Consider the following 139353-nt stretch of genomic DNA (forward strand, 5'->3'; position numbering starts at 1 on the left):
AGCGAACCTTGAGAGTGTTCACCAGTGCCACCCTCGACCTTAGCGGCGGACGTAGCACGTCCTGTAATACCGCGAGCGTGACGTGGAACGTCATCTAAGGACGAGAGCGGAAACTGTGCGAGAGCCCTCTTAATCTACCTATGGCATCAAGACTGCCAGAACCGAGACCCTCGCTAAGCTATTAGCAGGTAAGTTAAAGGAAAAGAGGGGCCCGTTTGACAAACCTATGAAGGGAGCCAACAGTCACCGAAACAAGGTGCATAGGGGAATGTTTTTTATGTGTTGTGCTTACCAGTGGGATATTATAGTACTTAGATTAATAAATCGCTTAAAGAAAATTACTTATAATGCAACAAAAAAAACAACCATGCCGCCGGTGGGATCCGAACCCACGACCTCCGAATATCGCGTCCGGTGCTCTTACCAACTGAGCTACGGCGACGGCTGTCCAATCTGCTGCTCTCGTGGGAATTTATGTTCATTTGGTGTAAGCGAACCTTTAGAGTGTTCACCAGCGCCACCCTCGACCTATAGCGGCGGACGTAGCACGTTCTGCAATACTGCGAGCGTGACGTGGAACGTCATCAAAGGACGAGGGCGGAAACTGTGCGAGAGCCCTCTTAAGCTACCTATGGCATCAGGACTGCCAGAACCGAGACCCTCGTTAAGCTATTAGCAGGTAAGTTAAAGGAAAGGAGGGGCCCGTTTGACAAACCTATGAAGGGAGCCAACAGTCACCGAAGCCAAGGTGCATAGGGGAATGTTTTTTATGCGTTGTGCTGATCAGTGAGATATTATAGTACTTATATTAGTAAATTGCTTAAAGAAAATTTCTTATAAAGCGCCTGAAAAACAACCATGCCGCCGGTGGGATCCTAACCAACGACCTCCAAATATCACGTTCGGTGCTCTTACCAACTGAGCTACGGCGACGGCTGTCGAATCTGCTGCTTTCGTGGGGATTTATGTTCATTGGGTGTAAGCGAACCTTGAGAGTGTTCACCAGCGCCACCCTCGCCCTTAGCCGCGGACGTAGCACGTCCTGTAATACAGCGAGCGTGACGTGGAACGTCATCTAAGGACGAGTGCGGAAAATGTGCGAGAGCCCTCTTAAGCTACCTATGGCATGAAGACTGCCAAAACCGAGACCCTCGTTAAGCTATTAGCAGGTAAGTTAAAGGAAAAGAGGGGCCCGTTTGACAAACCTATGAAGGGAGCCAACAGTCACCGAAACAAGGTGCATAGGGGAATGTTTTTTATGTGTTGTGCTTACCAGTGGGATATTATAGTACTTAGATTATTAAATCGCTTAAAGAAAATTACTTATAATGCAACCGAAAAAACAACCATGCCGCCGGTGGGATCCGAACCCACGACCTCCGAATATCCCGTCCGGTGCTCTTACCAACTGAGCTACGGCGACGGCTGTCCAATCTGCTGCTCTCGTGGGAATTTATGTTCATTGGGTGTAAGCGAACCTTTAGAGTGTTCACCAGCGCCACCCTCGACCTATAGCGGCGGACGCAGCACGTTCTGCAATACTGCGAGCGTGACGTGGAACGTCATCAAAGGACGAGGGCGGAAACTGTGCGAGAGCCCTCTTAAGCTACCTATGGCGTCAAGACGGCCAGAACCAAGACCCTCGTTAAGCTATTAGCAGGTAAGTTAAAGGAAATGAGGGGCCCGTTTGACAAACCTATGAAGGGAGCCAACAGTCACCGAAGCCAAGGTGCATAGGGGAATGTTTTTTATGCGTTGTGCTGATCAGTGGGATATTATAGTACTTATATTAGTAAATTGCTTAAAGAAAATTACTTATAAAGCGCCTGAAAAACAACCATGCCGCCGGTGGGTTCCTAACCAACGACCTCCAAATATCACGTTCGGTGCTCTTACCAACTGAGCTACGGCGACGGCTGTCGAATCTGCTGCTTTCGTGGGGATTTATGTTCATTGGGTGTAAGCGAACCTTGAGAGTGTTCACCAGCGCCACCCTCGCCCTTAGCCGCGGACGTAGCACGTCCTGTAATACAGCGAGCGTGACGTGGAACGTCATCTAAGGACGAGTGCGGAAAATGTGCGAGAGCCCTCTTAAGCTACCCATGGCATGAAGACTGCCAAAACCGAGACCCTCGTTAAGCTATTAGCAGGTAAGTTAAAAGAAATGAGGGGCCCGTTTGACAAACCTATGAAGGGAGCCAACAGTCACCGAAACCAAGGTGCATAGGGGAATGTTTTTTTTATGTGTTGTGCTTATCAGTGGGATATTGTAGTACTTAGATTAATAAATCGTTTAAAGAATATACTTTTAAAGCAGCAGAAAAAACAATCAAGCCGCCAGTGGGATCCGAACCTACGACCGCCGAATATCGCGTCCGGTGCTCTTACCAACTGAGCTACGGCAACGGCTCTCCAATCTGCTGCTCTCGTGGGTAATTATGTTCATTGGGTGTAAGCGAACCTTGAGAGTGTTCGCCAGCGCCACCCTCGACCATAGCGGCGGACGTAGCACGTCCTGTAATACCGCGAGCGTGACGTGGAACGTCACCTAACGGCGAGGGCGGAAACTGTGCGAGAGCCCTCATAAACTACCTATGGCATCAAAACTGCCAGAACCGAGACCCTCGCTAAGCTATTAGCAGGTATGTTAAAGGAAATGAGGGGCCCGTTTGACAAACCTCTGAAGGGAGCCAACAGTCACCGAAACCAAGGTGCATAGGGGAATGTTTTTTATGTGTTGTGCTTACCAGTGGGATAATATAGTACTTAGATTAATAAATCGCTTAAAGAAAATTACTTATAAAGCAGCAGAAAAAACAACCATGCCGGCGGTAGGATCCGAACCCACGACCGCAGAATATCGCTTCCGGTGCTCTTACCAACTGAACTACGGCAACGGCTGTCCAATCTGCTGCTCTCGTGGGTATTTATGTTCATTAGGTGTAAGCGAACCTTGAGAGTGTTCACCAGTGCCACCCTCGACCTTAGCGGCGGACGTAGCACGTCCTGTAATACCGCGAGCGTGACGTGGAACGTCATCTAAGGACGAGGGCGGAAACTGTGCGAGAGCCCTCTTAATCTACCTATGGCATCAAGACTGCCAGAACCGAGACCCTCGCTAAGCTATTAGCAGGTAAGTTAAAGGAAAAGAGGGGCCCGTTTGACAAACCTATGAAGGGAGCCAACAGTCACCGAAACAAGGTGCATAGGGGAATGTTTTTTATGTGTTGTGCTTACCAGTGGGATATTATAGTACTTAGATTATTAAATCGCTTAAAGAAAATTACTTATAATGCAACAGAAAAAACAACCATGCCGCCGGTGGGATCCGAACCCACGACCTCCGAATATCCCGTCCGGTGCTCTTACCAACTGAGCTACGGCGACGGCTGTCCAATCTGCTGCTCTCGTGGGAATTTATGTTCTTTGGGTGTAAGCGAACCTTTAGAGTGTTCACCAGCGCCACCCTCGACCTATAGCGGCGGACGTAGCACGTTCTGCAATACTGCGAGCGTGACGTGGAACGTCATCAAAGGACGAGGGCGGAAACTGTGCGAGAGCCCTCTTAAGCTACCTATGGCATCAGGACTGCCAGAACCGAGACCCTCGTTAAGCTATTAGCAGGTAAGTTAAAGGAAAGGAGGGGCCCGTTTGACAAACCTATGAAGGGAGCCAACAGTCACCGAAACCAAGGTGCATAGGGGAATGTTTTTTATGCGTTGTGCTGATCAGTGGGATATTATAGTACTTATATTAGTAAATCGCTTAAAGAAAATTACTTATAAAGCGCCTGAAAAACAACCATGCCGCCTGTGGGATCCGAACCCACGACCTCCGAATATCGCGTCCTGTGCTCTTACCAACTGAGCTACGGCGACGGCTGTCCAATCTGCTGCTCTCGAGGGTATTTATGTTCATTGGGTGTAAGCGAACCTTGAGAGTGTTCACCAGCGCCACCCTCGACCTTAGCGGCGGACGTAGCACGTCCTGTAATACAGCGAGCGTGACGTGGAACGTCACCTAACGGCGAGGGCGGAAACTGTGCGAGAGCCCTCTTAAGCTACCTATGGCGTCAAGACTGCCAGAACCAAGACCCTCGTTAAGCTATTAGCAGGTAAGTTAAAGGAAATGAGGGGCCCGTTTGACAAACCTATGAAGGGAGCCAACAGTCACCGAAACCAAGGTGCATAGGGGAATGTTTTTTTTTATGTGTTGTGCTTATCAGTGGGATATTGTAGTACTTAGATTAATAAATCGCTTAAAGAAAATTACTTATAAAGCAGCAGAAAAACAACCATGCCGCCGGTGGGATCAGAACCCACAACCTCAGAATATCGCGCTCGGTGCTCTTACCAACTGAGCTACGGCGACGGCTGTCCAATCTGCTGCTCTCGTGGGTATTTATGTTCATTGGGTGTAAGAGAACCTTGAGAGTGTTCACCAGCGCCACCCTCGACCATAGCGGCGGACGTAGCACGTCCTGTAATACCGCGAGCGTGACGTGGAACGTCATCTAAAGACGAGGGCGTAAACTGTGCGAGAGCCCTCTTAAGCTACCTATGGCATCAAGACTGCCAGAACGGAGACCCTCGTTAAGCTATTAGCAGGTAAGTTAAAGGAAATGAGGGGCCCGTTTGACAAACCTATGAAGGGAGCCAACAGTCACCGAAACCGAGGTGCATAGGGGAATGTTTTTTATGTGTTGTGCTTATCAGTGGAATATTGTAGTACCTAGATTTATAAATAGCTTAAAGAAAATACTTATAAAGCAAAAAAACAACCATGCCGCCGGTGGGATCCGAACCCACGACCTCCGAATATCGCGTCCGGTGCTCTTACCAACTGAGCTACAGCGACGGCTGTCCTATCTGATGCTCAAGTGGGTATTTATGTTCATTGGTTGTAAGCGAACCTTGAGAGTGTTCACCAGCGCCAACCTCAACCATAGAGGCGAACGTAGCACGTCCTGTAATACCGCGAGCGTCACGTGGAACGTCATCTAACGGCGAGGGCGGAAACTGTGCGAGAGCCCTCTTAAGCTACCTATGGCATCAAGACTGCCAGAACCAAGACCCTCGTTAAGCTATTAGCAGGTAAGTTAAAGCAAATGAGGGGCCCTTTTGACAAACCTATGAAGGCAGCCAATAGTCACCGAAACCAAGGTGCATAGGGGAATTTTTTTTTATGTGTTGTGCTTACCAGTGGGATATTATAGTACTTAGATTAATAAATCGCTTAAAGAAAATTACTTATAAAGCAACAGAAAAACAACCATGCCACCGGTCGGATCCGAACCCACGACCTCTGAATATCGCGTCCGGTGCTCTTACCAACTGAGCTACGGCGACGGCTGTCCAATCTGCTGCTCTCGTGGGTATTTATGTTCATTGGGTGTAAGCGAACCTTGAGAGTGTTCACCAGCGCCACCCTCGACCATAGAGGCGGATGTAGCACGTCCTGTAATACCGCCAGAGTGACGTGGAACGTCATCTAACGGCGAGGGCGGAAACTGTGCGAGAGCCCTCTTAAGCTACCTATGACATCAAGACTGCCAGAACCGAGACCCTCGTTAAGCTATAAGCAGGTAACTTAAAGGAAATGAGGGGCCCGTTTGACAAACCTATTAAGGGAGCCAACAGTCACCGAAACCAAGGTGCATAGGGGAATGTTTATTTATGTGTTTTGCTTATCAGTGGGATATTGTAGTACTTAGATTAAAAAATCGCTTAAAGAAAATTACTTATAAAGCAGCAGAAAAAACAACCATGCCGCCGGTAGGATCCGAACCCACGACCGCAGAATATCGCGTCCGGTGCTCTTACCAACTGAACTACGGCAACGGCTGTCCAATCTGCTTCTCTCGTGGGCATTTATGTTCATTGGGTGTAAGCGAACCTTGAGAGTGTTCACCAGCGCCACCCTCGACCATAGCGGCGGACGTAGCACGTCCTGTAAACCGCGAGCGTAATGTGGAGCGTAATCTAACGGCGAGGGCGGAAACTGTGCGAGAGCCCTCTTAAGCTACCTATGGCATCAAGACTCCCAGAGCCCAGACCCTCGTTAAGCTATTAGCAGGTAAGTTAAAGGAAATGAGGGGCCCGTTTGACAAACCTATGAAGGGAGACAACAGTCACCGAAACCAAGGTGCATAGGGGAATGTTTTTATGTGTTGTGCTTATCAGTGGGATATTATAGTACTTAGAATAATAAATCGCTTAAAGAAAATTACTTATAAAGCAGCAGAAAAACAACCATGCCGCCGGTGGGATCCGAACCCACGACCTCCGAATATCGCGTTCGGTGCTCTTACCAACTGAGCTACGGCGACGGCTGTCCAATCTGCTGCTCTCGTGGGTATTTATGTTCATTGGGTGCAAGCGAACCTTGAGAGTGTTCACCAGTGCCACCCTCGACCTTAGCGGCGGACGTAGCACGTCCTGTAATACCGCGAGCGTGACGTGGAACGTCATCTAAGGACGAGGGCGGAAACTGTGCGAGAGCCCTCTTAATCTACCTATGGCATCAAGACTGCCAGAACCGAGACCCTCGCTAAGCTATTAGCAGGGAAGTTAAAGGAAATGAGGGGCCCGTTTGACAAACCTATGAAGGGAGCCAACAGTCACCGAAACCAAGGGGCATAGGGGAATGTTTATTTATGTGTTGTGCTTATCAGTGGGATATTGTAGTACTTAGATTAAAATATCGCTTAAAGAAAATTACTTATAAAGCAGCAGAAAAAACAACCATGCCGCCGGTGGGATCCGAACCCACGACCGCCGAATATCACGTCCGGTGCTCTTACCAACTGAGCTACGGCGACGGCTGTCCAATGTGCTGCTCTCGTGGGTATTTATGTTCATTGGGTGTAAGCGAACCTTGAGAGTGTTCACCAGCGCCACCCTCGACCTATAGCGGCGGACGTAGCACGTTCTGCAATACTGCGAGCGTGACGTGGAACGTCATCAAAGGACGAGGGCGGAAACTGTGCGAGAGCCCTCTTAAGCTACCTATGGCATCAAGACTGCCAGAACTGAGACCCTCGTTAAGCTATTAGCAGGTAAGTTAAAGGAAAGGAGGGGCCCGTTTGACAAACCTATGAAGGGAGCCAACAGTCACCGAAACCAAGGTGCATAGGGGAATGTTTTTTATGCGTTGTGCTGATCAGTGGGATATTATAGCCCTTATATTAGTAAATCGCTTAAAGAAAATTACTTATAAAGCGCCTGAAAAACAACCATGCCGCCGGTGGGATCCTAACCAACGACCTCCAAATATCACGTTCGGTGCTCTTACCAACTGAGCTACGGCGACGGCTGTCGAATCTGCTGCTTTCGTGGGTATTTATGTTCATTGGGTGTAAGCGAACCTTAAAAGTGTTCACCAGCGCCACCCTCGACCTTAGCGGCGGACGTAGCACGTCCTGTAATACAGCGAGCGTGACGTGGAACGTCATCTAAGGACGAGTGCGGAAAATGTGCGAGAGCCCTCTTAAGCTACCTATGGCATGAAGACTGCCAAAACCGAGACCCTCGTTAAGCTATTAGCAGGTAAGTTAAAAGAAATGAGGGGCCCGTTTTACAAACCTATGAAGGGAGCCAACAGTCACCGAAACCAAGGTGCATAGGGGAATGTTTTTTTTTATGTGTTGTGCTTATCAGTGGGATATTGTAGTACTTAGATTAATAAATCGTTTAAAGAATATACTTTTAAAGCAGCAGAAAAAACAATCAAGCCGCATGTGGGATCCGAATCTACGACCGCCGAATATCGCGTCCGGTGCTCTTACCAACTGAGCTACGGCAACGGCTCTCCAATCTGCTGCTCTCGTGGGTAATTATGTTCATTGGGTGTAAGCGAACCTTGAGAGTGTTCACCAGCGCCCCCCTCGACCATAGCGGCGGACGTAGCACGTCCTGTAATACCGCGAGCGTGACGTGGAACGTCACCTAACGGCGAGGGCGGAAACTGTGCGAGAGCCCTCATAAGCTACCTATGGCATCAAAACTGCCAGAACCGAGACCCTCCCTAAGCTATTAGCAGGTATGTTAAAGGAAATGAAGGGCCCGTTTGACAAACCTATGAAGGGAGCCAACAGTCACCGAAACCAAGGTGCATAGGGGAATGTTTTTTTATGTGTTGTGCTTACCAGTGGGATATTATAGTACTTAGATTAATAAATCGCTTAAAAAAATTACTTTAAAGCAACAGAAAAAACAACCATGCCGCCGGTGGGATCCGAACCAACGACCTCCGAATATCGCGTCCGGTGCTCTTACCAACTGAGCTACGGCGACGGCTGTCCAATCTGCTGCTCTCGTGGGTATTTATGTTCATTGGGTGTAAGCGAACCTTGAGAGTGTTCACCAGCGCCACCCTCGACCTTAGCGGCGGACGTAGCACGTCCTGTAATACAGCGAGCGTGACGTGGAACGTCACCTAACGGCGAGGGCGGAAACTGTGCGAGAGCCCTCTTAAGCTACCTATGGTGTCAAGACTGCCAGAACCAAGACCCTCGTTAAGCTATTAGCAGGTAAGTTAAAGGAAATGAGGGGCCCGTTTGACAAACCTATGAAGGGAGCCAACAGTCACCGAAACCAAGGTGCATAGGGGAATGTTTTTTTTATGTATTGTGCTTATCAGTGGGATATTGTGGTACTTAGATTAATAAATCGCTTAAAGAAAATTACTTATAAAGCAGCAGAAAAAACAACCATGCCGCCGGTGGGATCAGAACCCACAACCTCCGAATATCGCGCTCGGTGCTCTTACCAACTGAGCTACGGCGACGGCTGTCCAATCTGCTGCTCTCGTGGGTATTTATGTTCATTGGGTGTAAGAGAACCTTGAGAGTGTTCACCAGCGCCACCCTCGACCATAGCGGCGGACGTAGCACATCCTGTAATACCGCGAGCGTGACGTGGAACGTCATCTAACGGCGAGGGCGGAAACTGTGCGAGAGCCCTCTTAAGCTAGCTATGGCATCAAGACTGCCAGAACCGAGACCCTCGTTAAGCTATTAGCAGGTAAGTTAAAAGAAATGAGGGGCCCGTTTGACAAACCTATGAAGGGAGCCAACAGTCACCGAAACCAAGGTGCATACGGGAATGTTTTTTATGTGTTGTGCTTATCAGTGGGATATTGTAGTACTTATATTAATAAATACCTTAAAGGAAATACTTATAAAGCAGCAGCAAAAACAACCATGCCCCCGGTGGGATCCGAACCCACGACCGCCGAATATCGCGTCCGGTGCTCTTACCAACTGAGCTACGGCGACGGCTGTCCAATCTGCTGCTCTCGTGGGTATTTATGTTCATTGGGTGTAAGCGAACCTTGAGAGTGTTCACCAGCGCCACTCTCGACCTTAGCGGCGGACGTAGCACGTCCTGTAAACCGCGAGCGTGATGTGGAACGTAATCTAACGGCGAGGGCGGAAACTGTGCGAGAGCCCTCTTAAGCTACCTATGGCATTAAGACTCCCAGAACCCAGACCCTCGTTAAGCTATTAGCAGGTAAGTTAAAAGAAATGAGGGGCCCGTTTGACAAACCTATGAAGGGAGACAACAGTCACCGAAACCAAGGTGCATAGGGGAATGTTTTTATGTGTTGTGCTTATCAGTGGGATATTATAGTACTTAGAATAATAAATCGCTTAAAGAAACTTACTTATAAAGCAGCAGAAAAACAACCATGCCGCCGGTGGGATCCGAACCCACGACCTCCGAATATTGCGTTCGGTGCTCTTACCAACTGAGCTACGGCGACGGCTGTCCAATCTGCTGCTCTCGTGGGTATTTATGTTCATTGGGTGTAAGCGAACCTTGAGAGTGTTCACCAGTGCCACCCTCGACCTTAGCGGCGGACGTAGCACGTCCTGTAATACCGCGAGCGTGACGTGGAACGTCATCTAAGGACGAGAGCGGAAACTGTGCGAGAGCCCTCTTAATCTACCTATGGCATCAAGACTGCCAGAACCGAGACCCTCGCTAAGCTATTAGCAGGTAAGTTAAAGGAAAAGAGGGGCCCGTTTGACAAACCTATGAAGGGAGCCAACAGTCACCGAAACAAGGTGCATAGGGGAATGTTTTTTATGTGTTGTGCTTATGAGTGGGATATTATAGTACTTAGATTAATAAATCGCTTAAAGAAAATTACTTATAATGCAACAAAAAAAACAACCATGCCGCCGGTGGGATCCGAACCCACGACCTCCGAATATCGCGTCCGGTGCTCTTACCAACTGAGCTACGGCGACGGCTGTCCAATCTGCTGCTCTCGTGGGAATTTATGTTCATTTGGTGTAAGCGAACCTTTAGAGTGTTCACCAGCGCCACCCTCGACCTATAGCGGCGGACGTAGCACGTTCTGCAATACTGCGAGCGTGACGTGGAACGTCATCAAAGGACGAGGGCGGAAACTGTGCGAGAGCCCTCTTAAGCTACCTATGGCATCAGGACTGCCAGAACCGAGACCCTCGTTAAGCTATTAGCAGGTAAGTTAAAGGAAAGGAGGGGCCCGTTTGACAAACCTATGAAGGGAGCCAACAGTCACCGAAGCCAAGGTGCATAGGGGAATGTTTTTTATGCGTTGTGCTGATCAGTGGGATATTATAGTACTTATATTAGTAAATTGCTTAAAGAAAATTACTTATAAAGCGCCTGAAAAACAACCATGCCGCCGGTGGGATCCTAACCAACGACCTCCAAATATCACGTTCGGTGCTCTTACCAACTGAGCTACGGCGACGGCTGTCGAATCTGCTGCTTTCGTGGGGATTTATGTTCATTGGGTGTAAGCGAACCTTGAGAGTGTTCACCAGCGCCACCCTCGCCCTTAGCTGCGGATGTAGCACGTCCTGTAATACAGCGAGCGTGACGTGGAACGTCATCTAAGGACGAGTGCGGAAAATGTGCGAGAGCCCTCTTAAGCTACCTATGGCATGAAGACTGCCAAAACCGAGACCCTCGTTAAGCTATTAGCAGGTAAGTTAAAAGAAATGAGGGGCCCGTTTTACAAACCTATGAAGGGAGCCAACAGTCACCGAAACCAAGGTGCATAGGGGAATGTTTTTTTTTATGTGTTGTGCTTATCAGTGGGATATTGTAGTACTTAGATTAATAAATCGTTTAAAGAATATACTTTTAAAGCAGCAGAAAAAACAATCAAGCCGCCAGTGGGATCCGAACCTACGACCGCCGAATATCGCGTCCGGTGCTCTTACCAACTGAGCTACGGCAACGGATCTCCAATCTGCTGCTCTCGTGGGTAATTATGTTCATTGGGTGTAAGCGAACCTTGAGAGTGTTCACCAGCGCCACCCTCGACCATAGCGGCGGACGTAGCACGTCCTGTAATACCGCGAGCGTGACGTGGAACGTCACCTAACGGCGAGGGCGGAAACTGTGCGAGAGCCCTCATAAACTACCTATGGCATCAAAACTGCCAGAACCGAGACCCTCGCTAAGCTATTAGCAGGTATGTTAAAGGAAATGAGGGGCCCGTTTGACAAACCTATGAAGGGAGCCAACAGTCACCGAAACCAAGGTGCATAGGGGAATGTTTTTTATGTGTTGTGCTTACCAGTGGGATAATATAGTACTTAGATTAATAAATCGCTTAAAGAAAATTACTTATAAAGCAGCAGAAAAAACAACCATGCCGCCGGTAGGATCCGAACCCACGACCGCAGAATATCGCTTCCGGTGCTCTTACCAACTGAACTACGGCAACGGCTGTCCAATCTGCTTCTCTCGTGGGCATTTATGTTCATTGGGTGTAAGCGAACCTTGAGAGTGTTCACCAGCGCCACCCTCGACCATAGCGGCGGACGAGAACGTCCTGTAAACCGCGAGCGTGATGTGGAGCGTAATCTAACGGCGAGGGCGGAAACTGTGCGAGAGCCCTCTTAAGCTACCTATGGCATCAAGACTCCCAGAACCCAGACCCTCGATAAGCTATTAGCAGGTAAGTTAAAAGAAATGATGGGCCCGTTTGAAAAAACCTATGAAGGGAGACAACAGTCACCGAAACCAAGGTGCATAGGGGAATGTTTTTATGTGTTGTGCTTATCAGTGGGATATTATAGTACTTATAATAATAAATCGCTTAAAGAAACTTACTTATGAAGCAGCAGAAAAACAACCATGCCTCCGGTGGGATCCGAACCCACGACCTCCGAATATTGCGTTCGGTGCTCTTACCAACTGAGCTACGGCGACGGCTGTCCAATCTGCTGCTCTCGTGGGTATTTATGTTCATTAGGTGTAAGCGAACCTTGAGAGTGTTCACCAGCGCCACCCTCGACCTATAGCGGCGGACGTAGCACGTTCTGCAATACTGCGAGCGTGACAAGGAACGTCATCAAAGGACGAGGGCGGAAACTGTGCGAGAGCCCTCTTAAGCTACCTATGGCATCAGGACTGCCAGAACCGAGACCCTCGTTAAGCTATTAGCAGGTAAGTTAAAGGAAAGGAGGGGCCCGTTTGACAAACCTATGAAGGGAGCCAACAGTCACCGAAGCCAAGGTGCATAGGGGAATGTTTTTTATGCGTTGTGCTGATCAGTGGGATATTATAGTACTTATATTAGTAAATTGCTTAAAGAAAATTACTTATAAAGCGCCTGAAAAACAACCATGCCGCCGGTGGGATCCTAACCAACGACCTCCAAATATCACGTTCGGTGCTCTTACCAACTGAGCTACGGCGACGGCTGTCGAATCTGCTGCTTTCGTGGGGATTTATGTTCATTGGGTGTAAGCGAACCTTGAGAGTGTTCACCAGCGCCACCCTCGCCCTTAGCTGCGGATGTAGCACGTCCTGTAATACAGCGAGCGTGACGTGGAACGTCATCTAAGGACGAGTGCGGAAAATGTGCGAGAGCCCTCTTAAGCTACCTATGGCATGAAGACTGCCAAAACCGAGACCCTCGTTAAGCTATTAGCAGGTAAGTTAAAAGAAATGAGGGGCCCGTTTTACAAACCTATGAAGGGAGCCAACAGTCACCGAAACCAAGGTGCATAGGGGAATGTTTTTTTTTTATGTGTTGTGCTTATCAGTGGGATATTGTAGTACTTAGATTAATAAATCGTTTAAAGAATATACTTTTAAAGCAGCAGAAAAAACAATCAAGCCGCCAGTGGGATCCGAACCTACGACCGCCGAATATCGCGTCCGGTGCTCTTACCAACTGAGCTACGGCAACGGATCTCCAATCTGCTGCTCTCGTGGGTAATTATGTTCATTGGGTGTAAGCGAACCTTGAGAGTGTTCACCAGCGCCACCCTCGACCATAGCGGCGGACGTAGCACGTCCTGTAATACCGCGAGCGTGACGTGGAACGTCACCTAACGGCGAGGGCGGAAACTGTGCGAGAGCCCTCATAAACTACCTATGGCATCAAAACTGCCAGAACCGAGACCCTCGCTAAGCTATTAGCAGGTATGTTAAAGGAAATGAGGGGCCCGTTTGACAAACCTATGAAGGGAGCCAACAGTCACCGAAACCAAGGTGCATAGGGGAATGTTTTTTATGTGTTGTGCTTACCAGTGGGATAATATAGTACTTAGATTAATAAATCGCTTAAAGAAAATTACTTATAAAGCAGCAGAAAAAACAACCATGCCGCCGGTAGGATCCGAACCCACGACCGCAGAATATCGCTTCCGGTGCTCTTACCAACTGAACTACGGCAACGGCTGTCCAATCTGCTTCTCTCGTGGGCATTTATGTTCATTGGGTGTAAGCGAACCTTGAGAGTGTTCACCAGCGCCACCCTCGACCATAGCGGCGGACGAGAACGTCCTGTAAACCGCGAGCGTGATGTGGAGCGTAATCTAACGGCGAGGGCGGAAACTGTGCGAGAGCCCTCTTAAGCTACCTATGGCATCAAGACTCCCAGAACCCAGACCCTCGATAAGCTATTAGCAGGTAAGTTAAAAGAAATGATGGGCCCGTTTGAAAAAACCTATGAAGGGAGACAACAGTCACCGAAACCAAGGTGCATAGGGGAATGTTTTTATGTGTTGTGCTTATCAGTGGGATATTATAGTACTTATAATAATAAATCGCTTAAAGAAACTTACTTATGAAGCAGCAGAAAAACAACCATGCCGCCGGTGGGATCCGAACCCACGACCTCCGAATATTGCGTTCGGTGCTCTTACCAACTGAGCTACGGCGACGGCTGTCCAATCTGCTGCTCTCGTGGGTATTTATGTTCATTAGGTGTAAGCGAACCTTGAGAGTGTTTCCCAGTGCCACTCTCATCCTTAGCGGCGGACGTAGCACGTCCTGTAATACCGCGAGCGTGACGTGGAACGTCATCTAAGGACGAGGGCGGAAACTGTGCGAGAGCCCTCTTAATCTACCTATGGCATCAAGACTGCCAGAACCGAGACCCTCGCTAAGCTATTAGCAGGTAAGTTAAAAGAAATGATGGGCCCGTTTGACAAACCTATGAAGGGAGACAACAGTCACCGAAGCAAGGTGCATAGGGGAATGTTTTTTAAGTGTTGTGCTTACCAGTGGGATATTATAGTACTTAGATTATTAAATCGCTTAAAGAAAATACTTATAATGCAACAGAAAAAACAACCATGCCGCCGGTGGGATCCGAAGCCACGACCTCCGAATATCCCGTCCGGTGCTCTTACCAACTGAGCTACGGCGACGGCTGTCCAATCTGCTGCTCTCGTGGGAATTTATGTTCATTGGGTGTAAGCGAACCTTTAGAGTGTTCACCAGCGCCACCCTCGACCTATAGCGGCGGACGTAGCACGTTCTGCAATACTGCGAGCGTGACGTGGAACGTCATCAAAGGACGAGGGCGGAAACTGTGCGAGAGCCCTCTTAAGCTACATATGGCATCAGGACTGCCAGAACCGAGACCCTCGTTAAGCTATTAGCAGGTAAGTTAAAGAAAAGGAGGGGCCCGTTTGACAAACCTATGAAGGGAGCCAACAGTCACCGAAACCAAGGTGCATAGGGGAATGTTTTTTATGCGTTGTGCTGATCAGTGGGATATTATAGTACATATATTAGTAAATCGCTTAAAGAAAATTACTTATAAAGCGCCTGAAAAACAACCATACCGCCGGTGGGATCCTAACCAACGACCTCCAAATATCACGTTCGGTGCTCTTACCAACTGAGCTACGGCGACGGCTGTCGAATCTGCTGCTTTCGTGGGTATTTATGTTCATTGGGTGTAAGCGAACCTTGAGAGTGTTCACCAGCGCCACCCTCGACCTTAGCGGCGGACGTAGCACGTCCTGTAATACAGCGAGCGTGACGTGGAACGTCATCTAAGGAGGAGTGCGGAAAATGTGCGAGAGCCCTCTTAAGCTACCTATGGCATCAAAACTGCCAGAACCGAGACCCTCGCTAAGCTATTAGCAGGTATGTAAAGGAAATGAGGGGCCCGTTTGACAAACCTATGAAGGGAGCCAACAGTCACCGAAACCAAGGTGCATAGGGGAATGTTTTTTATGTGTTGTGCTTACCAGTGGGATATTATAGTACTTAGATTAATAAATCGCTTAAAGAAAATTACTTTAAAGCAACAGAAAAAACAACCATGCCGCCGGTAGGATCCGAACCCACGACCGCAGAATATCGCTTCCGGTGCTCTTACCAACTGAACTACGGCAACGGCTGTCCAATCTGCTTCTCTCGTGGGCATTTATGTTCATTGGGTGTAAGCGAACCTTGAGAGTGTTCACCAGCGCCACCCTCGACCATAGCGGCGGACGAGAACGTCCTGTAAACCGCGAGCGTGATGTGGAGCGTAATCTAACGGCGAGGGCGGAAACTGTGCGAGAGCCCTCTTAAGCTACCTATGGCATCAAGACTCCCAGAACCCAGACCCTCGATAAGCTATTAGCAGGTAAGTTAAAAGAAATGATGGGCCCGTTTGAAAAAACCTATGAAGGGAGACAACAGTCACCGAAACCAAGGTGCATAGGGGAATGTTTTTATGTGTTGTGCTTATCAGTGGGATATTATAGTACTTATAATAATAAATCGCTTAAAGAAACTTACTTATGAAGCAGCAGAAAAACAACCATGCCGCCGGTGGGATCCGAACCCACGACCTCCGAATATTGCGTTCGGTGCTCTTACCAACTGAGCTACGGCGACGGCTGTCCAATCTGCTGCTCTCGTGGGTATTTATGTTCATTAGGTGTAAGCGAACCTTGAGAGTGTTTCCCAGTGCCACTCTCATCCTTAGCGGCGGACGTAGCACGTCCTGTAATACCGCGAGCGTGACGTGGAACGTCATCTAAGGACGAGGGCGGAAACTGTGCGAGAGCCCTCTTAATCTACCTATGGCATCAAGACTGCCAGAACCGAGACCCTCGCTAAGCTATTAGCAGGTAAGTTAAAAGAAATGATGGGCCCGTTTGACAAACCTATGAAGGGAGACAACAGTCACCGAAGCAAGGTGCATAGGGGAATGTTTTTTAAGTGTTGTGCTTACCAGTGGGATATTATAGTACTTAGATTATTAAATCGCTTAAAGAAAATACTTATAATGCAACAGAAAAAACAACCATGCCGCCGGTGGGATCCGAAGCCACGACCTCCGAATATCCCGTCCGGTGCTCTTACCAACTGAGCTACGGCGACGGCTGTCCAATCTGCTGCTCTCGTGGGAATTTATGTTCATTGGGTGTAAGCGAACCTTTAGAGTGTTCACCAGCGCCACCCTCGACCTATAGCGGCGGACGTAGCACGTTCTGCAATACTGCGAGCGTGACGTGGAACGTCATCAAAGGACGAGGGCGGAAACTGTGCGAGAGCCCTCTTAAGCTACATATGGCATCAGGACTGCCAGAACCGAGACCCTCGTTAAGCTATTAGCAGGTAAGTTAAAGAAAAGGAGGGGCCCGTTTGACAAACCTATGAAGGGAGCCAACAGTCACCGAAACCAAGGTGCATAGGGGAATGTTTTTTATGCGTTGTGCTGATCAGTGGGATATTATAGTACATATATTAGTAAATCGCTTAAAGAAAATTACTTATAAAGCGCCTGAAAAACAACCATACCGCCGGTGGGATCCTAACCAACGACCTCCAAATATCACGTTCGGTGCTCTTACCAACTGAGCTACGGCGACGGCTGTCGAATCTGCTGCTTTCGTGGGTATTTATGTTCATTGGGTGTAAGCGAACCTTGAGAGTGTTCACCAGCGCCACCCTCGACCTTAGCGGCGGACGTAGCACGTCCTGTAATACAGCGAGCGTGACGTGGAACGTCATCTAAGGAGGAGTGCGGAAAATGTGCGAGAGCCCTCTTAAGCTACCTATGGCATCAAAACTGCCAGAACCGAGACCCTCGCTAAGCTATTAGCAGGTATGTAAAGGAAATGAGGGGCCCGTTTGACAAACCTATGAAGGGAGCCAACAGTCACCGAAACCAAGGTGCATAGGGGAATGTTTTTTATGTGTTGTGCTTACCAGTGGGATATTATAGTACTTAGATTAATAAATCGCTTAAAGAAAATTACTTTAAAGCAACAGAAAAAACAACCATGCCGCCGGTGGGATCCGAACCCACGACCTCCGAATATCGCGTCCGGTGCTCTTACCAACTGAGCTACGGCGACGGCTGTCCAATCTGCTGCTCTCGTGGGTATTTATGTTCATTGGGTGTAAGGGAACCTTGAGAGTGTTCACCAGCGCCACCCTCGACCTTAGCGGCGGACGTAGCACGTCCTGTAATACAGCGAGCGTGACGTGGAACGTCACCTAACGGCGAGGGCGGAAACTGTGCGAGAGCCCTCTTAAGCTACCTATGGCGTCAAGACTGCCAGAAGCGAGACCCTCGTTAAGCTATTAGCAGGTAAGAGAAAGGAAATGAGGGGCCCGTTTTACAAACCTATGAAGGGAGCCAACAGTCACCGAAACCAAGGTGCATAGGGGAATGTTTTTTTATGTGTTGTGCTTATCAGTGGGATATTGTAGTACTTAGATTAATAAATCGCTTAAAGAAAATTACTTATAAAGCAGCAGAAAAAACAACCATGCCGCCGGTGGGATCAGAACCCACAACCTCCGAATATCGCGCTCGGTGCTCTTACCAACTGAGCTACGGCGACGGCTGTCCAATCTGCTGCTCTCTTAGGTATTTATGTTCATTGGGTGTAAGAGAACCTTGAGAGTGTTCACCAGCGCCACCCTCGACCATAGCGGCGGACGTAGCACGTCCTGTAATACCGCGAGCGTGACGTGGAACGTCATCTAACGGCGAGGGCGGAAACTGTGCGAGAGCCCTCTTAAGCTACCTATGGCATCAAGACTGCCAGAACCGAGACCCTCGTTAAGCTATTAGCAGGTAAGTTAAAGGAAATGAGGGACCCGTTTGACAAACCTATGAAGGGAGCCAACAGTCACCGAAACCAAGGTGCATAGGGGAATGTTTTTTTTTGTGTTTGGCTTATCAGTGGGATCATATAGTACTTAAAATAATAAATCGCTCAAAGAAAATTACTTATAAAGCAGCAGAAGAAACAACCATGCCGCCGGTGGGATCCGAACCCACGACCACCGAATATTGCGTTCGGTGCTCTTACCAACTGAGCTACGGCGACGGCTGTCCAATCTGCTGCTCTCGTGGGTATTTATGTTCATTGGGTGTAAGCGAACCTTGAGAGTGTTCACCAGTGCCACCCTCGACCTTAGCGGCGGACGTAGCACGTCCTGTAATACCGCGAGCGTGACGTGGAACGTCATCTAAGGACGAGAGCGGAAACTGTGCGAGAGCCCTCTTAATCTACCTATGGCATCAAGACTGCCAGAACCGAGACCCTCGCTAAGCTATTAGCAGGTAAGTTAAAGGAAAAGAGGGGCCCGTTTGACAAACCTATGAAGGGAGCCAACAGTCACCGAAACAAGGTGCATAGGGGAATGTTTTTTATGTGTTGTGCTTACCAGTGGGATATTATAGTACTTAGATTAATAAATCGCTTAAAGAAAATTACTTATAATGCAACAAAAAAAACAACCATGCCGCCGGTGGGATCCGAACCCACGACCTCCGAATATCGCGTCCGGTGCTCTTACCAACTGAGCTACGGCGACGGCTGTCCAATCTGCTGCTCTCGTGGGAATTTATGTTCATTTGGTGTAAGCGAACCTTTAGAGTGTTCACCAGCGCCACCCTCGACCTATAGCGGCGGACGTAGCACGTTCTGCAATACTGCGAGCGTGACGTGGAACGTCATCAAAGGACGAGGGCGGAAACTGTGCGAGAGCCCTCTTAAGCTACCTATGGCATCAGGACTGCCAGAACCGAGACCCTCGTTAAGCTATTAGCAGGTAAGTTAAAGGAAAGGAGGGGCCCGTTTGACAAACCTATGAAGGGAGCCAACAGTCACCGAAGCCAAGGTGCATAGGGGAATGTTTTTTATGCGTTGTGCTGATCAGTGGGATATTATAGTACTTATATTAGTAAATTGCTTAAAGAAAATTTCTTATAAAGCGCCTGAAAAACAACCATGCCGCCGGTGGGATCCTAACCAACGACCTCCAAATATCACGTTCGGTGCTCTTACCAACTGAGCTACGGCGACGGCTGTCGAATCTGCTGCTTTCGTGGGGATTTATGTTCATTGGGTGTAAGCGAACCTTGAGAGTGTTCACCAGCGCCACCCTCGCCCTTAGCCGCGGACGTAGCACGTCCTGTAATACAGCGAGCGTGACGTGGAACGTCATCTAAGGACGAGTGCGGAAAATGTGCGAGAGCCCTCTTAAGCTACCTATGGCATGAAGACTGCCAAAACCGAGACCCTCGTTAAGCTATTAGCAGGTAAGTTAAAGGAAAAGAGGGGCCCGTTTGACAAACCTATGAAGGGAGCCAACAGTCACCGAAACAAGGTGCATAGGGGAATGTTTTTTATGTGTTGTGCTTACCAGTGGGATATTATAGTACTTAGATTATTAAATCGCTTAAAGAAAATTACTTATAATGCAACAGAAAAAACAACCATGCCGCCGGTGGGATCCGAACCCACGACCTCCGAATATCCCGTCCGGTGCTCTTACCAACTGAGCTACGGCGACGGCTGTCCAATCTGCTGCTCTCGTGGGAATTTATGTTCATTGGGTGTAAGCGAACCTTTAGAGTGTTCACCAGCGCCACCCTCGACCTATAGCGGCGGACGTAGCACGTTCTGCAATACTGCGAGCGTGACGTGGAACGTCATCAAAGGACGAGGGCGGAAACTGTGCGAGAGCCCTCTTAAGCTACCTATGGCGTCAAGACTGCCAGAACCAAGACCCTCGTTAAGCTATTAGCAGGTAAGTTAAAGGAAATGAGGGGCCCGTTTGACAAACCTATGAAGGGAGCCAACAGTCACCGAAGCCAAGGTGCATAGGGGAATGTTTTTTATGCGTTGTGCTTACCAGTGGGATAATATAGTACTTAGATTAATAAATCGCTTAAAGAAAATTACTTATAAAGCAGCAGAAAAAACAACCATGCCGGCGGTAGGATCCGAACCCACGACCGCAGAATATCGCTTCCGGTGCTCTTACCAACTGAACTACGGCAACGGCTGTCCAATCTGCTTCTCTCGTGGGCATTTATGTTCATTGGGTGTAAGCGAACCTTGAGAGTGTTCACCAGCGCCACCCTCGACCATAGCGGCGGACGAGAACGTCCTGTAAACCGCGAGCGTGATGTGGAACGTAATCTAACGGCGAGGGCGGAAACTGTGCGAGAGCCCTCTTAAGCTACCTATGGCATCAAGACTCCCAGAACCCAGACCCTCGTTAAGCTATTAGCAGGTAAGTTAAAAGAAATGATGGGCCCGTTTGACAAACCTATGAAGGGAGACAACAGTCACCGAAACCAAGGTGCATAGGGGAATGTTTTTATGTGTTGTGCTTATCAGTGGGATATTATAGTACTTATAATAATAAATCGCTTAAAGAAACTTACTTATGAAGCAGCAGAAAAACAACCATGCCGCCGGTGGGATCCGAACCCACGACCTCCGAATATTGCGTTCGGTGCTCTTACCAACTGAGCTACGGCGACGGCTGTCCAATCTGCTGCTCTCGTGGGTATTTATGTTCATTAGGTGTAAGCGAACCTTGAGAGTGTTCACCAGTGCCACCCTCGACCTTAGCGGCGGACGTAGCACGTCCTGTAATACCGCGAGCGTGACGTGGAACGTCATCTAAGGACGAGGGCGGAAACTGTGCGAGAGCCCTCTTAATCTACCTATGGCATCAAGACTGCCAGAACCGAGACCCTCGCTAAGCTATTAGCAGGTAAGTTAAAGGAAAAGAGGGGCCCGTTTGACAAACCTATGAAGGGAGCCAACAGTCACCGAAACAAGGTGCATAGGGGAATGTTTTTTATGTGTTGTGCTTACCAGTGGGATATTATAGTACTTAGATTATTAAATCGCTTAAAGAAAATTACTTATAATGCAACAGAAAAAACAACCATGCCGCCGGTGGGATCCGAACCCACGACCTCCGAATATCCCGTCCGGTGCTCTTACCAACTGAGCTACGGCGACGGCTGTCCAATCTGCTGCTCTCGTGGGAATTTATGTTCATTGGGTGTAAGCGAACCTTTAGAGTGTTCACCAGCGCCACCCTCGACCTATAGCGGCGGACGTAGCACGTTCTGCAATACTGCGAGCGTGACGTGGAACGTCATCAAAGGACGAGGGCGGAAACTGTGCGAGAGCCCTCTTAAGCTACCTATGGCATCAGGACTGCCAGAACCGAGACCCTCGTTAAGCTATTAGCAGGTAAGTTAAAGGAAAGGAGGGGCCCGTTTGACAAACCTATGAAGGGAGCCAACAGTCACCGAAACCAAGGTGCATAGGGGAATGTTTTTTATGCGTTGTGCTGATCAGTGGGATATTATAGTACTTATATTAGTAAATCGCTTAAAGAAAATTACTTATAAAGCGCCTGAAAAACAACCATGCCGCCTGTGGGATCCGAACCCACGACCTCCGAATATCGCGTCCTGTGCTCTTACCAACTGAGCTACGGCGACGGCTGTCCAATCTGCTGCTCTCGAGGGTATTTATGTTCATTGGGTGTAAGCGAACCTTGAGAGTGTTCACCAGCGCCACCCTCGACCTTAGCGGCGGACGTAGCACGTCCTGTAATACAGCGAGCGTGACGTGGAACGTCACCTAACGGCGAGGGCGGAAACTGTGCGAGAGCCCTCTTAAGCTACCTATGGCGTCAAGACTGCCAGAACCAAGACCCTCGTTAAGCTATTAGCAGGTAAGTTAAAGGAAATGAGGGGCCCGTTTGACAAACCTATGAAGGGAGCCAACAGTCACCGAAACCAAGGTGCATAGGGGAATGTTTTTTTTTTATGTGTTGTGCTTATCAGTGGGATATTGTAGTACTTAGATTAATAAATCGCTTAAAGAAAATTACTTATAAAGCAGCAGAAAAACAACCATGCCGCCGGTGGGATCAGAACCCACAACCTCAGAATATCGCGCTCGGTGCTCTTACCAACTGAGCTACGGCGACGGCTGTCCAATCTGCTGCTCTCGTGGGTATTTATGTTCATTGGGTGTAAGAGAACCTTGAGAGTGTTCACCAGCGCCACCCTCGACCATAGCGGCGGACGTAGCACGTCCTGTAATACCGCGAGCGTGACGTGGAACGTCATCTAAAGACGAGGGCGTAAACTGTGCGAGAGCCCTCTTAAGCTACCTATGGCATCAAGACTGCCAGAACGGAGACCCTCGTTAAGCTATTAGCAGGTAAGTTAAAGGAAATGAGGGGCCCGTTTGACAAACCTATGAAGGGAGCCAACAGTCACCGAAACCGAGGTGCATAGGGGAATGTTTTTTATGTGTTGTGCTTATCAGTGGAATATTGTAGTACCTAGATTTATAAATAGCTTAAAGAAAATACTTATAAAGCAAAAAAACAACCATGCCGCCGGTGGGATCCGAACCCACGACCTCCGAATATCGCGTCCGGTGCTCTTACCAACTGAGCTACAGCGACGGCTGTCCTATCTGATGCTCAAGTGGGTATTTATGTTCATTGGTTGTAAGCGAACCTTGAGAGTGTTCACCAGCGCCAACCTCAACCATAGAGGCGAACGTAGCACGTCCTGTAATACCGCGAGCGTCACGTGGAACGTCATCTAACGGCGAGGGCGGAAACTGTGCGAGAGCCCTCTTAAGCTACCTATGGCATCAAGACTGCCAGAACCAAGACCCTCGTTAAGCTATTAGCAGGTAAGTTAAAGCAAATGAGGGGCCCTTTTGACAAACCTATGAAGGCAGCCAATAGTCACCGAAACCAAGGTGCATAGGGGAATTTTTTTTTATGTGTTGTGCTTACCAGTGGGATATTATAGTACTTAGATTAATAAATCGCTTAAAGAAAATTACTTATAAAGCAACAGAAAAAACAACCATGCCACCGGTCGGATCCGAACCCACGACCTCCGAATATCGCGTCCGGTGCTCTTACCAACTGAGCTACGGCGACGGCTGTCCAATCTGCTGCTCTCGTGGGTATTTATGTTCATTGGGTGTAAGCGAACCTTGAGAGTGTTCACCAGCGCCACCCTCGACCATAGAGGCGGATGTAGCACGTCCTGTAATACCGCGAGAGTGACGTGGAACGTCATCTAACGGCGAGGGCGGAAACTGTGCGAGAGCCCTCTTAAGCTACCTATGACATCAAGACTGCCAGAACCGAGACCCTCGTTAAGCTATAAGCAGGTAACTTAAAGGAAATGAGGGGCCCGTTTGACAAACCTATTAAGGGATCCAACAGTCACCGAAACCAAGGTGCATAGGGGAATGTTTATTTATGTGTTTTGCTTATCAGTGGGATATTGTAGTACTTAGATTAAAAAATCGCTTAAAGAAAATTACTTATAAAGCAGCAGAAAAAACAACCATGCCGCCGGTAGGATCCGAACCCACGACCGCAGAATATCGCGTCCGGTGCTCTTACCAACTGAACTACGGCAACGGCTGTCCAATCTGCTTCTCTCGTGGGCATTTATGTTCATTGGGTGTAAGCGAACCTTGAGAGTGTTCACCAGCGCCACCCTCGACCATAGCGGCGGACGTAGCACGTCCTGTAAACCGCGAGCGTGATGTGGAACGTAATCTAACGGCGAGGGCGGAAACTGTGCGAGAGCCCTCTTAAGCTACCTATGGCATCAAGACTCCCAGAGCCCAGACCCTCGTTAAGCTATTAGCAGGTAAGTTAAAGGAAATGAGGGGCCCGTTTGACAAACCTATGAAGGGAGACAACAGTCACCGAAACCAAGGTGCATAGGGGAATGTTTTTATGTGTTGTGCTTATCAGTGGGATATTATTAAATCGCTTAAAGAAAATTACTTATAAAGCAGCAGAAAAACAACCATGCCGCCGGTGGGATCCGAACCCACGACCTCCGAATATCGCGTTCGGTGCTCTTACCAACTGAGCTACGGCGACGGCTGTCCAATCTGCTGCTCTCGTGGGTATTTATGTTCATTGGGTGCAAGCGAACCTTGAGAGTGTTCACCAGTGCCACCCTCGACCTTAGCGGCGGACGTAGCACGTCCTGTAATACCGCGAGCGTGACGTGGAACGTCATCTAAGGACGAGGGCGGAAACTGTGCGAGAGCCCTCTTAATCTACCTATGGCATCAAGACTGCCAGAACCGAGACCCTCGCTAAGCTATTAGCAGGGAAGTTAAAGGAAATGAGGGGCCCGTTTGACAAACCTATGAAGGGAGCCAACAGTCACCGAAACCAAGGTGCATAGGGGAATGTTTATTTATGTGTTGTGCTTATCAGTGGGATATTGTAGTACTTAGATTAAAATATCGCTTAAAGAAAATTACTTATAAAGCAGCAGAAAAAACAACCATGCCGCCGGTGGGATCCGAACCCACGACCGCCGAATATCACGTCCGGTGCTCTTACCAACTGAGCTACGGCGACGGCTGTCCAATGTGCTGCTCTCGTGGGTATTTATGTTCATTGGGTGTAAGCGAACCTTGAGAGTGTTCACCAGCGCCACCCTCGACCTATAGCGGCGGACGTAGCACGTTCTGCAATACTGCGAGCGTGACGTGGAACGTCATCAAAGGACGAGGGCGGAAACTGTGCGAGAGCCCTCTTAAGCTACCTATGGCATCAAGACTGCCAGAACTGAGACCCTCGTTAAGCTATTAGCAGGTAAGTTAAAGGAAAGGAGGGGCCCGTTTGACAAACCTATGAAGGGAGCCAACAGTCACCGAAACCAAGGTGCATAGGGGAATGTTTTTTATGCGTTGTGCTGATCAGTGGGATATTATAGCCCTTATATTAGTAAATCGCTTAAAGAAAATTACTTATAAAGCGCCTGAAAAACAACCATGCCGCCGGTGGGATCCTAACCAACGACCTCCAAATATCACGTTCGGTGCTCTTACCAACTGAGCTACGGCGACGGCTGTCGAATCTGCTGCTTTCGTGGGTATTTATGTTCATTGGGTGTAAGCGAACCTTAAAAGTGTTCACCAGCGCCACCCTCGACCTTAGCGGCGGACGTAGAACGTCCTGTAATACAGCGAGCGTGACGTGGAACGTCATCTAAGGACGAGTGCGGAAAATGTGCGAGAGCCCTCTTAAGCTACCTATGGCATGAAGACTGCCAAAACCGAGACCCTCGTTAAGCTATTAGCAGGTAAGTTAAAAGAAATGAGGGGCCCGTTTGACAAACCTATGAAGGGAGCCAACAGTCACCGAAACCAAGGTGCATAGGGGAATGTTTTTTTTATGTGTTGTGCTTATCAGTGGGATATTGTAGTACTTAGATTAATAAATCGTTTAAAGAATATACTTATAAAGCAGCAGAAAAAACAATCAAGCCGCCAGTGGGATCCGAATCTACGACCGCCGAATATCGCGTCCGGTGCTCTTACCAACTGAGCTACGGCAACGGCTCTCCAATCTGCTGCTCTCGTGGGTAATTATGTTCATTGGGTGTAAGCGAACCTTGAGAGTGTTCACCAGCGCCCCCCTCGACCATAGCGGCGGACGTAGCACGTCCTGTAATACCGCGAGCGTGACGTGGAACGTCACCTAACGGCGAGGGCGGAAACTGTGCGAGAGCCCTCATAAGCTACCTATGGCATCAAAACTGCCAGAACCGAGACCCTCCCTAAGCTATTAGCAGGTATGTTAAAGGAAATGAAGGGCCCGTTTGACAAACCTATGAAGGGAGCCAACAGTCACCGAAACCAAGGTGCATAGGGGAATGTTTTTTTATGTGTTGTGCTTACCAGTGGGATATTATAGTACTTAGATTAATAAATCGCTTAAAAAAATTACTTTAAAGCAACAGAAAAAACAACCATGCCGCCGGTGGGATCCGAACCAACGACCTCCGAATATCGCGTCCGGTGCTCTTACCAACTGAGCTACGGCGACGGCTGTCCAATCTGCTGCTCTCGTGGGTATTTATGTTCATTGGGTGTAAGCGAACCTTGAGAGTGTTCACCAGCGCCACCCTCGACCTTAGCGGCGGACGTAGCACGTCCTGTAATACAGCGAGCGTGACGTGGAACGTCACCTAACGGCGAGGGCGGAAACTGTGCGAGAGCCCTCTTAAGCTACCTATGGTGTCAAGACTGCCAGAACCAAGACCCTCGTTAAGCTATTAGCAGGTAAGTTAAAGGAAATGAGGGGCCCGTTTGACAAACCTATGAAGGGAGCCAACAGTCACCGAAACCAAGGTGCATAGGGGAATGTTTTTTTATGTATTGTGCTTATCAGTGGGATATTGTGGTACTTAGATTAATAAATCGCTTAAAGAAAATTACTTATAAAGCAGCAGAAAAAACAACCATGCCGCCGGTGGGATCAGAACCCACAACCTCCGAATATCGCGCTCGGTGCTCTTACCAACTGAGCTACGGCGACGGCTGTCCAATCTGCTGCTCTCGTGGGTATTTATGTTCATTGGGTGTAAGAGAACCTTGAGAGTGTTCACCAGCGCCACCCTCGACCATAGCGGCGGACGTAGCACATCCTGTAATACCGCGAGCGTGACGTGGAACGTCATCTAACGGCGAGGGCGGAAACTGTGCGAGAGCCCTCTTAAGCTAGCTATGGCATCAAGACTGCCAGAACCGAGACCCTCGTTAAGCTATTAGCAGGTAAGTTAAAAGAAATGAGGGGCCCGTTTGACAAACCTATGAAGGGAGCCAACAGTCACCGAAACCAAGGTGCATACGGGAATGTTTTTTATGTGTTGTGCTTATCAGTGGGATATTGTAGTACTTATATTAATAAATACCTTAAAGGAAATACTTATAAAGCAGCAGCAAAAACAACCATGCCCCCGGTGGGATCCGAACCCACGACCGCCGAATATCGCGTCCGGTGCTCTTACCAACTGAGCTACGGCGACGGCTGTCCAATCTGCTGCTCTCGTGGGTATTTATGTTCATTGGGTGTAAGCGAACCTTGAAAGTGTTCACCAGCGCCACTCTCGACCTTAGCGGCGGACGTAGCACGTCCTGTAAACCGCGAGCGTGATGTGGAACGTAATCTAACGGCGAGGGCGGAAACTGTGCGAGAGCCCTCTTAAGCTACCTATGGCATCAAGACTCCCAGAACCCAGACCCTCGTTAAGCTATTAGCAGGTAAGTTAAAAGAAATGAGGGGCCCGTTTGACAAACCTATGAAGGGAGACAACAGTCACCGAAACCAAGGTGCATAGGGGAATGTTTTTATGTGTTGTGCTTATCAGTGGGATATTATAGTACTTAGAATAATAAATCGCTTAAAGAAACTTACTTATAAAGCAGCAGAAAAACAACCATGCCGCCGGTGGGATCCGAACCCACGACCTCCGAATATTGCGTTCGGTGCTCTTACCAACTGAGCTACGGCGACGGCTGTCCAATCTGCTGCTCTCGTGGGTATTTATGTTCATTGGGTGTAAGCGAACCTTGAGAGTGTTCACCAGTGCCACCCTCGACCTTAGCGGCGGACGTAGCACGTCCTGTAATACCGCGAGCGTGACGTGGAACGTCATCTAAGGACGAGAGCGGAAACTGTGCGAGAGCCCTCTTAATCTACCTATGGCATCAAGACTGCCAGAACCGAGACCCTCGCTAAGCTATTAGCAGGTAAGTTAAAGGAAAAGAGGGGCCCGTTTGACAAACCTATGAAGGGAGCCAACAGTCACCGAAACAAGGTGCATAGGGGAATGTTTTTTATGTGTTGTGCTTATGAGTGGGATATTATAGTACTTAGATTAATAAATCGCTTAAAGAAAATTACTTATAATGCAACAAAAAAAACAACCATGCCGCCGGTGGGATCCGAACCCACGACCTCCGAATATCGCGTCCGGTGCTCTTACCAACTGAGCTACGGCGACGGCTGTCCAATCTGCTGCTCTCGTGGGAATTTATGTTCATTTGGTGTAAGCGAACCTTTAGAGTGTTCACCAGCGCCACCCTCGACCTATAGCGGCGGACGTAGCACGTTCTGCAATACTGCGAGCGTGACGTGGAACGTCATCAAAGGACGAGGGCGGAAACTGTGCGAGAGCCCTCTTAAGCTACCTATGGCATCAGGACTGCCAGAACCGAGACCCTCGTTAAGCTATTAGCAGGTAAGTTAAAGGAAAGGAGGGGCCCGTTTGACAAACCTATGAAGGGAGCCAACGGTCACCGAAGCCAAGGTGCATAGGGGAATGTTTTTTATGCGTTGTGCTGATCAGTGGGATATTATAGTACTTATATTAGTAAATTGCTTAAAGAAAATTACTTATAAAGCGCCTGAAAAACAACCATGCCGCCGGTGGGATCCTAACCAACGACCTCCAAATATCACGTTCGGTGCTCTTACCAACTGAGCTACGGCGACGGCTGTCGAATCTGCTGCTTTCGTGGGGATTTATGTTCATTGGGTGTAAGCGAACCTTGAGAGTGTTCACCAGCGCCACCCTCGCCCTTAGCTGCGGATGTAGCACGTCCTGTAATACAGCGAGCGTGACGTGGAACGTCATCTAAGGACGAGTGCGGAAAATGTGCGAGAGCCCTCTTAAGCTACCTATGGCATGAAGACTGCCAAAACCGAGACCCTCGTTAAGCTATTAGCAGGTAAGTTAAAAGAAATGAGGGGCCCGTTTTACAAACCTATGAAGGGAGCCAACAGTCACCGAAACCAAGGTGCATAGGGGAATGTTTTTTTTTTATGTGTTGTGCTTATCAGTGGGATATTGTAGTACTTAGATTAATAAATCGTTTAAAGAATATACTTTTAAAGCAGCAGAAAAAACAATCAAGCCGCCAGTGGGATCCGAACCTACGACCGCCGAATATCGCGTCCGGTGCTCTTACCAACTGAGCTACGGCAACGGATCTCCAATCTGCTGCTCTCGTGGGTAATTATGTTCATTGGGTGTAAGCGAACCTTGAGAGTGTTCACCAGCGCCACCCTCGACCATAGCGGCGGACGTAGCACGTCCTGTAATACCGCGAGCGTGACGTGGAACGTCACCTAACGGCGAGGGCGGAAACTGTGCGAGAGCCCTCATAAACTACCTATGGCATCAAAACTGCCAGAACCGAGACCCTCGCTAAGCTATTAGCAGGTATGTTAAAGGAAATGAGGGGCCCGTTTGACAAACCTATGAAGGGAGCCAACAGTCACCGAAACCAAGGTGCATAGGGGAATGTTTTTTATGTGTTGTGCTTACCAGTGGGATAATATAGTGCTTAGATTAATAAATCGCTTAAAGAAAATTACTTATAAAGCAGCAGAAAAAACAACCATGCCGCCGGTAGGATCCGAACCCACGACCGCAGAATATCGCTTCCGGTGCTCTTACCAACTGAACTACGGCAACGGCTGTCCAATCTGCTTCTCTCGTGGGCATTTATGTTCATTGGGTGTAAGCGAACCTTGAGAGTGTTCACCAGCGCCACCCTCGACCATAGCGGCGGACGAGAACGTCCTGTAAACCGCGAGCGTGATGTGGAACGTAATCTAACGGCGAGGGCGGAAACTGTGCGAGAGCCCTCTTAAGCTACCTATGGCATCAAGACTCCCAGAACCCAGAGCCTCGATAAGCTATTAGCAGGTAAGTTAAAAGAAATGATGGGCCCGTTTGAAAAAACCTATGAAGGGAGACAACAGTCACCGAAACCAAGGTGCATAGGGGAATGTTTTTATGTGTTGTGCTTATCAGTGGGATATTATAGTACTTATAATAATAAATCGCTTAAAGAAACTTACTTATGAAGCAGCAGAAAAACAACCATGCCGCCGGTGGGATCCGAACCCACGACCTCCGAATATTGCGTTCGGTGCTCTTACCAACTGAGCTACGGCGACGGCTGTCCAATCTGCTGCTCTCGTGGGTATTTATGTTCATTAGGTGTAAGCGAACCTTGAGAGTGTTCACCAGTGCCACTCTCGACCTTAGCGGCGGACGTAGCACGTCCTGTAATACCGCGAGCGTGACGTGGAACGTCATCTAAGGACGAGTTCGGAAACTGTGCGAGAGCCCTCTTAATCTACCTATGGCATCAAGACTGCCAGAACCGAGACCCTCGCTAAGCTATTAGCAGGTAAGTTAAAAGAAATGATGGGCCCGTTTGACAAACCTATGAAGGGAGACAACAGTCACCGAAACAAGGTGCATAGGGGAATGTTTTTTATGTGTTGTGCTTACCAGTGGGATATTATAGTACTTACATTATTAAATCGCTTAAAGAAAATACTTATAATGCAACAGAAAAAACAACCATGCCGCCGGTGGGATCCGAAGCCACGACCTCCGAATATCCCGTCCGGTGCTCTTACCAACTGAGCTACGGCGACGGCTGTCCAATCTGCTGCTCTCGTGGGAATTTATGTTCATTGGGTGTAAGCGAACCTTTAGAGTGTTCACCAGCGCCACCCTCGACCTATAGCGGCGGACGTAGCACGTTCTGCAATACTGCGAGCGTGACGTGGAACGTCATCAAAGGACGAGGGCGGAAACTGTGCGAGAGCCCTCTTAAGCTACATATGGCATCAGGACTGCCAGAACCGAGACCCTCGTTAAGCTATTAGCAGGTAAGTTAAAGGAAAGGAGGGGCCCGTTTGACAAACCTATGAAGGGAGCCAACAGTCACCGAAACCAAGGTGCATAGGGGAATGTTTTTTATGCGTTGTGCTGATCAGTGGGATATTATAGTACATATATTAGTAAATCGCTTAAAGAAAATTACTTATAAAGCGCCTGAAAAACAACCATGCCGCCGGTGGGATCCTAACCAACGACCTCCCAATATCACGTTCGGTGCTCTTACCAACTGAGCTACGGCGACCGCTGTCGAATCTGCTGCTTTCGTGGGTATTTATGTTCATTGGGTGTAAGCGAACCTTGAGAGTGTTCACCAGCGCCACCCTCGACCTTAGCGGCGGACGTAGCACGTCCTGTAATACAGCGAGCGTGACGTGGAACGTCATCTAAGGACGAGTGCGGAAAATGTGCGAGAGCCCTCGTAAGCTACCTATGCCATCAAGACTGCCAGAACCAAGATCCTGGTTAAGCTATTAGCAGATAAGTTAAAGGAAATGAAGGGCCCGTTTGACAAACCTATGAAGGGTGCCAACAGTCACCGAAACCAAGGTGCATAGGGGAATGTTTTTTTTGTGTTTGGCTTATCAGTGGGATCATATAGTACTTAAAATAATAAATCGCTCAAAGAAAATTACTTATAAAGCAGCAGAAGAAACAACCATGCCGCCGGTGGGATCCGAACCCATGACCTCCGAATATCGCGTCCGGTGCTCCTACCAACTGAGCTACGGCGACGGCTGTCCAATCTGCTGCTCTGGAGGGTATTTATGTTCATTGGGTGTAAGCGAACCTTGAGAGTGTTCACCAGTGCCACCCTCGACCTTAGCGGCGGACGTAGCACGTCCTCTAATACCGCGAGCGTGACGTGGAACGTCATCTAAGGACGAGGGCGGAAACTGTGCGAGAGCCCTCTTAATCTACCTATGGCATCAAGACTGCCAGAACCGAGACCCTCGCTAAGCTATTAGCAGGTAAGTTAAAGGAAAAGAGGGGCCCGTTTGACAAACCTATGAAGGGAGCCAACAGTCACCGAAACAAGGTGCATAAGGGAATGTTTTTTATGTGTTGTGCTTACCAGTGGGATATTATAGTACTTAGATTAATAAATCGCTTAAAGAAAATTACTTATAAAGCAGCAAAAAAAACAACCATGCAGCCGGTGGGATCCGAACCCACGACCTCCGAATATCGCGTTCGGTGCTCTTACCAACTGAGCTACGGCAACGGCTGTCCAATCTGCTTCTCTCGTGGGCATTTATGTTCATTGGGTGTAAGCGAACCTTGAGAGTGTTCACCAGCGCCACCCTCGACCATAGCGGCGGACGAGAACGTCCTGTAAACCGCGAGCGTGATGTGGAACGTAATCTAACGGCGAGGGCGGAAACTGTGCGAGAGCCCTCATAAACTACCTATGGCATCAAAACTGCCAGAACCGAGACCCTCGCTAAGCTATTAGCAGGTATGTTAAAGGAAATGAGGGGCCCGTTTGACAAACCTATGAAGGGAGCCAACAGTCACCGAAACCAAGGTGCATAGGGGAATGTTTTTTATGTGTTGTGCTTACCAGTGGGATAATATAGTGCTTAGATTAATAAATCGCTTAAAGAAAATTACTTATAAAGCAGCAGAAAAAACAACCATGCCGCCGGTAGGATCCGAACCCACGACCGCAGAATATCGCTTCCGGTGCTCTTACCAACTGAACTACGGCAACGGCTGTCCAATCTGCTTCTCTCGTGGGCATTTATGTTCATTGGGTGTAAGCGAACCTTGAGAGTGTTCACCAGCGCCACCCTCGACCATAGCGGCGGACGAGAACGTCCTGTAAACCGCGAGCGTGATGTGGAACGTAATCTAACGGCGAGGGCGGAAACTGTGCGAGAGCCCTCTTAAGCTACCTATGGCATCAAGACTCCCAGAACCCAGAGCCTCGATAAGCTATTAGCAGGTAAGTTAAAAGAAATGATGGGCCCGTTTGAAAAAACCTATGAAGGGAGACAACAGTCACCGAAACCAAGGTGCATAGGGGAATGTTTTTATGTGTTGTGCTTATCAGTGGGATATTATAGTACTTATAATAATAAATCGCTTAAAGAAACTTACTTATGAAGCAGCAGAAAAACAACCATGCCGCCGGTGGGATCCGAACCCACGACCTCCGAATATTGCGTTCGGTGCTCTTACCAACTGAGCTACGGCGACGGCTGTCCAATCTGCTGCTCTCGTGGGTATTTATGTTCATTAGGTGTAAGCGAACCTTGAGAGTGTTCACCAGTGCCACTCTCGACCTTAGCGGCGGACGTAGCACGTCCTGTAATACCGCGAGCGTGACGTGGAACGTCATCTAAGGACGAGTTCGGAAACTGTGCGAGAGCCCTCTTAATCTACCTATGGCATCAAGACTGCCAGAACCGAGACCCTCGCTAAGCTATTAGCAGGTAAGTTAAAAGAAATGATGGGCCCGTTTGACAAACCTATGAAGGGAGACAACAGTAACCGAAACAAGGTGCATAGGGGAATGTTTTTTATGTGTTGTGCTTACCAGTGGGATATTATAGTACTTACATTATTAAATCGCTTAAAGAAAATACTTATAATGCAACAGAAAAAACAACCATGCCGCCGGTGGGATCCGAAGCCACGACCTCCGAATATCCCGTCCGGTGCTCTTACCAACTGAGCTACGGCGACGGCTGTCCAATCTGCTGCTCTCGTGGGAATTTATGTTCATTGGGTGTAAGCGAACCTTTAGAGTGTTCACCAGCGCCACCCTCGACCTATAGCGGCGGACGTAGCACGTTCTGCAATACTGCGAGCGTGACGTGGAACGTCATCAAAGGACGAGGGCGGAAACTGTGCGAGAGCCCTCTTAAGCTACATATGGCATCAGGACTGCCAGAACCGAGACCCTCGTTAAGCTATTAGCAGGTAAGTTAAAGGAAAGGAGGGGCCCGTTTGACAAACCTATGAAGGGAGCCAACAGTCACCGAAACCAAGGTGCATAGGGGAATGTTTTTTATGCGTTGTGCTGATCAGTGGGATATTATAGTACATATATTAGTAAATCGCTTAAAGAAAATTACTTATAAAGCGCCTGAAAAACAACCATGCCGCCGGTGGGATCCTAACCAACGACCTCCCAATATCACGTTCGGTGCTCTTACCAACTGAGCTACGGCGACCGCTGTCGAATCTGCTGCTTTCGTGGGTATTTATGTTCATTGGGTGTAAGCGAACCTTGAGAGTGTTCACCAGCGCCACCCTCGACCTTAGCGGCGGACGTAGCACGTCCTGTAATACAGCGAGCGTGACGTGGAACGTCATCTAAGGACGAGTGCGGAAAATGTGCGAGAGCCCTCGTAAGCTACCTATGCCATCAAGACTGCCAGAACCAAGATCCTGGTTAAGCTATTAGCAGATAAGTTAAAGGAAATGAAGGGCCCGTTTGACAAACCTATGAAGGGTGCCAACAGTCACCGAAACCAAGGTGCATAGGGGAATGTTTTTTTTGTGTTTGGCTTATCAGTGGGATCATATAGTACTTAAAATAATAAATCGCTCAAAGAAAATTACTTATAAAGCAGCAGAAGAAACAACCATGCCGCCGGTGGGATCCGAACCCATGACCTCCGAATATCGCGTCCGGTGCTCCTACCAACTGAGCTACGGCGACGGCTGTCCAATCTGCTGCTCTGGAGGGTATTTATGTTCATTGGGTGTAAGCGAACCTTGAGAGTGTTCACCAGTGCCACCCTCGACCTTAGCGGCGGACGTAGCACGTCCTCTAATACCGCGAGCGTGACGTGGAACGTCATCTAAGGACGAGGGCGGAAACTGTGCGAGAGCCCTCTTAATCTACCTATGGCATCAAGACTGCCAGAACCGAGACCCTCGCTAAGCTATTAGCAGGTAAGTTAAAGGAAAAGAGGGGCCCGTTTGACAAACCTATGAAGGGAGCCAACAGTCACCGAAACAAGGTGCATAAGGGAATGTTTTTTATGTGTTGTGCTTACCAGTGGGATATTATAGTACTTAGATTAATAAATCGCTTAAAGAAAATTACTTATAAAGCAGCAAAAAAAACAACCATGCAGCCGGTGGGATCCGAACCCACGACCTCCGAATATCGCGTTCGGTGCTCTTACCAACTGAGCTACGACGACGGCTGTCCAATCTGCTGCTCTCGTGGGTATTTATGTTCATTGGGTGTAAGCGAACCTTGAGAGTGTTCACCAGCGCCACCCTCGACCTTAGCGGCGGACGTAGCACGTCCTGTAAACCGCGAGCGTGATGTGGAACGTAATCTAACGGCGAGGGCGGAAACTGTGCGAGAGCCCTCTTAAGCTACCTATGGCATCAAGACTCCCAGAACCCAGACGCTCGTTAAGCTATTAGCAGGTAAGTTAAAAGAAATGAGGGGCCCGTTTGACAAACCTATGAAGGGAGACAACAGTCACCGAAACCAAGGTGCATAGGGGAATGTTTTTATGTGTTGTGCTTATCAGTGGGATATTATAGTACTTAGAATAATAAATCGCTTAAAGAAACTTACTTATAAAGCAGCAGAAAAACAACCATGCCGCCGGTGGGATCCGAACCCACGACCACCGAATATTGCGTTCGGTGCTCTTACCAACTGAGCTACGGCGACGGCTGTCGAATCTGCTGCTTTCGTGGGGATTTATGTTCACTGGGTGTAAGCGAACCTTGAGAGTGTTCACCAGCGCCACCCTCGCCCTTAGCCGCGGACGTAGCACGTCCTGTAATACAGCGAGCGTGACGTGGAACGTCATCTAAGGACGAGTGCGGAAAATGTGCGAGAGCCCTCTTAAGCTACCTATGGCATGAAGACTGCCAAAACCGAGACCCTCGTTAAGCTATTAGCAGGTAAGTTAAAGGAAAAGAGGGGCCCGTTTGACAAACCTATGAAGGGAGCCAACAGTCACCGAAACAAGGTGCATAGGGGAATGTTTTTTATGTGTTGTGCTTACCAGTATGATATTATAGTACTTAGATTATTAAATCGCTTAAAGAAAATTACTTATAATGCAACAGAAAAAACAACCATGCCGCCGGTCGGATCCGAACCCACGACCTCCGAATATCCCGTCCGGTGCTCTTACCAACTGAGCTACGGCGACGGCTGTCCAATCTGCTGCTCTCGTGGGAATTTATGTTCATTGGGTGTAAGCGAACCTTTAGAGTGTTCGCCAGCGCCACCCTCGACCATAGCGGCGGACGTAGCACGTCCTGTAATACCGCGAGCGTGACGTGGAACGTCACCTAACGGCGAGGGCGGAAACTGTGCGAGAGCCCTCATAAACTACCTATGGCATCAAAACTGCCAGAACCTAGACCCTCGCTAAGCTATTAGCAGGTATGTTAAAGGAAATGAGGGGCCCGTTTGACAAACCTCTGAAGGGAGCCAACAGTCACCGAAACCAAGGTGCATAGGGGAATGTTTTTTATGTGTTGTGCTTACCAGTGGGATAATATAGTACTTAGATTAATAAATCGCTTAAACAAAAATTACTTATAAAGCAGCAGAAAAAACAACCATGCCGGCGGTAGGATCCGAACCCACGACCGCAGAATATCGCTTCCGGTGCTCTTACCAACTGAACTACGGCAACGGCTGTCCAATCTGCTTCTCTCGTGGGCATTTATGTTCATTGGGTGTAAGCGAACCTTGAGAGTGTTCACCAGCGCCACCCTCGACCATAGCGGCGCACGAGAACGTCCTGTAAACCGCGAGCGTGATGTGGAACGTAATCTAACGGCGAGGGCGGAAACTGTGCGAGAGCCCTCTTAAGCTACCTATGGCATCAAGACTCCCAGAACCCAGACCCTCGTTAAGCTATTAGCAGGTAAGTTAAAAGAAATGATGGGCCCGTTTGACAAACCTATGAAGGGAGACAACAGTCACCGAAACCAAGGTGCATAGGGGAATGTTTTTATGTGTTGTGCTTATCAGTGGGATATTATAGTACTTATAATAATAAATCGCTTAAAGAAACTTACTTATGAAGCAGCAGAAAAACAACCATGCCGCCGGTGGGATCCGAACCCACGACCTCCGAATATTGCGTTCGGTGCTCTTACCAACTGAGCTACGGCGACGGCTGTCCAATCTGCTGCTCTCGTGGGTATTTATGTTCATTAGGTGTAAGCGAACCTTGAGAGTGTTCACCAGTGCCACCCTCGACCTTAGCGGCGGACGTAGCACGTCCTGTAATACCGCGAGCGTGACGTGGAACGTCATCTAAGGACGAGGGCGGAAACTGTGCGAGAGCCCTCTTAATCTACCTATGGCATCAAGACTGCCAGAACCGAGACCCTCGCTAAGCTATTAGCAGGTAAGTTAAAGGAAAAGAGGGGCCCGTTTGACAAACCTATGAAGGGAGCCAACAGTCACCGAAACAAGGTGCATAGGGGAATGTTTTTTATGTGTTGTGCTTACCAGTGGGATATTATAGTACTTAGATTATTAAATCGCTTAAAGAAAATTACTTATAATGCAACAGAAAAAACAACCATGCCGCCGGTTGGATCCGAACCCACGACCTCCGAATATCCCGTCCGGTGCTCTTACCAACTGAGCTACGGCGACGGCTGTCCAATCTGCTGCTCTCGTGGGAATTTATGTTCATTGGCTGTAAGCGAACCTTTAGAGTGTTCACCAGCGCCACCCTCGACCTATAGCGGCGGACGTAGCACGTTCTGCAATACTGCGAGCGTGACGTGGAACGTCATCAAAGGACGAGGGCGGAAACTGTGCGAGAGCCCTCTTAAGCTACCTATGGCATCAGGACTGCCAGAACCGAGACCCTCGTTAAGCTATTAGCAGGTAAGTTAAAGGAAAGGAGGGGCCCGTTTGACAAACCTATGAAGGGAGCCAACAGTCACCGAAACCAAGGTGCATAGGGGAATGTTTTTTATGCGTTGTGCTGATCAGTGGGATATTATAGTACTTATATTAGTAAATCGCTTAAAGAAAATTACTTATAAAGCGCCTGAAAAACAACCATGCCGCCTGTGGGATCCGAACCCACGACCTCCGAATATCGCGTCCTGTGCTCTTACCAACTGAGCTACGGCGACGGCTGTCCAATCTGCTGCTCTCGAGGGTATTTATGTTCATTGGGTGTAAGCGAACCTTGAGAGTGTTCACCAGCGCCACCCTCGACCTTAGCGGCGGACGTAGCACGTCCTGTAATACAGCGAGCGTGACGTGGAACGTCACCTAACGGCGAGGGCGGAAACTGTGCGAGAGCCCTCTTAAGCTACCTATGGCGTCAAGACTGCCAGAACCAAGACCCTCGTTAAGCTATTAGCAGGTAAGTTAAAGGAAATGAGGGGCCCGTTTGACAAACCTATGAAGGGAGCCAACAGTCACCGAAACCAAGGTGCATAGGGGAATGTTTTTTTTTATGTGTTGTGCTTATCAGTGGGATAGTGTAGTACTTAGATTAATAAATCGCTTAAAGAAAATTACTTATAAAGCAGCAGAAAAACAACCATGCCGCCGGTGGGATCAGAACCCACAACCTCAGAATATCGCGCTCGGTGCTCTTACCAACTGAGCTACGGCGACGGCTGTCCAATCTGCTGCTCTCGTGGGTATTTATGTTCATTGGGTGTAAGAGAACCTTGAGAGTGTTCACCAGCGCCACCCTCGACCATAGCGGCGGACGTAGCACGTCCTGTAATACCGCGAGCGTGACGTGGAACGTCATCTAAAGACGAGGGCGTAAACTGCGCGAGAGCCCTCTTAAGCTACCTATGGCATCAAGACTGCCAGAACGGAGACCCTCGTTAAGCTATTAGCAGGTAAGTTAAAGGAAATGAGGGGCCCGTTTGACAAACCTATGAAGGGAGCCAACAGTCACCGAAACCGAGGTGCATAGGGGAATGTTTTTTATGTGTTGTGCTTATCAGTGGAATATTGTAGTACCTAGATTTATAAATAGCTTAAAGAAAATACTTATAAAGCAAAAAAACAACCATGCCGCCGGTGGGATCCGAACCCACGACCTCCGAATATCGCGTCCGGTGCTCTTACCAACTGAGCTACAGCGACGGCTGTCCTATCTGATGCTCAAGTGGGTATTTATGTTCATTGGTTGTAAGCGAACCTTGAGAGTGTTCACCAGCGCCAACCTCAACCATAGAGGCGAACGTAGCACGTCCTGTAATACCGCGAGCGTCACGTGGAACGTCATCTAACGGCGAGGGCGGAAACTGTGCGAGAGCCCTCTTAAGCTACCTATGGCATCAAGACTGCCAGAACCAAGACCCTCGTTAAGCTATTAGCAGGTAAGTTAAAGCAAATGAGGGGCCCTTTTGACAAACCTATGAAGGCAGCCAATAGTCACCGAAACCAAGGTGCATAGGGGAATTTTTTTTTATGTGTTGTGCTTACCAGTGGGATATTATAGTACTTAGATTAATAAATCGCTTAAAGAAAATTACTTATAAAGCAACAGAAAAAACAACCATGCCACCGGTCGGATCCGAACCCACGACCTCCGAATATCGCGTCCGGTGCTCTTACCAACTGAGCTATGGCGACGGCTGTCCAATCTGCTGCTCTCGTGGGTATTTATGTTCATTGGGTGTAAGCGAACCTTGAGAGTGTTCACCAGCGCCACCCTCGACCATAGAGGCGGATGTAGCACGTCCTGTAATACCGCGAGAGTGACGTGGAACGTCATCTAACGGCGAGGGCGGAAACTGTGCGAGAGCCCTCTTAAGCTACCTATGACATCAAGACTGCCAGAACCGAGACCCTCGTTAAGCTATAAGCAGGTAACTTAAAGGAAATGAGGGGCCCGTTTGACAAACCTATTAAGGGAGCCAACAGTCACCGAAACCAAGGTGCATAGGGGAATGTTTATTTATGTGTTTTGCTTATCAGTGGGATATTGTAGTACTTAGATTAAAAAATCGCTTAAAGAAAATTACTTATAAAGCAGCAGAAAAAACAACCATGCCGCCGGTAGGATCCGAACCCACGACCGCAGAATATCGCGTCCGGTGCTCTTACCAACTGAACTACGGCAACGGCTGTCCAATCTGCTTCTCTCGTGGCCATTTATGTTCATTGGGTGTAAGCGAACCTTGAGAGTGTTCACCAGCGCCACCCTCGACCATAGCGGCGGACGTAGCACGTCCTGTAAACCGCGAGCGTGATGTGGAACGTAATCTAACGGCGAGGGCGGAAACTGTGCGAGAGCCCTCTTAAGCTACCTATGGCATCAAGACTCCCAGAGCCCAGACCCTCGTTAAGCTATTAGCAGGTAAGTTAAAGGAAATGAGGGGCCCGTTTGACAAACCTATGAAGGGAGACAACAGTCACCGAAACCAAGGTGCATAGGGGAATGTTTTTATGTGTTGTGCTTATCAGTGGGATATTATAGTACTTAGAATAATAAATCGCTTAAAGAAAATTACTTATAAAGCAGCAGAAAAACAACCATGCCGCCGGTGGGATCCGAACCCACGACCTCCGAATATCGCGTTCGGTGCTCTTACCAACTGAGCTACGGCGACGGCTGTCCAATCTGCTGCTCTCGTGGGTATTTATGTTCATTGGGTGCAAGCGAACCTTGAGAGTGTTCACCAGTGCCACCCTCGACCTTAGCGGCGGACGTAGCACGTCCTGTAATACCGCGAGCGTGACGTGGAACGTCATCTAAGGACGAGGGCGGAAACTGTGCGAGAGCCCTCTTAATCTACCTATGGCATCAAGACTGCCAGAACCGAGACCCTCGCTAAGCTATTAGCAGGGAAGTTAAAGGAAATGAGGGGCCCGTTTGACAAACCTATGAAGGGAGCCAACAGTCACCGAAACCAAGGTGCATAGGGGAATGTTTATTTATGTGTTGTGCTTATCAGTGGGATATTGTAGTACTTAGATTAAAATATCGCTTAAAGAAAATTACTTATAAAGCAGCAGAAAAAACAACCATGCCGCCGGTGGGATCCGAACCCACGACCGCCGAATATCACGTCCGGTGCTCTTACCAACTGAGCTACGGCGACGGCTGTCCAATGTGCTGCTCTCGTGGGTATTTATGTTCATTGGGTGTAAGCGAACCTTGAGAGTGTTCACCAGCGCCACCCTCGACCTATAGCGGCGGACGTAGCACGTTCTGCAATACTGCGAGCGTGACGTGGAACGTCATCAAAGGACGAGGGCGGAAACTGTGCGAGAGCCCTCTTAAGCTACCTATGGCATCAAGACTGCCAGAACTGAGACCCTCGTTAAGCTATTAGCAGGTAAGTTAAAGGAAAGGAGGGGCCCGTTTGACAAACCTATGAAGGGAGCCAACAGTCACCGAAACCAAGGTGCATAGGGGAATGTTTTTTATGCGTTGTGCTGATCAGTGGGATATTATAGCCCTTATATTAGTAAATCGCTTAAAGAAAATTACTTATAAAGCGCCTGAAAAACAACCATGCCGCCGGTGGGATCCTAACCAACGACCTCCAAATATCACGTTCGGTGCTCTTACCAACTGAGCTACGGCGACGGCTGTCGAATCTGCTGCTTTCGTGGGTATTTATGTTCATTGGGTGTAAGCGAACCTTAAAAGTGTTCACCAGCGCCACCCTCGACCTTAGCGGCGGACGTAGCACGTCCTGTAATACAGCGAGCGTGACGTGGAACGTCATCTAAGGACGAGTGCGGAAAATGTGCGAGAGCCCTCTTAAGCTACCTATGGCATGAAGACTGCCAAAACCGAGACCCTCGTTAAGCTATTAGCAGGTAAGTTAAAAGAAATGAGGGGCCCGTTTGACAAACCTATGAAGGGAGCCAACAGTCACCGAAACCAAGGTGCATAGGGGAATGTTTTTTTTATGTGTTGTGCTTATCAGTGGGATATTGTGGTACTTAGATTAATAAATCGCTTAAAGAAAATTACTTATAAAGCAGCAGAAAAAACAACCATGCCGCCGGTGGGATCAGAACCCACAACCTCCGAATATCGCGCTCGGTGCTCTTACCAACTGAGCTACGGCGACGGCTCTCCAATCTGCTGCTCTCGTGGGTAATTATGTTCATTGGGTGTAAGCGAACCTTGAGAGTGTTCACCAGCGCCCCCCTCGACCATAGCGGCGGACGTAGCACGTCCTGTAATACCGCGAGCGTGACGTGGAACGTCACCTAACGGCGAGGGCGGAAACTGTGCGAGAGCCCTCATAAACTACCTATGGCATCAAAACTGCCAGAACCGAGACCCTCGCTAAGCTATTAGCAGGTATGTTAAAGGAAATGAGGGGCCCGTTTGACAAACCTATGAAGGGAGCCAACAGTCACCGAAACCAAGGTGCATAGGGGAATGTTTTTTATGTGTTGTGCTTACCAGTGGGATAATATAGTACTTAGATTAATAAATCGCTTAAAGAAAATTACTTATAAAGCAGCAGAAAAAACAACCATGCCGCCGGTAGGATCCGAACCCACGACCGCAGAATATCGCTTCCGGTGCTCTTACCAACTGAACTACGGCAACGGCTGTCCAATCTGCTTCTCTCGTGGGCATTTATGTTCATTGGGTGTAAGCGAACCTTGAGAGTGTTCACCAGCGCCACCCTCGACCATAGCGGCGGACGAGAACGTCCTGTAAACCGCGAGCGTGATGTGGAACGTAATCTAACGGCGAGGGCGGAAACTGTGCGAGAGCCCTCTTAAGCTACCTATGGCATCAAGACTCCCAGAACCCAGACCCTCGATAAGCTATTAGCAGGTAAGTTAAAAGAAATGATGGGCCCGTTTGAAAAAACCTATGAAGGGAGACAACAGTCACCGAAACCAAGGTGCATAGGGGAATGTTTTTATGTGTTGTGCTTATCAGTGGGATATTATAGTACTTATAATAATAAATCGCTTAAAGAAACTTACTTATGAAGCAGCAGAAAAACAACCATGCCGCCGGTGGGATCCGAACCCACGACCTCCGAATATTGCGTTCGGTGCTCTTACCAACTGAGCTACGGCGACGGCTGTCCAATCTGCTGCTCTCGTGGGTATTTATGTTCATTAGGTGTAAGCGAACCTTGAGAGTGTTCACCAGTGCCACCCTCGACCTATAGCGGCGGACGTAGCACGTTCTGCAATACTGCGAGCGTGACGTGGAACGTCATCAAAGGACGAGGGCGGAAACTGTGCGAGAGCCCTCTTAAGCTACATATGGCATCAGGACTGCCAGAACCGAGACCCTCGTTAAGCTATTAGCAGGTAAGTTAAAGGAAAGGAGGGGCCCGTTTGACAAACCTATGAAGGGAGCCAACAGTCACCGAAACCAAGGTGCATAGGGGAATGTTTTTTATGCGTTGTGCTGATCAGTGGGATATTATAGTACTTATATTAGTAAATCGCTTAAAGAAAATTACTTATAAAGCGCCTGAAAAACAACCATGCCGCCGGTGGGATCCGAACCCACGACCTCCGAATATCGCGTCCTGTGCTCTTACCAACTGAGCTACGGCGACGGCTGTCCAATCTGCTGCTCTCGTGGGTATTTATGTTCATTGGGTGTAAGCGAACCTTGAGAGTGTTCACCAGCGCCACCCTCGACCTTAGCGGCGGACGTAGCACGTCCTGTAATACAGCGAGCGTGACGTGGAACGTCACCTAACGGCGAGGGCGGAAACTGTGCGAGAGCCCTCTTAAGCTACCTATGGCGTCAAGACTGCCAGAACCAAGACCCTCGTTAAGCTATTAGCAGGTAAGTTAAAGGAAATGATGGGCCCCTTTGACAAACCTATGAAGGGAGCCAACAGTCACCGAAGCCAAGGTGCATAGGGGAATGTTTTTTATGCGTTGTGCTGATCAGTGGGATAATATAGTACTTATATTAGTAAATTGCTTAAAGAAAATTACTTATAAAGCGCCTGAAAAACAACCATGCCGCCGGTGGGATCCTAACCAACGACCTCCGAATATCGCGTCCGGTGCTCTTACCAACTGAGCTACGGCGACGGCTGTCCAATCTGCTGCTCTCGTGGGTATTTATGTTCATTGGGTGTAAGGGAACCTTGAGAGTGTTCACCAGCGCCACCCTCGACCTTAGCGGCGGACGTAGCACGTCCTGTAATACAGCGAGCGTGACGTGGAACGTCACCTAACGGCGAGGGCGGAAACTGTGCGAGAGCCCTCTTAAGCTACCTATGGCGTCAAGACTGCCAGAAGCGAGACCCTCGTTAAGCTATTAGCAGGTAAGAGAAAGGAAATGAGGGGCCCGTTTTACAAACCTATGAAGGGAGCCAACAGTCACCGAAACCAAGGTGCATAGGGGAATGTTTTTTTATGTGTTGTGCTTATCAGTGGGATATTGTAGTACTTAGATTAATAAATCGCTTAAAGAAAATTACTTATAAAGCAGCAGAAAAAACAACCATGCCGCCGGTGGGATCAGAACCCACAACCTCCGAATATCGCGCTCGGTGCTCTTACCAACTGAGCTACGGCGACGGCTGTCCAATCTGCTGCTCTCTTAGGTATTTATGTTCATTGGGTGTAAGAGAACCTTGAGAGTGTTCACCAGCGCCACCCTCGACCTTAGCGGCGGACGTAGCACGTCCTGTAATACCGCGAGCGTGACGTGGAACGTCATCTAAGGACGAGGGCGGAAACTGTGCGAGAGCCCTCTTAATCTACCTATGGCATCAAGACTGCCAGAACCGAGACCCTCGCTAAGCTATTAGCAGGTAAGTTAAAAGAAATGATGGGCCCGTTTGACAAACCTATGAAGGGAGACAACAGTCACCGAAACAAGGTGCATAGGGGAATGTTTTTTATGTGTTGTGCTTACCAGTGGGATATTATAGTACTTAGATTATTAAATCGCTTAAAGAAAATACTTATAATGCAACAAAAAAAACAACCATGCCGCCGGTGGGATCCGAAGCCACGACCTCCGAATATCCCGTCCGGTGCTCTTACCAACTGAGCTACGGCGACGGCTGTCCAATCTGCTGCTCTCGTGGGTATTTATGTTCATTGGGTGTAAGCGAACCTTGAGAGTGTTCACCAGTGCCACCCTCGACCTTAGCGGCGGACGTAGCACGTCCTGTAATACCGCGAGCGTGACGTGGAACGTCATCTAAGGACGAGAGCGGAAACTGTGCGAGAGCCCTCTTAATCTACCTATGGCATCAAGACTGCCAGAACCGAGACCCTCGCTAAGCTATTAGCAGGTAAGTTAAAGGAAAAGAGGGGCCCGTTTGACAAACCTATGAAGGGAGCCAACAGTCACCGAAACAAGGTGCATAGGGGAATGTTTTTTATGTGTTGTGCTTATGAGTGGGATATTATAGTACTTAGATTAATAAATCGCTTAAAGAAAATTACTTATAATGCAACAAAAAAAACAACCATGCCGCCGGTGGGATCCGAACCCACGACCTCCGAATATCGCGTCCGGTGCTCTTACCAACTGAGCTACGGCGACGGCTGTCCAATCTGCTGCTCTCGTGGGAATTTATGTTCATTTGGTGTAAGCGAACCTTTAGAGTGTTCACCAGCGCCACCCTCGACCTATAGCGGCGGACGTAGCACGTTCTGCAATACTGCGAGCGTGACGTGGAACGTCATCAAAGGACGAGGGCGGAAACTGTGCGAGAGCCCTCTTAAGCTACCTATGGCATCAGGACTGCCAGAACCGAGACCCTCGTTAAGCTATTAGCAGGTAAGTTAAAGGAAAGGAGGGGCCCGTTTGACAAACCTATGAAGGGAGCCAACAGTCACCGAAGCCAAGGTGCATAGGGGAATGTTTTTTATGCGTTGTGCTGATCAGTGGGATATTATAGTACTTATATTAGTAAATTGCTTAAAGAAAATTACTTATAAAGCGCCTGAAAAACAACCATGCCGCCGGTGGGATCCTAACCAACGACCTCCAAATATCACGTTCGGTGCTCTTACCAACTGAGCTACGGCGACGGCTGTCGAATCTGCTGCTTTCGTGGGGATTTATGTTCATTGGGTGTAAGCGAACCTTGAGAGTGTTCACCAGCGCCACCCTCGCCCTTAGCTGCGGATGTAGCACGTCCTGTAATACAGCGAGCGTGACGTGGAACGTCATCTAAGGACGAGTGCGGAAAATGTGCGAGAGCCCTCTTAAGCTACCTATGGCATGAAGACTGCCAAAACCGAGACCCTCGTTAAGCTATTAGCAGGTAAGTTAAAAGAAATGAGGGGCCCGTTTTACAAACCTATGAAGGGAGCCAACAGTCACCGAAACCAAGGTGCATAGGGGAATGTTTTTTTTTTAGGTGTTGTGCTTATCAGTGGGATATTGTAGTACTTAGATTAATAAATCGTTTAAAGAATATACTTTTAAAGCAGCAGAAAAAACAATCAAGCCGCCAGTGGGATCCGAACCTACGACCGCCGAATATCGCGTCCGGTGCTCTTACCAACTGAGCTACGGCAACGGATCTCCAATCTGCTGCTCTCGTGGGTAATTATGTTCATTGGGTGTAAGCGAACCTTGAGAGTGTTCACCAGCGCCACCCTCGACCAATACGGCGGACGTAGCACGTCCTGTAATACCGCGAGCGTGACGTGGAACGTCACCTAACGGCGAGGGCGGAAACTGTGCGAGAGCCCTCATAAACTACCTATGGCATCAAAACTGCCAGAACCGAGACCCTCGCTAAGCTATTAGCAGGTATGTTAAAGGAAATGAGGGGCCCGTTTGACAAACCTATGAAGGGAGCCAACAGTCACCGAAACCAAGGTGCATAGGGGAATGTTTTTTATGTGTTGTGCTTACCAGTGGGATAATATAGTACTTAGATTAATAAATCGCTTAAAGAAAATTACTTATAAAGCAGCAGAAAAAACAACCATGCCGCCGGTAGGATCCGAACCCACGACCGCAGAATATCGCTTCCGGTGCTCTTACCAACTGAACTACGGCAACGGCTGTCCAATCTGCTTCTCTCGTGGGCATTTATGTTCATTGGGTGTAAGCGAACCTTGAGAGTGTTCACCAGCGCCACCCTCGACCATAGCGGCGGACGAGAACGTCCTGTAAACCGCGAGCGTGATGTGGAACGTAATCTAACGGCGAGGGCGGAAACTGTGCGAGAGCCCTCTTAAGCTACCTATGGCATCAAGACTCCCAGAACCCAGACCCTCGATAAGCTATTAGCAGGTAAGTTAAAAGAAATGATGGGCCCGTTTGAAAAAACCTATGAAGGGAGACAACAGTCACCGAAACCAAGGTGCATAGGGGAATGTTTTTATGTGTTGTGCTTATCAGTGGGATATTATAGTACTTATAATAATAAATCGCTTAAAGAAACTTACTTATGAAGCAGCAGAAAAACAACCATGCCGCCGGTGGGATCCGAACCCACGACCTCCGAATATTGCGTTCGGTGCTCTTACCAACTGAGCTACGGCGACGGCTGTCCAATCTGCTGCTCTCGTGGGTATTTATGTTCATTAGGTGTAAGCGAACCTTGAGAGTGTTCACCAGTGCCACCCTCGACCTATAGCGGCGGACGTAGCACGTTCTGCAATACTGCGAGCGTGACGTGGAACGTCATCAAAGGACGAGGGCGGAAACTGTGCGAGAGCCCTCTTAAGCTACATATGGCATCAGGACTGCCAGAACCGAGACCCTCGTTAAGCTATTAGCAGGTAAGTTAAAGGAAAGGAGGGGCCCGTTTGACAAACCTATGAAGGGAGCCAACAGTCACCGAAACCAAGGTGCATAGGGGAATGTTTTTTATGCGTTGTGCTGATCAGTGGGATATTATAGTACTTATATTAGTAAATCGCTTAAAGAAAATTACTTATAAAGCGCCTGAAAAACAACCATGCCGCCGGTGGGATCCGAACCCACGACCTCCGAATATCGCGTCCTGTGCTCTTACCAACTGAGCTACGGCGACGGCTGTCCAATCTGCTGCTCTCGTGGGTATTTATGTTCATTGGGTGTAAGCGAACCTTGAGAGTGTTCACCAGCGCCACCCTCGACCTTAGCGGCGGACGTAGCACGTCCTGTAATACAGCGAGCGTGACGTGGAACGTCACCTAACGGCGAGGGCGGAAACTGTGCGAGAGCCCTCTTAAGCTACCTATGGCGTCAAGACTGCCAGAACCAAGACCCTCGTTAAGCTATTAGCAGGTAAGTTAAAGGAAATGATGGGCCCCTTTGACAAACCTATGAAGGGAGCCAACAGTCACCGAAGCCAAGGTGCATAGGGGAATGTTTTTTATGCGTTGTGCTGATCAGTGGGATATTATAGTACTTATATTAGTAAATTGCTTAAAGAAAATTACTTATAAAGCGCCTGAAAAACAACCATGCCGCCGGTGGGATCCTAACCAACGACCTCCGAATATCGCGTCCGGTGCTCTTACCAACTGAGCTACGGCGACGGCTGTCCAATCTGCTGCTCTCGTGGGTATTTATGTTCATTGGGTGTAAGGGAACCTTGAGAGTGTTCACCAGCGCCACCCTCGACCTTAGCGGCGGACGTAGCACGTCCTGTAATACAGCGAGCGTGACGTGGAACGTCACCTAACGGCGAGGGCGGAAACTGTGCGAGAGCCCTCTTAAGCTACCTATGGCGTCAAGACTGCCAGAAGCGAGACCCTCGTTAAGCTATTAGCAGGTAAGAGAAAGGAAATGAGGGGCCCGTTTTACAAACCTATGAAGGGAGCCAACAGTCACCGAAACCAAGGTGCATAGGGGAATGTTTTTTTATGTGTTGTGCTTATCAGTGGGATATTGTAGTACTTAGATTAATAAATCGCTTAAAGAAAATTACTTATAAAGCAGCAGAAAAAACAACCATGCCGCCGGTGGGATCAGAACCCACAACCTCCGAATATCGCGCTCGGTGCTCTTACCAACTGAGCTACGGCGACGGCTGTCCAATCTGCTGCTCTCTTAGGTATTTATGTTCATTGGGTGTAAGAGAACCTTGAGAGTGTTCACCAGCGCCACCCTCGACCTTAGCGGCGGACGTAGCACGTCCTGTAATACCGCGAGCGTGACGTGGAACGTCATCTAAGGACGAGGGCGGAAACTGTGCGAGAGCCCTCTTAATCTACCTATGGCATCAAGACTGCCAGAACCGAGACCCTCGCTAAGCTATTAGCAGGTAAGTTAAAAGAAATGATGGGCCCGTTTGACAAACCTATGAAGGGAGACAACAGTCACCGAAACAAGGTGCATAGGGGAATGTTTTTTATGTGTTGTGCTTACCAGTGGGATATTATAGTACTTAGATTATTAAATCGCTTAAAGAAAATACTTATAATGCAACAAAAAAAACAACCATGCCGCCGGTGGGATCCGAAGCCACGACCTCCGAATATCCCGTCCGGTGCTCTTACCAACTGAGCTACGGCGACGGCTGTCCAATCTGCTGCTCTCGTGGGAATTTATGTTCATTGGGTGTAAGCGAACCTTTAGAGTGTTCACCAGCGCCACCCTCGACCTATAGCGGCGGACGTAGCACGTTCTGCAATACTGCGAGCGTGACGTGGAACGTCATCAAAGGACGAGGGCGGAAACTGTGCGAGAGCCCTCTTAAGCTACATATGGCATCAGGACTGCCAGAACCGAGACCCTCGTTAAGCTATTAGCAGGTAAGTTAAAGGAAAGGAGGGGCCCGTTTGACAAACCTATGAAGGGAGCCAACAGTCACCGAAACCAAGGTGCATAGGGGAATGTTTTTTATGCGTTGTGCTGATCAGTGGGATATTATAGTACTTATATTAGTAAATCGCTTAAAGAAAATTACTTATAAAGCGCCTGAAAAACAACCATGCCGCCGGTGGGATCCGAACCCACGACCTCCGAATATCGCGTCCTGTGCTCTTACCAACTGAGCTACGGCGACGGCTGTCCAATCTGCTGCTCTCGTGGGTATTTATGTTCATTGGGTGTAAGCGAACCTTGAGAGTGTTCACCAGCGCCACCCTCGACCTTAGCGGCGGACGTAGCACGTCCTGTAATACAGCGAGCGTGACGTGGAACGTCACCTAACGGCGAGGGCGGAAACTGTGCGAGAGCCCTCTTAAGCTACCTATGGCGTCAAGACTGCCAGAACCAAGACCCTCGTTAAGCTATTAGCAGGTAAGTTAAAGGAAATGATGGGCCCCTTTGACAAACCTATGAAGGGAGCCAACAGTCACCGAAGCCAAGGTGCATAGGGGAATGTTTTTTATGCGTTGTGCTGATCAGTGGGATATTATAGTACTTATATTAGTAAATTGCTTAAAGAAAATTACTTATAAAGCGCCTGATAAACAACCATGCCGCCGGTGGGATCCTAACCAACGACCTCCGAATATCGCGTCCGGTGCTCTTACCAACTGAGCTACGGCGACGGCTGTCCAATCTGCTGCTCTCGTGGGTATTTATGTTCATTGGGTGTAAGGGAACCTTGAGAGTGTTCACCAGCGCCACCCTCGACCTTAGCGGCGGACGTAGCACGTCCTGTAATACAGCGAGCGTGACGTGGAACGTCACCTAACGGCGAGGGCGGAAACTGTGCGAGAGCCCTCTTAAGCTACCTATGGCGTCAAGACTGCCAGAAGCGAGACCCTCGTTAAGCTATTAGCAGGTAAGAGAAAGGAAATGAGGGGCCCGTTTTACAAACCTATGAAGGGAGCCAACAGTCACCGAAACCAAGGTGCATAGGGGAATGTTTTTTTATGTGTTGTGCTTATCAGTGGGATATTGTAGTACTTAGATTAATAAATCGCTTAAATAAAATTACTTATAAAGCAGCAGAAAAAACAACCATGCCGCCGGTGGGATCAGAACCCACAACCTCCGAATATCGCGCTCGGTGCTCTTACCAACTGAGCTACGGTGACGGCTGTCCAATCTGCTGCTCTCGTGGGTATTTATGTTCATTGGGTGTAAGCGCACATTGAGAGTGTTCACCAGCGCCACCCTCGACCATAGCGGCGGACGTAGCACGTCCTGTAATACCGCGAGCGTGACGTGGAACGTCATCTAACGGCGAGGGCGGAAACTGTGCGAGAGCCCTCTTAAGCTACCTATGGCATCAAGACTGCCAGAACCAAAACCCTTGTTAAGCTATTAGCAGGTAAGTTAAAGGAAATGAGGGGCCCGTTTGACAAACCTATGAAGGGAGCCAACAGTCTCCGAAACCAAGGTGCATAGGGGAATATTTTTTATGCGTTGTGCTGATCAGTGGGATATTATAGTACTTATATTAGTAAATCGCTTAAAGAAAATTACTTATGAAGCACCTGAAAAAACAACCATGCCGCCGGTGGGATCCTAACCAACGACCTCCAAATATCACATTCGGTGCTCTTACCAACTGAGCTACGGCGACGGCTGTTCAATCTGCTGCTCTCGTGGGTATTTATGTTCATTGGGTGTAAGCGAACCTTGAGAGTGTTCACCAGCGCCGCCCTCGACCTTAGCGGCGGACATAGCACGTCCTGTAATACAGTGAGCGTGACGTGGAACTTCATCTAAGAACGAGGGCGGAAACTGTGCGAGAGCCCTCGTAAGCTACCTATGCCATCAAGACTGCCAGAACTAAGATCCTGGTTAAGCTATTAGCAGATAAGTTAAAGGAAATGAAGGGCCCGTTTGACAAACCTATGAAGGGTGCCAACAGTCACCGAAACCAAGGTGCATAGGGGAATGTTTTTTTTGTGTTTGGCTTATCAGTGGGATCATATAGTACTTAAAATAATTAATCGCTCAAAGAAAATTACTTATAAAGCAGCAGAAGAAACAACCATGCCGCCGGTGGGATCCGAACCCATGACCTCCGAATATCGCGTCCGGTGCTCCTACCAACTGAGCTACGGCGACGGCTGTCCAATCTGCTGCTCTGGAGGGTATTTATGTTCATTGGGTGTAAGCGAACCTTGAGAGTGTTCACCAGTGCCATCCTCGACCTTAGCGGCGGACGTAGCACGTCCTCTAATACCGCGAGCGTGACGTGGAACGTCATCTAAGGACGAGGGCGGAAACTGTGCGAGAGCCCTCTTAATCTACCTATGGCATCAAGACTGCCAGAACCGAGACCCTCGCTAAGCTATTAGCAGGTAAGTTAAAGGAAAAGAGGGGCCCGTTTGACAAACCTATGAAGGGAGCCAACAGTCACCGAAACAAGGTGCATAAGGGAATGTTTTTTATGTGTTGTGCTTACCAGTGGGAGATTATAGTACTTAGATTAATAAATCGCTTAAAGAAAATTACTTATAAAGCAGCAAAAAAACAACCATGCAGCCGGTGGGATCCGAACCCACGACCTCCGAATATCGCGTTCGGTGCTCTTACCAACTGAGCTACGACGACGGCTGTCCAATCTGCTGCTCTCGTGGGTATTTATGTTCATTGGGTGTAAGCGAACCTTGAGAGTGTTCACCAGCGCCACCCTCGACCTTAGCGGCGGACGTAGCACGTCCTGTAAACCGCGAGCGTGATGTGGAACGTAATCTAACGGCGAGGGCGGAAACTGTGCGAGAGCCCTCTTAAGCTACCTATGGCATCAAGACTCCCAGAACCCAGACGCTCGTTAAGCTATTAGCAGGTAAGTTAAAAGAAATGAGGGGCCCGTTTGACAAACCTATGAAGGGAGACAACAGTCACCGAAACCAAGGTGCATAGGGGAATGTTTTTATGTGTTGTGCTTATCAGTGGGATATTATAGTACTTAGAATAATAAATCGCTTAAAGAAACTTACTTATAAAGCAGCAGAAAAACAACCATGCCGCCGGTGGGATCCGAACCCACGACCACCGAATATTGCGTTCGGTGCTCTTACCAACTGAGCTACGGCGACGGCTGTCCAATCTGCTGCTCTCGTGGGTATTTATGTTCATTGGGTGTAAGCGAACCTTGACAGTGTTCACCAGTGCCACCCTCGACCTTAGCGGCGGACGTAGCACGTCCTGTAATACCGCGAGCGTGACGTGGAACGTCATCTAAGGACGAGAGCGGAAACTGTGCGAGAGCCCTCTTAATCTACCTATGGCATCAAGACTGCCAGAACCGAGACCCTCGCTAAGCTATTAGCAGGTAAGTTAAAGGAAAAGAGGGGCCCGTTTGACAAACCTATGAAGGGAGCCAACAGTCACCGAAACAAGGTGCATAGGGGAATGTTTTTTATGTGTTGTGCTTACCAGTGGGATATTATAGTACTTAGATTAATAAATCGCTGAAAGAAAATTACTTATAATGCAACAAAAAAAACAACCATGCCGCCGGTGGGATCCGAACCCACGACCTCCGAATATCGCGTCCGGTGCTCTTACCAACTGAGCTACGGCGACGGCTGTCCAATCTGCTGCTCTCGTGGGAATTTATGTTCATTTGGTGTAAGCGAACCTTTAGAGTGTTCACCAGCGCCACCCTCGACCTATAGCGGCGGACGTAGCACGTTCTGCAATACTGCGAGCGTGACGTGGAACGTCATCAAAGGACGACGGCGGAAACTGTGCGAGAGCCCTCTTAAGCTACCTATGGCATCAGGACTGCCAGAACCGAGACCCTCGTTAAGCTATTAGCAGGTAAGTTAAAGGAAAGGAGGGGCCCGTTTGACAAACCTATGAAGGGAGCCAACAGTCACCGAAGCCAAGGTGCATAGGGGAATGTTTTTTATGCGTTGTGCTGATCAGTGGGATATTATAGTACTTATATTAGTAAATTGCTTAAAGAAAATTTCTTATAAAGCGCCTGAAAAACAACCATGCCGCCGGTGGGATCCTAACCAACGACCTCCAAATATCACGTTCGGTGCTCTTACCAACTGAGCTACGGCGACGGCTGTCGAATCTGCTGCTTTCGTGGGGATTTATGTTCATTGGGTGTAAGCGAACCTTGAGAGTGTTCACCAGCGCCACCCTCGCCCTTAGCCGCGGACGTAGCACGTCCTGTAATACAGCGAGCGTGACGTGGAACGTCATCTAAGGACGAGTGCGGAAAATGTGCGAGAGCCCTCTTAAGCTACCTATGGCATGAAGACTGCCAAAACCGAGACCCTCGTTAAGCTATTAGCAGGTAAGTTAAAGGAAAAGAGGGGCCCGTTTGACAAACCTATGAAGGGAGCCAACAGTCACCGAAACAAGGTGCATAGGGGAATGTTTTTTATGTGTTGTGCTTACCAGTGGGATATTATAGTACTTAGATTATTAAATCGCTTAAAGAAAATTACTTATAATGCAACAGAAAAAACAACCATGCCGCCGGTGGGATCCGAACCCACGACCTCCGAATATCCCGTCCGGTGCTCTTACCAACTGAGCTACGGCGACGGCTGTCCAATCTGCTGCTCTCGTGGGAATTTATGTTCATTGGGTGTAAGCGAACCTTTAGAGTGTTCACCAGCGCCACCCTCGACCTATAGCGGCGGACGTAGCACGTTCTGCAATACTGCGAGCGTGACGTGGAACGTCATCAAAGGACGAGGGCGGAAACTGTGCGAGAGCCCTCTTAAGCTACCTATGGCGTCAAGACTGCCAGAACCAAGACCCTCGTTAAGCTATTAGCAGGTAAGTTAAAGGAAATGAGGGGCCCGTTTGACAAACCTATGAAGGGAGCCAACAGTCACCGAAGCCAAGGTGCATAGGGGAATGTTTTTTATGCGTTGTGCTGATCAGTGGGATATTATAGTACTTATATTAGTAAATTGCTTAAAGAAAATTACTTATAAAGCGCCTGAAAAACAACCATGCCGCCGGTGGGTTCCTAACCAACGACCTCCAAATATCACGTTCGGTGCTCTTACCAACTGAGCTACGGCGACGGCTGTCGAATCTGCTGCTTTCGTGGGGATTTATGTTCATTGGGTGTAAGCGAACCTTGAGAGTGTTCACCAGCGCCACCCTCGCCCTTAGCCGCGGACGTAGCACGTCCTGTAATACAGCGAGCGTGACGTGGAACGTCATCTAAGGACGAGTGCGGAAAATGTGCGAGAGCCCTCTTAAGCTACCCATGGCATGAAGACTGCCAAAACCGAGACCCTCGTTAAGCTATTAGCAGGTAAGTTAAAAGAAATGAGGGGCCCGTTTGACAAACCTATGAAGGGAGCCAACAGTCACCGAAACCAAGGTGCATAGGGGAATGTTTTTTTTTATGTGTTGTGCTTATCAGTGGGATATTGTAGTACTTAGATTAATAAATCGTTTAAAGAATATACTTTTAAAGCAGCAGAAAAAACAATCAAGCCGCCAGTGGGATCCGAACCTACGACCGCCGAATATCGCGTCCGGTGCTCTTACCAACTGAGCTACGGCAACGGCTCTCCAATCTGCTGCTCTCGTGGGTAATTATGTTCATTGGGTGTAAGCGAACCTTGAGAGTGTTCGCCAGCGCCACCCTCGACCATAGCGGCGGACGTAGCACGTCCTGTAATACCGCGAGCGTGACGTGGAACGTCACCTAACGGCGAGGGCGGAAACTGTGCGAGAGCCCTCATAAACTACCTATGGCATCAAAACTGCCAGAACCGAGACCCTCGCTAAGCTATTAGCAGGTATGTTAAAGGAAATGAGGGGCCCGTTTGACAAACCTATGAAGGGAGCCAAGAGTCACCGAAACCAAGGTGCATAGGGGAATGTTTTTTATGTGTTGTGCTTACCAGTGGGATAATATAGTACTTAGATTAATAAATCGCTTAAAGAAAATTACTTATAAAGCAGCAGAAAAAACAACCATGCCGGCGGTAGGATCCGAACCCACGACCGCAGAATATCGCTTCCGGTGCTCTTACCAACTGAACTACGGCAACGGCTGTCCAATCTGCTTCTCTCGTGGGCATTTATGTTCATTGGGTGTAAGCGAACCTTGAGAGTGTTCACCAGCGCCACCCTCGACCATAGCGGCGGACGAGAACGTCCTGTAAACCGCGAGCGTGATGTGGAACGTAATCTAACGGCGAGGGCGGAAACTGTGCGAGAGCCCTCTCAAGCTACCTATGGCATCAAGACTCCCAGAACCCAGACCCTCGTTAAGCTATTAGCAGGTAAGTTAAAAGAAATGATGGGCCCGTTTGACAAACCTATGAAGGGAGACAACAGTCACCGAAACCAAGGTGCATAGGGGAATGTTTTTATGTGTTGTGCTTATCAGTGGGATATTATAGTACTTATAATAATAAATCGCTTAAAGAAACTTACTTATGAAGGAGCAGAAAAACAACCATGCCGCCGGTGGGATCCGAACCCACGACCTCCGAATATTGCGTTCGGTGCTCTTACCAACTGAGCTACGGCGACGGCTGTCCAATCTGCTGCTCTCGTGGGTATTTATGTTCATTAGGTGTAAGCGAACCTTGAGAGTGTTCACCAGTGCCACCCTCGACCTTAGCGGCGGACGTAGCACGTCCTGTAATACCGCGAGCGTGACGTGGAACGTCATCTAAGGACGAGGGCGGAAACTGTGCGAGAGCCCTCTTAATCTACCTATGGCATCAAGACTGCCAGAACCGAGACCCTCGCTAAGCTATTAGCAGGTAAGTTAAAGGAAAAGAGGGGCCCGTTTGACAAACCTATGAAGGGAGCCAACAGTCACCGAAACAAGGTGCATAGGGGAATGTTTTTTATGTGTTGTGCTTACCAGTGGGATATTATAGTACTTAGATTATTAAATCGCTTAAAGAAAATTACTTATAATGCAACAGAAAAAACAACCATGCCGCCGGTGGGATCCGAACCCACGACCTCCGAATATCCCGTCCGGTGCTCTTACCAACTGAGCTACGGCGACGGCTGTCCAATCTGCTGCTCTCGTGGGAATTTATGTTCATTGGGTGTAAGCGAACCTTTAGAGTGTTCACCAGCGCCACCCTCGACCTATAGCGGCGGACGTAGCACGTTCTGCAATACTGCGAGCGTGACGTGGAACGTCATCAAAGGACGAGGGCGGAAACTGTGCGAGAGCCCTCTTAAGCTACCTATGGCATCAGGACTGCCAGAACCGAGACCCTCGTTAAGCTATTAGCAGGTAAGTTAAAGGAAAGGAGGGGCCCGTTTGACAAACCTATGAAGGGAGCCAACAGTCACCGAAACCAAGGTGCATAGGGGAATGTTTTTTATGCGTTGTGCTGATCAGTGGGATATTATAGTACTTATATTAGTAAATCGCTTAAAGAAAATTACTTATAAAGCGCCTGAAAAACAACCATGCCGCCTGTGGGATCCGAACCCACGACCTCCGAATATCGCGTCCTGTGCTCTTACCAACTGAGCTACGGCGACGGCTGTCCAATCTGCTGCTCTCGAGGGTATTTATGTTCATTGGGTGTAAGCGAACCTTGAGAGTGTTCACCAGCGCCACCCTCGACCTTAGCGGCGGACGTAGCACGTCCTGTAATACAGCGAGCGTGACGTGGAACGTCACCTAACGGCGAGGGCGGAAACTGTGCGAGAGCCCTCTTAAGCTACCTATGGCGTCAAGACTGCCAGAACCAAGACCCTCGTTAAGCTATTAGCAGGTAAGTTAAAGGAAATGAGGGGCCCGTTTGACAAACCTATGAAGGGAGCCAACAGTCACCGAAACCAAGGTGCATAGGGGAATGTTTTTTTTTATGTGTTGTGCTTATCAGTGGGATATTGTAGTACTTAGATTAATAAATCGCTTAAAGAAAATTTCTTATAAAGCAGCAGAAAAACAACCATGCCGCCGGTGGGATCAGAACCCACAACCTCAGAATATCGCGCTCGGTGCTCTTACCAACTGAGCTACGGCGACGGCTGTCCAATCTGCTGCTCTCGTGGGTATTTATGTTCATTGGGTGTAAGAGAACCTTGAGAGTGTTCACCAGCGCCACCCTCGACCATAGCGGCGGACGTAGCACGTCCTGTAATACCGCGAGCGTGACGTGGAACGTCATCTAAAGACGAGGGCGTAAATTGTGCGAGAGCCCTCTTAAGCTACCTATGGCATCAAGACTGCCAGAACGGAGACCCTCGTTAAGCTATTAGCAGGTAAGTTAAAGGAAATGAGGGGCCCGTTTGACAAACCTATGAAGGGAGCCAACAGTCACCGAAACCGAGGTGCATAGGGGAATGTTTTTTATGTGTTGTGCTTATCAGTGGAATATTGTAGTACCTAGATTTATAAATAGCTTAAAGAAAATACTTATAAAGCAAAAAAACAACCATGCCGCCGGTGGGATCCGAACCCACGACCTCCGAATATCGCGTCCGGTGCTCTTACCAACTGAGCTACAGCGACGGCTGTCCTATCTGATGCTCAAGTGGGTATTTATGTTCATTGGTTGTAAGCGAACCTTGAGAGTGTTCACCAGCGCCAACCTCAACCATAGAGGCGAACGTAGCACGTCCTGTAATACCGCGAGCGTCACGTGGAACGTCATCTAACGGCGAGGGCGGAAACTGTGCGAGAGCCCTCTTAAGCTACCTATGGCATCAAGACTGCCAGAACCAAGACCCTCGTTAAGCTATTAGCAGGTAAGTTAAAGCAAATGAGGGGCCCTTTTGACAAACCTATGAAGGCAGCCAATAGTCACCGAAACCAAGGTGCATAGGGGAATTTTTTTTATGTGTTGTGCTTACCAGTGGGATATTATAGTACTTAGATTAATAAATCGCTTAAAGAAAATTACTTATAAAGCAACAGAAAAAACAACCATGCCACCGGTCGGATCCGAACACACGACCTCCGAATATCGCGTCCGGTGCTCTTACCAACTGAGCTACGGCGACGGCTGTCCAATCTGCTGCTCTCGTGGGTATTTATGTTCATTGGGTGTAAGCGAACCTTGAGAGTGTTCACCAGCGCCACCCTCGACCATAGAGGCGGATGTAGCACGTCCTGTAATACCGCGAGAGTGACGTGGAACATCATCTAACGGCGAGGGCGGAAACTGTGCGAGAGCCCTCTTAAGCTACCTATGACATCAAGACTGCCAGAACCGAGACCCTCGTTAAGCTATAAGCAGGTAACTTAAAGGAAATGAGGGGCCCGTTTGACAAACCTATTAAGGGAGCCAACAGTCACCGAAACCAAGGTGCATAGGGGAATGTTTATTTATGTGTTTTGCTTATCAGTGGGATATTGTAGTACTTATATTAAAAAATCGCTTAAAGAAAATTACTTATAAAGCAGCAGAAAAAACAACCATGCCGCCGGTAGGATCCGAACCCACGACCGCAGAATATCGCGTCCGGTGCTCTTACCAACTGAACTACGGCAACGGCTGTCCAATCTGCTTCTCTCGTGGGCATTTATGTTCATTGGGTGTAAGCGAACCTTGAGAGTGTTCACCAGCGCCACCCTCGACCATAGCGGCGGACGTAGCACGTCCTGTAAACCGCGAGCGTGATGTGGAACGTAATCTAACGGCGAGGGCGGAAACTGTGCGAGAGCCCTCTTAAGCTACAATTGGCATCAAGACTCCCAGAGCCCAGACCCTCGTTAAGCTATTAGCAGGTAAGTTAAAGGAAATGAGGGGCCCGTTTGACAAACCTATGAAGGGAGACAACAGTCACCGAAACCAAGGTGCATAGGGGAATGTTTTTATGTGTTGTGCTTATCAGTGGGATATTATAGTACTTAGAATAATAAATCGCTTAAAGAAAATTACTTATAAAGCAGCAGAAAAACAACCATGCCGCCGGTGGGATCCGAACCCACGACCTCCGAATATCGCGTTCGGTGCTCTTACCAACTGAGCTACGGCGACGGCTGTCCAATCTGCTGCTCTCGTGGGTATTTATGTTCATTGGGTGCAAGCGAACCTTGAGAGTGTTCACCAGTGCCACCCTCGACCTTATCGGCGGACGTAGCACGTCCTGTAATACCGCGAGCGTGACGTGGAACGTCATCTAAGGACGAGGGCGGAAACTGTGCGAGAGCCCTCTTAATCTACCTATGGCATCAAGACTGCCAGAACCGAGACCCTCGCTAAGCTATTAGCAGGGAAGTTAAAGGAAATGAGGGGCCCGTTTGACAAACCTATGAAGGGAGCCAACAGTCACCGAAACCAAGGTGCATAGGGGAATGTTTATTTATGTGTTGTGCTTATCAGTGGGATATTGTAGTACTTAGATTAAAATATCGCTTAAAGAAAATTACTTATAAAGCAGCAGAAAAAACAACCATGCCGCCGGTGGGATCCGAACCCACGACCGCCGAATATCACGTCCGGTGCTCTTACCAACTGAGCTACGGCGACGGCTGTCCAATGTGCTGCTCTCGTGGGTATTTATGTTCATTGGGTGTAAGCGAACCTTGAGAGTGTTCACCAGCGCCACCCTCGACCTATAGCGGCGGACGTAGCACGTTCTGCAATACTGCGAGCGTGACGTGGAACGTCATCAAAGGACGAGGGCGGAAACTGTGCGAGAGCCCTCTTAAGCTACCTATGGCATCAAGACTGCCAGAACTGAGACCCTCGTTAAGCTATTAGCAGGTAAGTTAAAGGAAAGGAGGGGCCCGTTTGACAAACCTATGAAGGGAGCCAACAGTCACCGAAACCAAGGTGCATAGGGGAATGTTTTTTATGCGTTGTGCTGATCGGTGGGATATTATAGCCCTTATATTAGTAAATCGCTTAAAGAAAATTACTTATAAAGCGCCTGAAAAACAACCATGCCGCCGGTGGGATCCTAACCAACGACCTCCAAATATCACGTTCGGTGCTCTTACCAACTGAGCTACGGCGACGGCTGTCGAATCTGCAGCTTTCGTGGGTATTTATGTTCATTGGGTGTAAGCGAACCTTAAAAGTGTTCACCAGCGCCACCCTCGACCTTATCGGCGGACGTAGCACGTCCTGTAATACAGCGAGCGTGACGTGGAACGTCATCTAAGGACGAGTGCGGAAAATGTGCGAGAGCCCTCTTAAGCTACCTATGGCATGAAGACTGCCAAAACCGAGACCCTCGTTAAGCTATTAGCAGGTAAGTTAAAAGAAATGAGGGGCCCGTTTGACAAACCTATGAAGGGAGCCAACAGTCACCGAAACCAAGGTGCATAGGGGAATGTTTTTTTTATGTGTTGTGCTTATCAGTGGGATATTGTAGTACTTAGATTAATAAATCGTTTAAAGAATATACTTATAAAGCAGCAGAAAAAACAATCAAGCCGCCAGTGGGATCCGAATCTACGACCGCCGAATATCGCGTCCGGTGCTCTTACCAACTGAGCTACGGCAACGGCTCTCCAATCTGCTGCTCTCGTGGGTAATTATGTTCATTGGGTGTAAGCGAACCTTGAGAGTGTTCACCAGCGCCCCCCTCGACCATAGCGGCGGACGCAGCACGTCCTGTAATAACGCGAGCGTGACGTGGAACGTCACCTAACGGCGAGGGCGGAAACTGTGCGAGAGCCCTCATAAGCTACCTATGGCATCAAAACTGCCAGAACCGAGACCCTCCCTAAGCTATTAGCAGGTATGTTAAAGGAAATGAAGGGCCCGTTTGACAAACCTATGAAGGGAGCCAACAGTCACCGAAACCAAGGTGCATAGGGGAATGTTTTTTTATGTGTTGTGCTTACCAGTGGGATATTATAGTACTTAGATTAATAAATCGCTTAAAAAAATTACTTTAAAGCAACAGAAAAAACAACCATGCCGCCGGTGGGATCCGAACCAACGACCTCCGAATATCGCGTCCGGTGCTCTTACCAACTGAGCTACGGCGACGGCTGTCCAATCTGCTGCTCTCGTGGGTATTTATGTTCATTGGGTGTAAGCGAACCTTGAGAGTGTTCACCAGCGCCACCCTCGACCTTAGCGGCGGACGTAGCACGTCCTGTAATACAGCGAGCGTGACGTGGAACGTCACCTAACGGCGAGGGCGGAAACTGTGCGAGAGCCCTCTTAAGCTACCTATGGTGTCAAGACTGCCAGAACCAAGACCCTCGTTAAGCTATTAGCAGGTAAGTTAAAGAAATGAGGGGCCCGTTTGACAAACCTATGAAGGGAGCCAACAGTCACCGAAACCAAGGTGCATAGGGGAATGTTTTTTTTATGTATTGTGCTTATCAGTGGAATATTGTGGTACTTAGATTAATAAATCGCTTAAAGAAAATTACTTATAAAGCAGCAGAAAAAACAACCATGCCGCCGGTGGGATCAGAACCCACAACCTCCGAATATCGCGCTCGGTGCTCTTACCAACTGAGCTACGGCGACGGCTGTCCAATCTGCTGCTCTCGTGGGTATTTATGTTCATTGGGTGTAAGAGAACCTTGAGAGTGTTCACCAGCGCCACCCTCGACCATAGCGGCGGACGTAGCACATACTGTAATACCGCGAGCGTGACGTGGAACGTCATCTAACGGCGAGGGCGGAAACTGTGCGAGAGCCCTCTTAAGCTAGCTATGGCATCAAGACTGCCAGAACCGAGACCCTCGTTAAGCTATTAGCAGGTAAGTTAAAAGAAATGAGGGGCCCGTTTGACAAACCTATGAAGGGAGCCAACAGTCACCGAAACCAAGGTGCATACGGGAATGTTTTTTATGTGTTGTGCTTATCAGTGGGATATTGTAGTACTTATATTAATAAATACCTTAAAGGAAATACTTATAAAGCAGCAGCAAAAACAACCATGCCCCCGGTGGGATCCGAACCCACGACCGCCGAATATCGCGTCCGGTGCTCTTACCAACTGAGCTACGGCGACGGCTGTCCAATCTGCTGCTCTCGTGGGTATTTATGTTCATTGGGTGTAAGCGAACCTTGAGAGTGTTCACCAGCGCCACTCTCGACCTTAGCGGCGGACGTAGCACGTCCTGTAAACCGCGAGCGTGATGTGGAACGTAATCTAACGGCGAGGGCGGAAACTGTGCGAGAGCCCTCTTAAGCTACCTATGGCATCAAGACTCCCAGAACCCAGACCCTCGTTAAGCTATTAGCAGGTAAGTTAAAAGAAATGAGGGGCCCGTTTGACAAACCTATGAAGGGAGACAACAGTCACCGAAACCAAGGTGCATAGGGGAATGTTTTTATGTGTTGTGCTTATCAGTGGGATATTATAGTACTTAGAATAATAAATCGCTTAAAGAAACTTACTTATAAAGCAGCAGAAAAACAACCATGCCGCCGGTGGGATCCGAACCCATGACCTCCGAATATTGCGTTCGGTGCTCTTACCAACTGAGCTACGGCGACGGCTGTCCAATCTGCTGCTCTCGTGGGTATTTATGTTCATTGGGTGTAAGCGAACCTTGAGAGTGTTCACCAGTGCCACCCTCGACCTTAGCGGCGGACGTAGCACGTCCTGTAATACCGCGAGCGTGACGTGGAACGTCATCTAAGGACGAGAGCGGAAACTGTGCGAGAGCCCTCTTAATCTACCTATGGCATCAAGACTGCCAGAACCGAGACCCTCGCTAAGCTATTAGCAGGTAAGTTAAAGGAAAAGAGGGGCCCGTTTGACAAACCTATGAAGGGAGCCAACAGTCACCGAAACAAGGTGCATAGGGGAATGTTTTTTATGTGTTGTGCTTATGAGTGGGATATTATAGTACTTAGATTAATAAATCGCTTAAAGAAAATTACTTATAATGCAACAAAAAAAACAACCATGCCGCCGGTGGGATCCGAACCCACGACCTCCGAATATCGCGTCCGGTGCTCTTACCAACTGAGCTACGGCGACGGCTGTCCAATCTGCTGCTCTCGTGGGAATTTATGTTCATTTGGTGTAAGCGAACCTTTAGAGTGTTCACCAGCGCCACCCTCGACCTATAGCGGCGGACGTAGCACGTTCTGCAATACTGCGAGCGTGACGTGGAACGTCATCAAAGGATGAGGGCGGAAACTGTGCGAGAGCCCTCTTAAGCTACCTATGGCATCAGGACTGCCAGAACCGAGACCCTCGTTAAGCTATTAGCAGGTAAGTTAAAGGAAAGGAGGGGCCCGTTTGACAAACCTATGAAGGGAGCCAACAGTCACCGAAGCCAAGGTGCATAGGGGAATGTTTTTTATGCGTTGTGCTGATCAGTGGGATATTATAGTACTTATATTAGTAAATTGCTTAAAGAAAATTACTTATAAAGCGCCTGAAAAACAACCATGCCGCCGGTGGGATCCTAACCAACGACCTCCAAATATCACGTTCGGTGCTCTTACCAACTGAGCTACGGCGACGGCTGTCGATTCTGCTGCTTTCGTGGGGATTTATGTTCATTGGGTGTAAGCGAACCTTGAGAGTGTTCACCAGCGCCACCCTCGCCCTTAGCTGCGGATGTAGCACGTCCTGTAATACAGCGAGCGTGACGTGGAACGTCATCTAAGGACGAGTGCGGAAAATGTGCGAGAGCCCTCTTAAGCTACCTATGGCATGAAGACTGCCAAAACCGAGACCCTCGTTAAGCTATTAGCAGGTAAGTTAAAAGAAATGAGGGGCCCGTTTTACAAACCTATGAAGGGAGCCAACAGTCACCGAAACCAAGGTGCATAGGGGAATGTTTTTTTTTTATGTGTTGTGCTTATCAGTGGGATATTGTAGTACTTAGATTAATAAATCGTTTAAAGAATATACTTTTAAAGCAGCAGAAAAAACAATCAAGCCGCCAGTGGGATCCGAACCTACGACCGCCGAATATCGCGTCCGGTGCTCTTACCAACTGAGCTACGGCAACGGATCTCCAATCTGCTGCTCTCGTGGGTAATTATGTTCATTGGGTGTAAGCGAACCTTGAGAGTGTTCACCAGCGCCACCCTCGACCATAGCGGCGGACGTAGCACGTCCTGTAATACCGCGAGCGTGACGTGGAACGTCACCTAACGGCGAGGGCGGAAACTGTGCGAGAGCCCTCATAAACTACCTATGGCATCAAAACTGCCAGAACCGAGACCCTCGCTAAGCTATTAGCAGGTATGTTAAAGGAAATGAGGGGCCCGTTTGACAAACCTATGAAGGGAGCCAACAGTCACCGAAACCAAGGTGCATAGGGGAATGTTTTTTATGTGTTGTGCTTACCAGTGGGATAATATAGTACTTAGATTAATAAATCGCTTAAAGAAAATTACTTATAAAGCAGCAGAAAAAACAACCATGCCGCCGGTAGGATCCGAACCCACGACCGCAGAATATCGCTTCCGGTGCTCTTACCAACTGAACTACGGCAACGGCTGTCCAATCTGCTTCTCTCGTGGGCATTTATGTTCATTGGGTGTAAGCGAACCTTGAGAGTGTTCACCAGCGCCACCCTCGACCATAGCGGCGGACGAGAACGTCCTGTAAACCGCGAGCGTGATGTGGAACGTAATCTAACGGCGAGGGCGGAAACTGTGCGAGAGCCCTCTTAAGCTACCTATGGCATCAAGACTCCCAGAACCCAGACCCTCGATAAGCTATTAGCAGGTAAGTTAAAAGAAATGATGGGCCCGTTTGAAAAAACCTATGAAGGGAGACAACAGTCACCGAAACCAAGGTGCATAGGGGAATGTTTTTATGTGTTGTGCTTATCAGTGGGATATTATAGTACTTATAATAATAAATCGCTTAAAGAAACTTACTTATGAAGCAGCAGAAAAACAACCATGCCGCCGGTGGGATCCGAACCCACGACCTCCGAATATTGCGTTCGGTGCTCTTACCAACTGAGCTACGGCGACGGCTGTCCAATCTGCTGCTCTCGTGGGTATTTATGTTCATTAGGTGTAAGCGAACCTTGAGAGTGTTCACCAGTGCCACTCTCGACCTTAGCGGCGGACGTAGCACGTCCTGTAATACCGCGAGCGTGACGTGGAACGTCATCTAAGGACGAGGGCGGAAACTGTGCGAGAGCCCTCTTAATCTACCTATGGCATCAAGACTGCCAGAACCGAGACCCTCGCTAAGCTATTAGCAGGTAAGTTAAAAGAAATGATGGGCCCGTTTGACAAACCTATGAAGGGAGACAACAGTCACCGAAACAAGGTGCATAGGGGAATGTTTTTTATGTGTTGTGCTTACCAGTGGGATATTATAGTACTTAGATTATTAAATCGCTTAAAGAAAATACATATAATGCAACAGAAAAAACAACCATGCCGCCGGTGGGATCCGAAGCCACGACCTCCGAATATCCCGTCCGGTGCTCTTACCAACTGAGCTACGGCGACGGCTGTCCAATCTGCTGCTCTCGTGGGAATTTATGTTCATTGGGTGTAAGCGAACCTTTAGAGTGTTCACCAGCACCACCCTCGACCTATAGCGGCGGACGTAGCACGTTCTGCAATACTGCGAGCGTGACGTGGAACGTCATCAAAGGACGAGGGCGGAAACTGTGCGAGAGCCCTCTTAAGCTACATATGGCATCAGGACTGCCAGAACCGAGACCCTCGTTAAGCTATTAGCAGGTAAGTTAAAGGAAAGGAGGGGCCCGTTTGACAAACCTATGAAGGGAGCCAACAGTCACCGAAACCAAGGTGCATAGGGGAATGTTTTTTATGCGTTGTGCTGATCAGTGGGATATTATAGTACATATATTAGTAAATCGCTTAAAGAAAATTACTTATAAAGCGCCTGAAAAACAACCATGCCGCCGGTGGGATCCTAACCAACGACCTCCAAATATCACGTTCGGTGCTCTTACCAACTGAGCTACGGCGACGGCTGTCGAATCTGCTGCTTTCGTGGGTATTTATGTTCATTGGGTGTAAGCGAACCTTGAGAGTGTTCACCAGCGCCACCCTCGACCTTAGCGGCGGACGTAGCACGTCCTGTAATACAGCGAGCGTGACGTGGAACGTCATCTAAGGACGAGTGCGGAAAATGTGCGAGAGCCCTCTTAAGCTACCTATGGCATCAAAACTGCCAGAACCGAGACCCTCGCTAAGCTATTAGCAGGTATGTAAAGGAAATGAGGGGCCCGTTTGACAAACCTATGAAGGGAGCCAACAGTCACCGAAACCAAGGTGCATAGGGGAATGTTTTTTTATGTGTTGTGCTTACCAGTGGGATATTATAGTACTTAGATTAATAAATCGCTTAAAGAAAATTACTTTAAAGCAACAGAAAAAACAACCATGCCGCCGGTGGGATCCGAACCCACGACCTCCGAATATCGCGTCCGGTGCTCTTACCAACTGAGCTACGGCGACGGCTGTCCAATCTGCTGCTCTCGTGGGTATTTATGTTCATTGGGTGTAAGGGAACCTTGAGAGTGTTCACCAGCGCCACCCTCGACCTTAGCGGCGGACGTAGCACGTCCTGTAATACAGCGAGCGTGACGTGGAACGTCACCTAACGGCGAGGGCGGAAACTGTGCGAGAGCCCTCTTAAGCTACCTATGGCGTCAAGACTGCCAGAAGCGAGACCCTCGTTAAGCTATTAGCAGGTAAGAGAAAGGAAATGAGGGGCCCGTTTTACAAACCTATGAAGGGAGCCAACAGTCACCGAAACCAAGGTGCATAGGGGAATGTTTTTTTATGTGTTGTGCTTATCAGTGGGATATTGTAGTACTTAGATTAATAAATCGCTTAAAGAAAATTACTTATAAAGCAGCAGAAAAAACAACCATGCCGCCGGTGGGATCAGAACCCACAACCTCCGAATATCGCGCTCGGTGCTCTTACCAACTGAGCTACGGCGACGGCTGTCCAATCTGCTGCTCTCTTAGGTATTTATGTTCATTGGGTGTAAGAGAACCTTGAGAGTGTTCACCAGCGCCACCCTCGACCATAGCGGCGGACGTAGCACGTCCTGTAATACCGCGAGCGTGACGTGGAACGTCATCTAACGGCGAGGGCGGAAACTGTGCGAGAGCCCTCTTAAGCTACCTATGGCATCAAGACTGCCAGAACCGAGACCCTCGTTAAGCTATTAGCAGGTAAGTTAAAGGAAATGAGGGACCCGTTTGACAAACCTATGAAGGGAGCCAACAGTCACCGAAACCAAGGTGCATAGGGGAATGTTTTTTTAAATGTTGTGCTTATCAGTGGGATATTGTAGTACTTAGATTAATAAATCGCTTAAAGAAAATTACTTATAAAGCAGCAGAAAAAACAACCATGCCGCCGGTGGGATCCGAACCCACAACCTCCGAATATCGCGCTCGGTGCTCTTACCAACTGAGCTACGGTGACGGCTGTCCAATCTGCTGCTCTCGTGGGTATTTATGTTCATTGGGTGTAAGCGCACATTGAGAGTGTTCACCAGCGCCACCCTCGACCATAGCGGCGGACGTAGCACGTCCTGTAATACCGCGAGCGTGACGTGGAACGTCATCTAACGGCGGCGAGGGCGGAAACTGTGCGAGAGCCCTCTTAAGCTACCTATGGCATCAAGACTGCCAGAACCAAAACCCTCGTTAAGCTATTAGCAGGTAAGTTAAAGGAAATGAGGGGCCCGTTTGACAAACCTATGAAGGGAGCCAACACTCTCCGAAACCAAGGTGCATAGGGGAATATTTTTTATGCGTTGTGCTGATCAGTGGGATATTATAGTACTTATAATAGTAAATCGCTTAAAGAAAATTACTTATGAAGCACCTGAAAAAACAACCATGCCGCCGGTGGGATCCTAACCAACGACCTCCAAATATCACATTCGGTGCTCTTACCAACTGAGCTACGGCGACGGCTGTTCAATCTGCTGCTCTCGTGGGTATTTATGTTCATTGGGTGTAAGCGAACCTTGAGAGTGTTCACCAGCGCCGCCCTCGACCTTAGCGGCGGACATAGCACGTCCTGTAATACAGTGAGCGTGACGTGGAACGTCATCTAAGAACGAGGGCGGAAACTGTGCGAGAGCCCTCGTAAGCTACCTATGCCATCAAGACTGCCAGAACCAAGATCCTGGTTAAGCTATTAGCAGATAAGTTAAAGGAAATGAAGGGCCCGTTTGACAAACCTATGAAGGGTGCCAACAGTCACCGAAACCAAGGTGCATAGGGGAATGTTTTTTTTGTGTTTGGCTTATCAGTGGGATCATATAGTACTTAAAATAATAAATCGCTCAAAGAAAATTACTTATAAAGCAGCAGAAGAAACAACCATGCCGCCGGTGGGATCCGAACCCATGACCTCCGAATATCGCGTCCGGTGCTCCTACCAACTGAGCTACGGCGACGGCTGTCCAATCTGCTGCTCTGGAGGGTATTTATGTTCATTGGGTGTAAGCGAACCTTGAGAGTGTTCACCAGTGCCACCCTCGACCTTAGCGGCGGACGTAGCACGTCCTCTAATACCGCGAGCGTGACGTGGAACGTCATCTAAGGACGAGGGCGGAAACTGTGCGAGAGCCCTCTTAATCTACCTATGGCATCAAGACTGCCAGAACCGAGACCCTCGCTAAGCTATTAGCAGGTAAGTTAAAGGAAAAGAGGGGCCCGTTTGACAAACCTATGAAGGCAGCCAATAGTCACCGAAACCAAGGTGCATAGGGGAATTTTTTTTTATGTGTTGTGCTTACCAGTGGGATAATATAGTACTTAGATTAATAAATCGCTTAAAGAAAATTACTTATAAAGCAGCAGAAAAAACAACCATGCCGGCGGTAGGATCCGAACCCACGACCGCAGAATATCGCTTCCGGTGCTCTTACCAACTGAACTACGGCAACGGCTGTCCAATCTGCTTCTCTCGTGGGCATTTATGTTCATTGGGTGTAAGCGAACCTTGAGAGTGTTCACCAGCGCCACCCTCGACCATAGCGGCGGACGAGAACGTCCTGTAAACCGCGAGCGTGATGTGGAACGTAATCTAACGGCGAGGGCGGAAACTGTGCGAGAGCCCTCTTAAGCTACCTATGGCATCAAGACTCCCAGAACCCAGACCCTCGTTAAGCTATTAGCAGGTAAGTTAAAAGAAATGATGGGCCCGTTTGACAAACCTATGAAGGGAGACAACAGTCACCGAAACCAAGGTGCATAGGGGAATGTTTTTATGTGTTGTGCTTATCAGTGGGATCATATAGTACCTAAAATAATAAATCGCTCAAAGAAAATTACCTATAAAGCAGCAGAAGAAACAACCATGCCGCAGGTGGGATCCGAACCCATGACCTCCGAATATCGCGTCCGGTGCTCCTACCAACTGAGCTACGGCGACGGCTGTCCAATCTGCTGCTCTGGAGGGTATTTATGTTCATTGGGTGTAAGCGAACCTTGAGAGTGTTCACCAGTGCCACCCTCGACCTTAGCGGCGGACGTAGCACGTCCTCTAATACCGCGAGCGTGACGTGGAACGTCATCTAAGGACGAGGGCGGAAACTGTGCGAGAGCCCTCTTAATCTACCTATGGCATCAAGACTGCCAGAACCGAGACCCTCGCTAAGCTATTAGCAGGTAAGTTAAAGGAAAAGAGGGGCCCGTTTGACAAACCTATGAAGGGAGCCAACAGTCACCGAAACAAGGTGCATAAGGGAATGTTTTTTATGTGTTGTGCTTACCAGTGGGATATTATAGTACTTAGATTAATAAATCGCTTAAAGAAAATTACTTATAAAGCAGCAAAAAAAACAACCATGCAGCCGGTGGGATCCGAACCCACGACCACCGAATATCGCGTTCGGTGCTCTTACCAACTGAGCTACGACGACGGCTGTCCAATCTGCTGCTCTCGTGGGTATTTATGTTCATTGGGTGTAAGCGAACCTTGAGGGTGTTCACCAGCGCCACCCTCGACCTTAGCGGCGGACGTAGCACGTCCTGTAAACCGCGAGCGTGATGTGGAACGTAATCTAACGGCGAGGGCGGAAACTGTGCGAGAGCCCTCTTAAGCTACCTATGGCATCAAGACTCCCAGAACCCAGACGCTCGTTAAGCTATTAGCAGGTAAGTTAAAAGAAATGAGGGGCCCGTTTGACAAACCTATGAAGGGAGACAACAGTCACCGAAACCAAGGTGCATAGGGGAATGTTTTTATGTGTTGTGCTTATCAGTGGGATATTATAGTACTTAGAATAATAAATCGCTTAAAGAAACTTACTTATAAAGCAGCAGAAAAACAACCATGCCGCCGGTGGGATCCGAACCCACGACCACCGAATATTGCGTTCGGTGCTCTTACCAACTGAGCTACGGCGACGGCTGTCCAATCTGCTGCTCTCGTGGGTATTTATGTTCATTGGGTGTAAGCGAACCTTCAGAGTGTTCACCAATGCCACCCTCGACCTTAGCGGCGGACGTAGCACGTCCTGTAATACCGCGAGCGTGACGTGGAACGTCATCTAAGGACGAGAGCGGAAACTGTGCGAGAGCCCTCTTAATCTACCTATGGCATCAAGACTGCCAGAACCGAGACCCTCGCTAAGCTATTAGCAGGTAAGTTAAAGGAAAAGAGGGGCCCGTTTGACAAACCTATGAAGGGAGCCAACAGTCACCGAAACAAGGTGCATAGGGGAATGTTTTTTATGTGTTGTGCTTACCAGTGGGATATTATAGTACTTAGATTAATAAATCGCTTAAAGAAAATTACTTATAATGCAACAAAAAAACAACCATGCCGCCGGTGGGATCCGAACCCACGACCTCCGAATATCGCGTCCGGTGCTCTTACCAACTGAGCTACGGCGACGGCTGTCCAATCTGCTGCTCTCGTGGGAATTTATGTTCATTTGGTGTAAGCGAACCTTTAGAGTGTTCACCAGCGCCACCCTCGACCTATAGCGGCGGACGTAGCACGTTCTGCAATACTGCGAGCGTGACGTGGAACGTCATCAAAGGACGAGGGCGGAAACTGTGCGAGAGCCCTCTTAAGCTACCTATGGCATCAGGACTGCCAGAACCGAGACCCTCGTTAAGCTATTAGCAGGTAAGTTAAAGGAAAGGAGGGGCCCGTTTGACAAACCTATGAAGGGAGCCAACAGTCACCGAAGCCAAGGTGCATAGGGGAATGTTTTTTATGCGTTGTGCTGATCAGTGGGATATTATAGTACTTATATTAGTAAATTGCTTAAAGAAAATTTCTTATAAAGCGCCTGAAAAACAACCATGCCGCCGGTGGGATCCTAACCAACGACCTCCAAATATCACGTTCGGTGCTCTTACCAACTGAGCTACGGCGACGGCTGTCGAATCTGCTGCTTTCGTGGGGATTTATGTTCATTGGGTGTAAGCGAACCTTGAGAGTGTTCACCAGCGCCACCCTCGCCCTTAGCCGCGGACGTAGCACGTCCTGTAATACAGCGAGCGTGACGTGGAACGTCATCTAAGGACGAGTGCGGAAAATGTGCGAGAGCCCTCTTAAGCTACCTATGGCATGAAGACTGCCAAAGCCGAGACCCTCGTTAAGCTATTAGCAGGTAAGTTAAAGGAAAAGAGGGGCCCGTTTGACAAACCTATGAAGGGAGCCAACAGTCACCGAAACAAGGTGCATAGGGGAATGTTTTTTATGTGTTGTGCTTACCAGTGGGATATTATAGTACTTAGATTATTAAATCGCTTAAAGAAAATTACTTATAATGCAACAGAAAAAACAACCATGCCGCCGGTGGGATCCGAACCCACGACCTCCGAATATCCCGTCCGGTGCTCTTACCAACTGAGCTACGGCGACGGCTGTCCAATCTGCTGCTCTCGTGGGAATTTATGTTCATTGGGTGTAAGCGAACCTTTAGAGTGTTCACCAGCGCCACCCTCGACCTATAGCGGCGGACGTAGCACGTTCTGCAATACTGCGAGCGTGACGTGGAACGTCATCAAAGGACGAGGGCGGAAACTGTGCGAGAGCCCTCTTAAGCTACCTATGGCGTCAAGACTGCCAGAACCAAGACCCTCGTTAAGCTATTAGCAGGTAAGTTAAAGGAAATGAGGGGCCCGTTTGACAAACCTATGAAGGGAGCCAACAGTCACCGAAGCCAAGGTGCATAGGGGAATGTTTTTTATGCGTTGTGCTGATCAGTGGGATATTATAGTACTTATATTAGTAAATTGCTTAAAGAAAATTACTTATAAAGCGCCTGAAAAACAACCATGCCGCCGGTGGGTTCCTAACCAACGACCTCCAAATATCACGTTCGGTGCTCTTACCAACTGAGCTACGGCGACGGCTGTCGAATCTGCTGCTTTCGTGGGGATTTATGTTCATTGGGTGTAAGCGAACCTTGAGAGTGTTCACCAGCGCCACCCTCGCCCTTAGCCGCGGACGTAGCACGTCCTGTAATACAGCGAGCGTGACGTGGAACGTCATCTAAGGACGAGTGCGGAAAATGTGCGAGAGCCCTCTTAAGCTACCCATGGCATGAAGACTGCCAAAACCGAGACCCTCGTTAAGCTATTAGCAGGTAAGTTAAAAGAAATGAGGGGCCCGTTTGACAAACCTATGAAGGGAGCCAACAGTCACCGAAACCAAGGTGCATAGGGGAATGTTTTTTTTTATGTGTTGTGCTTATCAGTGGGATATTGTAGTACTTAGATTAATAAATCGTTTAAAGAATATACTTTTAAAGCAGCAGAAAAAACAATCAAGCCGCCAGTGGGATCCGAACCTACGACCGCCGAATATCGCGTCCGGTGCTCTTACCAACTGAGCTACGGCAACGGCTCTCCAATCTGCTGCTCTCGTGGGTAATTATGTTCATTGGGTGTAAGCGAACCTTGAGAGTGTTCGCCAGCGCCACCCTCGACCATAGCGGCGGACGTAGCACGTCCTGTAATACCGCGAGCGTGACGTGGAACGTCACCTAACGGCGAGGGCGGAAACTGTGCGAGAGCCCTCATAAACTACCTATGGCATCAAAACTGCCAGAACCGAGACCCTCGCTAAGCTATTAGCAGGTATGTTAAAGGAAATGAGGGGCCCGTTTGACAAACCTCTGAAGGGAGCCAACAGTCACCGAAACCAAGGTGCATAGGGGAATGTTTTTTATGTGTTGTGCTTACCAGTGGGATAATATAGTACTTAGATTAATAAATCGCTTAAAGAAAATTACTTATAAAGCAGCAGAAAAAACAACCATGCCGGCGGTAGGATCCGAACCCACGACCGCAGAATATCGCTTCCGGTGCTCTTACCAACTGAACTACGGCAACGGCTGTCCAATCTGCTTCTCTCGTGGGCATTTATGTTCATTGGGTGTAAGCGAACCTTGAGAGTGTTCACCAGCGCCACCCTCGACCATAGCGGCGGACGAGAACGTCCTGTAAACCGCGAGCGTGATGTGGCACGTAATCTAACGGCGAGGGCGGAAACTGTGCGAGAGCCCTCTTAAGCTACCTATGGCATCAAGACTCCCAGAACCCAGACCCTCGTTAAGCTATTAGCAGGTAAGTTAAAAGAAATGATGGGCCCGTTTGACAAACCTATGAAGGGAGACAACAGTCACCGAAACCAAGGTGCATAGGGGAATGTTTTTATGTGTTGTGCTTATCAGTGGGATATTATAGTACTTATAATAATAAATCGCTTAAAGAAACTTACTTATGAAGCAGCAGAAAAACAACCATGCCGCCGGTGGGATCCGAACCCACGACCTCCGAATATTGCGTTCGGTGCTCTTACCAACTGAGCTACGGCGACGGCTGTCCAATCTGCTGCTCTCGTGGGTATTTATGTTCATTAGGTGTAAGCGAACCTTGAGAGTGTTCACCAGTGCCACCCTCGACCTTAGCGGCGGACGTAGCACGTCCTGTAATACCGCGAGCGTGACGTGGAACGTCATCTAAGGACGAGGGCGGAAACTGTGCGAGAGCCCTCTTAATCTACCTATGGCATCAAGACTGCCAGAACCGAGACCCTCGCTAAGCTATTAGCAGGTAAGTTAAAGGAAAAGAGGGGCCCGTTTGACAAGCCTATGAAGGGAGCCAACAGTCACCGAAACAAGGTGCATAGGGGAATGTTTTTTATGTGTTGTGCTTACCAGTGGGATATTATAGTACTTAGATTATTAAATCGCTTAAAGAAAATTACTTATAATGCAACAGAAAAAACAACCATGCCGCCGGTGGGAACCGAACCCACGACCTCCGAATATCCCGTCCGGTGCTCTTACCAACTGAGCTACGGCGACGGCTGTCCAATCTGCTGCTCTCGTGGGAATTTATGTTCATTGGGTGTAAGCGAACCTTTAGAGTGTTCACCAGCGCCACCCTCGACCTATAGCGGCGGACGTAGCACGTTCTGCAATACTGCGAGCGTGACGTGGAACGTCATCAAAGGACGAGGGCGGAAACTGTGCGAGAGCCCTCTTAAGCTACCTATGGCATCAGGACTGCCAGAACCGAGACCCTCGTTAAGCTATTAGCAGGTAAGTTAAAGGAAAGGAGGGGCCCGTTTGACAAACCTATGAAGGGAGCCAACAGTCACCGAAACCAAGGTGCATAGGGGAATGTTTTTTATGCGTTGTGCTGATCAGTGGGATATTATAGTACTTATATTAGTAAATCGCTTAAAGAAAATTACTTATAAAGCGCCTGAAAAACAACCATGCCGCCTGTGGGATCCGAACCCACGACCTCCGAATATCGCGTCCTGTGCTCTTACCAACTGAGCTACGGCGACGGCTGTCCAATCTGCTGCTCTCGAGGGTATTTATGTTCATTGGGTGTAAGCGAACCTTGAGAGTGTTCACCAGCGCCACCCTCGACCTTAGCGGCGGACGTAGCACGTCCTGTAATACAGCGAGCGTGACGTGGAACGTCACCTAACGGCGAGGGCGGAAACTGTGCGAGAGCCCTCTTAAGCTACCTATGGCGTCAAGACTGCCAGAACCAAGACCCTCGTTAAGCTATTAGCAGGTAAGTTAAAGGAAATGAGGGGCCCGTTTGACAAACCTATGAAGGGAGCCAACAGTCACCGAAACCAAGGTGCATAGGGGAATGTTTTTTTTTTATGTGTTGTGCTTATCAGTGGGATATTGTAGTACTTAGATTAATAAATCGCTTAAAGAAAATTACTTATAAAGCAGCAGAAAAACAACCATGCCGCCGGTGGGATCAGAACCCACAACCTCAGAATATCGCGCTCGGTGCTCTTACCAACTGAGCTACGGCGACGGCTGTCCAATCTGCTGCTCTCGTGGGTATTTATGTTCATTGGGTGTAAGAGAACCTTGAGAGTGTTCACCAGCGCCACCCTCGACCATAGCGGCGGACGTAGCACGTCCTGTAATACCGCGAGCGTGACGTGGAACGTCATCTAAAGACGAGGGCGTAAACTGTGCGAGAGCCCTCTTAAGCTACCTATGGCATCAAGACTGCCAGAACGGAGACCCTCGTTAAGCTATTAGCAGGTAAGTTAAAGGAAATGAGGGGCCCGTTTGACAAACCTATGAAGGGAGCCAACAGTCACCGAAACCGAGGTGCATAGGGGAATGTTTTTTATGTGTTGTGCTTATCAGTGGAATATTGTAGTACCTAGATTTATAAATAGCTTAAAGAAAATACTTATAAAGCAAAAAAACAACCATGCCGCCGGTGGGATCCGAACCCACGACCTCCGAATATCGCGTCCGGTGCTCTTACCAACTGAGCTACAGCGACGGCTGTCCTATCTGATGCTCAAGTGGGTATTTATGTTCATTGGTTGTAAGCGAACCTTGAGAGTGTTCACCAGCGCCAACCTCAACCATAGAGGCGAACGTAGCACGTCCTGTAATACCGCGAGCGTCACGTGGAACGTCATCTAACGGCGAGGGCGGAAACTGTGCGAGAGCCCTCTTAAGCTACCTATGGCATCAAGACTGCCAGAACCAAGACCCTCGTTAAGCTATTAGCAGGTAAGTTAAAGCAAATGAGGGGCCCTTTTGACAAACCTATGAAGGCAGCCAATAGTCACCGAAACCAAGGTGCATAGGGGAATTTTTTTTTATGTGTTGTGCTTACCAGTGGGATATTATAGTACTTAGATTAATAAATCGCTTAAAGAAAATTACTTATAAAGCAACAGAAAAAACAACCATGCCACCGGTCGGATCCGAACCCACGACCTCCGAATATCGCGTCCGGTGCTCTTACCAACTGAGCTACGGCGACGGCTGTCCAATCTGCTGCTCTCGTGGGTATTTATGTTCATTGGGTGTAAGCGAACCTTGAGAGTGTTCACCAGCGCCACCCTCGACCATAGAGGCGGATGTAGCACGTCCTGTAATACCGCGAGAGTGACGTGGAACGTCATCTAACGGCGAGGGCGGAAACTGTGCGAGAGCCCTCTTAAGCTACCTATGACATCAAGACTGCCAGAACCGAGACCCTCGTTAAGCTATAAGCAGGTAACTTAAAGGAAATGAGGGGCCCGTTTGACAAACCTATTAAGGGAGCCAACAGTCACCGAAACCAAGGTGCATAGGGGAATGTTTATTTATGTGTTTTGCTTATCAGTGGGATATTGTAGTACTTAGATTAAAAATCGCTTAAAGAAAATTACTTATAAAGCAGCAGAAAAAACAACCATGCCGCCGGTAGGATCCGAACCCACGACCGCAGAATATCGCGTCCGGTGCTCTTACCAACTGAACTACGGCAACGGCTGTCCAATCTGCTTCTCTCGTGGGCATTTATGTTCATTGGGTGTAAGCGAACCTTGAGAGTGTTCACCAGCGCCACCCTCGACCATAGCTGCGGACGTAGCACGTCCTGTAAACCGCGAGCGTGATGTGGAACGTAATCTAACGGCGAGGGCGGAAACTGTGCGAGAGCCCTCTTAAGCTACCTATGGCATCAAGACTCCCAGAGCCCAGACCCTCGTTAAGCTATTAGCAGGTAAGTTAAAGGAAATGAGGGGCCCGTTTGACAAACCTATGAAGGGAGACAACAGTCACCGAAACCAAGGTGCATAGGGGAATGTTTTTATGTGTTGTGCTTATCAGTGGGATATTATAGTACTTAGAATAATAAATCGCTTAAAGAAAATTACTTATAAAGCAGCAGAAAAACAACCATGCCGCCGGTGGGATCCGAACCCACGACCTCCGAATATCGCGTTCGGTGCTCTTACCAACTGAGCTACGGCGACGGCTGTCCAATCTGCTGCTCTCGTGGGTATTTATGTTCATTGGGTGCAAGCGAACCTTGAGAGTGTTCACCAGTGCCACCCTCGACCTTAGCGGCGGACGTAGCACGTCCTGTAATACCGCGAGCGTGACGTGGAACGTCATCTAAGGACGAGGGCGGAAACTGTGCGAGAGCCCTCTTAATCTACCTATGGCATCAAGACTGCCAGAACCGAGACCCTCGCTAAGCTATTAGCAGGGAAGTTAAAGGAAATGAGGGGCCCGTTTGACAAACCTATGAAGGGAGCCAACAGTCACCGAAACCAAGGTGCATAGGGGAATGTTTATTTATGTGTTGTGCTTATCAGTGGGATATTGTAGTACTTAGATTAAAATATCGCTTAAAGAAAATTACTTATAAAGCAGCAGAAAAAACAACCATGCCGCCGGTGGGATCCGAACCCACGACCGCCGAATATCACGTCCGGTGCTCTTACCAACTGAGCTACGGCGACGGCTGTCCAATGTGCTGCTCTCGTGGGTATTTATGTTCATTGGGTGTAAGCGAACCTTGAGAGTGTTCACCAGCGCCACCCTCGACCTATAGCGGCGGACGTAGCACGTTCTGCAATACTGCGAGCGTGACGTGGAACGTCATCAAAGGACGAGGGCGGAAACTGTGCGAGAGCCCTCTTAAGCTACCTATGGCATCAAGACTGCCAGAACTGAGACCCTCGTTAAGCTATTAGCAGGTAAGTTAAAGGAAAGGAGGGGCCCGTTTGACAAACCTATGAAGGGAGCCAACAGTCACCGAAACCAAGGTGCATAGGGGAATGTTTTTTATGCGTTGTGCTGATCAGTGGGATATTATAGCCCTTATATTAGTAAATCGCTTAAAGAAAATTACTTATAAAGCGCCTGAAAAACAACCATGCCGCCGGTGGGATCCTAACCAACGACCTCCAAATATCACGTTCGGTGCTCTTACCAACTGAGCTACGGCGACGGCTGTCGAATCTGCTGCTTTCGTGGGTATTTATGTTCATTGGGTGTAAGCGAACCTTGAGAGTGTTCACCAGTGCCACCCTCGACCTTAGCGGCGGACGTAGCACGTCCTGTAATACCGCGAGCGTGACGTGGAACGTCATCTAAGGACGAGAGCGGAAACTGTGCGAGAGCCCTCTTAATCTACCTATGGCATCAAGACTGCCAGAACCGAGACCCTCGCTAAGCTATTAGCAGGTAAGTTAAAGGAAAAGAGGGGCCCGTTTGACAAACCTATGAAGGGAGCCAACAGTCACCGAAACAAGGTGCATAGGGGAATGTTTTTTATGTGTTGTGCTTATGAGTGGGATATTATAGTACTTAGATTAATAAATCGCTTAAAGAAAATTACTTATAATGCAACAAAAAAAACAACCATGCCGCCGGTGGGATCCGAACCCACGACCTCCGAATATCGCGTCCGGTGCTCTTACCAACTGAGCTACGGCGACGGCTGTCCAATCTGCTGCTCTCGTGGGAATTTATGTTCATTTGGTGTAAGCGAACCTTTAGAGTGTTCACCAGCGCCACCCTCGACCTATAGCGGCGGACGTAGCACGTTCTGCAATACTGCGAGCGTGACGTGGAACGTCATCAAAGGACGAGGGCGGAAACTGTGCGAGAGCCCTCTTAAGCTACCTATGGCATCAGGACTGCCAGAACCGAGACCCTCGTTAAGCTATTAGCAGGTAAGTTAAAGGAAAGGAGGGGCCCGTTTGACAAACCTATGAAGGGAGCCAACAGTCACCGAAGCCAAGGTGCATAGGGTAATGTTTTTTATGCGTTGTGCTGATCAGTGGGATATTATAGTACTTAGATTAATAAATCGCTTAAAGAAAATTACTTATAATGCAACAAAAAAAACAACCATGCCGCAGGTGGGATCCGAACCCATGACCTCCGAATATCGCGTCCGGTGCTCCTACCAACTGAGCTACGGCGACGGCTGTCCAATCTGCTGCTCTGGAGGGTATTTATGTTCATTGGGTGTAAGCGAACCTTGAGAGTGTTCACCAGTGCCACCCTCGACCTTAGCGGCGGACGTAGCACGTCCTCTAATACCGCGAGCGTGACGTGGAACGTCATCTAAGGACGAGGGCGGAAACTGTGCGAGAGCCCTCTTAATCTACCTATGGCATCAAGACTGCCAGAACCGAGACCCTCGCTAAGCTATTAGCAGGTAAGTTAAAGGAAAAGAGGGGCCCGTTTGACAAACCTATGAAGGGAGCCAACAGTCACCGAAACAAGGTGCATAAGGGAATGTTTTTTATGTGTTGTGCTTACCAGTGGGATATTATAGTACTTAGATTAATAAATCGCTTAAAGAAAATTACTTATAAAGCAGCAAAAAAAACAACCATGCAGCCGGTGGGATCCGAACCCACGACCACCGAATATCGCGTTCGGTGCTCTTACCAACTGAGCTACGACGACGGCTGTCCAATCTGCTGCTCTCGTGGGTATTTATGTTCATTGGGTGTAAGCGAACCTTGAGGGTGTTCACCAGCGCCACCCTCGACCTTAGCGGCGGACGTAGCACGTCCTGTAAACCGCGAGCGTGATGTGGAACGTAATCTAACGGCGAGGGCGGAAACTGTGCGAGAGCCCTCTTAAGCTACCTATGGCATCAAGACTCCCAGAACCCAGACGCTTGTTAAGCTATTAGCAGGTAAGTTAAAAGAAATGAGGGGCCCGTTTGACAAACCTATGAAGGGAGACAACAGTCACCGAAACCAAGGTGCATAGGGGAATGTTTTTATGTGTTGTGCTTATCAGTGGGATATTATAGTACTTAGAATAATAAATCGCTTAAAGAAACTTACTTATAAAGCAGCAGAAAAACAACCATGCCGCCGGTGGGATCCGAACCCACGACCACCGAATATTGCGTTCGGTGCTCTTACCAACTGAGCTACGGCGACGGCTGTCCAATCTGCTGCTCTCGTGGGTATTTATGTTCATTGGGTGTAAGCGAACCTTCAGAGTGTTCACCAATGCCACCCTCGACCTTAGCGGCGGACGTAGCACGTCCTGTAATACCGCGAGCGTGACGTGGAACGTCATCTAAGGACGAGAGCGGAAACTGTGCGAGAGCCCTCTTAATCTACCTATGGCATCAAGACTGCCAGAACCGAGACCCTCGCTAAGCTATTAGCAGGTAAGTTAAAGGAAAAGAGGGGCCCGTTTGACAAACCTATGAAGGGAGCCAACAGTCACCGAAACAAGGTGCATAGGGGAATGTTTTTTATGTGTTGTGCTTACCAGTGGGATATTATAGTACTTAGATTAATAAATCGCTTAAAGAAAATTACTTATAATGCAACAAAAAAACAACCATGCCGCCGGTGGGATCCGAACCCACGACCTCCGAATATCGCGTCCGGTGCTCTTACCAACTGAGCTACGGCGACGGCTGTCCAATCTGCTGCTCTCGTGGGAATTTATGTTCATTTGGTGTAAGCGAACCTTTAGAGTGTTCACCAGCGCCACCCTCGACCTATAGCGGCGGACGTAGCACGTTCTGCAATACTGCGAGCGTGACGTGGAACGTCATCAAAGGACGAGGGCGGAAACTGTGCGAGAGCCCTCTTAAGCTACCTATGGCATCAGGACTGCCAGAACCGAGACCCTCGTTAAGCTATTAGCAGGTAAGTTAAAGGAAAGGAGGGGCCCGTTTGACAAACCTATGAAGGGAGCCAACAGTCACCGAAGCCAAGGTGCATAGGGGAATGTTTTTTATGCGTTGTGCTGATCAGTGGGATATTATAGTACTTATATTAGTAAATTGCTTAAAGAAAATTTCTTATAAAGCGCCTGAAAAACAACCATGCCGCCGGTGGGATCCTAACCAACGACCTCCAAATATCACGTTCGGTGCTCTTACCAACTGAGCTACGGCGACGGCTGTCGAATCTGCTGCTTTCGTGGGGATTTATGTTCATTGGGTGTAAGCGAACCTTGAGAGTGTTCACCAGCGCCACCCTCGCCCTTAGCCGCGGACGTAGCACGTCCTGTAATACAGCGAGCGTGACGTGGAACGTCATCTAAGGACGAGTGCGGAAAATGTGCGAGAGCCCTCTTAAGCTACCTATGGCATGAAGACTGCCAAAGCCGAGACCCTCGTTAAGCTATTAGCAGGTAAGTTAAAGGAAAAGAGGGGCCCGTTTGACAAACCTATGAAGGGAGCCAACAGTCACCGAAACAAGGTGCATAGGGGAATGTTTTTTATGTGTTGTGCTTACCAGTGGGATATTATAGTACTTAGATTATTAAATCGCTTAAAGAAAATTACTTATAATGCAACAGAAAAAACAACCATGCCGCCGGTGGGATCCGAACCCACGACCTCCGAATATCCCGTCCGGTGCTCTTACCAACTGAGCTACGGCGACGGCTGTCCAATCTGCTGCTCTCGTGGGAATTTATGTTCATTGGGTGTAAGCGAACCTTTAGAGTGTTCACCAGCGCCACCCTCGACCTATAGCGGCGGACGTAGCACGTTCTGCAATACTGCGAGCGTGACGTGGAACGTCATCAAAGGACGAGGGCGGAAACTGTGCGAGAGCCCTCTTAAGCTACCTATGGCGTCAAGACTGCCAGAACCAAGACCCTCGTTAAGCTATTAGCAGGTAAGTTAAAGGAAATGAGGGGCCCGTTTGACAAACCTATGAAGGGAGCCAACAGTCACCGAAGCCAAGGTGCATAGGGGAATGTTTTTTATGCGTTGTGCTGATCAGTGGGATATTATAGTACTTATATTAGTAAATTGCTTAAAGAAAATTACTTATAAAGCGCCTGAAAAACAACCATGCCGCCGGTGGGATCCTAACCAACGACCTCCAAATATCACGTTCGGTGCTCTTACCAACTGAGCTACGGCGACGGCTGTCGAATCTGCTGCTTTCGTGGGGATTTATGTTCATTGGGTGTAAGCGAACCTTGAGAGTGTTCACCAGCGCCACCCTCGCCCTTAGCCGCGGACGTAGCACGTCCTGTAATACAGCGAGCGTGACGTGGAACGTCATCTAAGGACGAGTGCGGAAAATGTGCGAGAGCCCTCTTAAGCTACCCATGGCATGAAGACTGCCAAAACCGAGACCCTCGTTAAGCTATTAGCAGGTAAGTTAAAAGAAATGAGGGGCCCGTTTGACAAACCTATGAAGGGAGCCAACAGTCACCGAAACCAAGGTGCATAGGGGAATGTTTTTTTTTATGTGTTGTGCTTATCAGTGGGATATTGTAGTACTTAGATTAATAAATCGTTTAAAGAATATACTTTTAAAGCAGCAGAAAAAACAATCAAGCCGCCAGTGGGATCCGAACCTACGACCGCCGAATATCGCGTCCGGTGCTCTTACCAACTGAGCTACGGCAACGGCTCTCCAATCTGCTGCTCTCGTGGGTAATTATGTTCATTGGGTGTAAGCGAACCTTCAGAGTGTTCACCAATGCCACCCTCGACCTTAGCGGCGGACGTAGCACGTCCTGTAATACCGCGAGCGTGACGTGGAACGTCATCTAAGGACGAGAGCGGAAACTGTGCGAGAGCCCTCTTAATCTACCTATGGCATCAAGACTGCCAGAACCGAGACCCTCGCTAAGCTATTAGCAGGTAAGTTAAAGGAAAAGAGGGGCCCGTTTGACAAACCTATGAAGGGAGCCAACAGTCACCGAAACAAGGTGCATAGGGGAATGTTTTTTATGTGTTGTGCTTACCAGTGGGATATTATAGTACTTAAATTAAAAAATCGCTTAAAAATACTTATAAAGCAGCAGAAAAACAACCATGCCGCCGGTGGGATCAGAACCCACAACCTCAGAATATCGCGCTCGGTGCTCTTACCAACTGAGCTACGGCGACGGCTGTCCAATCTGCTGCTCTCGTGGGTATTTATGTTCATTGGGTGTAAGAGAACCTTGAGAGTGTTCACCAGCGCCACCCTCGACCATAGCGGCGGACGTAGCACGTCCTGTAATACCGCGAGCGTGACGTGGAACGTCATCTAAAGACGAGGGCGTAAACTGTGCGAGAGCCCTCTTAAGCTACCTATGGCATCAAGACTGCCAGAACGGAGACCCTCGTTAAGCTATTAGCAGGTAAGTTAAAGGAAATGAGGGGCCCGTTTGACAAACCTATGAAGGGAGCCAACAGTCACCGAAACCGAGGTGCATAGGGGAATGTTTTTTATGTGTTGTGCTTATCAGTGGAATATTGTAGTACCTAGATTTATAAATAGCTTAAAGAAAATACTTATAAAGCAAAAAAACAACCATGCCGCCGGTGGGATCCGAACCCACGACCTCCGAATATCGCGTCCGGTGCTCTTACCAACTGAGCTACAGCGACGGCTGTCCTATCTGATGCTCAAGTGGGTATTTATGTTCATTGGTTGTAAGCGAACCTTGAGAGTGTTCACCAGCGCCAACCTCAACCATAGAGGCGAACGTAGCACGTCCTGTAATACCGCGAGCGTCACGTGGAACGTCATCTAACGGCGAGGGCGGAAACTGTGCGAGAGCCCTCTTAAGCTACCTATGGCATCAAGACTGCCAGAACCAAGACCCTCGTTAAGCTATTAGCAGGTAAGTTAAAGCAAATGAGGGGCCCTTTTGACAAACCTATGAAGGCAGCCAATAGTCACCGAAACCAAGGTGCATAGGGGAATTTTTTTTTATGTGTTGTGCTTACCAGTGGGATATTATAGTACTTAGATTAATAAATCGCTTAAAGAAAATTACTTATAAAGCAACAGAAAAAACAACCATGCCACCGGTCGGATCCGAACCCACGACCTCCGAATATCGCGTCCGGTGCTCTTACCAACTGAGCTACGGCGACGGCTGTCCAATCTGCTGCTCTCGTGGGTATTTATGTTCATTGGGTGTAAGCGAACCTTGAGAGTGTTCACCAGCGCCACCCTCGACCATAGAGGCGGATGTAGCACGTCCTGTAATACCGCGAGAGTGACGTGGAACGTCATCTAACGGCGAGGGCGGAAACTGTGCGAGAGCCCTCTTAAGCTACCTATGACATCAAGACTGCCAGAACCGAGACCCTCGTTAAGCTATAAGCAGGTAACTTAAAGGAAATCAGGGGCCCGTTTGACAAACCTATTAAGGGAGCCAACAGTCACCGAAACCAAGGTGCATAGGGGAATGTTTATTTATGTGTTTTGCTTATCAGTGGGATATTGTAGTACTTAGATTAAAAATCGCTTAAAGAAAATTACTTATAAAGCAGCAGAAAAAACAACCATGCCGCCGGTAGGATCCGAACCCACGACCGCAGAATATCGCGTCCGGTGCTCTTACCAACTGAACTACGGCAACGGCTGTCCAATCTGCTTCTCTCGTGGGCATTTATGTTCATTGGGTGTAAGCGAACCTTGAGAGTGTTCACCAGCGCCACCCTCGACCATAGCTGCGGACGTAGCACGTCCTGTAAACCGCGAGCGTGATGTGGAACGTAATCTAACGGCGAGGGCGGAAACTGTGCGAGAGCCCTCTTAAGCTACCTATGGCATCAAGACTCCCAGAGCCCAGACCCTCGTTAAGCTATTAGCAGGTAAGTTAAAGGAAATGAGGGGCCCGTTTGACAAACCTATGAAGGGAGACAACAGTCACCGAAACCAAGGTGCATAGGGGAATGTTTTTATGTGTTGTGCTTATCAGTGGGATATTATAGTACTTAGAATAATAAATCGCTTAAAGAAAATTACTTATAAAGCAGCAGAAAAACAACCATGCCGCCGGTGGGATCCGAACCCACGACCTCCGAATATCGCGTTCGGTGCTCTTACCAACTGAGCTACGGCGACGGCTGTCCAATCTGCTGCTCTCGTGGGTATTTATGTTCATTGGGTGCAAGCGAACCTTGAGAGTGTTCACCAGTGCCACCCTCGACCTTAGCGGCGGACGTAGCACGTCCTGTAATACCGCGAGCGTGACGTGGAACGTCATCTAAGGACGAGGGCGGAAACTGTGCGAGAGCCCTCTTAATCTACCTATGGCATCAAGACTGCCAGAACCGAGACCCTCGCTAAGCTATTAGCAGGGAAGTTAAAGGAAATGAGGGGCCCGTTTGACAAACCTATGAAGGGAGCCAACAGTCACCGAAACCAAGGTGCATAGGGGAATGTTTATTTATGTGTTGTGCTTATCAGTGGGATATTGTAGTACTTAGATTAAAATATCGCTTAAAGAAAATTACTTATAAAGCAGCAGAAAAAACAACCATGCCGCCGGTGGGATCCGAACCCACGACCGCCGAATATCACGTCCGGTGCTCTTACCAACTGAGCTACGGCGACGGCTGTCCAATGTGCTGCTCTCGTGGGTATTTATGTTCATTGGGTGTAAGCGAACCTTGAGAGTGTTCACCAGCGCCACCCTCGACCTATAGCGGCGGACGTAGCACGTTCTGCAATACTGCGAGCGTGACGTGGAACGTCATCAAAGGACGAGGGCGGAAACTGTGCGAGAGCCCTCTTAAGCTACCTATGGCATCAAGACTGCCAGAACTGAGACCCTCGTTAAGCTATTAGCAGGTAAGTTAAAGGAAAGGAGGGGCCCGTTTGACAAACCTATGAAGGGAGCCAACAGTCACCGAAACCAAGGTGCATAGGGGAATGTTTTTTATGCGTTGTGCTGATCAGTGGGATATTATAGCCCTTATATTAGTAAATCGCTTAAAGAAAATTACTTATAAAGCGCCTGAAAAACAACCATGCCGCCGGTGGGATCCTAACCAACGACCTCCAAATATCACGTTCGGTGCTCTTACCAACTGAGCTACGGCGACGGCTGTCGAATCTGCTGCTTTCGTGGGTATTTATGTTCATTGGGTGTAAGCGAACCTTGAGAGTGTTCACCAGTGCCACCCTCGACCTTAGCGGCGGACGTAGCACGTCCTGTAATACCGCGAGCGTGACGTGGAACGTCATCTAAGGACGAGAGCGGAAACTGTGCGAGAGCCCTCTTAATCTACCTATGGCATCAAGACTGCCAGAACCGAGACCCTCGCTAAGCTATTAGCAGGTAAGTTAAAGGAAAAGAGGGGCCCGTTTGACAAACCTATGAAGGGAGCCAACAGTCACCGAAACAAGGTGCATAGGGGAATGTTTTTTATGTGTTGTGCTTATGAGTGGGATATTATAGTACTTAGATTAATAAATCGCTTAAAGAAAATTACTTATAATGCAACAAAAAAAACAACCATGCCGCCGGTGGGATCCGAACCCACGACCTCCGAATATCGCGTCCGGTGCTCTTACCAACTGAGCTACGGCGACGGCTGTCCAATCTGCTGCTCTCGTGGGAATTTATGTTCATTTGGTGTAAGCGAACCTTTAGAGTGTTCACCAGCGCCACCCTCGACCTATAGCGGCGGACGTAGCACGTTCTGCAATACTGCGAGCGTGACGTGGAACGTCATCAAAGGACGAGGGCGGAAACTGTGCGAGAGCCCTCTTAAGCTACCTATGGCATCAGGACTGCCAGAACCGAGACCCTCGTTAAGCTATTAGCAGGTAAGTTAAAGGAAAGGAGGGGCCCGTTTGACAAACCTATGAAGGGAGCCAACAGTCACCGAAGCCAAGGTGCATAGGGTAATGTTTTTTATGCGTTGTGCTGATCAGTGGGATATTATAGTACTTATATTAGTAAATTGCTTAAAGAAAATTACTTATAAAGCGCCTGAAAAACAACCATGCCGCCGGTGGGATCCTAACAAACGACCTCCAAATATCACGTTCGGTGCTCTTACCAACTGAGCTACGGCGACGGCTGTCGAATCTGCTGCTTTCGTGGGGATTTATGTTCATTGGGTGTAAGCGAACCTTGAGAGTGTTCACCAGCGCCACCCTCGCCCTTAGCTGCGGATGTAGCACGTCCTGTAATACAGCGAGCGTGACGTGGAACGTCATCTAAGGACGAGTGCGGAAAATGTGCGAGAGCCCTCTTAAGCTACCTATGGCATGAAGACTGCCAAAACCGAGACCCTCGTTAAGCTATTAGCAGGTAAGTTAAAAGAAATGAGGGGCCCGTTTTACAAACCTATGAAGGGAGCCAACAGTCACCGAAACCAAGGTGCATAGGGGAATGTTTTTTTTTTATGTGTTGTGCTTATCAGTGGGATATTGTAGTACATAGATTAATAAATCGTTTAAAGAATATACTTTTAAAGCAGCAGAAAAAACAATCAAGCCGCCAGTGGGATCCGAACCTACGACCGCCGAATATCGCGTCCGGTGCTCTTACCAACTGAGCTACGGCAACGGATCTCCAATCTGCTGCTCTCGTGGGTAATTATGTTCATTGGGTGTAAGCGAACCTTGAGAGTGTTCACCAGCGCCACCCTCGACCATAGCGGCGGACGTAGCACGTCCTGTAATACCGCGAGCGTGACGTGGAACGTCACCTAACGGCGAGGGCGGAAACTGTGCGAGAGCCCTCATAAACTACCTATGGCATCAAAACTGCCAGAACCGAGACCCTCGCTAAGCTATTAGCAGGTATGTTAAAGGAAATGAGGGGCCCGTTTGACAAACCTATGAAGGGAGCCAACAGTCACCGAAACCAAGGTACATAGGGGAATGTTTTTTATGTGTTGTGCTTACCAGTGGGATAATATAGTACTTAGATTAATAAATCGCTTAAAGAAAATTACTTATAAAGCAGCAGAAAAAACAACCATGCCGCCGGTAGGATCCGAACCCACGACCGCAGAATATCGCTTCCGGTGCTCTTACCAACTGAACTACGGCAACGGCTGTCCAATCTGCTTCTCTCGTGGGCATTTATGATCATTGGGTGTAAGCGAACCTTGAGAGTGTTCACCAGCGCCACCCTCTACCATAGCGGCGGACGAGAACGTCCTGTAAACCGCGAGCGTGATGTGGAACGTAATCTAACGGCGAGGGCGGAAACTGTGCGAGAGCCCTCTTAAGCTACCTATGGCATCAAGACTCCCAGAACCCAGACCCTCGATAAGCTATTAGCAGGTAAGTTAAAAGAAATGATGGGCCCGTTTGAAAAAACCTATGAAGGGAGCCAACAGTCACCGAAACCAAGGTGCATAGGGGAATGTTTTTTTTATGTATTGTGCTTATCAGTGGGATATTGTGGTACTTAGATTAATAAATCGCTTAAAGAAAATTACTTATAAAGCAGCAGAAAAAACAACCATGCCGCCGGTGGGATCAGAACCCACAACCTCCGAATATCGCGCTCGGTGCTCTTACCAACTGAGCTACGGCGACGGCTGTCCAATCATCTGCTCTCGTGGGTATTTATGTTCATTGGGTGTAAGAGAACCTTGAGAGTGTTCACCAGCGCCACCCTCGACCATAGCGGCGGACGTAGCACATCCTGTAATACCGCGAGCGTGACGTGGAACGTCATCTAACGGCGAGGGCGGAAACTGTGCGAGAGCCCTCTTAAGCTAGCTATGGCATCAAGACTGCCAGAACCGAGACCCTCGTTAAGCTATTAGCAGGTAAGTTAAAAGAAATGAGGGGCCCGTTTGACAAACCTATGAAGGGAGCCAACAGTCACCGAAACCAAGGTGCATACGGGAATGTTTTTTATGTGTGGTGCTTATCAGTGGGATATTGTAGTACTTATATTAATAAATACCTTAAAGGAAATACTTATAAAGCAGCAGCAAAAACAACCATGCCCCCGGTGGGATCCGAACCCACGACCGCCGAATATCGCGTCCGGTGCTCTTACCAACTGAGCTACGGCGACGGCTGTCCAATCTGCTGCTCTCGTGGGTATTTATGTTCATTGGGTGTAAGCGAACCTTGAGAGTGTTCACCAGCGCCACTCTCGACCTTAGCGGCGGACGTAGCACGTCCTGTAAACCGCGAGCGTGATGTGGAACGTAATCTAACGGCGAGGGCGGAAACTGTGCGAGAGCCCTCTTAAGCTACCTATGGCATCAAGACTCCCAGAACCCAGACCCTCGTTAAGCTATTAGCAGGTAAGTTAAAAGAAATGAGGGGCCCGTTTGACAAACCTATGAAGGGAGACAACAGTCACCGAAACCAAGGTGCATAGGGGAATGTTTTTATGTGTTGTGCTTATCAGTGGGATATTATAGTACTTAGAATAATAAATCGCTTAAAGAAACTTAATTATAAAGCAGCAGAAAAACAACCATGCCGCCGGTGGGATCCGAACCCACGACCTCCGAATATTGCGTTCGGTGCTCTTACCAACTGAGCTACGGCGACGGCTGTCCAATCTGCTGCTCTCGTGGGTATTTATGTTCATTGGGTGTAAGCGAACCTTGAGAGTGTTCACCAGTGCCACCCTCGACCTTAGCGGCGGACGTAGCACGTCCTGTAATACCGCGAGCGTGACGTGGAACGTCATCTAAGGACGAGAGCGGAAACTGTGCGAGAGCCCTCTTAATCTACCTATGGCATCAAGACTGCCAGAACCGAGACCCTCGCTAAGCTATTAGCAGGTAAGTTAAAGGAAAAGAGGGGCCCGTTTGACAAACCTATGAAGGGAGCCAACAGTCACCGAAACCAAGGTGCATACGGGAATGTTTTTTATGTGTGGTGCTTATCAGTGGGATATTGTAGTACTTATATTAATAAATACCTTAAAGGAAATACTTATAAAGCAGCAGCAAAAACAACCATGCCCCCGGTGGGATCCGAACCCACGACCGCCGAATATCGCGTCCGGTGCTCTTACCAACTGAGCTACGGCGACGGCTGTCCAATCTGCTGCTCTCGTGGGTATTTATGTTCATTGGGTGTAAGCGAACCTTGAGAGTGTTCACCAGCGCCACTCTCGACCTTAGCGGCGGACGTAGCACGTCCTGTAAACCGCGAGCGTGATGTGGAACGTAATCTAACGGCGAGGGCGGAAACTGTGCGAGAGCCCTCTTAAGCTACCTATGGCATCAAGACTCCCAGAACCCAGACCCTCGTTAAGCTATTAGCAGGTAAGTTAAAAGAAATGAGGGGCCCGTTTGACAAACCTATGAAGGGAGACAACAGTCACCGAAACCAAGGTGCATAGGGGAATGTTTTTATGTGTTGTGCTTATCAGTGGGATATTATAGTACTTAGAATAATAAATCGCTTAAAGAAACTTAATTATAAAGCAGCAGAAAAACAACCATGCCGCCGGTGGGATCCGAACCCACGACCTCCGAATATTGCGTTCGGTGCTCTTACCAACTGAGCTACGGCGACGGCTGTCCAATCTGCTGCTCTCGTGGGTATTTATGTTCATTGGGTGTAAGCGAACCTTGAGAGTGTTCACCAGTGCCACCCTCGACCTTAGCGGCGGACGTAGCACGTCCTGTAATACCGCGAGCGTGACGTGGAACGTCATCTAAGGACGAGAGCGGAAACTGTGCGAGAGCCCTCTTAATCTACCTATGGCATCAAGACTGCCAGAACCGAGACCCTCGCTAAGCTATTAGCAGGTAAGTTAAAGGAAAAGAGGGGCCCGTTTGACAAACCTATGAAGGGAGCCAACAGTCACCGAAACAAGGTGCATAGGGGAATGTTTTTTATGTGTTGTGCTTACCAGTGGGATATTATAGTACTTAGATTAATAAATCGCTTAAAGAAAATTACTTATAATGCAACAAAAAAAACAACCATGCCGCCGGTGGGATCCGAACCCACGACCTCCGAATATCGCGTCCGGTGCTCTTACCAACTGAGCTACGGCGACGGCTGTCCAATCTGCTGCTCTCGTGGGAATTTATGTTCATTTGGTGTAAGCGAACCTTTAGAGTGTTCACCAGCGCCACCCTCGACCTATAGCGGCGGACGTAGCACGTTCTGCAATACTGCGAGCGTGACGTGGAACGTCATCAAAGGACGAGGGCGGAAACTGTGCGAGAGCCCTCTTAAGCTACCTATGGCATCAGGACTGCCAGAACCGAGACCCTCGTTAAGCTATTAGCAGGTAAGTTAAAGGAAAGGAGGGGCCCGTTTGACAAACCTATGAAGGGAGCCAACAGTCACCGAAGCCAAGGTGCATAGGGGAATGTTTTTTATGCGTTGTGCTGATCAGTGGGATATTATAGTACTTATATTAGTAAATTGCTTAAAGAAAATTACTTATAAAGCGCCTGAAAAACAACCATGCCGCCGGTGGGATCCTAACCAACTACCTCCAAATATCACGTTCGGTGCTCTTACCAACTGAGCTACGGCGACGGCTGTCGAATCTGCTGCTTTCGTGGGGATTTATGTTCATTGGGTGTAAGCGAACCTTGAGAGTGTTCACCAGCGCCACCCTCGCCCTTAGCTGCGGATGTAGCACGTCCTGTAATACAGCGAGCGTGACGTGGAACGTCATCTAAGGACGAGTGCGGAAAATGTGCGAGAGCCCTCTTAAGCTACCTATGGCATGAACACTGCCAAAACCGAGACCCTCGTTAAGCTATTAGCAGGTAAGTTAAAAGAAATGAGGGGCCCGTTTTACAAACCTATGAAGGGAGCCAACAGTCACCGAAACCAAGGTGCATAGGGGAATGTTTTTTTTTATGTGTTGTGCTTATCAGTGGGATATTGTAGTACTTAGATTAATAAATCGTTTAAAGAATATACTTTTAAAGCAGCAGAAAAAACAATCAAGCCGCCAGTGGGATCCGAACCTACGACCGCCGAATATCGCGTCCGGTGCTCTTACCAACTGAGCTACGGCAACGGATCTCCAATCTGCTGCTCTCGTGGGTAATTATGTTCATTGGGTGTAAGCGAACCTTGAGAGTGTTCACCAGCGCCACCCTCGACCATAGCGGCGGACGTAGCACGTCCTGTAATACCGCGAGCGTGACGTGGAACGTCACCTAACGGCGAGGGCGGAAACTGTGCGAGAGCCCTCATAAACTACCTATGGCATCAAAACTGCCAGAACCGAGACCCTCGCTAAGCTATTAGCAGGTATGTTAAAGGAAATGAGGGGCCCGTTTGACAAACCTATGAAGGGAGCCAACAGTCACCGAAACCAAGGTACATAGGGGAATGTTTTTTATGTGTTGTGCTTACCAGTGGGATAATATAGTACTTAGATTAATAAATCGCTTAAAGAAAATTACTTATAAAGCAGCAGAAAAAACAACCATGCCGCCGGTAGGATCCGAACCCACGACCGCAGAATATCGCTTCCGGTGCTCTTACCAACTGAACTACGGCAACGGCTATCCAATCTGCTTCTCTCGTGGGCATTTATGATCATTGGGTGTAAGCGAACCTTGAGAGTGTTCACCAGCGCCACCCTCGACCATAGCGGCGGACGAGAACGTCCTGTAAACCGCGAGCGTGATGTGGAACGTAATCTAACGGCGAGGGCGGAAACTGTGCGAGAGCCCTCTTAAGCTACCTATGGCATCAAGACTCCCAGAACCCAGACCCTCGATAAGCTATTAGCAGGTAAGTTAAAAGAAATGATGGGCCCGTTTGAAAAAACCTATGAAGGGAGACAACAGTCACCGAAACCAAGGTGCATAGGGGAATGTTTTTATGTGTTGTGCTTATCAGTGGGATATTATAGTACTTATAATAATAAATCGCTTAAAGAAACTTACTTATGAAGCAGCAGAAAAACAACCATGCCGCCGGTGGGATCCGAACCCACGACCTCCGAATATTGCGTTCGGTGCTCTTACCAACTGAGCTACGGCGACGGCTGTCCAATCTGCTGCTCTCGTGGGTATTTATGTTCATTAGGTGTAAGCGAACCTTGAGAGTGTTCACCAGTGCCACCCTCGACCTTAGCGGCGGACGTAGCACGTCCTGTAATACCGCGAGCGTGACGTGGAACGTCATCTAAGGACGAGGGCGGAAACTGTGCGAGAGCCCTCTTAATCTACCTATGGCATCAAGACTGCCAGAACCGAGACCCTCGCTAAGCTATTAGCAGGTAAGTTAAAGGAAAAGAGGGGCCCGTTTGACAAACCTATGAAGGGAGCCAACAGTCACCGAAACAAGGTGCATAGGGGAATGTTTTTTATGTGTTGTGCTTACCAGTGGGATATTATAGTACTTAGATTATTAAATCGCTTAAAGAAAATACTTATAATGCAACAGAAAAAACAACCATGCCGCCGGTGGGATCCGAACCCACGACCTCCGAATATCCCGTCCGGTGCTCTTACCAACTGAGCTACGGCGACGGCCGTCCAATCTGCTGCTCTCGTGGGAATTTATGTTCATTGGGTGTAAGCGAACCTTTAGAGTGTTCACCAGCGCCACCCTCGACCTATAGCGGCGGACGTAGCACGTTCTGCAATACTGCGAGCGTGACGTGGAACGTCATCAAAGGACGAGGGCGGAAACTGTGCGAGAGCCCTCTTAAGCTACCTATGGCATCAGGACTGCCAGAACCGAGACCCTCGTTAAGCTATTAGCAGGTAAGTTAAAGGAAATGAGGGGCCCGTTTGACAAACCTATGAAGGGAGCCAACAGTCACCGAAACCAAGGTGCATAGGGGAATGTTTTTTTTATGTGTTGTGCTGATCAGTGGGATATTGTAGTACTTATATTAGTAAATCGCTTAAAGAAAATTACTTATAAAGCGCCTGAAAAACAACCATGCCGCCGGTGGGATCAGAACCCACAACCTCAGAATATCGCGCTCGGTGCTCTTACCAACTGAGCTACGGCGACGGCTGTCCAATCTGCTGCTCTCGTGGGTATTTATGTTCATTGGGTGTAAGAGAACCTTGAGAGTGTTCACCAGCGCCACCCTCGACCTTAGCGGCGGCCGTAGCACGTCCTGTAATACAGCGAGCGTGACGTGGAACGTCATCTAAAGACGAGGGCGGAAACTGTGCGAGAGCCCTCTTAAGCTACCTATGGCGTCAAGACTGCCAGAACGGAGACCCTCGTTAAGCTATTAGCAGGTAAGTTAAAGGAAATGAGGGGCCCGTTTGACAAACCTATGAAGGGAGCCAACAGTCACCGAAACCGAGGTGCATAGGGGAATGTTTATTTATGTGTTTTGCTTATCAGTGGGATATTATAGTACTTAGATTAATAAATCGCTTAAAGAAAATTACTTATAAAGCAACAGAAAAAACAACCATGCCACCGGTCGGATCCGATCCCACGACCTCCGAATATCGCGTCCGGTGCTCTTACCAACTGAGCTACAGCGACGGCTGTCCTATCTGCTGCTCACGTGGGTATTTATGTTCATTGGTTGTAAGCGAACCTTGACAGTGTTCACCAGCGCCACCCTCGACCATAGCGGCGAATGTAGCACGTCCTGTAATACCGCGAGCGTGACGTGGAACGTCATCTAACGGCGAGGGCGGAAGCTGTGCGAGAGCCCTCTTAACCTACCTATGGCATCAAGACTGCCAGAACCGAGACCTTCGTTAAGCTATTAGCAAGTAAGTTAAAGGAAATGAGGGGCCCGTTTGACAAACCTATGAAGGGAGCCAACAGTCACCGAAACCGAGGTGCATAGGGGAATATTTTTATGTGTTGTGCTTATCAGTGGGATATTATAGTACTTAAATTAAAAAATCGCTTAAAAATACTTATAAAGCAGCAGAAAAAACAACCATGCCGCCGGTGGGATCCGAACCCACGACCGCAGAATATCGCGTCCGGTGCTCTTACCAACTGAACTACGGCAACGGCTGTCCAATCTGCTTCTCTCGTGGGCATTTATGTTCATTGGGTGTAAGCGAACCTTGAGAGTGTTCACCAGCGCCACCCTCGACCATAGCGGCGGATGTAGCACGTCCTGCAATACCGCGAGCGTGATGTGGAACGTCATCTAACGGCGAGGGCGGAAACTGTGCGAGAGCCCTCTTAAGCTACCTAGGACATCAAGACTGCCAGAACCGAGACCCTCGTTAAGCTATAAGCAGGTAAGTTAAAGGAAATGAGGGGCCCGTTTGACAAACCTATTAAGGGAGCCAACAGTCACCGAAACCAAGGTGCATAGGGGAATGTTTTTATGTGTTGTGCTTATCAGTGGGATATTATAGTACTTAGAATAATAAATCGCTTAAAGAAAATTACTTATAAAGCAGCAGAAAAACAACCATGCCGCCGGTGGGATCCGAACCCACGACCTCCGAATATCGCGTTCGGTGCTCTTACCAACTGAGCTACGGCGACGGCTGTCCAATCTGCTGCTCTCGTGGGTATTTATGTTCATTGGGTGTAAGCGAACCTTGAGAGTGTTCACCAGTGCCACCCTCGACCTTAGCGGCGGACGTAGCACGTCCTGTAATACCGCGAGCGTGACGTGGAACGTCATCTAAGGACGAGGGCGGAAACTGTGCGAGAGCCCTCTTAATCTACCTATGGCATCAAGACTGCCAGAACCGAGACCCTCGCTAAGCTATTAGCAGGTAAGTTAAAGGAAATGAGGGGCCCGTTTGACAAACCTATGAAGGGAGCCAACAGTCACCGAAACCAAGGTGCATAGGGGAATGTTTATTTATGTGTTGTGCTTATCAGTGGGATATTGTAGTACTTAGATTAAAATATCGCTTAAAGAAAATTACTTATAAAGCAGCAGAAAAAACAACCATGCCGCCGGTGGGATCCGAACCCACGACCGCCGAATATCACGTCCGGTGCTCTTACCAACTGAGCTACGGCGACGGCTGTCCAATGTGCTGCTCTCGTGGGTATTTATGTTCATTGGGTGTAAGCGAACCTTGAGAGTGTTCACCAGCGCCACCCTCGACCTATAGCGGCGGACGTAGCACGTTCTGCAATATGCGAGCGTGACGTGGAACGTCATCAAAGGACGAGGGCGGAAACTGTGCGAGAGCCCTCTTAAGCTACCTATGGCATCAAGACTGCCAGAACCGAGACCCTCGTTAAGCTATTAGAAGGTAAGTTAAAGGAAAGGAGGGGCCTGTTTGACAAACCTATGAAGGGAGCCAACAGTCACCGAAACCAAGGTGCATAGGGGAATGTTTTTTATGCGTTGTGCTGATCAGTGGGATATTATAGCCCTTATATTAGTAAATCGCTTAAAGAAAATTACTTATAAAGCGCCTGAAAAACAACCATGCCGCCGGTGGGATCCTAACCAACGACCTCCAAATATCACGTTCGGTGCTCTTACCAACTGAGCTACGGCGACGGCTGTCGAATCTGCTGCTTTCGTGGGTATTTATGTTCATTGGGTGTAAGCGAACCTTGAGAGTGTTCACCAGTGCCACCCTCGACCTTAGCGGCGGACGTAGCACGTCCTGTAATACCGCGAGCGTGACGTGGAACGTCATCTAAGGACGAGAGCGGAAACTGTGCGAGAGCCCTCTTAATCTACCTATGGCATCAAGACTGCCAGAACCGAGACCCTCGCTAAGCTATTAGCAGGTAAGTTAAAGGAAAAGAGGGGCCCGTTTGACAAACCTATGAAGGGAGCCAACAGTCACCGAAACAAGGTGCATAGGGGAATGTTTTTTATGTGTTGTGCTTATGAGTGGGATATTATAGTACTTAGATTAATAAATCGCTTAAAGAAAATTACTTATAATGCAACAAAAAAAACAACCATGCCGCCGGTGGGATCCGAACCCACGACCTCCGAATATCGCGTCCGGTGCTCTTACCAACTGAGCTACGGCGACGGCTGTCCAATCTGCTGCTCTCGTGGGAATTTATGTTCATTTGGTGTAAGCGAACCTTTAGAGTGTTCACCAGCGCCACCCTCGACCTATAGCGGCGGACGTAGCACGTTCTGCAATACTGCGAGCGTGACGTGGAACGTCATCAAAGGACGAGGGCGGAAACTGTGCGAGAGCCCTCTTAAGCTACCTATGGCATCAGGACTGCCAGAACCGAGACCCTCGTTAAGCTATTAGCAGGTAAGTTAAAGGAAAGGAGGGGCCCGTTTGACAAACCTATGAAGGGAGCCAACAGTCACCGAAGCCAAGGTGCATAGGGTAATGTTTTTTATGCGTTGTGCTGATCAGTGGGATATTATAGTACTTATATTAGTAAATTGCTTAAAGAAAATTACTTATAAAGCGCCTGAAAAACAACCATGCCGCCGGTGGGATCCTAACAAACGACCTCCAAATATCACGTTCGGTGCTCTTACCAACTGAGCTACGGCGACGGCTGTCGAATCTGCTGCTTTCGTGGGGATTTATGTTCATTGGGTGTAAGCGAACCTTGAGAGTGTTCACCAGCGCCACCCTCGCCCTTAGCTGCGGATGTAGCACGTCCTGTAATACAGCGAGCGTGACGTGGAACGTCATCTAAGGACGAGTGCGGAAAATGTGCGAGAGCCCTCTTAAGCTACCTATGGCATGAAGACTGCCAAAACCGAGACCCTCGTTAAGCTATTAGCAGGTAAGTTAAAAGAAATGAGGGGCCCGTTTTACAAACCTATGAAGGGAGCCAACAGTCACCGAAACCAAGGTGCATAGGGGAATGTTTTTTTTTTATGTGTTGTGCTTATCAGTGGGATATTGTAGTACTTAGATTAATAAATCGTTTAAAGAATATACTTTTAAAGCAGCAGAAAAAACAATCAAGCCGCCAGTGGGATCCGAACCTACGACCGCCGAATATCGCGTCCGGTGCTCTTACCAACTGAGCTACGGCAACGGATCTCCAATCTGCTGCTCTCGTGGGTAATTATGTTCATTGGGTGTAAGCGAACCTTGAGAGTGTTCACCAGCGCCACCCTCGACCATAGCGGCGGACGTAGCACGTCCTGTAATACCGCGAGCGTGACGTGGAACGTCACCTAACGGCGAGGGCGGAAACTGTGCGAGAGCCCTCATAAACTACCTATGGCATCAAAACTGCCAGAACCGAGACCCTCGCTAAGCTATTAGCAGGTATGTTAAAGGAAATGAGGGGCCCGTTTGACAAACCTATGAAGGGAGCCAACAGTCACCGAAACCAAGGTACATAGGGGAATGTTTTTTATGTGTTGTGCTTACCAGTGGGATAATATAGTACTTAGATTAATAAATCGCTTAAAGAAAATTACTTATAAAGCAGCAGAAAAAACAACCATGCCGCCGGTAGGATCCGAACCCACGACCGCAGAATATCGCTTCCGGTGCTCTTACCAACTGAACTACGGCAACGGCTGTCCAATCTGCTTCTCTCGTGGGCATTTATGATCATTGGGTGTAAGCGAACCTTGAGAGTGTTCACCAGCGCCACCCTCTACCATAGCGGCGGACGAGAACGTCCTGTAAACCGCGAGCGTGATGTGGAACGTAATCTAACGGCGAGGGCGGAAACTGTGCGAGAGCCCTCTTAAGCTACCTATGGCATCAAGACTCCCAGAACCCAGACCCTCGATAAGCTATTAGCAGGTAAGTTAAAAGAAATGATGGGCCCGTTTGAAAAAACCTATGAAGGGAGCCAACAGTCACCGAAACCAAGGTGCATAGGGGAATGTTTTTTTTATGTATTGTGCTTATCAGTGGGATATTGTGGTACTTAGATTAATAAATCGCTTAAAGAAAATTACTTATAAAGCAGCAGAAAAAACAACCATGCCGCCGGTGGGATCAGAACCCACAACCTCCGAATATCGCGCTCGGTGCTCTTACCAACTGAGCTACGGCGACGGCTGTCCAATCATCTGCTCTCGTGGGTATTTATGTTCATTGGGTGTAAGAGAACCTTGAGAGTGTTCACCAGCGCCACCCTCGACCATAGCGGCGGACGTAGCACATCCTGTAATACCGCGAGCGTGACGTGGAACGTCATCTAACGGCGAGGGCGGAAACTGTGCGAGAGCCCTCTTAAGCTAGCTATGGCATCAAGACTGCCAGAACCGAGACCCTCGTTAAGCTATTAGCAGGTAAGTTAAAAGAAATGAGGGGCCCGTTTGACAAACCTATGAAGGGAGCCAACAGTCACCGAAACCAAGGTGCATACGGGAATGTTTTTTATGTGTGGTGCTTATCAGTGGGATATTGTAGTACTTATATTAATAAATACCTTAAAGGAAATACTTATAAAGCAGCAGCAAAAACAACCATGCCCCCGGTGGGATCCGAACCCACGACCGCCGAATATCGCGTCCGGTGCTCTTACCAACTGAGCTACGGCGACGGCTGTCCAATCTGCTGCTCTCGTGGGTATTTATGTTCATTGGGTGTAAGCGAACCTTGAGAGTGTTCACCAGCGCCACTCTCGACCTTAGCGGCGGACGTAGCACGTCCTGTAAACCGCGAGCGTGATGTGGAACGTAATCTAACGGCGAGGGCGGAAACTGTGCGAGAGCCCTCTTAAGCTACCTATGGCATCAAGACTCCCAGAACCCAGACCCTCGTTAAGCTATTAGCAGGTAAGTTAAAAGAAATGAGGGGCCCGTTTGACAAACCTATGAAGGGAGACAACAGTCACCGAAACCAAGGTGCATAGGGGAATGTTTTTATGTGTTGTGCTTATCAGTGGGATATTATAGTACTTAGAATAATAAATCGCTTAAAGAAACTTAATTATAAAGCAGCAGAAAAACAACCATGCCGCCGGTGGGATCCGAACCCACGACCTCCGAATATTGCGTTCGGTGCTCTTACCAACTGAGCTACGGCGACGGCTGTCCAATCTGCTGCTCTCGTGGGTATTTATGTTCATTGGGTGTAAGCGAACCTTGAGAGTGTTCACCAGTGCCACCCTCGACCTTAGCGGCGGACGTAGCACGTCCTGTAATACCGCGAGCGTGACGTGGAACGTCATCTAAGGACGAGAGCGGAAACTGTGCGAGAGCCCTCTTAATCTACCTATGGCATCAAGACTGCCAGAACCGAGACCCTCGCTAAGCTATTAGCAGGTAAGTTAAAGGAAAAGAGGGGCCCGTTTGACAAACCTATGAAGGGAGCCAACAGTCACCGAAACAAGGTGCATAGGGGAATGTTTTTTATGTGTTGTGCTTACCAGTGGGATATTATAGTACTTAGATTAATAAATCGCTTAAAGAAAATTACTTATAATGCAACAAAAAAAACAACCATGCCGCCGGTGGGATCCGAACCCACGACCTCCGAATATCGCGTCCGGTGCTCTTACCAACTGAGCTACGGCGACGGCTGTCCAATCTGCTGCTCTCGTGGGAATTTATGTTCATTTGGTGTAAGCGAACCTTTAGAGTGTTCACCAGCGCCACCCTCGACCTATAGCGGCGGACGTAGCACGTTCTGCAATACTGCGAGCGTGACGTGGAACGTCATCAAAGGACGAGGGCGGAAACTGTGCGAGAGCCCTCTTAAGCTACCTATGGCATCAGGACTGCCAGAACCGAGACCCTCGTTAAGCTATTAGCAGGTAAGTTAAAGGAAAGGAGGGGCCCGTTTGACAAACCTATGAAGGGAGCCAACAGTCACCGAAGCCAAGGTGCATAGGGGAATGTTTTTTATGCGTTGTGCTGATCAGTGGGATATTATAGTACTTATATTAGTAAATTGCTTAAAGAAAATTACTTATAAAGCGCCTGAAAAACAACCATGCCGCCGGTGGGATCCTAACCAACTACCTCCAAATATCACGTTCGGTGCTCTTACCAACTGAGCTACGGCGACGGCTGTCGAATCTGCTGCTTTCGTGGGGATTTATGTTCATTGGGTGTAAGCGAACCTTGAGAGTGTTCACCAGCGCCACCCTCGCCCTTAGCTGCGGATGTAGCACGTCCTGTAATACAGCGAGCGTGACGTGGAACGTCATCTAAGGACGAGTGCGGAAAATGTGCGAGAGCCCTCTTAAGCTACCTATGGCATGAACACTGCCAAAACCGAGACCCTCGTTAAGCTATTAGCAGGTAAGTTAAAAGAAATGAGGGGCCCGTTTTACAAACCTATGAAGGGAGCCAACAGTCACCGAAACCAAGGTGCATAGGGGAATGTTTTTTTTTATGTGTTGTGCTTATCAGTGGGATATTGTAGTACTTAGATTAATAAATCGTTTAAAGAATATACTTTTAAAGCAGCAGAAAAAACAATCAAGCCGCCAGTGGGATCCGAACCTACGACCGCCGAATATCGCGTCCGGTGCTCTTACCAACTGAGCTACGGCAACGGATCTCCAATCTGCTGCTCTCGTGGGTAATTATGTTCATTGGGTGTAAGCGAACCTTGAGAGTGTTCACCAGCGCCACCCTCGACCATAGCGGCGGACGTAGCACGTCCTGTAATACCGCGAGCGTGACGTGGAACGTCACCTAACGGCGAGGGCGGAAACTGTGCGAGAGCCCTCATAAACTACCTATGGCATCAAAACTGCCAGAACCGAGACCCTCGCTAAGCTATTAGCAGGTATGTTAAAGGAAATGAGGGGCCCGTTTGACAAACCTATGAAGGGAGCCAACAGTCACCGAAACCAAGGTACATAGGGGAATGTTTTTTATGTGTTGTGCTTACCAGTGGGATAATATAGTACTTAGATTAATAAATCGCTTAAAGAAAATTACTTATAAAGCAGCAGAAAAAACAACCATGCCGCCGGTAGGATCCGAACCCACGACCGCAGAATATCGCTTCCGGTGCTCTTACCAACTGAACTACGGCAACGGCTATCCAATCTGCTTCTCTCGTGGGCATTTATGATCATTGGGTGTAAGCGAACCTTGAGAGTGTTCACCAGCGCCACCCTCGACCATAGCGGCGGACGAGAACGTCCTGTAAACCGCGAGCGTGATGTGGAACGTAATCTAACGGCGAGGGCGGAAACTGTGCGAGAGCCCTCTTAAGCTACCTATGGCATCAAGACTCCCAGAACCCAGACCCTCGATAAGCTATTAGCAGGTAAGTTAAAAGAAATGATGGGCCCGTTTGAAAAAACCTATGAAGGGAGACAACAGTCACCGAAACCAAGGTGCATAGGGGAATGTTTTTATGTGTTGTGCTTATCAGTGGGATATTATAGTACTTATAATAATAAATCGCTTAAAGAAACTTACTTATGAAGCAGCAGAAAAACAACCATGCCGCCGGTGGGATCCGAACCCACGACCTCCGAATATTGCGTTCGGTGCTCTTACCAACTGAGCTACGGCGACGGCTGTCCAATCTGCTGCTCTCGTGGGTATTTATGTTCATTAGGTGTAAGCGAACCTTGAGAGTGTTCACCAGTGCCACCCTCGACCTTAGCGGCGGACGTAGCACGTCCTGTAATACCGCGAGCGTGACGTGGAACGTCATCTAAGGACGAGGGCGGAAACTGTGCGAGAGCCCTCTTAATCTACCTATGGCATCAAGACTGCCAGAACCGAGACCCTCGCTAAGCTATTAGCAGGTAAGTTAAAGGAAAAGAGGGGCCCGTTTGACAAACCTATGAAGGGAGCCAACAGTCACCGAAACAAGGTGCATAGGGGAATGTTTTTTATGTGTTGTGCTTACCAGTGGGATAATATAGTACTTAGATTAATAAATCGCTTAAAGAAAATTACTTATAAAGCAGCAGAAAAAACAACCATGCCGCCGGTAGGATCCGAACCCACGACCGCAGAATATCGCTTCCGGTGCTCTTACCAACTGAACTACGGCAACGGCTGTCCAATCTGCTTCTCTCGTGGGCATTTATGATCATTGGGTGTAAGCGAACCTTGAGAGTGTTCACCAGCGCCACCCTCTACCATAGCGGCGGACGAGAACGTCCTGTAAACCGCGAGCGTGATGTGGAACGTAATCTAACGGCGAGGGCGGAAACTGTGCGAGAGCCCTCTTAAGCTACCTATGGCATCAAGACTCCCAGAACCCAGACCCTCGATAAGCTATTAGCAGGTAAGTTAAAAGAAATGATGGGCCCGTTTGAAAAAACCTATGAAGGGAGCCAACAGTCACCGAAACCAAGGTGCATAGGGGAATGTTTTTTTTATGTATTGTGCTTATCAGTGGGATATTGTGGTACTTAGATTAATAAATCGCTTAAAGAAAATTACTTATAAAGCAGCAGAAAAAACAACCATGCCGCCGGTGGGATCAGAACCCACAACCTCCGAATATCGCGCTCGGTGCTCTTACCAACTGAGCTACGGCGACGGCTGTCCAATCATCTGCTCTCGTGGGTATTTATGTTCATTGGGTGTAAGAGAACCTTGAGAGTGTTCACCAGCGCCACCCTCGACCATAGCGGCGGACGTAGCACATCCTGTAATACCGCGAGCGTGACGTGGAACGTCATCTAACGGCGAGGGCGGAAACTGTGCGAGAGCCCTCTTAAGCTAGCTATGGCATCAAGACTGCCAGAACCGAGACCCTCGTTAAGCTATTAGCAGGTAAGTTAAAAGAAATGAGGGGCCCGTTTGACAAACCTATGAAGGGAGCCAACAGTCACCGAAACCAAGGTGCATACGGGAATGTTTTTTATGTGTGGTGCTTATCAGTGGGATATTGTAGTACTTATATTAATAAATACCTTAAAGGAAATACTTATAAAGCAGCAGCAAAAACAACCATGCCCCCGGTGGGATCCGAACCCACGACCGCCGAATATCGCGTCCGGTGCTCTTACCAACTGAGCTACGGCGACGGCTGTCCAATCTGCTGCTCTCGTGGGTATTTATGTTCATTGGGTGTAAGCGAACCTTGAGAGTGTTCACCAGCGCCACTCTCGACCTTAGCGGCGGACGTAGCACGTCCTGTAAACCGCGAGCGTGATGTGGAACGTAATCTAACGGCGAGGGCGGAAACTGTGCGAGAGCCCTCTTAAGCTACCTATGGCATCAAGACTCCCAGAACCCAGACCCTCGTTAAGCTATTAGCAGGTAAGTTAAAAGAAATGAGGGGCCCGTTTGACAAACCTATGAAGGGAGACAACAGTCACCGAAACCAAGGTGCATAGGGGAATGTTTTTATGTGTTGTGCTTATCAGTGGGATATTATAGTACTTAGAATAATAAATCGCTTAAAGAAACTTAATTATAAAGCAGCAGAAAAACAACCATGCCGCCGGTGGGATCCGAACCCACGACCTCCGAATATTGCGTTCGGTGCTCTTACCAACTGAGCTACGGCGACGGCTGTCCAATCTGCTGCTCTCGTGGGTATTTATGTTCATTGGGTGTAAGCGAACCTTGAGAGTGTTCACCAGTGCCACCCTCGACCTTAGCGGCGGACGTAGCACGTCCTGTAATACCGCGAGCGTGACGTGGAACGTCATCTAAGGACGAGAGCGGAAACTGTGCGAGAGCCCTCTTAATCTACCTATGGCATCAAGACTGCCAGAACCGAGACCCTCGCTAAGCTATTAGCAGGTAAGTTAAAGGAAAAGAGGGGCCCGTTTGACAAACCTATGAAGGGAGCCAACAGTCACCGAAACAAGGTGCATAGGGGAATGTTTTTTATGTGTTGTGCTTACCAGTGGGATATTATAGTACTTAGATTAATAAATCGCTTAAAGAAAATTACTTATAATGCAACAAAAAAAACAACCATGCCGCCGGTGGGATCCGAACCCACGACCTCCGAATATCGCGTCCGGTGCTCTTACCAACTGAGCTACGGCGACGGCTGTCCAATCTGCTGCTCTCGTGGGAATTTATGTTCATTTGGTGTAAGCGAACCTTTAGAGTGTTCACCAGCGCCACCCTCGACCTATAGCGGCGGACGTAGCACGTTCTGCAATACTGCGAGCGTGACGTGGAACGTCATCAAAGGACGAGGGCGGAAACTGTGCGAGAGCCCTCTTAAGCTACCTATGGCATCAGGACTGCCAGAACCGAGACCCTCGTTAAGCTATTAGCAGGTAAGTTAAAGGAAAGGAGGGGCCCGTTTGACAAACCTATGAAGGGAGCCAACAGTCACCGAAGCCAAGGTGCATAGGGGAATGTTTTTTATGCGTTGTGCTGATCAGTGGGATATTATAGTACTTATATTAGTAAATTGCTTAAAGAAAATTACTTATAAAGCGCCTGAAAAACAACCATGCCGCCGGTGGGATCCTAACCAACTACCTCCAAATATCACGTTCGGTGCTCTTACCAACTGAGCTACGGCGACGGCTGTCGAATCTGCTGCTTTCGTGGGGATTTATGTTCATTGGGTGTAAGCGAACCTTGAGAGTGTTCACCAGCGCCACCCTCGCCCTTAGCTGCGGATGTAGCACGTCCTGTAATACAGCGAGCGTGACGTGGAACGTCATCTAAGGACGAGTGCGGAAAATGTGCGAGAGCCCTCTTAAGCTACCTATGGCATGAACACTGCCAAAACCGAGACCCTCGTTAAGCTATTAGCAGGTAAGTTAAAAGAAATGAGGGGCCCGTTTTACAAACCTATGAAGGGAGCCAACAGTCACCGAAACCAAGGTGCATAGGGGAATGTTTTTTTTTATGTGTTGTGCTTATCAGTGGGATATTGTAGTACTTAGATTAATAAATCGTTTAAAGAATATACTTTTAAAGCAGCAGAAAAAACAATCAAGCCGCCAGTGGGATCCGAACCTACGACCGCCGAATATCGCGTCCGGTGCTCTTACCAACTGAGCTACGGCAACGGATCTCCAATCTGCTGCTCTCGTGGGTAATTATGTTCATTGGGTGTAAGCGAACCTTGAGAGTGTTCACCAGCGCCACCCTCGACCATAGCGGCGGACGTAGCACGTCCTGTAATACCGCGAGCGTGACGTGGAACGTCACCTAACGGCGAGGGCGGAAACTGTGCGAGAGCCCTCATAAACTACCTATGGCATCAAAACTGCCAGAACCGAGACCCTCGCTAAGCTATTAGCAGGTATGTTAAAGGAAATGAGGGGCCCGTTTGACAAACCTATGAAGGGAGCCAACAGTCACCGAAACCAAGGTACATAGGGGAATGTTTTTTATGTGTTGTGCTTACCAGTGGGATAATATAGTACTTAGATTAATAAATCGCTTAAAGAAAATTACTTATAAAGCAGCAGAAAAAACAACCATGCCGCCGGTAGGATCCGAACCCACGACCGCAGAATATCGCTTCCGGTGCTCTTACCAACTGAACTACGGCAACGGCTATCCAATCTGCTTCTCTCGTGGGCATTTATGATCATTGGGTGTAAGCGAACCTTGAGAGTGTTCACCAGCGCCACCCTCGACCATAGCGGCGGACGAGAACGTCCTGTAAACCGCGAGCGTGATGTGGAACGTAATCTAACGGCGAGGGCGGAAACTGTGCGAGAGCCCTCTTAAGCTACCTATGGCATCAAGACTCCCAGAACCCAGACCCTCGATAAGCTATTAGCAGGTAAGTTAAAAGAAATGATGGGCCCGTTTGAAAAAACCTATGAAGGGAGACAACAGTCACCGAAACCAAGGTGCATAGGGGAATGTTTTTATGTGTTGTGCTTATCAGTGGGATATTATAGTACTTATAATAATAAATCGCTTAAAGAAACTTACTTATGAAGCAGCAGAAAAACAACCATGCCGCCGGTGGGATCCGAACCCACGACCTCCGAATATTGCGTTCGGTGCTCTTACCAACTGAGCTACGGCGACGGCTGTCCAATCTGCTGCTCTCGTGGGTATTTATGTTCATTAGGTGTAAGCGAACCTTGAGAGTGTTCACCAGTGCCACCCTCGACCTTAGCGGCGGACGTAGCACGTCCTGTAATACCGCGAGCGTGACGTGGAACGTCATCTAAGGACGAGGGCGGAAACTGTGCGAGAGCCCTCTTAATCTACCTATGGCATCAAGACTGCCAGAACCGAGACCCTCGCTAAGCTATTAGCAGGTAAGTTAAAGGAAAAGAGGGGCCCGTTTGACAAACCTATGAAGGGAGCCAACAGTCACCGAAACAAGGTGCATAGGGGAATGTTTTTTATGTGTTGTGCTTACCAGTGGGATATTATAGTACTTAGATTATTAAATCGCTTAAAGAAAATACTTATAATGCAACAGAAAAAACAACCATGCCGCCGGTGGGATCCGAACCCACGACCTCCGAATATCCCGTCCGGTGCTCTTACCAACTGAGCTACGGCGACGGCTGTCCAATCTGCTGCTCTCGTGGGAATTTATGTTCATTGGGTGTAAGCGAACCTTTAGAGTGTTCACCAGCGCCACCCTCGACCTATAGCGGCGGACGTAGCACGTTCTGCAATACTGCGAGCGTGACGTGGAACGTCATCAAAGGACGAGGGCGGAAACTGTGCGAGAGCCCTCTTAAGCTACCTATGGCATCAGGACTGCCAGAACCGAGACCCTCGTTAAGCTATTAGCAGGTAAGTTAAAGGAAATGAGGGGCCCGTTTGACAAACCTATGAAGGGAGCCAACAGTCACCGAAACCAAGGTGCATAGGGGAATGTTTTTTTTATGTGTTGTGCTGATCAGTGGGATATTGTAGTACTTATATTAGTAAATCGCTTAAAGAAAATTACTTATAAAGCGCCTGAAAAACAACCATGCCGCCGGTGGGATCAGAACCCACAACCTCAGAATATCGCGCTCGGTGCTCTTACCAACTGAGCTACGGCGACGGCTGTCCAATCTGCTGCTCTCGTGGGTATTTATGTTCATTGGGTGTAAGAGAACCTTGAGAGTGTTCACCAGCGCCACCCTCGACCTTAGCGGCGGCCGTAGCACGTCCTGTAATACAGCGAGCGTGACGTGGAACGTCATCTAAAGACGAGGGCGGAAACTGTGCGAGAGCCCTCTTAAGCTACCTATGGCGTCAAGACTGCCAGAACGGAGACCCTCGTTAAGCTATTAGCAGGTAAGTTAAAGGAAATGAGGGGCCCGTTTGACAAACCTATGAAGGGAGCCAACAGTCACCGAAACCGAGGTGCATAGGGGAATGTTTATTTATGTGTTTTGCTTATCAGTGGGATATTATAGTACTTAGATTAATAAATCGCTTAAAGAAAATTACTTATAAAGCAACAGAAAAAACAACCATGCCACCGGTCGGATCCGATCCCACGACCTCCGAATATCGCGTCCGGTGCTCTTACCAACTGAGCTACAGCGACGGCTGTCCTATCTGCTGCTCACGTGGGTATTTATGTTCATTGGTTGTAAGCGAACCTTGACAGTGTTCACCAGCGCCACCCTCGACCATAGCGGCGAATGTAGCACGTCCTGTAATACCGCGAGCGTGACGTGGAACGTCATCTAACGGCGAGGGCGGAAGCTGTGCGAGAGCCCTCTTAACCTACCTATGGCATCAAGACTGCCAGAACCGAGACCTTCGTTAAGCTATTAGCAAGTAAGTTAAAGGAAATGAGGGGCCCGTTTGACAAACCTATGAAGGGAGCCAACAGTCACCGAAACCGAGGTGCATAGGGGAATATTTTTATGTGTTGTGCTTATCAGTGGGATATTATAGTACTTAAATTAAAAAATCGCTTAAAAATACTTATAAAGCAGCAGAAAAAACAACCATGCCGCCGGTGGGATCCGAACCCACGACCGCAGAATATCGCGTCCGGTGCTCTTACCAACTGAACTACGGCAACGGCTGTCCAATCTGCTTCTCTCGTGGGCATTTATGTTCATTGGGTGTAAGCGAACCTTGAGAGTGTTCACCAGCGCCACCCTCGACCATAGCGGCGGATGTAGCACGTCCTGCAATACCGCGAGCGTGATGTGGAACGTCATCTAACGGCGAGGGCGGAAACTGTGCGAGAGCCCTCTTAAGCTACCTAGGACATCAAGACTGCCAGAACCGAGACCCTCGTTAAGCTATAAGCAGGTAAGTTAAAGGAAATGAGGGGCCCGTTTGACAAACCTATTAAGGGAGCCAACAGTCACCGAAACCAAGGTGCATAGGGGAATGTTTTTATGTGTTGTGCTTATCAGTGGGATATTATAGTACTTAGAATAATAAATCGCTTAAAGAAAATTACTTATAAAGCAGCAGAAAAACAACCATGCCGCCGGTGGGATCCGAACCCACGACCTCCGAATATCGCGTTCGGTGCTCTTACCAACTGAGCTACGGCGACGGCTGTCCAATCTGCTGCTCTCGTGGGTATTTATGTTCATTGGGTGTAAGCGAACCTTGAGAGTGTTCACCAGTGCCACCCTCGACCTTAGCGGCGGACGTAGCACGTCCTGTAATACCGCGAGCGTGACGTGGAACGTCATCTAAGGACGAGGGCGGAAACTGTGCGAGAGCCCTCTTAATCTACCTATGGCATCAAGACTGCCAGAACCGAGACCCTCGCTAAGCTATTAGCAGGTAAGTTAAAGGAAATGAGGGGCCCGTTTGACAAACCTATGAAGGGAGCCAACAGTCACCGAAACCAAGGTGCATAGGGGAATGTTTATTTATGTGTTGTGCTTATCAGTGGGATATTGTAGTACTTAGATTAAAATATCGCTTAAAGAAAATTACTTATAAAGCAGCAGAAAAAACAACCATGCCGCCGGTGGGATCCGAACCCACGACCGCCGAATATCACGTCCGGTGCTCTTACCAACTGAGCTACGGCGACGGCTGTCCAATGTGCTGCTCTCGTGGGTATTTATGTTCATTGGGTGTAAGCGAACCTTGAGAGTGTTCACCAGCGCCACCCTCGACCTATAGCGGCGGACGTAGCACGTTCTGCAATATGCGAGCGTGACGTGGAACGTCATCAAAGGACGAGGGCGGAAACTGTGCGAGAGCCCTCTTAAGCTACCTATGGCATCAAGACTGCCAGAACCGAGACCCTCGTTAAGCTATTAGAAGGTAAGTTAAAGGAAAGGAGGGGCCTGTTTGACAAACCTATGAAGGGAGCCAACAGTCACCGAAACCAAGGTGCATAGGGGAATGTTTTTTATGCGTTGTGCTGATCAGTGGGATATTATAGCCCTTATATTAGTAAATCGCTTAAAGAAAATTACTTATAAAGCGCCTGAAAAACAACCATGCCGCCGGTGGGATCCTAACCAACGACCTCCAAATATCACGTTCGGTGCTCTTACCAACTGAGCTACGGCGACGGCTGTCGAATCTGCTGCTTTCGTGGGTATTTATGTTCATTGGGTGTAAGCGAACCTTGAGAGTGTTCACCAGCGCCACCCTCGACCTTAGCGGCGGACGTAGCACGTCCTGTAATACAGCGAGCGTGACGTGGAACGTCATCTAAGGACGACTGCGGAAAATGTGCGAGAGCCCTCTTAAGCTACCTATGGCATGAAGACTGCCAAAACCGAGACCCTCGTTAAGCTATTAGCAGGTAAGTTAAAAGAAATGAGGGGCCCGTTTGACAAACCTATGAAGCGAGCCAACAGTCACCGAAACCAAGGTGCATAGGGGAATGTTTTTTTTATGTGTTGTGCTTATCAGTGGGATATTGTAGTACTTAGATTAATAAATCGTTTAAAGAATATACTTATAAAGCAGCAGAAAAAACAATCAAGCCGCCAGTGGGATCCGAATCTACGACCGCCGAATATCGCGTCCGGTGCTCTTACCAACTGAGCTACGGCAACGGCTCTCCAATCTGCTGCTCTCGTGGGTAATTATGTTCATTGGGTGTAAGCGAACCTTGAGAGTGTTCACCAGCGCCCCAATCGACCATAGCGGCGGACGTAGCACGTCCTGTAATACCGCGAGCGTGACGTGGAACGTCACCTAACGGCGAGGGCGGAAACTGTGCGAGAGCCCTCATAAGCTACCTATGGCATCAAAACTGCCAGAACCGAGACCCTCGCTAAGCTATTAGCAGGTATGTTAAAGGAAATGAAGGGCCCGTTTGACAAACCTATGAAGGGAGCCAACAGTCACCGAAACCAAGGTGCATAGGGGAATGTTTTTTTATGTGTTGTGCTTACCAGTGGGATATTATAGTACTTAGATTAATAAATCGCTTAAAAAAAATTACTTTAAAGCAACAGAAAAAACAACCATGCCGCCGGTGGGATCCGAACCAACGACCTCCGAATATCGCGTCCGGTGCTCTTACCAACTGAGCTACGGCGACGGCTGTCCAATCTGCTGCTCTCGTGGGTATTTATGTTCATTGGGTGTAAGCGAACCTTGAGAGTGTTCACCAGCGCCACCCTCGACCTTAGCGGCGGACGTAGCACGTCCTGTAATACAGCGAGCGTGACGTGGAACGTCACCTAACGGCGAGGGCGGAAACTGTGCGAGAGCCCTCTTAAGCTACCTATGGTGTCAAGACTGCCAGAACCAAGACCCTCGTTAAGCTATTAGCAGGTAAGTTAAAGGAAGTGAGGGGCCCGTTTGACAAACCTATGAAGGGAGCCAACAGTCACCGAAACCAAGGTGCATAGGGGAATGTTTTTTTTATGTGTTGTGCTTATCAGTGGGATATTGTAGTACTTAGATTAATAAATCGCTTAAAGAAAATTACTTATAAAGCAGCAGAAAAAACAACCATGCCGCCGGTGGGATCAGAACCCACAACCTCCGAATATCGCGCTCGGTGCTCTTACCAACTGAGCTACGGCGACGGCTGTCCAATCTGCTGCTCTCGTGGGTATTTATGTTCATTGGGTGTAAGAGAACCTTGAGAGTGTTCACCAGCGCCACCCTCGACCATAGCGGCGGACGTAGCACATCCTGTAATACCGCGAGCGTGACGTGGAACGTCATCTAACGGCGAGGGCGGAAACTGTGCGAGAGCCCTCTTAAGCTAGCTATGACATCAAGACTGCCAGAACCGAGACCCTCGTTAAGCTATTAGCAGGTAAGTTAAAAGAAATGAGGGGCCCGTTTGACAAACCTATGAAGGGAGCCAACAGTCACCGAAACCAAGGTGCATACGGGAATGTTTTTATGTGTTGTGCTTATCAGTGGGATATTGTAGTACTTATATTAATAAATCGCTTAAAGAAAATTACTTATAAAGCAGCAGAAAAAAACAACCATGCCGCCGGTGGGATCAGAACCCACAACCTCCGAATATCGCGCTCGGTGCTCTTACCAACTAAGCTACGGCGACGGCTGTCCAATCTGCTGCTCTCGTGGGTATTTATGTTCATTGGGTGTAAGAGAACCTTGAGAGTGTTCACCAGCGCCACCCTCGACCATAGCGGCGGACGTAGCACATCCTGTAATACCGCGAGCGTGACGTGGAACGTCATCTAACGGCGAGGGCGGAAACTGTGCGAGAGCCCTCTTAAGCTAGCTATGGCATCAAGACTGCCAGAACCGAGACCCTCGTTAAGCTATTAGCAGGTAAGTTAAAGGAAATGAGGGGCCCGTTTGACAAACCTATGAAGGGAGACAACAGTCACCGAAACCAAGGTGCATAGGGGAATGTTTTTTATGTGTTGTGCTTATCAGTGGGATATTATAGTACTTAGAATAATAAATCGCTTAAAGAAAATTACTTATAAAGCAGCAGAAAAACAACCATGCCGCCGGTGGGATCCGAACCCACGACCTCCGAATATCGCGTTCGGTGCTCTTACCAACTGAGCTACGGCGACGGCTGTCCAATCTGCTGCTCTCGTGGGTATTTATGTTCATTGGGTGTAAGCGAACCTTGAGAGTGTTCACCAGTGCCACCCTCGACCTTAGCGGCGGACGTAGCACGTCCTGTAATACCGCGAGCGTGACGTGGAACGTCATCTAAGGACGAGGGCGGAAACTGTGCGAGAGCCCTCTTAATCTACCTATGGCATCAAGACTGCCAGAACCGAGACCCTCGCTAAGCTATTAGCAGGTAAGTTAAAGGAAATGAGGGGCCCGTTTGACAAACCTATGAAGGGAGCCAACAGTCACCGAAACCAAGGTGCATAGGGGAATGTTTATTTAGGTGTTGTGCTTATCAGTGGGATATTGTAGTACTTAGATTAAAATATCGCTTAAAGAAAATTACTTATAAAGCAGCAGAAAAAACAACCATGCCGCCGGTGGGATCCGAACCCACGACCGCCGAATATCACGTCCGGTGCTCTTACCAACTGAGCTACGGCGACGGCTGTCCAATGTGCTGCTCTCATGGTATTTATGTTCATTGGGTGTAAGCGAACCTTGAGAGTGTTCACCAGCGCCACCCTCGACCTATAGCGGCGGACGTAGCACGTTCTGCAATACTGCGAGCGTGACGTGGAACGTCATCAAAGGACGAGGGCGGAATCTGTGCGAGAGCCCTCTTAAGCTACCTATGGCATCAAGACTGCCAGAACCGAGACCCTCGTTAAGCTATTAGCAGGTAAGTTAAAGGAAAGGAGGGGCCCGTTTGACAAACCTATGAAGGGAGCCAACAGTCACCGAAACCAAGGTGCATAGGGGAATGTTTTTGATGCGTTGTGCTGATCAGTGGGATATTATAGTACTTATATTAGTAAATCGCTTAAAGAAAATTACTTATAAAGCGCCTGAAAAACAACCATGCCGCCGGTGGGATCCTAACCAACGACCTCCAAATATCACGTTCGGTGCTCTTACCAACTGAGCTACGGTGACGGCTGTCGAATCTGCTGCTTTCGTGGGTATTTATGTTCATTGGATGTAAGCGAACCTTGAGAGTGTTCACCAGCGCCACCCCTCGACCTTAGCGGCGGACGTAGCACGTCCTGTAATACAGCGAGCGTGACTTGGAACGTCATCTAAGGACGAGTGCGGAAAATGTGCGAGAGCCCTCTTAAGCTACCTATGGCATGAAGACTGCCAAAACCGAGACCCTCGTTATGCTATTAGCAGGTAAGTTAAAAGAAATGAGGGGCCCGTTTGACAAACCTATGAAGGGAGCCAACAGTCACCGAAACCAAGGTGCATAGGGGAATGTTTTTTTATGTGTTGTGCTTATCAGTGGGATATTGTAGTACTTAGATTAATAAATCGTTTAAAAGAATATACTTATAAAGCAGCAGAAAAAACAATCAAGCCGCCAGTGGGATCCGAACCTACGACCGCCGAATATCGCGTCCGGTGCTCTTACAACTGAGCTACGGCAACGGCTCTCCAATCTGCTGCTCTCGTGGGTAATTATGTTCATTGGGTGTAAGCGAACCTTGAGAGTGTTCACCAGCGCCCCCCTCGACCATAGCGGCGGACTTAGCACGTCCTGTAATACCGCGAGCGTGACGTGGAACGTCACCTAACGGCGAGGGCGGAAACTGTGCGAGAGCCCTCATAAGCTACCTATGGCATCAAAACTGCTAGAACCGAGACCCTCGCTAAGCTATTAGCAGGTATGTTAAAGGAAATGAGGGGCCCGTTTCACAAACCTATGAAGGGAGCCAACAGTCACCGAAACCAAGGTGCATAGGGGAATGTTTTTTTATGTGTTGTGCTTACCACTCGGATATTATAGCACTTAGATTAATAAATCGCTTAAAGAAAATTACTTTAAAGCAACAGAAAAAACAACCATGCCGCCGGTGGGATCCGAACCCACGACCTCCGAATATCGCGTCCGGTGCTCTTACCAACTGAGCTACGGCGACGGCTGTCCAATCTGCTGCTCTCGTGGGTATTTATGTTCATTGGGTGTAAGCGAACCTTGAGAGTGTTCACCAGCGCCACCCTCGACCTTAGCGGCGGACGTAGCACGTCCTGTAATACAGCGAGCGTGACGTGGAACGTCACCTAACGGCGAGGGCGGAAACTGTGCAAGAGCCCTCTTAATCTACCTATGGCATCAAGACTGCCAGAACCGAGACCCTCGCTAAGCTATTAGCAGGTAAGTTAAAGGAAATGAGGGGCCCGTTTGACAAACCTATGAAGGGAGCCTACAGTCACCGAAACAAGGTGCACAGGGGAATGTTTTTTTATGTGTTGTGCTTACCAGTGGGATATTATAGTACTTAGATTAATAAATCGCCTAAAGAAAATTACTTATAATGCAACAGAAAAAACAACCATGCCGCCGGTGGGATCAGAACCCACAACCTTCGAATATCGCGCTCGGTGCTCTTACCAACTGAGCTACGGCGACGGCTGTCGAATCTGCTGCTCTCGTGGGTATTTATGTTCATCGGGTGTAAGAGAACCTTGAGAGTGTTCACCAGCGCCACCCTCGACCATAGCGGCGGACGTAGCACGTCCTGTAATACCGCGAGCGTGACGTGGAACGTCATCTAACGGCGAGGGCGGAAACTGTGCGAGAGCCCTCTTAAGCTACCTATGGCATCAAGACTGCCAGAACCGAGACCCTCGTTAAGCTATTAGCAGGTAAGTTAAAAGAAATGAGGGGCCCGTTTGACAAACCTATGAAGGGAGCCAACAGTCACCGAAACCAAGGTGCATACGGGAATGTTTTTTATGTGTTGTGCTTATCAGTGGGATATTGTAGTACTTAAATTATAAATACCTTAAAAAAATACTTATAAAGCAGCAGCAAAAACAACCATGCCGCCGGTGGGATCCGAACCCACGACCGCCGAATATCGCGTCCGGTGCTCTTACCAACTGAGCTACGGCGACGGCTGTCCAATGTGCTGCTCTCGTGGGTATTTATGTTCATTGGGTGTAAGCGAATCTTGAGAGTGTTCACCAGCGCCACCCTCGACCATAGCGGCGGACGTAGCACGTCCTGTAATACAGCGAGCGTGACTTGGAACGTCATCTAAGGACGAGTGCGGAAAATGTGCGAGAGCCCTCTTAAGCTACCTATGGCATGAAGACTGCCAAAACCGAGACCCTCGTTATGCTATTAGCAGGTAAGTTAAAAGAAATGAGGGGCCCGTTTGACAAACCTATGAAGGGAGCCAACAGTCACCGAAACCAAGGTGCATAGGGGAATGTTTTTTTATGTGTTGTGCTTATCAGTGGGATATTGTAGTACTTAGATTAATAAATCGTGTAAAGAATATACTTATAAAGCAGCAGAAAAAACAATCAAGCCGCCAGTGGGATCCGAACCTACGACCGCCGAATATCGCGTCCGGTGCTCTTACCAACTGAGCTACGGCAACGGCTCTCCAATCTGCTGCTCTCGTGGGTAATTATGTTCATTGGGTGTAAGCGAACCTTGAGAGTGTTCACCAGCGCCCCCCTCGACCATAGCGGCGGACTTAGCACGTCCTGTAATACCGCGAGCGTGACGTGGAACGTCACCTAACGGCGAGGGCGGAAACTGTGCGAGAGCCCTCATAAGCTACCTATGGCATCAAAACTGCTAGAACCGAGACCCTCGCTAAGCTATTAGCAGGTATGTTAAAGGAAATGAGGGGCCCGTTTCACAAACCTATGAAGGGAGCCAACAGTCACCGAAACCAAGGTGCATAGGGGAATGTTTTTTTATGTGTTGTGCTTACCACTCGGATATTATAGCACTTAGATTAATAAATCGCTTAAAGAAAATTACTTTAAAGCAACAGAAAAAACAACCATGCCGCCGGTGGGATCCGAACCCACGACCTCCGAATATCGCGTCCGGTGCTCTTACCAACTGAGCTACGGCGACGGCTGTCCAATCTGCTGCTCTCGTGGGTATTTATGTTCATTGGGTGTAAGCGAACCTTGAGAGTGTTCACCAGCGCCACCCTCGACCTTAGCGGCGGACGTAGCACGTCCTGTAATACAGCGAGCGTGACGTGGAACGTCACCTAACGGCGAGGGCGGAAACTGTGCAAGAGCCCTCTTAATCTACCTATGGCATCAAGACTGCCAGAACCGAGACCCTCGCTAAGCTATTAGCAGGTAAGTTAAAGGAAATGAGGGGCCCGTTTGACAAACCTATGAAGGGAGCCTACAGTCACCGAAACAAGGTGCACAGGGGAATGTTTTTTTATGTGTTGTGCTTACCAGTGGGATATTATAGTACTTAGATTAATAAATCGCCTAAAGAAAATTACTTATAATGCAACAGAAAAAACAACCATGCCGCCGGTGGGATCAGAACCCACAACCTTCGAATATCGCGCTCGGTGCTCTTACCAACTGAGCTACGGCGACGGCTGTCGAATCTGCTGCTCTCGTGGGTATTTATGTTCATCGGGTGTAAGAGAACCTTGAGAGTGTTCACCAGCGGCACCCTCGACCATAGCGGCGGACGTAGCACGTCCTGTAATACCGCGAGCGTGACGTGGAACGTCATCTAACGGCGAGGGCGGAAACTGTGCGAGAGCCCTCTTAAGCTACCTATGGCATCAAGACTGCCAGAACCGAGACCCTCGTTAAGCTATTAGCAGGTAAGTTAAAAGAAATGAGGGGCCCGTTTGACAAACCTATGAAGGGAGCCAACAGTCACCGAAACCAAGGTGCATACGGGAATGTTTTTTATGTGTCGTGCTTATCAGTGGGATATTGTAGTACTTAAATTATAAATACCTTAAAAAAATACTTATAAAGCAGCAGCAAAAACAACCATGCCGCCGGTGGGATCCGAACCCACGACCGCCGAATATCGCGTCCGGTGCTCTTACCAACTGAGCTACGGCGACGGCTGTCCAATGTGCTGCTCTCGTGGGTATTTATGTTCATTGGGTGTAAGCGAATCTTGAGAGTGTTCACCAGCGCCACCCTCGACCATAGCGGCGGACGTAGCACGTTCTGCAATACTGCGAGCGTGACGTGGAACGTCATCAAAGGAGGAGGGCGGAAACTGTGCGAGAGCCCTCTTAAAGGATAGACGAGAACTAGGTGTGGGTTTCCTCATTAATAAGGATATAGCTGGCAACGTAGAGGAGTTCTACTGTATTAACGAGAGGGTAGCAGCAATAGTAATTAGGCTGAATAGGAGGTACAACCTGAAAGTGGTGCAGGCCTACGCACCCACATCCAGCCATGATGACCAGACCGTTGAAAGCTTCTATGAGGACGTAGAATCAGCAATGAATAGAGTAAAATCGCAGTACACTGTACTGATGGGCGACTTCAATGCGAAGGTGGGCAAGAAGCAGGCTGACGACCACGCGGTAGGTGACTATGGGATAGGCTCTAGAAATAGCAGGGGAGAGTTATTAGTCGAATTCGCGGATAGAAATAATTTACGGATCATGAATACCTTCTTCCGCAAACGAGAAAACAGGAAGTGAACCTGGAAGAGTCCCAATGGTGAGATTAAAAATGAAATCGACTTCATACTATGCGCTAAACCTGGCATCATTCAGGATGTGGCCGTCCTCGAAAGGGTGCGTTGCAGCGACCATAGAATGGTAAGGTCTAGAATTAGCTTAGACTTGAAGAGGGAACGGAAGAAGCTAGCGAAGAAGAAGACCATTAACGAGTTAGCCGTAAGAGGGAGAGCACAGGAGTTTAGGATAGCGCTGCAAAACAGATACTCGGCTTTAACTGAGGAAGATGATCTTGATGTTCATTCAATGCACGATAACCTGACATCAATAATTACGGAGTGCGCAGTAGAAGTAGGCGGTAGGACAGTTCGAAAAGATACCGGGAAGCTATCTCAGGTGACGAAAGATCTGATTAAGAAGCGCCAAAACATGAAGGCATCTAACACTACCGATAGAATAGAACTAACGGAGCTATCAAAGTTAATAAATAAGCGCAAGGTAGCCGACATAAGGAAGTTTAATATGGAGAGAATCGAGCATGCTATAAAGAACGGAGGTAGCCTAAAAACAGTGAAGAGGAAACTAGGCACAGGTAAAAACAAGATTTATGCATTAAGAGACAAGCTGGGCAATGTCATTAGCAATATCGATAAGATAGTTAACGTAGCCGAAGAGTTCTACACAGAGCTGTACAGTAGCCAATGTAATCAGAGCGCCAATGAGAAAGACAGCAGTGCACAGCAATGCGTCATCCCGCCAGTAACGAAAGATGAAGTAAAGAAAGCCTTAGAAGCAATGAAAAGGGGAAAAGCAGCTGGGGAGGATCAGGTAACAGCAGATCTGTTGAAGGATGGAGGGGACATCGTGCTAGAAAAACTAGCCACCCTGTATACGCAATGCCTTATGACCTCGACTGTACCAGAAGCTTGGAAGAATGCAAACATTATCTTAATTCATAAGAAGGGAGAAGCCAAGGACTTGAAAAATTACAGGCCGATCAGCTTACTATCCGTTGCCTACAAAGTATTTATTAAGGTAATCGCTAATAGAGTCAGGGCAACGTTAGACTTTAATCAACCAAATGATCAGGCAGGCTTTCGTAAAGGATATTCCACAATAGATCATATTCACACTATCAATCAGGTGATAGAGAAATGCGCAGAATATAACCAACCTCTATATATAGCTTTCATTGATTACGAGAAAGCATTCGACTCAGTGGAAACCTCAGCAGTCATACAGGCATTGCGTAATCAGGGGGTAGAAGAGCCTTATGTCAAAATACTGGAAGATATATATAGCAACTGCACAGCTACTATAGTCCTCCATAAAGTCAGCAATAAAATTCCAATAAGGAAGGGCGTCAGGCAAGGAGACACGATATCGCCAATGCTGTTCACCGCATGTTTGCAGGAGGTATTTCGAGGCCTGAATTGGGAACAGTTGGGAATAAGAATAAATGGAGAATACCTAAATAATCTGAGATTTGCTGATGACATTGCCTTGCTGAGTCACTCAGGAGGGGAACTGCAAATCATGATCAACGAGTTAGACAGGCAGAGCAGATCGATGGGTCTAAAAATTAACATGCAGAAAACCAAGGTAATGTTCAACAGTCTAGCAAGGGAACAACAGTTCACAATTGGCAGCGAGAGCCTAGAAATTGTGCCGGAATACGTCTACTTAGGGCAGGTAGTGACAGCTGATCCGGATCATGAGAGGGAGATAACTAGAAGGATAAGAATGGGGTGGAGCCCATATGGCAAATTCTCGCAGATCATGAGTGGCAGTTTACCAATTTCCCTCAAGAGGAAAGTGTACAACAGCATAATCTTACCGGTACTCACCTACGGGGCAGAAACGTGGAGGCTAACGAAAAGAGTTCAGCTTAAGTTAAGGACAACGCAGCGAGCCATGGAAAGAAAAATGATAGGTGTAACGTTAAGAGATCGGAAGCGGGCAGAGTGGGTGAGGGAACAAACACGGGTTACTGACATCCTAGTCGAAATCAAGAGAAAGAAATGGGCTTGGGCAGGGCATGTGATGCGGAGGCAAGATAACCGCTGGTCTTTAAGGGTAACGGAGTGGGTTCCAAGAGAAAGTAAGCGTAGCAGGGGGCGGCAGAAGGTTAGATGGGCGGATGAGATTAAGAAGTTTGCAGGCAAAGGGAGGATGCAGCTGGCAAAGGATAGGGTTAATTGGAGAGACATGGGAGAGGCCATTGCCCTGCAGTGGGTGTAGTAAGGCTGATGATGATGATGATGATGTCATGCTGCAGCTAAAAGAACAGATAATAGAAAATCCAACGCCAGACACCAGGGCGATCGTTGGTCTAGACGTGTCGAAAGCTTTCGACAACGTAAAGCACTCGGCCATTCTGGAGGGTCTGGCTGCGTTAGACGTGGGTGTTCGTACCTACAACTACATACGCGATTTCCTTACAAACAGAACGGCATCTATAAGCATGGGGGGTAACACACTGACGGGTATTCAACTGGGCAACAAGGGCACACCGCAGGGATCGGTGTTGTCCCCGACCCTGTTTAATATAGCCATGCTTGGCCTCCCCGAACAACTGAACAAAATTCCGGGGCTGAACCATACGTTGTACGCAGATGACCTGACTCTGTGTATGTGCAGGGGCAGTGATAGCCAAATTGAACTGACGCTTCAAAGAGCTATAGATGTAACAGAAAAATACTTAGAACCAATCGGTCTCAGGTGCTCGGCCGAGAAATCGGAAGCGCTATTCTCGCGCCCATGCGGTCGCCACAGCGTCGGCACATAAAGCAGGACGGACCGTATAACGCGGGAATCACACTCAAGGTCAACGGTAATGTTATTCCAGCGGTGGAAAGCATTAGGGTTCTAGGATTACGAATTCAGGCGAACGGCAGGAACTCGGAAACGATTCAGAGACTAGAGGCTAGCACCAGTCAAACTTGCCGACTCCTAAAACGAATCGCTTACAAACATGCGGGTATGAAAGAAGCTAACCTCCTTAGGCTAGTGCAATCTTTTATAATCAGCAGGATAGTCTACGTGGCACCTTATTTGCGGCTTTACCAGGCGGAAAAGGACAAACTCGATGTTTTAATCCGTAAAGGGATAAAAACAGCACTAGGTTTACCACCCTGTGCGCCAACAAACAAGATTGTGAGTCTAGGGGTTTCGAATACCCTCGAAGAGCTCATTGAGGCTACAAGGACCTCGCAGTATCAGAGACTTTTACGCAGTCGTACTGGTCGCAGCATTCTGGAGAAGCTGGGGCACGAGCCTCGAGCGTGCTCGAGACGTACGGACCCGGTTCCTAGACAGGTTAGGGACAAATTAAAGATACCCCCACTCCCGAAAAACATGCATCCCATCGACCATGAGAGCCGGAGGAAGGAAAGAGCAGTAGCGTTGCAAGCCCGCTTTCAGGGCAGACAGGATGTCTTGCATACGGATGCCGCACAATGCACAAACAGTTCGGGGCACATTTCGGTAGCCACTAGGGAAAACGGAGGGCCGGTAGCGTGCTGCAGCACCAGACACTCGACAGTAACGGAGGCGGAAGAGTTGGCCATTGCGCTGGCTCTAACTCAACAACAGGTTAAAATTATCGTGAGTGACTCAAAATCAGCGATTAGAAACTTTGACGCGGGCTGCATTTCAGCTACAGCAGCACGAGTGTTGGCCGGCAGTCCACCCCCGGCAGAACTGGTAGCGCTCATCTGGACACCCGCGCACCAAGGGTTGAGGGGAAACGAGAAAGCGCACGCACTGGCCCGAGGATTAGCTACTTTCCGGGATCCCAGTGGCGTCTTGTGCACAACCCCTTCCCCCTCGCGCGATGAGGAGCTCCTACAGTTCGATGACGATCTTAACACGTATCAGGAAATCCTAAACCATTACAAATTAGGCCGAGCGGTACTTCCAAAAGCAAGTAAGCAGCTAACCAAAAACGAAGAGGTTGCGCGGCGCAAGCTCCAAACCGGAGTATTCCCTAACCCTCAGCTTTATAGCGAGTGGCACCCTGAGATTTTCAGCCCCAGGTGCAAACGTTGCGACGGCATAGCGGACATGATCCATATGGTATGGACATGTCCGAGCTTTGGACAACTTGACCGAACAGATGAGTCCTGGGAGGCACTGCTTCACAACGAGGACGAAACTAAACAACGTGAAGTCATCCGTCTCGCCCTTGCCTCTGCTGAGATCCAAGAGATCCCGGTCGACGGCTGAGGGGGAGGACATGGCTGGGACCGAGCGGCGCCTCGGTTACCCATCATCCTTTTGACGGGTGCTAATAAATGTTATTTCTCTCTTTCTCTCTTGTCGTCAGCAATAACCCTAGGACTAGAAAGCAGCTGAGATATGTGAGACAGGCGTCTCCTTCCCTTAATAATAAGTGGTTTTCTTGGGGAAAGGAAATGACGCAGTATCTCTCTCTCACATCTCGGCGGACACCACAACTGGGCCGTAAGGGAAGGGATAAAGGAGCGACTGAGGGAAGAAAGGAAGAGGTGCCGTAGTGGAGGACTCCGGAATAATTTAGACCACCTGGGGTGATTTAACGCGCCGCCGCGGCGGGTATTTCCTTTCCATAAATTGTCCAACAGGCCAGGCGCAGCGCCGAACAGACGAGTGAGTTCCGTGGAATCCTTCACAATGCTGCAACGCGCTGTCGCGTCCCGCTCTTAAAGACGAATCAAAAACAAATCATAATGTAGAAAAATAAATACACGTAAAATTAAATGAAATAAAAGGTAAATAAATAAAAACCAAATAACACAGAAACGATAAAAACTTCAAAAACATGCGAGTGGCTTGGCTCAGATATGCCAGGTTATACGAAGCGAGAGGTATGGTATTCCCTGGTTACGTCTAAAAAATCCAGACTTCTCAGCGCCGGCGCCGTTGGCCATGAGCGAAAAATCCTAGGAGGATTAAAAAATAAAACCGTGTAGAATATTGGTCGACTTAGGGAACCGAACTACGCAAGGCCTCCGGTGTGGGAGGCGAGCACGCTGACCATTTCGCCACGCCAGCTTTTTTTCTTCGTTCCTGGGTTTGGCCCATATTATTTAGCAACAAAACACTCAATAAAAAACATAAAAAACGCTATGTACATACGACAATGTCGTGGTCTGCCAGCATCAGTCTGGCTTATTTATATTATTGTGATAAAGACGCACGACCTGCCCGAATTTATTTTTGGGAAAACATTGACTGCTTTCTTGCCATCCAGAAAGCCGCTGCAGAGCCTCCCGAGTGGCTCTCGAGACTAGAGCCGCTCTGTATGCTACGGGAATTTTCCGCCACGCCAGCTCGACGGTGTGGAATGAACAAAGGCGCGTCTAGTGAATACGGTGTTGTGTTAGAAGGGTGCTTTTCCTTCAATTACGGCGCAGTTTCGGTGTCCACCGAGATATGTGAGACCGGCTTCATTTCCTTTCATTAAAACCAACTTTATTCTCATTTTTCTTCCCTTACGGTGCGGTTCGGTTGTCCACCAAGATATGTTTCCTCTGCTTGAATAAATCATCCGGGCAAGCTGCCGCGCCGAACGGACGAAGCGTTCCATGGATCCCTTGGGAACAAGCTGTCGCGTCGTGCTCTTAAAGACGAAGCTTAAGCGTTCTCTAATTTTTGCTTCTCGTCATGGCTACGTGTTCGATATTAAAAACTAGACATGTGGTGAAGGCGGCACGTCACTCAACTGGCATCTGCTCTTGGCGATGCGGTCCTCTCTGCACCAGCGTCTCCGCATCTCTCTTGGCCTTGCGCCGCTTGTCCTTCCTTGCCTCGACAGCTAACTGCCAGGCCACAGGCTCGGGGTCCGACGACACGAGTTTCTACAGTCTTCTACGCCACGCAGCTTCGGCCCCGCCCTCGTTTTCAATGAGATTGGTTATGCCGCCGTATCCTCTCCCCCCCCCCCCCTCCCGCTTTATGCGACGCCGCGGTGCCCCGCTTTATGCGACGCCCCGTAAGTCATGGAAAATGAAATGAAAATTGGCTTTATGGAAATGAAGTGCCGCCCGACTCACATATCTCAGCGTACATCAAAACGCGCTGTAAAGGAACGAATATTTCCGACGCGCGGTGCCGACAAATACAACAACGCGTTCTGGGAAACAGGGTGGCACCTGCTTCGAAAGGGATTGACGTCATCTGAAACCTTTTTGTGAAGTAGAAACCGCATATTATATGAGAACGGCACCTGAAAAGAACACCAAGCAGGCTCTTTCTCCCCGCGTGAGTCTCCCTATAAAGATTACGGTTGCGTTTTCGCGTGGTTGTCATATGGAAAAAACGCCAGGCTAAAATTGAATGATAGCTGCATAGCTTTGCTGCCCAGCAACCTTCACAGCATAGATTAGAGCCACAATTTTTTGAAGCATTATGGCCTCGAGGTGAATACTGACCGTACAATGTGCACTGAATCACTTTGCTGGAACGAAACAGGTGTTGGACGTTTTCCAGTTTGATGCATACACAAGATGGTGTGCCAAAGACAAAATCATGACTTAACGTTTATTGTTCGCAATGTGTTACACCCGGCAATGAATTAAGCTTAATTGGTACACGCGATTGTCTTACTCATCGCGGAGACTAGTCATTCTGCAGTTCCGAAATGTCGGCGGGAGCTCAGTGTTCAAAATTTTACATTCAGGATTATTTAAAAACAAGCGATAGGCAGCAAACAATAAGCTAGATTCGCACGCAGGTTATGCGACGAGGCGGACAGAAATTGAGATGATAATGGTTTCCGTCGATCTGCAAGAAGCGCTGGTTTTGTCTCGTCTCTATTTTGTCCGTGTTTGCTGCGCTGTTCTGCGTCATGAGGGCGCTCGCATTCCTAAGCTACTCTATTTGATTGACTTCACTTGATACGCACGTGTTTCGAGTCAGTACTCGCCTCCAAAGTGTCAATTCAGTCGAAGCAACAATGCACTTAAGGCAACAGAGATCAATGTGAAGATATGTAACTAGGGTAGAACACGGTCCCAGTTCGAGCAATAGGAAGTAATGTGCTTGGCTATCATGCCGTAGAGGTTTCGGTAAAACACTCATTCATGCTGCTCGTGTGGAGATGATAGGAAGTTGGGCGGTAAATTTGATGTCAATGCCGAAGAAGGGCTTTAACGACGTCGGACACAAAGACGCGACCACAATCGCTAAGCAATTTGTGAGGCGGCCCGTTACGAAACATGATGTTGTGAAGTATGAAACCAACTATATCCAAGGCCGTCGCAATTGGTAATAGGGTAGTTTCCGCGCATCGCGTGAGAAGAATAATAGCGACAATGATCCAGCGGTTCCCTGGGGAAGTGCTGGGAAAATAGCAATAAATCTCGGTCTCAACACGTCGAATGGACAGGTTAAACAAGGTAATGGTTGCAGAGGAGCAGGCGAGTGCGGAGGTGGGTTCTTGCGACACTGATATTCGAGGCAAAAGCGTACATACTGTTAGACAAAATGGTACATGCCCCGCCAATAATATCGAAGACGCAGAGGGTTAAAATTTTCAGCACACTGGCATGACCGCATTGCTAGTCGTAGTCACAACTGGCACAAATGGCGAAGCGGAGATGTTGTGGAATCACGAGCAGGCATTTTAAACCATCTGGTACTTAGATTCGACAGTACAGCAGCTGGTCAAAAACGACTATGGGATGGGTTCGACGACGCGCTCTGGAAGGGAGGCGAGCGGTTGATTAAAAATCCAGAAAAGAAACAATCCAAGAATCCTTGCGCATCTCAAAAGCCATATCAGTGGTGCCAAGAGAAGATGTGAGGCAGGAAATAGATGGTGGGTCAGGATGAGGGGGGCACAGGGCAGTCTGAGGGGGTGTCGGCATTGGAGGGTTTACGATCGGAGTGATAAATGACCCGAATGTTGTAATCCTGTAAACGGAAAGCCCATCAGAGGAATCCTTGAGAGAAGACAGCCAGCAAAGCGCATGGTGATCCGTTATGACATCGAACGGGTGCCCGTATATGTAAGGGCGATATTTTGTGATTGGCCAAATACTCTCCAAACGTTCTTTTTCCACGTCTGAATAATTAGTCCCTGCTTTTGTCAGCGCACGGCTTGCGCAAGCAACGACGTACTCATTGAAGCCAGGTTTCCGCGGAGCAACCGCGGCAGTTCCTTAGACACGGATGGGTCGAAATGGTCCAAGATCAAACAGATAGTGAGCAGATGGCGCAGAATTGCGAAAGCTTCATCACATGCAGGGGACCTGGCCGGCAGGTCGCGGATGCCGGCGAGAAGTTGTGTCAGTGGTGCGATTATTTCAGCAATATTCTTGACGAACCGGCGAAAGTACAAGCAAAATCAAACAAAGCCGTGTCATGGATGTGGTATTCGAGAAATGAGCATCTGAAAGGAGCTTGGCAGGGTCTGTGAGAACACCATCAATGGTCATGACGTAGGAAAGCTGTCGGACGCCAAAGTGACACTTTTTGAAGTTGAGCTGCAAGGCAGCTTCGCTGTGACGTCGAAGAACACTCTCGAGGCGGAGAAGATGAGAGGGAATATCTTGCGAGAAGATGACATCTTCCAAGTAGCAGAGGCATGTCTGCAATTGAAGAGCGCTGAAGATGTTGTCTATCATGCTCTCGAAAGCGGAAGGCACGTTGCAGAGACCGAAAGGCATCACACTAAATTCGTACAGCCAGTCAGGCGTGATGATAATGGTTTTTTGGGCAATCAGCTTTGGCCATCGGCAGCAGCCAGAACCCATAGCGGAGATCCAAAGAAGAAAAGAACTCCGCTTCCTGCGGGCAATCAAGCACATCATTAATACGAGGCAGGGGTAGACATCCTTCCGTGTAATTTTGTTTAGCAGCGTTAATTTTCTAATCTACACAGAAAATAATGGAGCCGTCCTTTTTATTGAAAGCGGTTCTAGAAGACCACGGGCTATGAGAGGGCTCGATTACTCCGCGGTGTAGCATGTCACTCACGTCTTCATCAATGAGCTGCGCTCAGCGGAGGAGACACAGTAGAGGCTGTGCAGCAAGGGACCATTAGTTCGAGTGTCGACATGGCGGCGGGCCGCTTTTCCACTACCCTACGCTGCCGGTTAGAGTTGAAGAATGCGCGGTACCGCTGAAGCAAGACGACGAGCCTGGCGCATTGGAGAGGTTGTAGAGCGCCATCGACGGATTGGGAAAACAGAATGGGTGAGGTCAGTGCGGCGACCCCGATGGGAGCAGGGAAGGCATTGATGTAATGGATGTCAGGGTGATCAAAGACAGCAATGCGCCGTCGAGATCGATGACATAAACTGTGTCAAGTGACTCTCCCAGAAATGGTGGGGAAAGGCAACGGATTCGCAACATGCATGGTGCTACAGCCACCATAAATAGCGAGCATGACATGCGGGAGCACGACAGATTTCCAGTGCGCAAAAAGCGGAGATGGGAAATAAAGGACAGAAGTGTCCGAGTGTGGAGCACGACTCAGGAGTACAAGAACAGAAGAGGAAGCCGGGACGTCGTTCCCGTTAGCAGGGAGATTATGCGCGTCAGTACCATGGGAGGCGTCCACAAGAGCATCGAACAGCGGCGCGAGATCAATTTGAGCACGTCTACAGTCGATGATGGCGTGATGCGCGGACAGAAACTGCCAACCTATGATGACATCGTGAGAGGAGAGGGCGAGAACGATGAACTAAATGGTGTAGGAGAGGCCTTGTATGATGAGGCGCGCGGTGCACGCTGCGAGAGTTCGAATGGGGTCAGCTAAGCGATTCGAAGCAAAATTTGAGAAAGCGGTGTCGTCATTTTTTTTAAGTTGCGGCTAATGCAGCACCACCGTCAAGAATTGCGAGGGCACTGATATCTGCTTCAGCAGAGAATTGCGAAAGCATTGCATTTGTTACTGCTAGTGTGTGTGACTACTAAACGATTTCGGCAATTTCTGGTTACCACATACTGCGGCACTTTGTTTTATGCGGACTTGGTCATTATGTGCGATTTTTGTTACAACATACTACGACACATAAGCATGTATGCTCTTTTCAAACATGTAAGCTATGTGCAAAGAGAAATGCAATGGTACCACCCGCAATGCTCTACGACGAACGGTTGCTCAAAATCTTGGTTAATGTATTTCGCAATACTGCCACCACATTGAAGACAACCAGAGATGCCATCGCCAGCATTTCGTCCGCATCTGCAATATCTGTTGCTCAAACCACATTCGTCGCATCGGCAGATAGGCTCTTACCAGATGGGCTCGCCGCGCGGCTCTTACCATCAGTCCGCCTCTCTCATCTTGTGGCAGGGAATGGGACTCAGCTCGCGTGCGACATCATTTGTTTGCTGTAACGTCATTGCTCTCTACACTTTGAAAATCAACCTACAACGTGACTTTGGCGTGACGTTATCACTTTAGTGTGACCTTGTCACTCAAAATTCTGAGTCATCCTGTCACGTGACTTTGGTGTCACGTCATCACTTCTTCAGCATTTTGCCCTAAATCATCCAACTGATTTATTGCTAATGAGAACTGATTAAATTTCCTAAAATCCACAAGTTACGTATCTTAATTAATTGCGCCATCATCACCATCTTATACTTACTAAACTATTTCACAAAACTTGGCACTGGTTTGTTTCTTATCAAAATTTTAACTAATCTGACATTAATTATCAGAACTGTATAACGTTATTAATCATTATGCAAGTAAATAAATAACATAAATCTCTATCATAATATACTACAGCACTTATTAATTTATTGCTCAATTACACTAAACCTGCTCATACTCATTCAAGTTTTGACGTAATCGTGCGACACATATTGCGGACTGGACCCTTCGAAGTGAGCCGTATAATCCTTTCGCATTAATAAGCGTCTCAACAGGGACACCTTCAACCAGCACCTTCAGGAACACCTTCAATAATCTTCACACGAGGAGGAAGACAGCTAGAAACTGTCGTTGACGGCCCCGTATTGCTTCGGGAACTGCGGCGCCTAGTATTGCGCTTGGAAGGGTGCTGATCGGCGGAGCATAGGAGAGGGCGAACGGCAGCGAGGAGACGGCGACTAGTGGTTGCGGCTGTAGGAGTCAGGACGAGACGTGGTGGTATCCAGAAGCGGGGGACGAGAGACACGTGCAGAGATCATAGAACGTCGTACGTCGGCGCGCTGCCGTAGTCGTGAGGACGGGATCCGCGCGTCCGGCACCAACCGGCCATATGACCAGCGATACCGTAGGCATAGAAAATCGAGTGGTTGTCTAGGGTGCGCCACGGATTGATAGGGCGCGGAGCGGTGTGAGGAAGAGGCTGGTGATTGAGTGGCAGTGTAGAGGCGAGTTGGGGCTGAGGGAAGAAGGGACCAGGTGCGCGCCTAAGCAGGAACAACCGGCTGAGGTCGTAGCCGGACGACAGCTTCATTGTATTTCAGTGCAGCAGTGAGCAGAGGGGGTGGATTAGCAGGTGGCAGCACCTCAGCAGCCTGCTCCTATAAAAATGCGGCAAGCTGTGCTAGTTGATGTGCCATCATTAATTAAAAGACGCGCATAAAACTGCGACTAGGGCATAAAACGTTCTGCCTCCTTTTCTGTCTGCGTCCCAGTTTTATGCGCTAGTCTTTTAAATAATAATACTGCTCCTAGATAACACCCTGAATAGAACGCGAGAGCGATGGCGTTCAGGCAGGTTGGCAGGTAACCAACGATAACTGAAGAACGGTCAGATGACAGTGAGCAGGACCCCCTACAGCTATGCTCTAATGGGTGTCTTCTGGGCAAATAGTACGGCCGGTTACAAGACGCTGTTTTCGGAGCTCGTCATAGCTCGGGCACAAACGATTTCGGAGACTGTTTCAGAATTTTTCGACACTAACATCAGAAAGGCATCGTCCTCGATAACTTTAAGAATGTCTGACTCTGTCAGCCAGCGCTCATGGATGGGTTCAGTCGCTTGCATAAGACGACGACCTCTTAGATATAGCTTGTGAAGTTCTTGCCGTTATGCTGTGGCCGACTGCGCAATCTTTCTTTGGACAGCGGGGCGACCGAAGACGTCGGGCAGGCTGGTCTTGAGGGCAGCCCAGGTAGAAAAATCGGCTTCGCGTTTTCGGAACCTCAAGTCGGCAACGTCGGTCAAATAAAAGATGACATTCGTGAGCTTCACGACATAATCCGATTTGCTGTAGGTGCTCCCGCATTCGTAGAAGGTGAGCCAGTATTCTACGCCGGTATCATCTTTGCCGCTGAATATTGAAATACCGAGCAGACGCAGGGGTGTAGATTAGGTTAAGGCCATGGGAACAGGATGTCCAGGCGCGCTCGGGGTGTCGACCATCATGGAACAGCCCGATAAGGTCCGACTTCGTAGCCGGCACCTCCACGAAGTGTAGAGTCAAATCAAACAATTAATGTGGAAGGCCACAATCTTTCTTCGAACGGTGCCGGTCAATAGACCACCGTTCGTGAGCGCAAGCAGGAGCTTCGTCAGCTTCGTCTTCCTTCTGCTTTTTCTATTTCCTCGGCGCTGGCCGCTGGGGCATCAAACTCCAACTACTCACAGTATTTAAAAAAAAATAACCCTTCCTCGCTTTGCCAGAGTATGCCACAAGCATAAATTTGTGCACGTTGATTCATCTCATTGTTAGTGATATATTTAAACATGTATGATGATGCACTTAAGCCTTGTTTATCTGGTTTTAGCTTACTGTCGCAGCTTGATAACAGGCATAGTTCAGTAAAACCTGATGCTCACGCACTAAGATCACATACTGCAACGGCACCAGCAAGCGTTGACCTCCGCTCCGACCGCGCGCTCTTGCAAGTTGTGCCACATGACTGCCCCCGTCATTCGATCTTTCTCAAGAAAGGCCAGCGCTCGCAGCCTAGACTCTGCGCAGAAATCTGTCCAGAATTTGCCACCGGATGGAGCTCAACGGCTGATCAACAGAGGCGCCGGACTGCTTCCAGAGGTTTCTACAACAGAGAGCGCCACTAGGCAGCTTTGGCTAGAGATAAGGCACGAAAGCGGGCTCGTCGAGTTGATGAAAACGATGAACAATGGGAGATATACATCTGGAGAAGCAGCGACAGAGGAAACCAGAGTACCTCAAGCTGAAAAGAGCAGCGCATGCTGCCAACGCCTCCGTGTCGACATCTGCCACTTGTTCGATTGCCTTTCTCTCTCCAATAAGCTTGCTCAGCCGAGTTGAGCCACAGCCATACTTAAGTGCGTTAGCTCTCTGTGCGTACGTTTGTCAAAGACGCGTTTGTTTGCAATGAAGGTCAAATTAATCAAAAAATTTACCACGTGACTACACTGTGCGCCACTGAAGCATTGCGCTCTAGCGCCTGGATTGGTGCCTGTACTTTCGTTCCGTTTATATGTCAGTATAGCGGCCATCGACGAGGGACCCCACCGAGACCAGTATTTGCAAAAACATTGGCGGATACCAATTTGGCATAGAGTGTTCGAAGTGGTTTCAAATTCTTTGGGCTCCAATTCGTTTAGAAGTGATAAAATTACTAAGTGAGATGGAGCCCAAATTATGTTCGAATTCGCAAGGACCACAATTCTACCCCCACACCATGAATTCCGAGGACCTTCAGACGACCCTTAGGGCCGAGACATTTCTTACAGGGGATGCCGGACGGTGCGAAACTATTCGCCTTGTTCTGATGCACATATTTATCAAATGTATTAACTGATATAACGAGGAAATGTACTGGGTATAGCAAAGGTGGATGTAAGTTGCAACAGTGCAGTGAAAAATTCATGAGGTAGATGGCGCTGCTTATGTCTTACAAGGTGCGCAAATCAGCAATTACCGGTTAAGAAAAAGATTAAAGAAACAGAGAGCTCTGTGGATTACAGGGATGCCGACAAAATCGCCACTGGGATCATACAGGATCTTTAAGCAGAAAATTGCGAAAGAAAATATCTGTGATAATTGTGGGGGATTCCCTTTGTTTTTTTTTCAGGCCACGAACGGAGTTTTCAAGGCTAAGACATATCGAGTCAGGTACCACGACATAGACACAATGAGCGGTGCTTGTGGAGAGGAGGAGGAAACAGCTGAACGCTTGATACTATTCTGTAAAGGATTTCACCCTGCAGTGGAAAGCAGCGGGACTGATATATTGAAAGCATTGCTTTTTAAGGACAATGAAGAAAAAGTAGGTTTTAAGCGGATAGAAGTAACAAATCGAAGGTTATCTGATTAGTGGGTAAAATCAAGAAGAGATTAAAATTTCGCAAGCATAGGTGGCTTGAAACGTAGCCCAATTTAAACGTCTCAGCCTTATCCATCCATCTTCCATCTATTCATCCATCCATCTATCGATCCATCCATCCATCTATCCATCCATTCATCTATCCATCCATCCTTCGATACTGAGGCACTCTTTGAGATTCAGATTGCGCGGGATGACCGGGACCGCATGGACGGACGGACGACCGCGATAGCGCGAAGACTGCGACAAATGGATTAGTTCATTCGTCTGTCCGTCTGTCCGTCCGTCCATCCATCCATCCAACCATCGGCCACATATAATAAGGAGTCCAAAAAAATTATGAAGGAAAGAGCTGTGAAGAAGACGACTTGGATTAAGCGCAGAATAACAAAGATGAAGAAGAAGCAGTTGGTGAGGTGGAGAGAGATGATTGGTGGAGAAGCATTCGGTGAAGTGTAGAGAGATGACAGGTGGAGAAGAAAAGGAGAAGACGACGACAAGACTTACGTGAACTAACGCCAAGGCTACAAAAGGGCGAGGGCGAGTGAGGCACTGGGGGGAAGAACAGAGAAGCGGAGGTTCCGGCGGGTCACCGATGCTTCGGCTGGAAGAGAGCGACGCCGACTACTGCTCCGGTGAGCTCGCGTTCTACGGCTTCGCATCGTGAACTTCTTGCCGTGCCTGAGTCCGTTCTGGGGAGACAACGGAGGACGCTACCACCTGCTACGACTAGGGGTGTCTCCAGCGCTGTTGCCACCCATCCGGGTGGTACCCCCAACGCCAACAACCCCGGCATCACCTCCACCGGCGTTTGAACCGGGAGCTTATACAACGCAGCCAGCGACGCCGCCACCGACGCCAGCCCAAGCACGTCGAATGCCGCCTCTACGCCGGCTATTGGATCCATACAACACCGCAGCCGCCCCCAACCAACCGTGAGCACGAACGCCGACCACTACTAGTAGAACGCTAATTTCAGACGCTGGTAGCAGTATTACCGGGTCGTGTGTATTTTTATTCTTTGTGTGTTGTGTTAGTTTAATAATTATAGAGCTTATACGACGCAGCGAGTGACGCCGCCACCGACGCCAGCCCAAGCACTTCGAACGCCGCCTCGACGCCGGCTATTAGATCCATACAACCCCGCAGCCTCTCCGAACCAACCGTGAGCACGAACGCCGACCACTAATAGTAGAACGCTAATAGCAGGCGCTGGCAGCAGTGTTCCCGGGTCGTGTGTATTTTTATTCTTTGTGTGTTGTGTTAGTTTTGTTAGTTTTGTGTTCTAGTGTGTGTCACTCAGGGTGCATTAAATGTGAATCTGTGTGGGTACACCTGTCGCCTAGTCCATTCTTTCCGTTCGAGTGTTATTCGGGGAAATCCGTGAGAAAGAAAAGTGGCGAGCCTGTACCAGGACTCAAATCCTTGCTTTTTTTTTTGCTTTGTCTCAGATTTTCTATCTCTCGACGGTAGAATGTACGGATTTGCCAAAAACGTTAGAACTGGCGCTCAAGCTAGGGTTAAGCAAGGAAGAGGTGATGCGTCTCTATGGCGAGGAGGCAAAAAGGCAGACAGATGAGGCAGATACTCAGAGAGAGGAAATGGCGCAAGCACGCACAGACGCTCGCGAAGCAGATGAGTGCGAGGGTAAAAAGAACTCGCGAGGCACAAGAGCGGGAGGCGAAAAGAGCTCGCGAGGCAGGAGAGCGAGAAGAGAACTCTCGAGGCAGAAGAGCAAGAAGCTAAAAGAGCTCGCGAGGCAGAACAAGAGAAAAGGATAGAACGGGAGGAGTTTCTTTTGTGGAAATAAGCGCATGTCGCGGAAGGATATCAGGAGATCAACGACAGTGATCAGCATTCCTTAGCGGGTAGAGAACCTCCTAGACCTACCAGGGTTTGTCCAAGAAAGCTGATGGCCCCTTTTCATGGCAAGAGAGATTATTTGGACGCATATCTGCAACGATTCGACCGGATAGCTCTGGGGCAAGGCTGGGACCGTAGTGAATGAGCCATGGCATTGAGCATGTGATTAGTCGGAGAGGCGCTGAAAGTGTTTGGAAGGATGCCTGTTGCTGATTCCATGGACTACGAGAAAGTTAAAAGGGCACTCCTCCAAAGATTCAGGCTTACGCCAGAGGGTTTTCGTGAGAGATTTCGCAACTAGAAACCTGAGGATTTGGAAGCCGCTAAAAAGTTTTCCTGCTGGCTGGAAAACTATTTTGATAGGTGGCTTAATATGTCAAACACAGAAAAGAGTTTTGAAGGGGTGCGTGATAAGCTTGTCACAGAGACATTTTTAGCGTGTTGCAGCTAAAACCTAGCGGTATTCCTGAAAGAAAGTTGTGTTCATTGGAAGAGTTCGCCGACACTGCAGACCAATCGCTCGAGGCTCAAGGGCTAAGAATTTTGAATAAGGAAAAGGAGGAAACCCAAAAGATCCTAGAGACAGATGCGTCAAATTCAAGAGTATATGACGGTGCATCTATGGCGCCAGTAAGGTGTTTTCTCTGCGCCAAGGTGAGACACCGTGCAGTTGACTGTCGGAATAGTAGCGCTGTCCAAAAAACACAAGTTGTGTGTCAAGGTTGTAAGAGGAGAGGTCATAATCTGCATGAGCGTCGAGACAGAACGCAGGACCGCACTGCATACGTTGTCGACTCTAGGGTAGAACTTGTCACGCCACCTGAAGTTCCACAGCTGAAAGGAGAGCAAACGCCGCAGGAAAATGAGGCGGTGAGTGGAACACCCAAGTCGAAAGCAGCAATGCCTGTGGTGGTTGGGCAAATAGGGGACCGTCCTATGTTGATGCTTAGAGACAGTGGAGCCAACACAGTTTTGCTTCGTAGAAGCCTGGTGAGGGACGAGGATCTTGCAGGGGAAGCGTCGGCCCCACTCTTGTAGATAGCACACTAATGTGCCTTCCTGAAGCCAGGATCATAGTGTCCAAGAAATAATATACTGCGCAGGTAGTGGCAAAATGCGTAGACCAACGCATATACGATCTCATCTTGGGAAACATTACGGGTGCAAGAAGTGTCGAAGACCCCGATCCCGGGTGGAGGATGCTCGACGTTGAAGAACATTCAAAGGAGGAAAGGCCCGGGACAGCTCAGACAGGTGCAGTCAGTTTCTCGTCGGCAGTGGAGACAAGAGCTCAAGCGACCGCCCGAGCAACGCAGCGTCCCCTCTCTACTCCTGTTACGGTGAGCCTGAGCGTAAAACAAGGCGAAATGGCAATTAGCCAAAAAAGAAGACCCGAGTTTGAAGGCCTGCTTCGAAAGAGTCGGGGAAAAGTGAAAATAAAAAAGAGTTGTACGTCACTCGAATATCAATTGGTAAATTGTCTTCTGCACAGGGAATGCATATTTATTTAAGGAAGGCGTGTCCAATAGCTGGTGTTACCGAGAGATATGCGAGAGACCATGCTACGCAGAGGACCTGATGCAATTATTGCCGGACACCAGGGTATTCAAAAAACTGTGTTTAGGATCACCATGGAAATCTTTTCGCCGGGTGTTAGAGTGATTTTAAGCGCTTTGTTCGCTCATGTGACGTGTGCCAGCGCACAGTTCTGAAGGGAAGAGTTGGTGCCGTACCTCTGGGAGAGATGCCAGCCATCGACCTAACGTTTCAGCGACTGGCTATTGACATTGTGGGGCCAATCTCTCCAGTGGCAGCCAAAGGCAATAGATATGTGCTTACTCTGATTGATGTGGCCGCTCGTTATCCTGACGCTATTCCACTGAGAACTATTCACAGTATCTAAGTGGCGGAGGGTCTTATGGAAATGTTTTCGCCTTATGGATTCCCGAAGGAAGTTTTGACTGACCGGGGCTCGAACTTCACATCGGAACTAATGAAGGAGGTTAAACGCCTTTTGTCAGTAAGACAGTTACTGACGAAGGCTTACCATCCCGTGTGTAATGGGCGTGCAGATCGGTTCAACGACACCCTCAAAAATATAATCAAGAAAATGTGCCAGGAGAGGCCTGCTGATTGGGTATCGATATCTCCCAGCTCTTTTCTTCGCTTACCACGAAGTACTGCAAACGGGTGTTGGTTTCTCGCCCTTGGACATGTATGGGAGAATCGTTAGAAGTCCATTTGCAATACTCAAGGATCTGTGGGCTAATAAAGGTATTGAATGAGATCTCAAGACAGCATAGACGTACGTTATTGAGTTGCGGAACAGGTTGAAGGAAACATCCAGGCTTGCACATCAGGGCCTGGAAAGCGCGCGCGAACGCTATAAAGGATATGTTAAGAAAGCCATTCATAGAAATCTGAATCCGGCCGATAGAAATTCTCGTACTGCTACCACGGATCATAATCAGTTAGTGATGCATTAGAAGGGCCCGTACCTTGTGACGCGGAAGAAAGAGGACATGGATTATGATTTATTGATAGAGGACAATAAGAACGTTTTCTATGTAAATATGTTGACGAAATACGAAGAAAAGGGTCCTGTACGGTACGCCCCCGAGGTAGCATGTGCGGTAGTGACCGAGGAGACAGGTGATGTTTCCGACGTGTCCACGGGGAGTGAGAAGAAAAATGCAGGAGGGGATGAGGTACTAATGAATTCTAATTAAAAATGAAGACAGACGATCACAGCTCTACTCGAAATAAGGAATGGATGTTTTCGGATAGCCCAGGAAAAACGGAGGTCATATGTTACAAATTAGACCTGTATACAAATACATTCAACTAAACAGCTATAGGTATTTCTGAGATGTATCTTGTTGTTGTTGCTGCGCAGAGATCTTTGGGAAGTATCCCGTCGTTGTTGTTGATGTTGTTCTTAAGTGATTATACAAGGTAGTGTGGTGTGGGTACTAACATGTGTATTAAGGACGCCGCACGGACAACATTAGTGTTGCTTTAATGTTCCGAAAATGCAGTTTGGTGTGTTGTGTCAGTGGTGTGCTTTTGGTTTGTACTGGACTTCCGCGGTGTGTTGTGTGCCTCCACAGCCTCCAGAGCCTCCACAGCAGATAGCCGGTTGGCTGGATGGCTTGAAGATGAGTATGACGTAAGCAGTTTTCCATGGAAAGCTCTTCAGAGACGGGGCCCTTGTCACATATAATAAGGAGTCCAAAATAAAATTATGAAGGAAAGAGCTGTGAAGAAGACGACGTGCTTTAACCGAAGAATAAAGAAGATGGAGAAGAAGCAGTCGGTGAGGTGGAGAGGGATGATTGGCGGAGAAGAGAAGGAGAAGACGACGACAAGGCTTACGTGGACTAACGCCAAGGCTATTAAAGGGCGAAGGAGAGCGAGGAACGGGGGGGGGGGAGAAAAGAGAAGCGGAGGCTCCGGCGGGTCAGGGACGCTTCGGCTGGAAGAGAGCGACGCCGGCTACTGCTCCGGTGAGCTCGCGCTCAACGGCTTCGCATTGTGGACTTCCTGCAGTGCCTGAGCCCGCTCCGGGGAGTCAACGGTGGACGCTTCCACCTGCTACGACCAGAGGTGTCTCCAGCGCTGTTGTCACCCATCCGGGTGGTACCCCCAGCGCCAAGAACACCGGCTTCTCATCCACCGGCGCTATGACCGGGAGCTTATACGACGCATCCAGCGACGCCGCCACTGACGCCAGCCCAAGCACGACGTTGTCGTTTGTATTTTTGTTTTTTTGTGTGTGTTCTGTGTCAGGGACGCTTCGGCTGGAAGAGAGCGACGCCGGCTACTGCTCCGGTGAGCTCGCGCTCTACGGCTTCGCATTGTGGACTTCCTGCAGTGCCTGAGCCCGCTCCGGGGAGTCAACGGTGGACGCTTCCACCTGCTACGACCAGAGGTGTCTCCAGCGCTGTTGTCACCCATCCGGGTGGTACCCCCAGCGCCAAGAACACCGGCTTCTCATCCACCGGCGCTGGGACCGGGAGCTTATACGACGCATCCAGCGACGCCGCCACTGACGCCAGCCCAAGCACGACGTTGTCGTTTGTATTTTTGTTTTTTTGTGTGTGTTCTGTGTTAGTTTTGTTATTTTTGTATTCAAGTGTGTGTGTCGCGTAGGGTGGACTAAATGTGCATCTGTGTGGGTACACTTTTCACCTAGTCCATTCTTTCGACCCGAGTGTTATTCGCGGAGATCCGTGATACCACCCATTCATCCTTCCACCCATCCATCCATCCATCCATCCATCCGTCCGTCCGTCCGTCCATCCATCCATCCGTCCATCCATCCATCCATTCATCCATCCATCCTTCCATCCTTCCGTCCATCCATCCTTCCGTCCATCCATCCCTCCATCCATCCGTCCATCCGTCCTTCCATCCATCCATCCATCCATCCGTCCGTCCGTCCGTCCGTACGTACATCCATGCATCCATCCATCCATGCATTGAAGCTACCGCCAGCCGCATGTTGAAGGCATCTGTCGGCCGTCACCAGCGTCGCTTCGTTTACATTTACACCGGCGTCTTACCACCGTTACGA

At 48.7% G+C, this 139353-nt stretch overlaps 53 non-coding genes across 53 annotated transcripts; all 53 read right to left on the bottom strand.

The window, feature by feature from the left end:
- Positions 1-1349: 1349 nt before the first annotated feature.
- Positions 1350-1423, bottom strand: TRNAS-GGA (transfer RNA serine (anticodon GGA)). The gene has a single exon. It is a non-coding gene; the product is annotated as a tRNA-Ser (tRNA).
- Positions 1424-3313: 1890 nt separating this feature from the next.
- TRNAS-GGA (transfer RNA serine (anticodon GGA)) lies at positions 3314-3387 on the bottom strand. Its single transcript has one exon. It is a non-coding gene; the product is annotated as a tRNA-Ser (tRNA).
- A 3359-nt stretch (positions 3388-6746) lies between these two features.
- TRNAS-UGA (transfer RNA serine (anticodon UGA)) lies at positions 6747-6820 on the bottom strand. Its single transcript has one exon. It is a non-coding gene; the product is annotated as a tRNA-Ser (tRNA).
- Positions 6821-9691: 2871 nt separating this feature from the next.
- On the bottom strand, positions 9692-9765 carry TRNAL-CAA (transfer RNA leucine (anticodon CAA)). The gene has a single exon. It is a non-coding gene; the product is annotated as a tRNA-Leu (tRNA).
- A 4343-nt stretch (positions 9766-14108) lies between these two features.
- On the bottom strand, positions 14109-14182 carry TRNAL-CAA (transfer RNA leucine (anticodon CAA)). Its single transcript has one exon. It is a non-coding gene; the product is annotated as a tRNA-Leu (tRNA).
- A 415-nt stretch (positions 14183-14597) lies between these two features.
- TRNAS-GGA (transfer RNA serine (anticodon GGA)) lies at positions 14598-14671 on the bottom strand. Its single transcript has one exon. It is a non-coding gene; the product is annotated as a tRNA-Ser (tRNA).
- Positions 14672-16065: 1394 nt separating this feature from the next.
- TRNAL-CAA (transfer RNA leucine (anticodon CAA)) lies at positions 16066-16139 on the bottom strand. The gene has a single exon. It is a non-coding gene; the product is annotated as a tRNA-Leu (tRNA).
- Positions 16140-16554: 415 nt separating this feature from the next.
- TRNAS-GGA (transfer RNA serine (anticodon GGA)) lies at positions 16555-16628 on the bottom strand. Its single transcript has one exon. It is a non-coding gene; the product is annotated as a tRNA-Ser (tRNA).
- Positions 16629-18518: 1890 nt separating this feature from the next.
- Positions 18519-18592, bottom strand: TRNAL-CAA (transfer RNA leucine (anticodon CAA)). The gene has a single exon. It is a non-coding gene; the product is annotated as a tRNA-Leu (tRNA).
- A 1397-nt stretch (positions 18593-19989) lies between these two features.
- TRNAS-GGA (transfer RNA serine (anticodon GGA)) lies at positions 19990-20063 on the bottom strand. The gene has a single exon. It is a non-coding gene; the product is annotated as a tRNA-Ser (tRNA).
- Positions 20064-20968: 905 nt separating this feature from the next.
- Positions 20969-21042, bottom strand: TRNAL-CAA (transfer RNA leucine (anticodon CAA)). Its single transcript has one exon. It is a non-coding gene; the product is annotated as a tRNA-Leu (tRNA).
- A 416-nt stretch (positions 21043-21458) lies between these two features.
- Positions 21459-21532, bottom strand: TRNAS-GGA (transfer RNA serine (anticodon GGA)). Its single transcript has one exon. It is a non-coding gene; the product is annotated as a tRNA-Ser (tRNA).
- A 3347-nt stretch (positions 21533-24879) lies between these two features.
- On the bottom strand, positions 24880-24953 carry TRNAS-UGA (transfer RNA serine (anticodon UGA)). The gene has a single exon. It is a non-coding gene; the product is annotated as a tRNA-Ser (tRNA).
- Positions 24954-27822: 2869 nt separating this feature from the next.
- TRNAL-CAA (transfer RNA leucine (anticodon CAA)) lies at positions 27823-27896 on the bottom strand. Its single transcript has one exon. It is a non-coding gene; the product is annotated as a tRNA-Leu (tRNA).
- Positions 27897-30276: 2380 nt separating this feature from the next.
- Positions 30277-30350, bottom strand: TRNAL-CAA (transfer RNA leucine (anticodon CAA)). Its single transcript has one exon. It is a non-coding gene; the product is annotated as a tRNA-Leu (tRNA).
- A 415-nt stretch (positions 30351-30765) lies between these two features.
- Positions 30766-30839, bottom strand: TRNAS-GGA (transfer RNA serine (anticodon GGA)). The gene has a single exon. It is a non-coding gene; the product is annotated as a tRNA-Ser (tRNA).
- A 2375-nt stretch (positions 30840-33214) lies between these two features.
- On the bottom strand, positions 33215-33288 carry TRNAL-CAA (transfer RNA leucine (anticodon CAA)). Its single transcript has one exon. It is a non-coding gene; the product is annotated as a tRNA-Leu (tRNA).
- Positions 33289-33703: 415 nt separating this feature from the next.
- TRNAS-GGA (transfer RNA serine (anticodon GGA)) lies at positions 33704-33777 on the bottom strand. The gene has a single exon. It is a non-coding gene; the product is annotated as a tRNA-Ser (tRNA).
- Positions 33778-35663: 1886 nt separating this feature from the next.
- Positions 35664-35737, bottom strand: TRNAL-CAA (transfer RNA leucine (anticodon CAA)). Its single transcript has one exon. It is a non-coding gene; the product is annotated as a tRNA-Leu (tRNA).
- A 1395-nt stretch (positions 35738-37132) lies between these two features.
- Positions 37133-37206, bottom strand: TRNAL-CAA (transfer RNA leucine (anticodon CAA)). Its single transcript has one exon. It is a non-coding gene; the product is annotated as a tRNA-Leu (tRNA).
- Positions 37207-41056: 3850 nt separating this feature from the next.
- TRNAS-UGA (transfer RNA serine (anticodon UGA)) lies at positions 41057-41130 on the bottom strand. The gene has a single exon. It is a non-coding gene; the product is annotated as a tRNA-Ser (tRNA).
- Positions 41131-43019: 1889 nt separating this feature from the next.
- TRNAL-CAA (transfer RNA leucine (anticodon CAA)) lies at positions 43020-43093 on the bottom strand. Its single transcript has one exon. It is a non-coding gene; the product is annotated as a tRNA-Leu (tRNA).
- A 1888-nt stretch (positions 43094-44981) lies between these two features.
- TRNAS-GGA (transfer RNA serine (anticodon GGA)) lies at positions 44982-45055 on the bottom strand. Its single transcript has one exon. It is a non-coding gene; the product is annotated as a tRNA-Ser (tRNA).
- A 2380-nt stretch (positions 45056-47435) lies between these two features.
- On the bottom strand, positions 47436-47509 carry TRNAL-CAA (transfer RNA leucine (anticodon CAA)). The gene has a single exon. It is a non-coding gene; the product is annotated as a tRNA-Leu (tRNA).
- A 1888-nt stretch (positions 47510-49397) lies between these two features.
- On the bottom strand, positions 49398-49471 carry TRNAS-GGA (transfer RNA serine (anticodon GGA)). Its single transcript has one exon. It is a non-coding gene; the product is annotated as a tRNA-Ser (tRNA).
- Positions 49472-52829: 3358 nt separating this feature from the next.
- TRNAL-CAA (transfer RNA leucine (anticodon CAA)) lies at positions 52830-52903 on the bottom strand. Its single transcript has one exon. It is a non-coding gene; the product is annotated as a tRNA-Leu (tRNA).
- A 1397-nt stretch (positions 52904-54300) lies between these two features.
- On the bottom strand, positions 54301-54374 carry TRNAS-GGA (transfer RNA serine (anticodon GGA)). Its single transcript has one exon. It is a non-coding gene; the product is annotated as a tRNA-Ser (tRNA).
- Positions 54375-56262: 1888 nt separating this feature from the next.
- On the bottom strand, positions 56263-56336 carry TRNAL-CAA (transfer RNA leucine (anticodon CAA)). The gene has a single exon. It is a non-coding gene; the product is annotated as a tRNA-Leu (tRNA).
- Positions 56337-56752: 416 nt separating this feature from the next.
- Positions 56753-56826, bottom strand: TRNAS-GGA (transfer RNA serine (anticodon GGA)). Its single transcript has one exon. It is a non-coding gene; the product is annotated as a tRNA-Ser (tRNA).
- A 3359-nt stretch (positions 56827-60185) lies between these two features.
- On the bottom strand, positions 60186-60259 carry TRNAS-UGA (transfer RNA serine (anticodon UGA)). Its single transcript has one exon. It is a non-coding gene; the product is annotated as a tRNA-Ser (tRNA).
- Positions 60260-63128: 2869 nt separating this feature from the next.
- Positions 63129-63202, bottom strand: TRNAL-CAA (transfer RNA leucine (anticodon CAA)). The gene has a single exon. It is a non-coding gene; the product is annotated as a tRNA-Leu (tRNA).
- A 2380-nt stretch (positions 63203-65582) lies between these two features.
- TRNAL-CAA (transfer RNA leucine (anticodon CAA)) lies at positions 65583-65656 on the bottom strand. The gene has a single exon. It is a non-coding gene; the product is annotated as a tRNA-Leu (tRNA).
- A 415-nt stretch (positions 65657-66071) lies between these two features.
- TRNAS-GGA (transfer RNA serine (anticodon GGA)) lies at positions 66072-66145 on the bottom strand. The gene has a single exon. It is a non-coding gene; the product is annotated as a tRNA-Ser (tRNA).
- A 4834-nt stretch (positions 66146-70979) lies between these two features.
- On the bottom strand, positions 70980-71053 carry TRNAL-CAA (transfer RNA leucine (anticodon CAA)). Its single transcript has one exon. It is a non-coding gene; the product is annotated as a tRNA-Leu (tRNA).
- Positions 71054-72449: 1396 nt separating this feature from the next.
- TRNAS-GGA (transfer RNA serine (anticodon GGA)) lies at positions 72450-72523 on the bottom strand. Its single transcript has one exon. It is a non-coding gene; the product is annotated as a tRNA-Ser (tRNA).
- A 1888-nt stretch (positions 72524-74411) lies between these two features.
- TRNAL-CAA (transfer RNA leucine (anticodon CAA)) lies at positions 74412-74485 on the bottom strand. The gene has a single exon. It is a non-coding gene; the product is annotated as a tRNA-Leu (tRNA).
- Positions 74486-74901: 416 nt separating this feature from the next.
- Positions 74902-74975, bottom strand: TRNAS-GGA (transfer RNA serine (anticodon GGA)). Its single transcript has one exon. It is a non-coding gene; the product is annotated as a tRNA-Ser (tRNA).
- A 3360-nt stretch (positions 74976-78335) lies between these two features.
- Positions 78336-78409, bottom strand: TRNAS-UGA (transfer RNA serine (anticodon UGA)). Its single transcript has one exon. It is a non-coding gene; the product is annotated as a tRNA-Ser (tRNA).
- Positions 78410-80786: 2377 nt separating this feature from the next.
- On the bottom strand, positions 80787-80860 carry TRNAL-CAA (transfer RNA leucine (anticodon CAA)). Its single transcript has one exon. It is a non-coding gene; the product is annotated as a tRNA-Leu (tRNA).
- A 1396-nt stretch (positions 80861-82256) lies between these two features.
- On the bottom strand, positions 82257-82330 carry TRNAS-GGA (transfer RNA serine (anticodon GGA)). Its single transcript has one exon. It is a non-coding gene; the product is annotated as a tRNA-Ser (tRNA).
- Positions 82331-86174: 3844 nt separating this feature from the next.
- Positions 86175-86248, bottom strand: TRNAS-UGA (transfer RNA serine (anticodon UGA)). Its single transcript has one exon. It is a non-coding gene; the product is annotated as a tRNA-Ser (tRNA).
- Positions 86249-90101: 3853 nt separating this feature from the next.
- TRNAL-CAA (transfer RNA leucine (anticodon CAA)) lies at positions 90102-90175 on the bottom strand. The gene has a single exon. It is a non-coding gene; the product is annotated as a tRNA-Leu (tRNA).
- Positions 90176-91079: 904 nt separating this feature from the next.
- Positions 91080-91153, bottom strand: TRNAL-CAA (transfer RNA leucine (anticodon CAA)). The gene has a single exon. It is a non-coding gene; the product is annotated as a tRNA-Leu (tRNA).
- Positions 91154-93532: 2379 nt separating this feature from the next.
- TRNAL-CAA (transfer RNA leucine (anticodon CAA)) lies at positions 93533-93606 on the bottom strand. Its single transcript has one exon. It is a non-coding gene; the product is annotated as a tRNA-Leu (tRNA).
- Positions 93607-94021: 415 nt separating this feature from the next.
- TRNAS-GGA (transfer RNA serine (anticodon GGA)) lies at positions 94022-94095 on the bottom strand. Its single transcript has one exon. It is a non-coding gene; the product is annotated as a tRNA-Ser (tRNA).
- A 2378-nt stretch (positions 94096-96473) lies between these two features.
- Positions 96474-96547, bottom strand: TRNAS-UGA (transfer RNA serine (anticodon UGA)). Its single transcript has one exon. It is a non-coding gene; the product is annotated as a tRNA-Ser (tRNA).
- A 3852-nt stretch (positions 96548-100399) lies between these two features.
- TRNAL-CAA (transfer RNA leucine (anticodon CAA)) lies at positions 100400-100473 on the bottom strand. The gene has a single exon. It is a non-coding gene; the product is annotated as a tRNA-Leu (tRNA).
- Positions 100474-102852: 2379 nt separating this feature from the next.
- TRNAL-CAA (transfer RNA leucine (anticodon CAA)) lies at positions 102853-102926 on the bottom strand. Its single transcript has one exon. It is a non-coding gene; the product is annotated as a tRNA-Leu (tRNA).
- Positions 102927-104812: 1886 nt separating this feature from the next.
- TRNAL-CAA (transfer RNA leucine (anticodon CAA)) lies at positions 104813-104886 on the bottom strand. Its single transcript has one exon. It is a non-coding gene; the product is annotated as a tRNA-Leu (tRNA).
- A 2379-nt stretch (positions 104887-107265) lies between these two features.
- On the bottom strand, positions 107266-107339 carry TRNAL-CAA (transfer RNA leucine (anticodon CAA)). Its single transcript has one exon. It is a non-coding gene; the product is annotated as a tRNA-Leu (tRNA).
- Positions 107340-107754: 415 nt separating this feature from the next.
- TRNAS-GGA (transfer RNA serine (anticodon GGA)) lies at positions 107755-107828 on the bottom strand. Its single transcript has one exon. It is a non-coding gene; the product is annotated as a tRNA-Ser (tRNA).
- Positions 107829-110206: 2378 nt separating this feature from the next.
- Positions 110207-110280, bottom strand: TRNAS-UGA (transfer RNA serine (anticodon UGA)). Its single transcript has one exon. It is a non-coding gene; the product is annotated as a tRNA-Ser (tRNA).
- Positions 110281-113645: 3365 nt separating this feature from the next.
- Positions 113646-113719, bottom strand: TRNAS-UGA (transfer RNA serine (anticodon UGA)). Its single transcript has one exon. It is a non-coding gene; the product is annotated as a tRNA-Ser (tRNA).
- Positions 113720-139353: the final 25634 nt, after the last annotated feature.

Source organism: Amblyomma americanum, chromosome 1, assembly GCF_052857255.1.
Source record: "Amblyomma americanum isolate KBUSLIRL-KWMA chromosome 1, ASM5285725v1, whole genome shotgun sequence".
NCBI classification, from domain to species: domain Eukaryota; kingdom Metazoa; phylum Arthropoda; class Arachnida; order Ixodida; family Ixodidae; genus Amblyomma; species Amblyomma americanum.